Source organism: Diadema setosum, chromosome 8 (genome assembly GCF_964275005.1).
Source record: "Diadema setosum chromosome 8, eeDiaSeto1, whole genome shotgun sequence".
In the NCBI taxonomy this organism is placed as follows: Eukaryota; Metazoa; Echinodermata; class Echinoidea; order Diadematoida; family Diadematidae; genus Diadema; species Diadema setosum.
Window position 1 is genome coordinate 25,994,685 of NC_092692.1, and position 121,896 is coordinate 26,116,580.

The window sequence follows — 121,896 nt, forward strand, 5'->3', positions numbered from 1 at the left end:
AAATTGACCAAAAAATTACCACTTACGACCACGTCGAACTGATTTTCATAACTTTTTGTACGTGATTTAGACCCGGAGTGCTGTGTGACCGGGGCTTAAGACGCATTACAAAGACAAATACAATGAGCAAAGTAATTAATAAACGGAACCGAAGAAGAGAGAAATCGGGCAGAAAAGATATACAGGGTTTGATTTATTGTCTCTTACCACTTAAAGGGCACAAAGTTACTCACACAGTATAAAGAAAAAATGGAGTAAATAGAAATAAGTGGTTGATCAATCGTCTATACTAAAGTTTAAAGAGATGCGTTTTCAGAGCTGTCTTAAAAAAACAACAACCAAGGAGATACATAAATATACAGTTCGAATATGTCAAAGGATCCGACTTGTTCAAGAGAGAGAGAGAGGGGGAGGGGGCGGTCAGCGTCGACAAAAAACCCATAACGCAATATTGTTTTGGGAACATTAAAGACGCCAGAATAGTATTACACAGAACGAAGTAATCTTACTGGAGTGTGCTGTTGGAATAAAGAAGTAGGCCCTAGTATCATACTGGGGAGCAGATCTAGTTAAATAATGACAGACAAGTAGTAACAATTTAAAGTGAATGTGATACTTAACAGGTAAGCAGTAGATTGACTTGAGTATACGGGTTTTTTTTTATATTTAAGAGTAATGCTAATAATTCTAGCTGTCGAATTTTGGACCTTTTGCACTTATCACAACCGCTCATGAGGCAATACAAACCAAATGGAAGAGCACTGCAGAATTCTTGGCGAGAGGATATAAACCCATTCCATACTGAATGTTGAAATACCAACGATAGACTTGATACACAGACCACCAGGTTCCCATAATGGAATGGGTTAAAGCATGTACAATCCTTTCCGTAGCAGAGCGAGTGAGGTAATTACAAATAGAACCTACGAAGCTGATAATGTAGGACAGGTCCACAGATCATGTTAATCTTAGCAGACACCGAGATTGTCTGATGGTGGAGTCGAACATTCCCCCATACAGGTTTTCTTAGACATTGGATACAAGTTAAGACATGTTACCTGTCTCAAAAGGGATTGACATCGATTTCCTCAATTGTAACTTCAGACGACAACTCAAACTTCGTGATGTTAAACTAAGTGAAAGGAACGAGAGCTCACCCATAGCGACTGCACAGAGTCGTTGCAGGGAATCGGTAGCATCAGAGTTTGGTTTGGAGAAAAAAAACAACACAAACAGTCGTACGTCGTCTGTACAACAGTAATGATTCGAAATTATTTGGTCTTCTAATCTTTCCTTTCTCAAAATTAGTTTGATTTGCCGAGGAATGAAATACGGCAAAAACAATCCAGCAGAGAACCCTAGCTCTCGGTAATTTCATACGTAAGCGTGGAAAGTTACATTGTTCAATTTTATCGAACACATTTCCCCATCAACCGTTGCTCTCTGCTAGACTGTGTGCGTCATATTTCATTCCAGGGCAAACAACACAATTTGACAAGGGGAACTAACCTCGTTGCACATTATACCACTGAACAGCTAGGTCAATCACAAATCACATAGATTTATCCCCCGATGCGCTTGCTTTCAAAATATTGTCAGCGAACCGTTATGTGTTTTCCACACACATTTCTTGAGCCTCACTGCTGGCTCAAATTTAGATTTGATTTTGATTTGATTTGATTTTTTTTTTGTTCCTGCATTACCACTGTGCATACACATACATGTATGGACGGGATGAAGCGAGACGATATTTCCACGAAGGGGTTTCATGTTCAGTACTTTTACAATGACATAATGAAATCACTGATGTCAAGAGAGCAACATCGTTTTACAGCTTTCTTGAAGGAGTATATTATGGACTTTGTACTTCGAATATCACAAGGAAGAGAATCAAAATATCAGAGCCGTCACCGTTTTATGATTATGTAACTGAAATTTGTCAGATTGTCTGTCAGGATAAGAATGTTTTTTTTTTCTTGTTTAACTACAATAATGAGAAAAAACAAGATGGCAAATGACCATTAGGCCTACGTAAGCAAAACATAAACAGTGATTTTTGCCGGAAATTTAATGTCATTTACCTTAATTGTTTTTAATTCTGCGAATAAAGGATCTAAATGAACCCGATAAGCTGAGTTAGTGCATATACGTATATCTTCCTTTTGTAGGAGTAATATACTGTAATTGTGAATTTTTGAAGTTTCCTTAACAATGTTGCAATACGAGTAAGGAGTTATAAAGCATAAATAACATTCAAATTTATGAAGTTCGAGTATGTACGCCCATGATTTTTATCATGGCTACTACTAAAACACTGATCAATTCAGTGCTTATTTACGTCGATGTAGGGCAATTTGTCAATCAGTTGCAATCATAAATAACATGTTCTTATCGCCACAATACTTAACCTCATCTGAAGTATGCCAACATGACGAGATACATTATCAGAGATGTATTACACAATGAGCGTTCCATTTCAAACTTTCATTTATACATATCCCAAGAAATCTAAGACTTTTCATTTTCATTTTTTTTATTATGAAAGTAAATAAAATTTGTCTCTTTTGAATTGAGTGATAATCTACTGCTAGATAATTTCGGTAATTCGGTATTAAGAGTTCTTAGGAGTGACTGAAAAGCCGAATTTAGAACAGAATACACTGGTATCATCGGCAAACAGAATATATTGCAGTGACATATATGTGAGTTTGAAATACCATTTTATCTTTGAATAAACTAGAAATAGCAAAGGTCCCAAAAATGGATCCTTGTGGAACGCCACATTGTATAAAGGATACTTCAGATTTGGCAGATTCCTAGCATATATTTGTTGCTTTCTATGATAAGTAATCTTTAAGCCATTCTGATGGAATGCCACGATTAAAAGGATATATGTGGTCAAGAGTGTCGAATGCCTTGCTTAGGTCCATGAACACACCGTTGATAACATGTTTTTACTCAGCGAAGACAGTCGACACTTTATCGTACAATTGGGTTATAATAGTGCCATATCTGTGGAATGGAATTTCTTGAAACCGTATTGGTCTTGGTTCAGTATATCAGTTTGCATTAAAAAAAAAATCATACAGTCTGTTATAGACAAGCCCTTCTATGACGTTAGAAAGACTAGGAAGAATTGAGATAGGACGATAAGTTGAGACAAGAGAGGTACCATCCTTTTTTTTTTTGTATATTGGAACAATGTTTGCAATTTTACATACGTTCGGAAATATACCAGTTGAGAGCGACAAGTTACAAATATGTTTTAAAGGTGTCATTATAGTACCACCAATTTGTTTTAAAAGAGACGTGCTCATGTCATCCTGACTATTTGTGTAAATTGATTTTAATGAGTTTACATTGTCAAGGATTCCACTATAATCTGTTTGTTTGAAAATTAATGATTCATCATTTGGCATGCCTATACTGCGCGAAATCTGTTTGTGTTGGATCGATTTTTGAGGCTTGAATATGTAGGACCTACATTAACAAAGTACTCATTTAACCAGCGTGCTACATCTGTAGGATTAGAAAGCGTTTGTCCGTCATGTATGATTTGAAACGTTGACACCTTTTGCCTACCAACAATCGCATTAATGGCTTTTCGTTTAGTGGCTCATATGTTTCCAGTAGCATTTTCACATGATCCCGTATAGTACATTCTGCGGGAAAGCCTGATAATTTGATAATAATATAGTTGCAGGGCGGTGAGTTGACTCAGTCGGTAGCTCGTCTGCCTCACGATCCTAAGGGCCCGGGTTCAAACCCGAGTCTGGACTGAGCAATGTTGTGTGTAAGCATACCGTCCCCTCTAGATAGGCCATAAAATGGAGGCCCCGTGTATGAGAGAGTCACAACTCATGCACGTAAAAGATCCTGCTTCATTCATTCATCGCAAAGAGCAGGGTGTTTAATCCGGTGAAGTGGTCCCAGCTCACATCCAACTGGACCCCGATATGGAAGACCAGCTGAACGTAGCTGAATATGGGCTATCCAGCCATCTTCTCAGATGGAAATGAACCAAAAAAAAAAAAGAGCAAATTTATGTCATTCATCAATTTTTGAATACCTCTCCCTGTCCATCGTCACCTTCAATCGGATTATAATTTTCGGTAGTTATTGATCCTAACGGCATCAAAGAGCACGAGAATAAAAGAATGCTTGATGCCAATTCAGTGTTTATAGCAATTCATTGTCAATGTGTTTACGAAATGAATACCACCTGAGTAATTATGATCCTTTTCACAACAGGTTTAGCCTAAAGTAATGATCACACGTTTTCTGTTTCTCCTCTTGTCTCTGTCATTATCCTCGAAATATTTTCTATAGTAAAACTGTAATTCCAGAAATACGATAATAGAAAATACCTGTATGTTTGCAAAAGATTGGTACTAGAAAGAAGACATAGAGACGTGAGGATGTGTTTATGAGTACAGTGCACTCAAGTCACAACGAAGTCCCTTGGACTGGCACTTTTCTTCCGTTATATCGGGACCCAAGTGAGGTATGGTGTCTATGCCCTATTCTAGCATCTCAGAAGAAACAGCTGCCACGTTTGGTGAAATTTTGACCATGCATTTCAGGAGGAAGATGGAAATGTGAAAATTGGGCCCCAACTTGGTCCCTCTCCGACTCTAACGGGACACCCCAGATCCGCCATGAACAAACTTAAAATTGCAGTCAGCAAATTGGCCGGCAAATTTGATTTGATATGAATGTTGCTTCGAATATTCCCCTGACCTAATTCAGATAGTAGAGTTCAGGAATTAATATTGTCAAGGGTCTCCGACTAACCAATCTATATTCCCATCATAGCAGTTCCTAAGCGCTATCACTTCTATAAAGTCAGGCTTTTTGGGGCCCTTTAACATGTTGAGGAGTATGATACCCATTTAACAAAACAAACAAACAAACAAACAAACAAAATGAGCCTATAGGGATGTTACCTGTCAAGTTTGACAATAATGTTAATGTCATACGGTTTTCAAGAAGAACCTGAAAATATACAAAGGTTACGTATAAAAAAATCACGACGTAGTAATACGTACGCAACCTTTTTACATTTTATTTTGCTGGTTCTTCAAGACGTAAAACGACGTAAGCTAGATGGAGAGTGATTGTAATCGCTCACTTGAGTGTTCTCAGGTGGCTCAGGTGAGGAAAAACGTTCGATTGGTTGAATCAGATAAACACTGTTACTGGCAGCTAGATTTTCATCATCAATCAACTTTTCCGAATCAAGGCAAATGATGCGTTACACTGTCGTCTCAATTCTCACTGGCCGTGAGGATCAACGTTCACATTTCACATTTCAGAAATACATTAAGGTCAGGTAGTTCTACATGGTTACAGACACATAATTTCTGTTTCATCAAAACTTTCTACCAATAGCAGCCTATGCAATAAATACGTCTTGTCTTTTTCATAACGAAATGATATCTCTCTCCTCCTTATAGTATCTGCACTCTTAACCATCCGTCATCCATCCCGGACCCGTAACACTCCTCCGTTCCTCTCAGGGTATCACACTGAACCATCCCATTTTCAAGACGCTTGCCACATTTCGTGATAAATCATTTTCATTTTCTGCTCCCAAATTTAGAAATTAAGTACTGCAACCACAATCCATCAATGTCTTCCCCCAAAAATCTAAAAACTGTCTTGTTTCATTGATAATTCAAATGTAAAGCGCATTCGAACATATAATAATGATGATAAAGGACATTTATATTGCACAGCCTATTATTACTATTACTACTATTATACAAATGATGCACAGGATAGAGTGCGTTAGTGAAGGTGCGCCGCACCTTCACTAACGCCACGAAAATAATCCTGTGCATTATTTGTTTTATACAATGGGTCGAAAACTAACAGCATTTTCACGTACCTTTGTGGGTCAATACCAGTCAGCTACATGTAGCACTCGCTCAAAAGTAAGATGTCCGTCCGAAGATGTTCGTCCCAAACATTTAGCACGTCGCATTCGGAAATCCCGCACATACAAGTACTGTACGTATAAGAGCATACGTACGCCACATGTTATGCACAAGCAAGAACGGCCGGCTGGCAGCCCGAATTAGAAGTACTGTTGTTTACAGGATTGACAGCGCGTATAGTAGCGCGCGACGCACTTGTAACAATTACTGATTGAGCGTGCACTGCTAGTGTAAACATTGTGACGTCAGTGACTTTACGGCGTGCATGTTAGTAAGAAATTAATGCACGGACACGTGACTCATTTCAGCGCTTCCAATTGGCTACATTCTTGACCCATTTTATAAAATGACATACTCTAATGCGCATAACATACATAATTCAAACATAAAAAGCATTATTTCGAAAGATGACTTTTTAACCTGACCTAAAACTCATTAATTGTAGCTGCTTGCCTTACAAACAAAGGGAGATTATTCCATAATTTTGGTGCAGCATACAAAGAATGCCCTGTCATCAAGAGTAGCTTTTGATTTCCCTGATGGATATTTCGATATTGTTTGATTCCATGAACTTCGGAGATGATAAAATGTTTTGAAATGATGTTTTTAACTCTACACGTTCCTGTATGTACACTGGTGCTGTACCATGAATAGCTCTATATACAAACAACAGAGTTTTAAATATGATTCTCTGCTTTACAGGCAACCAATGTCACGCACGTCGTAATGGACTACAATGAGAAAAAACGAGGAGAATAGGCCTTTATCATGATTCGCTATCTGAATATATCATTGTATTTAATTTATTCATGTGTACTTATTATAAAATTTCATACATTCTTGATTCAAAAGTAACTCTGTTATCATCATTATCTGTAGGGAAAAGTCTGCTGCATTGGAGAAGGGATCAGAATCTCAAGAAGTCGAGAGAGGAAGACCCAAGGAAGGTGTGTGTGTGTGTGTGTGTGTATGTGTGTATATGTGTGTGTGTGTGTGGGTATGTGTGTGTAGGTGTGCGTGTGTGTGTACTTGTCGGTATATGCAAGAAAAGTATGATTATTGTTACCAATTACTGCATACGGAAAAGTTGTGAAATTCACCGCATATTATGCGATACATTTCACAACTTTTCAGTATTCAGTTACTGACAAACAAAATTAATATGAAAATTGCTTGCTGTTTTCTCCTCACCAAATTCACATAGGGTACAAGAATTAATATTGTCAAGTGCCTCTGACAATCCAATCTATATTCCGCTAGCAAGACAAATGTATTCCATCGGCGTCATGATCACAATTGCAAAGTGAGCGAAAGTTAAAGGGCGCAGAATTGAAAAGCAATTAACTGTTAGAAGGATTACATTTTTTAACTGAAAGAGTGACAAATCTTGTAAAAGAGTAGCTAAAACCGATAGCTCTGTAGTCATGGTAGTCATCTGATGTTTGATAAGAATCAAAGAGATTGTATCATGATTTCGATCTTCTCTAATGGGAACATTAAGTTACGTGAAAGGAGTGGAAATCTTTCGAACAAATTACAGTACATAAGTCACGTGATAAATGCAGCACATAAGCTTTACTTGGAACTTATTTTTTACTTATTATGATATTTAACCTGCGATTTGCTTCATGATTCTAAACTTGAAATCACAATATGTATATATACATGTATATATATATATATATATAATGATAACACATATAATTTCGGATCAAATACGCATTTGCCAATGAAATAACGAAAGAACAAGAAAAACACAAAACCAGTTGTGAATCTGTTGCCTTATCCGATGTGACATTTGACTCCATTAATAGCCATCGGAATTCGATATAGAATTTCATAAGTCGATGGCAGATTTTGTCGCTGATATCACATTCTAATAGCGTATCATTAGGATGACCTAGTTCACTCGTATCACAGTGGAATGCATTAGTTTTATGTATGCTTTCATTCATCAATACTCCCCGTTGATGTATTATTGTCAACGATATATTCCTTATCTGTACATATGAAGCCTAGTCGGGGAAAAAAGAGGATGAAAGCTATAAACTTACGAAGAAGCATGTTGCTACCGCCCACGCCGTGGTTTATCATGCTGTGTTGTCATAACCGCGTTATGAATATACATAACTTTATATGAAAGATAATTATCCCAGCTTACATGCCACAGGACATTATTCCGAGAGTGTATTTCCGTTCACCATAAACTTTCCATCTTGTTAACTAATATTAATTGGATATGAAAGCAGTATTACCAATAATGTATCATCACAATCTCTTGGAGTCTGATGGTTGTGAGAAAAGAAACTGAAAATGTCAATAGCATTGCATCCAAACAGGCTATTCCCCCCTGGAGCGCTCACTGCCAGTTCGGTAAAATTATGCGGCTCTTCCGCATATCGAGGGTGGAAACACGTTTAAGAAGGCTCTGATAAGCGGCAAATATTTTTGTAAAGTAAGATCATCTGTCGGTTGAAAAGCGTTGTCATGTTATTTCTCACACATATTCCGATGTGTTCTAGATATGACAATATTGACATGGCTAATCTGGGATTAACACGCTGAATATGGCGGCTGTCGCCGGAACATCAGTTAGTCTTGACACGAAATTGTCAGGGCTTTTGGTGTGCTCGTAGCCACTTTGTGATTCAGCTGTCGAAGTGCGCAGAATGGAATGGGTGTTTACTTTGCTTTACAACTTTGCTGTTATAATGGTAGAGTCTGTACTTCGGGTAGAATCTGAAAGAGCAGCCGAACATTCGTTTTCTCGATCGTGTCAAAGATTAATCAACTTACCAAGACATTTGGCAATGGTTTTCTAGCGATTCTTTGACATTGCCCTTCAATCGTGTACGGTAAGGAGATCCGTTGTAATGTCGAATTGTAACCATATCCAACTCGGAGTGGGTGGAAAAGTGGAAGCAGATCTTCAATAAAGATTCTCCTCCCATCGTGCTCTTTGTTGCACCTGTTCTGTTCACTTTACTTAATTTTTTCCTGAGGCTTTCTTGATCAATCGACTGTATCAATTACATGTCCCATCACTCTAATAACTGAAATAAACCGCGCTGGTAATAGGCAAACAATCAGAATACATTATGAGATATGGAAGTCCTCTCGTGGAGACGTCAACCCGCATCTAATAGGAACCCGCATGCATCCTTTAGAAACCGGTCGCAACTGCGTCTAGTTAAATTGATTTAGCCCAATAAATATACAATATACACGTTCAAGTTATTGTAGCGACTTGTGTTCAAACATTTCCCACTTTTCTTCTTCTTCTTTTTTTTTTTTTTTTTTTTGAGAGAGAGATGAAATCAGCATTCGGGTTGACATAGTTTCTTTCTCTTTTTGACTACGAGTTTATGGAAGTGATATATGTTGTCATGACCGTTTGTGATGTTTGTACAAATTATACAACCTTTTCACGCGTCGACATTGAAAAGTTCTTGATGTATGGCTAGAGGGCATATGATAACATTACATCTAGAAAACATGAGATGGGATGATGAAAGAAATGCTGCTACTAGTTTTCTGATTTTCAAAATGAACCTTTTCTATTATAGGAAAAAATCTATCTCGAAATGTCAATTCCTCTTTTTCCCTTTTCTCTGCCTTAGCCCTCGTCTTTTCGTCTTCTTGTATTGGCTTGATCTGCATTGTTTTGTTTTATTTCGTTTCTTACCCTCCCTTTGAGTTTTGTATTTCTCTGACGTCATTGTGGAAGACGGGTAGAGCTCAAATAATGATTCCCTGTCGTGGCAAATAATTCAAATGGAAAAACGCGCTAAAAATCTCTTCCCAAACACAGGCTCTCCGCCTCCTGTCGTGTCCTAAATCCCTCAGTAATGTGAGTGGTCCAGTTCAAACAGAGTAAAAGACATTAATCTTGAACTTTAATCAGTCATTCCTCCGACTGTTCGTAAACAGCCGATGACAGGTTAACCCACTTCAGCCGCTCACAGTTCACTCGTCGGATAGAAGACAAGACGGCTGATGTCGGCTTCGACTTCGTGATGGGATTAGCGGGAGAAGACATTTCATCTTGTGCTTCATAATAGACTCGGGATAACATACCAACGAAGTCGTCGAGTCTGATTGTCACAAGAGACAATAGGCTTAGCGCAGTTAACATGAGTGTACATCACTTTAAGTGATACATGTATACACTACCACCCTTGTTGTTGAGAGAGTTCACTATCAAAGTGATGTCGTGAACTTAGTCGGTCTTCATTCTTCAAAGTAAACACAGAAGAGAAAGAAAAAAAAAAATCACTTGAAATTTCGCCTCCGGCATTTCCTCTCTTTCAGAGAAAAACAAACCGAGAAAATGTAAACGAATTCAATCCAAGCAGACATGTAAATCATTTCCTTGATTCTTTGACATTTCCCATACTGGTGATCGTATTTCATGGAATAGTGCATAAAAGATACAAAAGCAAAACGACAAGGAGACTTTTGCTGCTTGCCTAGGAATGCTGACACCTGCATTTTTACACCAATATTCCTTCAATAACTTTTTAGAATGAATTAAATAAATATCTAAATATCTAAATGAATGAATAGATAAATATATAGATATCTAAATTGGAATAAATCATTTCATTTTGTACTACTTCGTTCTTTCTTTAGAGCCCTATTGCTTAAACAGATATATTGTGTACATGTAGGTGTGCAGTCTAGAAAGATTTAAGCAAAATATATGCTTCCAGTGTTTCACTAAATCATGTTCAGTCACTGCAGCGAAAAATGCTTTGATTGTCTTAATTTCATGTATGATTTGTTTTTGAAAATCAATAAAACACATAAAGAAAAAAGTGCTTAGTAAGATGAGTAACGATGCCATGAATGAATATAATTATATAATCACCACGGAACAATAAGTAGATGTAAGACTGACCGTTAACACAGATAACCAATGCTAGTTAGAGATGTAAGGACTTCCAGACACTGGTCTTCGATCTGTCTGTACCACGTTGTTGCCAAGGGGAATCCTTATCACACTGTGCATGACGGGGTGAGTGGGTGTGTGTCGTCAGCTGCTTACTGACGTCCGTGTGACCGCGGTGTCCCCAGAAGGAGGGTGCATGACCCACAACAAAATAATATTATACCGTATACAAGACACTCTGCGGAGCGCTCAGTTTGACAACTCTTCAAGTATGTCGTAACTCTCGCAGCATCATGTGTATATAGGATGCAACGGATTAAAATCATCTCATCTTATTTTTCAGAATGGTGAAATTAGTACGTGTTTCGTCAATGACGAAATTTTATTTTCTTACACGATGTCTCCCTGTTGCCGCATTTATTTTCTCATTCTCTGGTGTCAAAATGATAAGCTTATAAAAAAAGATAAACACACCTAGATCAATAGGTTTGTCAAGAACAAGTAGACCTCCTCATCCTATACGAGGAATTCACATTCGCAAAAGCCTAGCGCCTACGACGTAATCTCATTTATTTCTTTTAATGCATATAATTTCTACCACATTCGATAAGACGTCGAGAACGAGGTCTACGAAAAAACAAAATCAAACCCAAAACATGCCCATCGTGAATAATTATGCTTCCTTAAGTTTTCACCACATCTAATTGGTCCCATGGAATTCTTTTATATGATGACGTCGGAGCAAAAAGCGTTCTTTTGACAGTTGATGGTTGGCTCCTGTAGGCGAGATACATGATGATATAGTCAATGCATCATTCTACTTCGGAGGGAACTGCGGTTTGACAGGCGATTAATCTGTCAACTGTCGTACGAATCCAGTCATTCCGTGGTGAGTATGATCTAATTTTTGGGCATCCCATAAACTTAATCTCTAAAACAATATTTCTTCTTCTTCTTCTTGTTCTTCTTCTTCTTCTTCTTCTTATTATTATTATTATTATTCATTTATTTATTTATTTATTCAACCAGGTAAGGATTATAAGATAATATTTGGAGGATTTTGGAATGAATTTTTCTCCATGAGTTCTTCTCAATGGATCGTCGAAAATATTTTAACAGAATTGGGTTTGCTTAGCTAGTTATATATTTATATAGGATAGATCATTTATTCTTTTTGTGGAATTACAAGAACCAACGTCATCGGAAGTAGCAACACATGCAGCTTGTCATATCGTTCAATAACATCATGACAGATTTGTGCAAATACCTATCCTTTATTCTTCATCTCTGCTAGCCCTGCTGGAAAGAACACACTGTCTCACAGTGTGAGAAACACAGTGTGAAAAACACAGTGTGTAAACACAGTGTGAACACAATGTGAAATCTCTCACACTGTGAAATTCGAGCTTTTTAACAGTGCGAACACAATGTGAGTCATCAATTCACAGTGTGAAACAAAGAATTACAATGTGAACACTGGGAAAACCACACCACAGTGTGAATTCATCTCCACACTGTTAAATCCGAGCGTTTTCATATAGTCGATTATGTGAACACATTGTGGGACACTGTTCTTTCCAGTAATAAGGAGAATTGTGTCCGAGCGTTTCAATATACGTCAGTATTTGATTCATAATAATAGAAATGTGTTATTTCGCTGTGTGTGTTTAAATGGTGGGATGTGTATGTGTGAAGAGTTTGTGATTATGTCACCATCCGTGTGAGAGCCCTGAGAAGTACAGCCTCTACTAGTACTCATTTGAAGGGATGGTATAGTTCTGGTTGAGATGGAAATTCAGGTTTTAACTTCATGCGAAACAATTAGAAACCATTTATTTGAAATATAAAAAAAAACCCAAACATTTGATTCCAAGAGGAGGTTTGTTTGATGAAAATCGATTTTGAAATGGACGAGATATCCAAAAACAAATTAAATGAAATATCAAAAAGCATTTGATTCTAAGAGGAAGTTTATTTGATGAAAATCGATTTGAAATGGCCGAGATATCAAAAAAAAAATGATCCTAGTAAAAGGCGGATCCCACCTCTTATTAGGACCACTTTGTTTTACGTTGTTTTTATTATCTCAGCCATTTCGATACCAATTTTCATCAAAGAAACTTTGAATTCCTCTTAGATTATTGTATGCTCTTTTATATTTCATATAAGTGGTTTCCATATATCTTGCAAAAAGTTAAAACATGAATCCCCATCTTAACCAAAAACTATATCAGCCCTTTAAAATCATCTGTGGTTGAAACTAGCGGAGTGAAATTGATCATCGATGAATGCAATCGTAACCCACTCGGGAATCACAAATCGTGGCGGAAACTCGGCAGTCTAGTGGATACGACGCCTGTCTAGTGATCAGGTGACTGTTGGTTCGAGTTCAAACAGAGTATGTATGCCATTGTTTTTTTCTTTAATGATGGTTACTACTAAACAAGTAAGTAATCGACGCTTATTGACGTCGCTGAAGGACAATATTATATGTGTCAATCATGTGAAATAAAACAACTCGACGCAAGAATCCCTTAATTTTAAGAAATTGAAAGTTGTTACGGTATATTCGTAGAAAAATTGGTAGGCGATTAATCATCTCATTTCGAGTACCTTGATTTTGACATTGGTGAATATGAATTATCATCTGATATTTAGGATACGTATAGAGCTGACTACAAAGCTGGATTGGTCAAAATTGGCATATCATATGTCTCAAGCAATGCCCATAATTTAACTTCTTCTTTCGGTGGGAGAGGCAGGGATTTTAATAGCAAGTGTCAAATTCCGAAAAACTGGATGGCATTTTTCATTTTATGCTCAAACTAGAGAACTAATATATAGTTAAGGTTGTTTGAATGTGTTAAATTTGAGATTCAAGAAAAAAGCTAGTTTAGGTGATTTTCTGTGAACATTCTTATGTGAATCATGATCTTATTCACTCGTGGTAACGTCTTAGTGTAAGCAGTGGTTTACCGTAAACCCCGCCATTTCATTACCCCCGGCATTGACAGGTACTCAGTTATACACGTTGATCACTGCAGACATTTGTCGCAAGAAACAAGAAGCAAAGTCAGCTCTGACAGTAATTTGCTCAAATGTAAAGGCACTGGCAGAAAACAATAATAACAATAGACTTTGTGTGCCCACGACCAGTGCTCTCATTAGTTGGAGTTGGGCAATTGTCACTTCAGATTTGATGACAGTCCATCTAGGACGTGCGCGCTTTCGCGGCGCCTTCCACACGGTTTAAATGTTCTCTTTTTCGAGTAAGATAATAGTGTCTCGCTCCCGTCGCAGCCATAATTTCCACAGCTGTGATTCGCTCTCCCGAGCAGCCGCTAACGAAAACACTTGCACTAAGAGCGGGGGAAAATGTGAGCTGTATTTTCGACACTGAGTGGCCCCCAGTTCAAGGTATGTGAGCAGTGATGACGTGATGGCTTTTCTCCAATCGATGCGAGTGTGAGGCTTGCCAATCCCTGAAAAAGAGGAAATAATGTACGAAGGTAATAGGTGCCTTGGGTGTTTCGTTGCTAATATGACGGTCTGATGTGAAGATGGTTCAGCGGTGATTGACAGCGTGCGTATCAGCGAGATATCTTGAAGAAGTGGCAAACTTTCGTTAAAAAAAAAACCACCTGTTTTTGACAATGGGGAATAACTGCTGCCAAACAAAACGATCTCATCTCATCTCATCAGACAGATGGATGATTTCTCCCGCGTATGATATATCTCTTCATCTGAAGTTCGTGCCTTCAATTTTCTTCTTCTTCTTCTTCTGATTAAGTCTGCCTCCTTCAATAGGCTGAACATTCTTGCAGACTGTGCTATTTACAGAATAATACAGTTTATTTACAGATATTTACAAGCACATAACAAATTTAAAGAAAATGACTAGCCACTGTGATCAACCGTTAGTCGGTTACGGAATGATCCCACAGATGGCGCTGAAACAATTTCCAACGACAAGGAATTCCATCTCCTTATACAGTTCTTGGAAAGAACGAATGACGATGCGATTCAGTTCTCAAGTATGGTACCTGATAGGAATGTGGTTGCGTGGATCTCGTCAACTGAGTAACCTGTTTGATACTATAGTCCTGTGCTGAAAGATAGAGATTATTGTGTATTTTGTACATCATGATTAGCCTGTCATTTTCTCTACGCTGTTCCAGAGTGGTCCAATCAAGTTCTTGCAGCATTTTGGTGACACTTGAGGACGTTGAGGTGTTATGGTAACGATTCAAAGTGAATCTCGCAGCTCTTCTCTGGACCATTTCCACTTTGTGGATGAGGTTCTTGGAAGATGGGTCCCATACTGTGGAAGCATACTCTACACTTGGCCGAACCAACGTTCTGTAAGCTGGGGCTTTAACATCAGAAGATTTTATGCAAAGATTGCGTCTTAGAAATGCAAGGACGTTATTGGCTTTACTGACAGTATTATTGATGTGTTGGGTCCACTTCAAATCAGAAGTGATGGTTACACCCAAGTACTTCGCGGATTCAACAGATTGAAGAGGGACGTTATTTAGATAATTATAATCTTTGCGACCATCAAACTTTCCTTTCTATAACTCACAGATATGAATCATTCGTCTGCGATACCTCGATCTGATTTTTGCTGTTGTTGTTGTTGTCGATGGTGGTGGTGTGTCTTCAATAGTTTCGTGATAGTTTCGTGCACCTTGGCGTCTCAGATGAGACGAGTCGTACAGGTCACTCATTTTGCGATCATACGACTATAATCAGTGACGTCGACCAAACGCATCACCGCCGGAGATCGTAGAAAGAGTGATACTCATCGGCAGTCTTTCGCTTCCGGATGCATCCCTATCCCCATCTCCATCTCACCCCTCCCTCTATATCTATCTCTTTCTCTCTGTCCTTAAAATTGACATACACGCACATACACTCACACTGCCACCTCTTCTCCTGCCCTCCCCCTCTCTCACTATCTCCATCCCCCCCCCCTTCCCTGTCTCTCGCGATCCCTCCTCTCTCTGCGTCTTACACCACTAAGAAGCAGAAAGATGGAAAGGAACATGTGGGGGCGCTTCACAATAATTCCCAATAAGATTATCGATCGTTACGTCAGCATGATTAAATCGGATCACAGCTCTTCGTATAAGCCCCACAGTTTTGACAGCTGAATATTTTCATAAGGTCCCCGTGTCTTTTGTTGATAGAAAGCATCCTACGTTTTTAACACGAATACAAAACACATCCGATATTTCATGTTCATAAGAGATAATGAACTGCAATGAAAATTTCACCAACAGAAACAACAAAGGAGATAATTGATCATCATTATACTTGCGTCACTAGTATACAATTAAAATTATTTCCATAACGATTATGACTGGTTAATATAGCGATATGTTGAAGATTCCTTACCGTTCTTTAGGGTCATTATGATGTATTGTGATTCTTTTCATAATCTTCTTAATCTCCTCTACGAGATAAACAAATCTGATATGATCTCTACTCATTTTCACAATTTATAGCAAGGATTGCTTGCTTATACAATTTGCCACAAGAGTGTTCACTGATAACTAGATTGATTGGTATATGTATTGACTGTACGTCAAATGTCTGAAAAGAAAGAAAGAAACAAAAAGGATTATAGATGACTTAGAATAAGACAGTGGATATGGAAATCTTTACTTGCGGTAAAGTACACGCGCCGGTAAAATCAGACACATTGCCTTTCAAAAAGGTTGACATGAAAATATTTGACAGCTCTAAAGTAGATAAATCTGTCGTACCCCGACTGCTGACAAGATTTTCAACGACAATGGCAATATTTCAGTTATCTATGGTGCATGATACAATGATTTATACAAGTGTAAAAAAAATAATGCATAGAAAAAAGTAACTAGTTCTTCCCTACTATGTATATCACAATTATTTTAGAGAAAAATATGGTTATAAGACACTCAAGAATACGCTGCTTGCCGTCACCCCGAAACAAACTTTGAATAATCAAAGGCATAGAAACTAAAAGAATAATTTGAATTAGATGACATTTCCTGTGCAATAGAAATGGTGCAGTGTATTGGTGCATTTGTATATGTGGGCAACAGCTTTGAATGGCGCCCTATGGAAAAAAAAAGTCGGATACACTACTACTGCTTGTCTGACGAAGACTTCATTATATTGCACATAATGACCTTGTGTGTGTGTGTGTGTGTGTGTGTGTGTGTGTGTGTGTGTGTGTGCGTGTGTTTCTTTGGGTCAGGTTGGTGATAAATTTCATAATACAAAAGTATAAAAATTACGTATGTGTGTTGCTGTTTGTATGTGTACAATGAAGACTCTAAACATGATACTCAAGTATAACAAGAAAACTATCTGTTTCGTAGTCCTCGTAGCAAGAACAATGAACAGGTATACAGGTTACATCTGCCTACTTAGGAAATGAAACGTCACTGGGAAAATTTATTTGACAGAAACACACACCAGGCACACTTTGACGTGCTCTTTCATGCCGTGTTAGATGACTTACAATCATTCTAACCTAGCTTCCACTTTACAGATTCAATTTTGTTCTCAATACGTCCTCCCCTAAATCTTCTGCTTCCGATGCTCGGGGATTTCCTCTCCAGACAAATCTAACAATTAGGTCGACGAACCAAGGCATACATCAACTGGTTGAGGAAATTGTCCTGCTTCAGAGCCAAACCAAATTACGGTTATGTTTGAATTATGGTCAACGTTTGACGAGCCGTTCAAGAAAACAAGAAAACACGATACGAGGGATTATATTAGCTGTGGTCTTAGCTCTCTATATAACTTCTGGCGCCTTACACGAATTATCATCAGGGGCTGATCCAGGAATTCCGTAAAGAATTCTTCTTATTTCTATTGTTTCAATAAAAAATAAAGGGGGGCTGGCGCGAACCCGGTGCGCCCCCGCCTGGATCCGCCACTGATCATCGGGTTTTCCTGCACTGATTAATCGGCGAACAATTACCAGTACAGATGAAAATTCCAATCTGCAGACGAACACGTTACACGAATGCACCTTTTCATTTCTACTCTCAAATAATCTGTCTCATTGGAATTGCAACAATGGCGTATTATTATGCATTCCAATATCGAAAAAAAAAAATATGGAAGTGATTACCCAACTGTTGCCGGAAATCTTTTTTGGCTTATGAAACAACTTAAACTAGTGAAACAATGCAGTTCCAATGAATTGTTGGTTACTGTCAACGCATAGGCATTTATTTTGTTTTAGTGAGAAAGATACTGAAATCTACATGTTTGTTTGTCTGTTTTTGTACAGATACATACATGCTGTGTTCGCAGCGGCACAAAATGTCATGTGAAGGTATGAGCTTTACAGAGTATGATTTAAAGAGTATAACTTGTACTTGTACAATTGTACCTAACTAAACGTCGCTGTTCGCAAAAACAATTTAGTTGCTTTCTCTTAAAAAGTACGCGATAAAATATCATGACAGACAAAGATGTAGGTAGCGAACAATTCAGAAAGTCATCTTGCATTTTTTACTTTTATATCAGATTCTGGAAATTTATACCCTACAGGAAATGCTTCTATGTGTAGATTTCTCACATTTCATATGTGTTTATTCCTTCCTTTTGTTGTATTCGACAATTTTGACATTCCATTCTAGATATGTTTATAACTTACTCGTTAAATGTTGAACTCTTTTCCTTCCTATCTATACGCTTTATGCCTTATGTTTTGTAGGTACTGAGATAAAAGGAAAGCATATTAATGAATAACCAGTATGTATCTATGGAAAATACTCCTTTTTCAGTACAAGAATGAGAAGAGCATGTGTATTCATATGTCTTGTCAAAATAGATATATCGCAAAGGTAGAAATTAATAGTTAGCTCTTGTTGACTGTGTAAACGTTATCGAAGTAAAAAAAAAAAAATATTTAAGAGGCGATTCTTGTACTTACACACCATGAGATCTCCAGGTTCAGTTCGACTCCGTTTCACAGGAAAACATGATACCACATTTACCGCTGTGATTCAAAGATGTCCTCCTCTTCGGGCTCGAGAGAAAAACACCAAAGTGTCACGAATTACTCCTAATCATGACGCCAGGCGACGCTTGCGAATGATCCTGGTATTTGAGGACAATTTCGAATGCACCTGTCTGGAGGTGAAGTGGCTCCGCTCGAGCCGGCGTCTTCAACTGTGACAACCTCAGCAGGTTTTCCGCCCACTGCTCAAACAACTCATCTGCGACCATCCGGAGGGACGAGGAGAGCTCAATGGGGGACGCTCAGTGCAAATAAGACGGCTGGCTACGAGCTTCACTGGAGATGAGAGGCGGGAGTGCTTCTGGAGTCGCACATCTCAACGCACTATTCTGGATACAGGACGCAATGAAGCGTGCGCGTCGGATGTGTAAAATGCAGTGACCAATCGTAAACACGTTTATTTCTAGTCAGCTATACGTCACTCGTTCTTCTTATACTCCTCCTTTCATGCTCTGGGTTTGCAACTCATGTGCACTGAGGTTCATAGGAAAAAAAGTCGTTTCTGTGACGCATGTCTATTTCTCTTATTCTAAACCTTTTAAATGGTTGGTGTATACCCATTTAATTCCGCCCCTAGTATTTGAACAGAAGATGAAAGTAATGACGTTCAGAAGGAAAGGGCGCTCTGATTTTTTTTCTTCTTTTTTTTTTGGTAAGAAGCTGCTAGATAGGCGCCTGTATTTTGAGTGATTGCTACCTTGGGATTATCACCTGCCCTGAGACACGTAGTGGCGAGAAGCTACAGAATACGCATTATATTATCAAACTGACATTTTAAACAAGATCCCCTCAAAATCACTACAAGGCAAAACTACCAACGACATGGTATCCCATGAAAAGCATGATCAAAGTTATTATGATTGATGTTGCCATGCATATTGCGAAGATTTCGAGAAAGCGTTTATTTCCATGACACCATGGAGTACTCTCATATAGAGATAAACCAATTAATCAAGAAAGCCCGCCACAACATGACGTCTCTCGTTTGACAGTCATGCGTAGAGAAGAAAAGGGACATTTTTCAAAAGATATTAGATCTTCTGTGAATGCCGAATTTTCGTGGAACACATCAGAGAAATGTGTGAAATAAAAATCAGATAATCTGTTCAAATGTTTCAGTTTTGAAAAAGTGTCAGTTAATCCAGTGGGAAGCTACTTCTACAACTATCTGTGTATCACAATGGAACGATATGAAAAATCCCTCCCTCCAAAAAAGAATAGTCACATAATCTTACTTCTTCTTTTTTTTTAATAGAAAACTGAACGATTGCTTTAGTTGGCTTCATCTGAAGCGCTGTTCACAAGTCGAGAAAATAAGCATTATCAAATAGAAAAAAAAAGGAAATGAAAATGAAATAAGAAAAATACGTGAATGTATTATTAGATGGAACTGCCATGCGAAGTTAAAAGACTTTGCTGACACTGAATCTAGTACCAGGGAATAACGTGCGTGTTCCCGTTCAGATTCACTCACCTTACAGTGTCTTGAATAAACCAACACGTATTGTATTTCCATGAAACATGCATGTTCCTACAAATCGTGTATTTCTCTCTGCCTTAATGAAGAACGTATGAATTTATTAACGGTCTCATGGAAGAGGATATCTATGATAGGACCAATCAGTAATAAAGGACAGTAACAGGGAATACGATATGAAAAGGGGCTTGTTTGTTTGTTTGTTTGTTTTTTCGAGGCTGCCATTTTTATTACCATCACGCGATTTCCTTGTAGTACACTCTCTCTTTTTTCTTTTTTGTGTTGTATCAAACCATTTCCACGAACAGGAATATTTCTGCGATCACAATTATTTCAAGAACATAGATTGTATTGTATGGCAATGAAGTTAACTTATGGACTAAAAAAGACGACAGAAGGAAAAAAATGGATATTATTTGCATCGTGGTGATGATGACAGTAGGAGACTGGTTACAGCTCGTTATTCCGAAGGTTCGTTATTCCGAAGGTTCTTTAGTCCGAAGGTTCTTTAGTCCGAAGGTTCTTTAGTCCGAAGATTCGTTATTCCGAATTTCATTTTCGGATAGCGAATCTCCGGAATAACAAAACTTCGGAATAACACCACAAAAATGTTCGGATAAACGAACCCTTTTTCATTTTCGGATTAACGAACCTCTGGGTATAGGGAATTTGTATGTTTCGGATTCACGAACCTTCGGAATAACGAACAGCACCCAGGAGGCCAGGAGGAGACTATGGGACATAAAGATTGCTGGATAATGACTATGACAGAATCCTGACGATGGGTTGACATGAAAAAAGGTCATGATGAGGAGCGGGAAATGTGTATATGGAACAATGACTCTGTCAGATGGATTAGTATATCATGTATATTATGATAATTGTTATGTCAGAGTTTTAAGAGTATACTGACATGGAAAAAAAAGCGCCATTACATTTCATACGTATAGGCTGTAGGTATACAATACACACGTACTCACGAGTATACACACAAATTGTATGTATGTATGTATGTATATAGAATATATATATATATATATATATATATATATATATATATATATATATATATATATATACATATATATAGAAAGAAATTAGACTGAGGCGCACGTTGCTCTCGATCTTGAGTCTCCCTTTTAGTCAGTCAAGCTTTCGGCCAGTCATCAGGCCTTCCTCAGGATCTACCAACAGAATAGTTATTATCTGAATAACCTGATGTATCATATACTGTAATATGTATTGCAATTTCATATAATAGTATTACCAATTTTCGGAATTCTTTCCTTTATATACACAAATCAGTCATTCAATTCAATACAAATATCCAATCTAGCCTCATCTCATCATCAAATTAACATCATATATCCAGAAAATATATATGAATAGATATGAATAGATCCTTATATCATTCTTATATATGTTATATATATTCTTAATTAAAGAATTAAAAGAAAAGGAAAATAATGTAAATTTCACAATTGTATTTTAATTATTCTTCATGTGACGCAACTTATGGTTTTTTTACTGCGTTTAAAAAGGTTCCTAACCATTATTAACAGTATGCGAAATGCTATAAAAAAAAAACTTTGATTTCTTATTTCTAATTTGCAGGTTATACTAGGTCACAACATGTCTTCTAAATGTACATGACAGTAAACTGCATAAATAAGATTTCAGGGCTGATTGGAATAATCATTCAATTGAGTAATATCACGTTGCATTCAGTGTTTCTTTTACACAACCATATTCGTATAGACATCATCCCTAGCTGTTTGGATATAGCTAGATAATGTTTAGTAAGAGTACATTGAAAGGTGACACCGGGTAAAAATGGGGATACTAATTGCCTCATTGTGTTATCTTTTGCTTTAGATTCTTGATAAATGATGAATATTGAATGATTTAAGGATGTATTATTTCTCTTGCATACATCATTCATGAACAAATACAAGTAAATGCATTAATGCACAAGTTTATTGTTGTTGAAAATAGAAGCACTCTGACTGGTGGCGTTTTTCATCTTGGCGATAACAGATGCACTATATCTCTAATCCTTCTTTCTTTGTTTTGAATTTTCAGGAGAGCTTCATATCAGATGACAATTAAACAAAGAGGAGAGAAAAAGAAAGGTGGGGGCTTAAGTAGCTTCTTACAGCTATAGGTACTGAGCTAGCCAGACGTCTGTTCTTAAAGTGTGTGTAGTGTGTGTATGCGTGTGAGCAATGTGTGTTATCAAATGCAGAGAAAAACAAAATCACAAATTGTTCCCTCGTTTCACACACAGATGTGTGTGCTTACAGTTTTAGAAGTTTGGTGATCTTTCTGCGATTTTCTAGTATGGAGCAAAGTGATAATGCCACTTTAAGGACGAGCAAAAAAAAAAAGATATCCCGCTTTCATCGAATGAGAAATAGGAGTCATTCTTTGATCTGTTACTAGAGCACGATTGATTTGAATCGATTCATTTTAAGTGACAGAGAAGCAATAAATGCCTTGTATGCAAGCAATCAAAAGATCGACGGATTTAAGTCCGATCCGCTGGCAATGGATGGAGGAAACAATTTAGGATAACGTGGCTTGCCTGGAGGGCCTCAGTCGCTGCCGCCACGGGACTCGGAACAGAGTCCTTAAAATGTGATAGTCGGCGATCTTATCCATTGAGCTGCAAGAGCTCGAAGGTGCTACTAAAGAAGGCTCTTTTAATAGGCCTTTTACTGATTCCATGGATAAGCGATATTACGTTTTTAGACATTTTGATTCGATTCTTCTTCTTTTTTTTTTTCTGGAGTGTGCATTAAGGGGCCCTTAGATGCTTTCAGATATCAAATCGTCAAGCTCTCCATGATTTTAAACACAATACAATCAAACTCATAACAAGTGGAAGAATGAGAAGCGAATGACTACTGGCGGAGCTCTTGAAGATATTTGGCACAGTGATGTATCGCAATCCTCTGACCGAGTCGCCAGGGGTGGGGTGGGGGGATGAAGCGGATACAGCTGAAAATATTCTTCAGTTTGTAGCCACCTGATTGGAGGTTCTCCCTGCATAGAAGACTCCCAGCAGCTTCAGATGTCTAGTACTGCCCAGAGATCCGCTGGGAGGACGAGTATAGACGCATCGATAAAAATAGAAGAAGAAGAAGAAGAAGAAGAAGAAGAAGAAGAAGAAGAAGAAGAAGAAAGAGAGAGAGAAAAAAAAAAACCCTTGAGCCTCATCAGTGGCGTGACTGGCCGTGCTGGAGCGATAGATCTTTCCTATAATCAGGTGCACGCATGAATTTCCCGAATTTCCTCTCAGCAGTGATCGAAACGTAACCGGTTGGTTGACGTGAAAATGCCGATCTCATCGGCAGCGCATGCCTGATATTGGAAAGCAATCATGAAGATGACGAATTCGTGGATGCGAAGTTTCTCTTCTACACAAGAAAGCAAAGTCTTCTTCATTTGTCCCATATCATGTGGCCCTGGACGTAGTAATTAACGATTTCTTTTGATACACATTCTACGACAATAATCATTCTTATACACCTATTCCTGACTTCACCCTCAAATTTTAGCCAATTTCTGTTGCCAGAATTCTACATCAAGTACATCCATAAAGCATCTCTTCTATATAAACACTACAATTGCATACCCTGCATTTGATGCCATTATTTACAGCTATATAGATAAAAAAAAGTGTCAAGTTAGTTAATGTTAGTAACAATACTAATAAGTGACTTCGGCAAGCCCTTTGTAATAATTTTTGTCTGTGTGCATGGGGTGTGGTGTAAGAGTGAAAATGTAATTTACGCCAAGTGGGGGTGGTGATTCTTAAACACGTCATAGCAAGACGCCATTCATCTCCATTATCATTCAAGACCAGCGTGTCCATTACCTTGTCAGCTGTTTTGCAAAACAAAGGCATAATCCCTATAAAGAGTACATAGGCTATGCAGCATGCGAATACGTGCTGTGAAACAAGAAGAAGAAATCCTCAGCAGTTTCACTATACCACAATAAACAGTCCACATAATTAAGGATACATATCACGATGACATGAATATCAATCTACTATTCTAGATGACTACAACAACAACAACAACAACAACAACAACCGATATTGGCGGTATATTATTCAAAGGAAAAAAAAGATCACTTTCCCCATGATTCTACTCATGATTTTGATGATTAGCAGTGTGTCTTTTTTATTGGGTAGAGTGCATGAACTGTTGATTTTTGCTCTAAATTTGAGACACATGCAAAAGAAGTATGTAAAATAATGCTGTGAAAACGCGATATTTATTTCAGTTGAGTAACGAAATAATATGCGAAATATAACCACAAGAAAATACGCCGGAAGTATTGCTATCTCAGAGCATAGCCGATCGTGGTAATTATATACGTGATATTCTTATAATCGATTGCATCGATTACAGTATATCCGGCCATAGGGGTATTCATAGCGCTAGAGTAAATTGCACATACTGTCCGGACAAACTTTTCGACCTTGAATTAACATTGTGACTTATAGAGTAATTTACCTACTTTCCCTATATATATATATATATATATATATATATATATATATATATATATATGTATATATATATATATATATATATATATATATATATATATGTATATATATATATATATATATATATATATATATATATATATATATATACAAGCGTTTGTTTGTATGTATGTTTATTTGTTTGTTATTTTTGTTTTTTTGTTTTTTGTTTTTTCCGTTGGACAAGACGGCTGAATATAGCTCATTATCATTCACCTGCGCGCTATTTGGTCTTTCATGGGGTCCAGTAATGCAATTGGGGCAGACCACTTCAGCGGGATATGCACCCTGCTCTTTGAGATGAATGAATGAAGCGGGATGCATGGGGTGTGACTCTCTCACACACGGGATCTCCATTTTCATTTTTATGTCCTTTATCCTATATAGGGACACTGTTTATACCTCTGTCAAAGACACTTTAACATGGTTATTGATTTTTAGAAGAGTAGCATTGATTCAGCAGTCAAATAAACGAAAATGAGTGTACTTCGCCTCGTTGGCTTCTCCTCAGTAACCGGAGAAAGAGATGAAAGTCTGAAATGTTAACAACGCGTTTTTGTGGGTCGAAACCGCAGCACGAGCAGCTTGATGTTCGTGCGCTGTACCAAGTCACCAAAGCATAATGTGGACTATGAGTACCGGTGAAAAGCAGCCTAAATGATTATATAGTCAGCTAGGGTATACGTTGCAGTGAATTTTAGATATCAGTTTATCGATTTAAATATTCATATTCATAATATTCTCTTCATCCCTTCATATTGTAATCTCGTCATTAATATACATACAGATGTATATACAATTATTATTATGGAAATTACAAGCATACAAAGTTTCGTTGAATGATATGAATGATCAAATCAATAATATCGTGCATGGCCCTCGTAATGTTCATAACTCAAATAAGATTGAATTCTAACAAGTCTAAACCCCAGATATATATTATTTTGTCATATAAATCAGACACTTTCTTGGATACAATGTGGAAATGTAGGTTGGCGAGTAAATTTCAAACAACAGATTTTGCGGCATCAAACCGAATGCATACATGGTCTTGTACTCTCGACGAATCCACTGCTTCTTAGTCACAGCTTGCTTTTATGAAAACGCTTCTGATTATAGTTTTATCTAAAGTTTTGCTATAATTATACTTACTCTTGAAGTGATTCACTGATAGATGGAAAATGTGAAAGGTATTTAATGCTCGAAATGATACTATGTTTGTCAGTGACAGGTGAACGGCGCAACATTTGGATTGATATTCATTTTCAATTCCCTTGAGGGGTCACCCCTGACAGTTTTCCTTTTTTCCGATGTGACAATTGTAATTGACACTCCTTTCATAGGAGCCAAACCAGCCATTACTTCTCTCGTCTTTCTTCTGAAAGTTAAAAAAAAGACCAAAAAGTGTGGTATTTTCAAATCCAACGATCGATGTCTTGAGAAGCAAATGGACGATCGATTGAAACTTACACAAGGCATAGGAACGACAGAGGAAGAAAAGAAAAAAAAAACATAGAAAGGAAAGTAGCTGAACAGAGAGGAACAATTTAACCCGTTACTGAAACAGAAAGAGGCACTACGTCCTGCAGAATACAGAATGCGGTCATGTCATGTTGGCGGGCGAACTCACGGCCAATGTGGGGCTGATAAACAACTACCTGAGGGGAGGGGTGGGGGATAGGAAGGGCAAGATCACATTTGTTGTTGTTGTTGTTGGTGGTGGTGGTGTTTTGTTGTTGTTGTTGTTGTGTTTTGTTTGTTTGTTTGTTTTTTTGGGGGGGAGTGGGGTCTTTACGCCATATGGAATTATTCTCATTATTTTTCTTCTCAAAATATATATATATTTTTTCATAATGAATCATCCGTCGGTTCACATATACTATTATTGTGCATAACTATGCAACACCTTACTTTATTTTGTTGTATTGCCTATATCACAGGCATGTATATTAGGTTTTTATTGATTGAAAATAAAAGCATTTGGAACGCAGTCACAGGTATAAAAAACAACAACAACAAAGCCTGCTGTCTAAACAGCTTTGAATAGTAAGGACGGAGCCCTAAGTGTTGGCTCAAACTCTCAGTAGTCTGTCGCCTCTTCAATAGACAAGAGGTAATCGAGCGCTGAGAAAATAACGTGCACCGCATACCCGAATACACGCACACAGATATTGAAATAACATTACACATACACAGGCTAATACACATAAGCCCATTGGCAAACCCTATATACAAGGAAACATTTGCAGATGCACATACCTTATTGTTATCAACGCTCGAATGGTGCAAGAGCATTACAATTCAACCTTGTCATTTATTGGAGATTGTTCAATCTAAAATTCAAATGAAGTACAATAGAAAGCAAAATACGTATTGGCAGTCAAGAGCGTGCTGGCATAAGATATGTAAGATGAAGAGCCATTTAGAGTAATGTCTACGTACATGCCCTGTGAAGTCCTCGTGCGCTACCAAATTCATTGACTTTCAATAAAGGAGAGCGCAATGGGAAATTGATAATCTGCTAAGCATTGTCATAACTGCGGAGCAAGATTTTCTTGAATCGTTGTATAATTCTATATGAACAATCCTTTGAATAAGGTGCTAAAGCAAAGATATTTACTCGATTTGTTTTCCGTCATACCAATATACAGGATACAATCCTCGGCATTCAACTAGCCATGGATATTTTGATGAATGAAATAAAAACCAATAATGATGTGATACGGGTAAAATACTCAAAGTGCTCATGGTTAGATGGATGATTGACAGATTCTATAGTTCAAGAGCTAACGGTCACCGGAAACTATTCACCAACCATACGGTACTTCGAATTCACTCATCTATACTGTAGGGACAGAAACATTGAAATGAAACGATTCATTCTCTCGGATTGGGATACAATATTCCACACTCTTTGAAAATCAAACCAAATCTGTCCGCAAAAACACAAGACGTAAACGCCACTCTGTCCCGTGTCATTGACCGCTCCCAATCAAACGAAATTTAAGTCCATGTAAAGAGGAAATCTTGTCCAAGCTTTTTCTCCTCGTCCTTCTCAGTCTTGTTTCTTTCCGTCAGACTTGGGTAAATGTAATTTGAGTGATCATTGTTTAAAGGGAATGCATAGTATTGGTGGAGATGAGAATTGGGCTTTTAACATTTTGTGAGATACCAAGAAAGCACAAAGCATACCACTTTAAGAAGAATTCAAAGTTTATTAGATGAAAATCGGTTTTGGAATCGCTGAGACATCCAAAAACAAAGTAAAGCAAAGCGATCCTAATAAAAGGTGGGTCCCGCTTTTTGTTTTTTTTGGATATCTCATAAAACTGATTTTCATCAAATAAATGTTAAATTGCACTTGGAATTACATGCTCTTTCATATTTCATGAGAGGTTTCTCATTATCTCACAAAAATATTCAGAAACCTGCAGTTAGGTCTCAACCAAAACTATAAGCTCCCATTAACAATGATTAACCTTTGTTAATAGCATATAATATAATTATGATATGAGTAATTCATAACATATTCTTGTGTTTACACGAAACATGTAGAATGGGAGAAAAGAATAAATTCATTTACATGCAAATAAGCACACATACACAAGTACACACACACACACACACACACACACACACACACATATATATATATATATATATATATATATATATATATATATATAAACATGAGATTTCACGTAATTGGCTCCACGAAGAAAATTAATGAAGAAACAAATTGGTAATGCATTTTTGGCCAATAAAGAATGAGTTTATTCGACTTAAATTTTCGGCGTCCAACGCCTTCTTTGTCAAGACTCCTAAAGAAGGCGTAGGACGCCGAAAATTTGAGTCGAATAAACTCATTCTTTTTTGGCCAGAAATTCATTACCACTTTGTTTCTTAATCTATACATATGTATGTATATATAATGTGTATACATACCTATATATTATGCAATTGAACCTACAATAACGTATCAAGAGCAGTAGTAACGAAATGAAAAAGTATTTTAGAAGCACAATCCGAAAACTGTAGTAGAGCTTACGTCTTCACGATTTTGAATTGCCTATATATCATATTAATGAAATATTGATAAAACTTGGAGAATCTATAAATTGGCTTCTGATAATGACTGACCGACATACTTCAATAGAAGGGGAATGATATATGTTTATACAGACTTGAGGCGCCATAACATTCATTTGCTTCTGACAGTTCTCGCTTAGTTTGAGTGAGTTGTTCGTTTGTGCATTTGCTGAATAATAGATTTAACAAAAATAGATCTATAATGAGGAAAAGATAAATCTACATGACACATGTTCAAGAAAGCAGAACATGATACATGTCCAGCTTTACTTGGAGGCACTCTGGCTGTAGGCAGGCAGTTACCAGTGTCATAAAAAAAAATTTCTCCCCTGAGAGTTATCAACTACGAGAAAGTCTAGCCGCCATGAATAAGCAGAAGTGGTGAGAAAGAAAGATACGCATTTTTCATCATTCCACCGATGAGGAGGAGACCGTCGGAGGCTCAACTGATCCCCGAAATACCCAAATTTCGGCGTTCCGATGAGTTCCGATGAATTCTTAGCCAACAAGCGGAATTTCGGGCCCGTGTTCCTGGATAATCCAACAAAGATCTGACGTTGATCTGGGTAATCGTATCAAAGGCTGGTATAGCCCCCGATATCTGTCATATGTTCGTCTGATTGTGATTGGAGGGTGATCTGTCACTGACCCAAAACTTCCGACAATCGCAGGACACCAGTCCGACTAGTTGGTCAGTAATACGATGGTAATCAGACTTAGACCAGGTACTTCGGAGCCAAAATCGGAAATTGTGTATGGAAGCGGGTCAAACAAACCCTCCAAAACAGTACACCTCCTGACGACAGTTTAAGTGATATGTATCTCTGAAGTCTTTAGATAAGAAGGAAGCTAAACAATTCAAAACATCGATGTTTGTAACATAAACTTATTTTACTACTTTTTATTTTAGTTTTGTAAACTCAATTGGACTTCCTAATTATACTGAGGGAACCCTGGGTCTCAACAGTAGCACTAGGGTGGTGGGGACCAGAGTATCCTCCGTTGTTGAATCCTCTGAAGCCGTAGGCGAAGAAGTGCATAAGCACGACTATAGTCCACTGGCATTTTAGGTAGGGGCACAGAAGAGTCTGCTGAATAAATCCAAATGCACCCACGGATTAAGAAGGTGCAGCAATATTATTACACCTGCAGAACCATAGTGAAGTACATGTAATTTTGAGGAAAATCGGTAAATCCCTTGAAAAGTTATGAATCCTACAGTTTCGGTGCTGCTTTCGCTGGATGAGAAGTCTACAATATTTTGTGACGTCGCCTATAGAAAACGACGTAAGGAAAATATAAGAAAAAAATAACATCACGTTTCTGTCGTTTAAGAACATCACTTACCTCACTCACAAAACGCGGGGGGGGGGGAGAGGGGGATTCATTCTTATCATTTGTCAGTTACAAGTCGAGGGAATGTGAACTTTTCACAAGAAAAAAGTTCAATTTTGTGGAATGTTTATATAGCTTTCTATACGTGACGTCACAAAATGCTGGAGTCCTCTTTATCTAGCATCAGCTGCACTGAAACTTTAAAAATTCATAACTTGTGAACGGATCGTTCGATTTTTCCTCAAACATTCACTGATGTGTTTGGCTAATATTGCTATTATACATTCACTTAATCCATATTTTTTATCTAATTAACGTATAATTCCACATTAAAACGCCATTCTTCACAATCTTCACAATGAGGATGTAGCTAGTGGTTATTGTCCGATAAAAGTCTGCCAAGACGCACGTGTTGGCTGACTTTGGGATCACTGGAGGGATCACCCTCCTTTTATGGACCGTTTGCCATCGGATATCACTAGGTTTACTGACGATGAGTGTCAGGTGACAGTTGAGTTAAGGAGATATTAGGTCCTTCGATCTCACAATGGATAGTAATCGGACGGTGTAGAATATCTTTTTACCATCCGGTGAGTGTTGGATTTGTGCTGGGCTTCTCGCGAACAAGTCGGGCAGATCGCACGTTGGAATCAGATGAGCGTCTGATTATCCCAGTTAATCATCGGACACTCCACAGATTGTCGCCGGACGTCGTGCAGACACGCCCGATAGCTGCACAATACATATCTGACACACAATAGACTGACTCGATGCTCATCCGACATGAATTCGACTTGCGCTCAGCAACTAAGCTCCGAGTTCAGTTCCTTCATCGGACGATTTTGCTTCATCGGATCACGCCCGATATGTCTGACACCAACCTGAGAGTCACCCAACACAAGCCGGATTCATCAGACTGTTATCCGATACACTTCGGTAAGTGGCCGAAAGCAACAAACCTTGCTACCGATGAGTGACCGATGAGAAAAGCCCAAACAAAGTTCTGGTATGCCTGCAAAAGTTGTCAAATTTTGCTCCAAAATGTGAACGTATGCCTAGGAAATATGCGGAATAACGCTGTAATTACAAGATATTCGATGGGTAAGGACGAAAATGGGATATGTTAACCAAAAACATTCAGTCTCGGAACTTACCCGAACGGGGTCAGGCTAGACTCGGACTCGGGGATAACTCGGCCTCGCTTTGCTTGACGGCGGGATGAGTTGTACTGCTACTGGTTTTCCCTCTGGATTGTACAGTACTATGCATACGGGAGCGGCCTGTATAAACTACATTGTAGCGTTCTGGCTACTCGCAGTAATGGTCCGAGTTGTTACAACACGCGCATCAAAAACCTCTTTGGCGCGCATGCAAAATTAGTGTGCGCCTCTCAAGCACCTCTAAAAACAATCAAAGACAATTGATAAACAACAACAAAAACTTCAAAGACCGCGCGTCTCAGCAACTGAGGTGATGTATGTGCGTATTATAAAGCGTCTTTGCTAGTAGGCTTGAGGACCGCGCGCTGTCCATTTGTTTTGTACAGGATTAGCACGCACTTTCCTGTCTGCTCAGTAAGGCCTCGTTTGGCCGGTGCCCGTAGTATTACTAGTATAGAGTACTGATGAACATGGCGATCACGAACTGTGTGTAAATTGTCTGAAATAGGGTCGAGTTTTCCCCGAGACCGAGTTAGTCTGGAGCCTTCTGGAATAAAAGTCGGTTTACCGACTTTTATTATTTTTCTCAAAATACTCCAAAACGACTCATCATTCCGGCAAACCGCGTCAGCCAGGTAAGTTTCTTTGTAGACTCTTTCGATATATTGCAAGCAAATATGAAATGGTGCCAGACGGGTTCTCAAGCCCTTACCAGAACTTAGTTTTCACTTTAAAAAACAAACAAACACAAATCACTGTGGAATGGGGGTAGTGTAGAGGAACCTCATCGGTTACTCGTCGTTTTGCTCCCGGTCATCCATTGATGTGTAGGCCTATAATCGGATTGCCGTCTGCTGAATCCGACATGTTGGTGAACTATCAGGTCAGTGTCAGACACGTCGAGCGTCATCCGCTGCGGAAATTACATCGTCCGATGAGGATCATGCGCGACATGTCTGACACTGACCTGATAACGTGATAGTTGTCCAGTATGGTAGGGGTCCAACCCACCGACCGGGTCCATAACGACCGGCCGCGCATTATAATGGCATTGCGCGTACAGAAAGAAAATGTACGCATGGGACTACGCGCAACGGTGTTCGATTCTTCACTGGGCTACGCTACCGAGTAAAATGTGGCGAAAACAACTAAGTATTCCCTCTAAATTACCGAAATTTAGCAAAATCGAATAAGGTTTATCGTGTAACTACATATAACTAGGCCTACCTTTGCTGACTCGTTGTTAGATGTAGAGGCGTATCCTTCCGTAATAAATTTGACGATTTTGACCGCAAAATTGTCACCGCCGCTTGTACGATCGTGCACAGTACGTTACACATACACATGACATAAACATTTTGTCGCCCGCTTGCGCTACGACCGTTCGAGTTGATGCAGAAACGAGAAATGAATACCGTGAAAAAACAAACCGACTCATCTAATTTATTTCAATTACGATGAAAAGTTTCCTAATGAAAATCAAGTCAAATTCATCAAACAGTCCTTCAAAAGTAATATCGAAGGATTCAAAATATATTCAAATATTATTGGGAAAAAAATTACGACTAGAAAAAAACAGCAGCTTGTCGAAAAAACGCGTTTAAGTACGCTTTATACGTATTGTCAATAGAGGGCGGGGTGGTCGGTCGATATGAGCCGGGCAACTGAGTGCGGAAAAAATGACACCCCACGCGTTCGAAGCCGCCATCTAGAGCGCGTACCTCAGATCGCATTTTCAGTGCGCGCTTGTGAATCCGGAGTATTTTCTCCACACGTGAGTAAAATTTCAGGCAAATTGTGAGATTTTTCACGTTTCTATTGATAGAAAAACGTTAGGTGTCCGATATTATGGACACCCAACCATACAAGTTGGATTCGTCAGACTGCGATCCGATACACTTCGGTTGGTGGCCGGAAGTAAATAACTTTACTTCCGACGAGTGACCGATGAAAAAAAAAAATGTCTGTGGAATGGGAGTATTAAGCAGAGCGTTTAGTTCGCCATCGGACGCCATTTCAGGTCGCAAGTTGGATTAGTATCAAATCTCCGATGTGTGTCAGATTTGTGCTTTGCACCTATCGGGCGTGTCCAGCCGACGCGACGTCATTGACAGTCTGTTGAGTGGTTAACTTAGGTCCAGGTTCTAGGGGTCTTCTGGCATTGGTATCACTCTTAGTGCAAGACTTAGGAGCTGTCGGCTTAAAAAAACTCATTAGAATGCTGTGCGTTTGGGAGATGAGATGAGCCTCCGATGGTCAGTTAGAAAGGGGTGGGGGAGCTATGAGTGGAACCATCGAGTAATCAATAATAAAACAAGAATTTCATATTCAGCTGACGTAATGATTATCACTCCCATAATTTGGTGGTAATAATTCCAGTTTTACAGCGGAAATTACAGTTGCTACCATCCATTATTCATCTTCGTATCGGAACCAATGACGTTAATGTAATACGTTTTGTTCGTGCAATATTGATACCGTACGAAAACGGAAATTGAAAGAGCCGATAACATGAGTCTTAACGTGGAAATGCATTCGGAACTTGTTTGTTTGCAAGACGGTATGAAATACTTGGCGATCAGGTTAGATTATTTGAGCCGGAGACTCTTGTATAGGCTTAAAGGGGGTGTATACCCAGTGGATTGAGTAAATGTAGCAATAACACATCAGTGAAAGTTTGAGGAAACTCGGATAATCCAATCAAAGTCATAAATTTCTAAGGTTTCAGTGCCGCTACGGCTGGACGGAAAGGTTAATATAGCTTCACAAAATTAGATTTTTTTGAAGAGCATATTCTTCTGATGTGTGGCTGACATAAAAGGGTAAAATGTTACTGCTCTTTTTTAAAGAGATTAGTCAATTTCTCTTTCATTAGAAAAACTAAATTTTATGAAATTCGCTTTATATTTCCTTAATAGTGTTGTTCTGGTGTGATGTCACAAGCTATGGCCTTGTCATCCAGCTGTATGTAGAAGCACTGAAATTGTAAAGATTCATGTATTAAACGGATAATCCAATATTCCTCAAAATTTCTGTGATGTGTTCTGCTTATAATTGCTGCATTCACTCAATTTACGACTATACTTGGGGAAAGATTCCCTTTACAGTTTCTCAATTAAAAATGCCTCAAAAACATATCCATTTTAATATATTATTATCACTATCATCTCAGTTTCAACATTCTTCCCATTTAAGAATTTTCTTATTGTCAAAGTAAACTAAAACTTTGTGGTCTTATGACACAAGTAATTGTCATGATTTTTCTTGATAAAGTTCATACTCCAGCACTGATATTTCAAAGGAGAATAAACAAACCAACATGTAGACTGAGTGAATGCAGTAATATCACTATAGAACATAAGTGGAGTTTGAGGAAAATTGGACATTTGTTTTAGTAGTTACGAAGTTTCAAAGTTTTTGTACGGTCGCAGTGGCTGGATAAGAAGATCACAATTCATGATGTCACAGTTGGACAATACAAAAAAATTCCACAAAATGGTCATTTCTTTATAAAATGTACACGTTCCTTCCACTTGTTACTTTTGGAAGAGGTGTATAAGCCAAGCTACGCTCTTTCATCAGTGTTCATTACGCTAGAAAGTGATACGTTTAATTCTCTTTATATGATTATTCTTCATTTTGTGAAGATCATATGCATTGCCATTGTCCAACTGTGACGTCACGAATTCCTGTAGTTTTCTTATCCAGCAATGGCAGCATACTGGAACTTTTACAAATTCATAATTTTAAACAAGTTGTCCGATTTTTTTTTAACTTCGCTCATTTATTCTACTAATATTGTTCTGCGTCTAATTCATTTTATTCACATATGCATTAGTGTTTCATTCTCCATTAGTACATTGTTTGCCTAATTATGAATTATTACAAGTAATCTTCGAAGTAAAATGTTACAAATCGTCGGTCGCATTACGAACCGGCGAATGTTCGAATTTGCGCGGAAACACGATTACGAGATAATCGCGTTTAAAGAATCGGGACTTCTTTAAACGTATAAAAACGTGTCTTATAACCACACATTGATGATAATATTACGAGAGTGATGAAAGCGGAATTTTCTGCTTTGTTTGATACTAAATATTACTTTGTAGCCACACCTGGGGCTCTGTGGTAGTGATGCAAAGTGCGTTTGCCGGTTCGTAAAACCCCCCATTTCAGCGTTTTACGTATATCGTGTACTAAAGAGCGGGCATTACGAACCGGCAAATGTTTACATTTGCCGGTTCGTAAAACCCATGCTCAACACGTGTGGACTTCAGCGAGTGCGCATTACGAACCGGCAAATGTAACATAAAATGGCGCGTATCATAACACATTCCACACGCTTAGGTGGTACGCGCACAGTGTAATGTATACATTCGCCGCTCTAGGTAGTGGGATTGTGATTCATTCATGTTCATTCATGTTCATTCATGTTAATTGTATCATAATCATGGATATTAGGAAAGTGTAACAAACACCACAGTTATTTTCTCAAACTATACAACCTACCTGTACTTTTACACATTAATTGTTGATGCGAGTAATGTTATCAAACTGTGCAATGGGTTTTTGATTGGATGAGTACCGCTCTAAAGTGTGCCTGGTAGTCACTGCAGGGCTGCCAACTCTCACTCATTGAGAGTAAGGGTGCGTTCGAGCGCTCTCCTAAAGTGAACTGTACCGTACCGTACCGCGCCAGGGGAGCGTTCGAACGCTCCTAAAGTGTACCGTACCGTACTGTACCGAGCCAAAAGTGGATCACTTCCCGATGTGCTCCAAAAGCGTACCAAAGCGTACCAAAAGTTCGTTGTAAAGCATGCGCGTATCATGCGCATACGTCACAATGCAAAAACATCATTCTCTTTGTTCTGGACAGCTGTAAGTAGGTCAAGCGCAAGGTGAATGACCTTCTTGCTACAAACAAGCGTGACCTTTTCTAAAAATAACTCGAGAGGTACGCTTTCTCAACAGAGCATTCGAACGCTCCCAAACTGGCACAGTACTGTACGGTACGCTTTAGTTCAGTTCGCTTTGGTTCGCTTTAGAGCGCTCGAACGCACCCATAGACTCACTCATTTTGGTCCTTTCTCACTCTAAAACTTGATTTCATTTGCATGCATTTCTATTGATCTCACTCATTTTGCCTCCTAAATCATAGCATTGGCCAATGGGGGTCTCACTCTCAACTAGTTTCAAATGTTGGCAGCCCTGTCACTATCTATAAATAAAGTGTTAAATTCATTACCAGTATCAGTAGGCCTATTGAGAGAATGTAATTACAGCCATACAAACACAAACATACACAAACACACACTATACACGCACATACCAAAACCAGTAAACACACTCGAACCCACACACACAACCTACTTTCTTTACACATTAATTGTTGATGCCAGTAATGTTATCAAACTGTGCAATGGGTTTTTATTGATTACTGGATGAGTACTAAAAGTGTGCCTGGTAGTCACTGTCTGTAAAAAAGTGTAAATTCATTATCAATATTGAGAGAATATAATTACACCCATGTAAACACAAACACACACTATACACGCACATACCAGTACACACACTCGAACACACACACACATACATGTACCCTCTTACAAAGCAGTCATAATCACCTCGTTCTCCAAATTCTAGGTATCTGTGTCTCTCTAACTCCTCTTTTTTCTATTCTCTTGTTCTTTTCTTTTGTTTGTTTTCTATTCACCAGTCCCCAAGTTTGTGAAAAATTCTGCATTTTATCAATTCAAAATGCACCATACCACATGTGTGTTCATAATTACATACAGTAACTACAAAAAAAAAAGCATTCTCCTCAAACTTCCAGATATAACCTGTAAATTAGTGATTTTTTTTTTTTTTGCATTTTCGACAGCTCACAATAATAACATTGTACACTATTATTACAATACATTATATCACAATTAATACAAAATAAATGTGACATTCTCCATGATCCTTCACAATGTAATCTCACTTTGAAATCGATGAGAATTTAGGCATTTGTTGCATTTCAGAATTGTGTTCTGACCACTATAAAAGTGGTGCAATAACATACAAAATACAAAATTCTCCCAACACTTCTCGAGGTAATCTGACCTGTAAATTGGTGAGAAGTTCTGCATTTCTTCGACTTCACAAATGTATTAGAGTAGTACGCATGTTAGTCACAAATAGTGCAATAACATGATCAAGTGTACCATTCTCCTCACACTTCACAAGGTAATTTTGCCCAGGGTTAAATTAATGAAAGTGATACCCAATGTGTTTATAAACACGAGTCTACAAACTTTAACAGTCTGCAACTACTGGACTGATGGGAGGAGAGTAGTGTACGTCATTTGTCTCTTTTTGCTGTCCTTAGGATGGGGGACAACATGACAAAGTGTTAATAACATGTCTGGCTAGCCATTCTCTTTCTAGGACCAGAATTTTCAAGGCATGATAATATTGTCTGATAGACATTCTGTCATTTTCACTGAGGCAATCATAGCCGAAAGATTTATGGTTACGTGTTGAATCACATCTTTGATAGTTAAAATGTGTTCTACCATCTACAAATATTTCTGACTTTTTGTAGGCTTCCCCACTGTTCAGCTTTTCTTTGACAATTCTGTTTTAGATTCCATGAATTTTTTCATGACAACTGAAGATCTATCAGGAATAGAACTGATATCAGTACCTACAGATTCTTCCACATGAAAATCTTCTGGCTTTGCACTGACATCTATCTTCCACTCCCTCAAAAGCCTGAATGGCAGTAGTTTCCAAATTTGCAATGAAGAGACAATAAATGGAATACATACTGGAACACTACACTTTATTTCTATTGTTTCTTTTATATTTGAATAAGGTCCTCCCGAAGTGATCAAAATTGGTCAATTTATGTGAAGCTGTGTTGAAATTATTGAAAGCATGTAGAAAATATGTAACACTGAAGATAAAACAATTACCAGAAAGTATTACAAACTTGATCATGCAACAAGTCTATATTTGTACAAGGCATTATGAGCAAGAAATTCACCAATAATTCCCTTTCCTTTCCTTACAAGAAACATGTAGTTTGCCTAAATGGTCTTTATTTTAGGAAAGTTGGTCAACAGTTAGTGCACTAGATATAATAATGTAAATACAACCAGATGTATACCCACAACACTAGATAGAGGGCAGTATAAAATACATACAGCATATGAATATGCTGTACTTCCATTACACTTCACAAACATTTTTCTATTGCTTTGGACTGTGTCCGGTTACCATCAAAATTGGTTCTTCAATGTCTGACAGGGACATTGCTTTCTCGAGATTTAACAGTTTTCCATCATCCAGCAAGGTTCAGTATTCTTTGTAATCTGAAATAAGAAAATTAAAGGAGTGGGGGACTTAGTCTGCTTTCAAACTGAAATCAGGTACACCTAATGCAAGGAAAACAAATACATAATTTGATGAAACTGCCAAGTCTGGTTGAATAATTGTTACCGTACTTCATTTACTGTTTTTTTAACTATTGTTTGCAGAAGACAAACTATTTTCTTTAAATTTTACAGGTTGCCTGCCACAAACTTTTTTTTACAAGAGTAAAGGATAAAAGATAAAAAAAGATAATCAAAGTATTTATCACATGTTTAGATTATTTTACATTTGTTATTGAAAACTTAAGTTTTGGCTCATAATTGCTTTTTTAGGAATTTACACCACACAGACAGATAATGCAAGAAATACAAACAGCAGTTATACAATGCCCTGAACTTCTCAACTCCAGTTGAATTACCTTCAGTTTCAAAGGTAACATTGCTGCGTTGTTTCTTAGAATGCGGACACCACATTTGTTTGTAGAGGCTCTGCTTCTGTTGCTGCTGCTGCTTCTAGCAGTGTTGCTGATGTTCCTGGAAGTGCAGATGCTAAAGTTGCAAATAGAGGCTCTGCTGCTACAGTGGTAAGTAGAGGCTCAGTTGCTACAGTTGTAAGTAGAGGCTCTACCACTGCTGTCGTACGTAGAGGCTCAGCTGCTAGGGCTGTATGTACAGGCTCCGCTGCTGCTGCTGCTGCTGCTGCTGCTTCAAGCGGTGCTGCTGATGTTTCTGGGGATTCAGCTGTTACAAATCGACGTTGAGGCTCTGCTACTGCTGTCGCAGGTAACGATACTGCTGGGGAAGTTTTAAGCAATCATCAATGAATAAATTATGTTACAATCCTGAGGGTAGAATCAACAAGATTTATACTAGATATTTTGTACTTGCAAACATCTATCATGGACACTAGAATCTACAGTGTATTACATGCACATTAAAAGCAAATTATCAGTAATTGATTTTGTTTTGGGACTGAGAAGAGACGTTGACATAATACATTGTAAGTAATAATCAATATCAGACTTTTAAAGGAAGGAAGTGGAAAGCTAACAGTCTTCAGCATCCTACAGTCATTACAAACTGCAATATAATTACAACATTCGTTTTATTCATTACACAGAATTGAACATTTATATTGGAATGGCAATGCAATGAAAGTACATTGTACCTACATGATACTATGCATAAAAATCTCTACATATTTTAAAATGAAAAAAGACATAATATATCTTGATAAACTTATTGATGTAGAACAAATCAGTAACTATGTATTCAAATTACCTCAGGCAGAAAGAGGAATGCCCTCGTCATCTGACATCCTACGTCCATCCATGAGCATGTTGAAGACTTGAAGCACCCTCCCTTTCCACCAGCCATTTTCACTTCTCATATGTACGCAGGAACCTTGCTTCGGTATGGTCCGTTGAGCATGATAGAGGTCACTTGAGCTGACAGGATTCATAGAACCATCCCTCTTCCACTTGACAAGAACATCTATGCCTATGGTGGTCCAAAAACACACAAAAAATTGTATGGACAATTTCAGTGAGAAATTTGACAGTTGTTTCATACACTATGTGATAAAACATTACAAGTACCTGCAAGTTTGAAAAATGTGAAGAAGAGTATTTCTTAGAGCTAAAGCACAATTTCAGAAGAACAAACAAATAACAAAAGGAAATTCTTTACAGGCAATCAACTACAATATATTGTGAGACAAAATGAAAATAGCTACAGCCAGCATACCTATTCGAAATGCAAATTGTCATCAAAGTCTGCTGATCTCTGAAGGGCATAGTAATTCAGGTGCTATTGGTCGAGCTTTTACACCTTGGGGTTGGCAAAGGTAAATAATGATAACTACTACACATTCTTTGATTAGAAATGTGATGTCTTTCACATAAAAACCTAACAATCTTATACACAGAAGTGCTTGTTTCTTTTTTCTCTTTTACTACATTGAGTAGCAGTCAACATTGATATACATGTATGACATAATTACAGTAAGGCCATTAGAAACTTGCCCCAAGTATGCTCAAGCAGTGTCTAGGGAAGAGCTTGTAATATCAACATCAGCCTGTCCTCACAAGGTTAATATCTACATAAGATACTTGACAGTAGAGTTAGATAAGATCAACATTACAGTAAAGGTACATTATATTCCAGATATCAAAACAGTGATTTCTGTCAAATGACATGGTATTGTCCAATCATCTGTTCCACTGAAAGTAATAAATGACCTATTCCATTCACCTACATATTATGCAAACAAAGAAATGTTTGTGAATACCTGGTTCCCGGTACACTTTATGGTCCACAAGTACCGGTACCATAATCACTTGTTATGAATCAAACTTACCATTATATAGGCAGAAGGAAAAACATCCTCATCACCACTACTCTCTGCGGCTGTACGTAGAGGCTCTACAGTCTGAAAGGCTCAGCTGCTACGGTTGTAAGTTAGGATCATGCTGCTACAAATGTAGAGTTTTACGGTAGCATACGTAGACGCTCTGTTGCAATAGTACTGTCAGTAGGCCTACTGTAGTATGTAGAGGCTTCGCGACTACTATGGAGAAGTTCAGCTGCTACAGTTGCACTTTACAGGCTCTGCTAATGCTGCTGCTGCGCGGAGAGGTGCTGCTGATGTTCCTTGGATGCTAGCTGCTACAGTTGTAATGATAGCGGTGCTGCCTTTGTTTGTAGGGACTCGGCTCCTGCTTGTAGTGGCCTGCTGCTCCTAGAAATATCCCCAAGATATAAATAAGGAAAATCATGTCTGTGTTATCACGGCACAAATAGGATAACTTACATCGAATAAAATCCTTGGATATAGGCTTATACTTGTACATGAGTGTTAAAAAAACTGTGAGTACCGGTACCGGTAATCAACTTCGTTTAATTTTTCTGAAAGTTCATTGATATCTGTACCGGTAATCAAAATAAGTATAGGCCTACCAGTACCGTACCGGTGAATACAACCTCGATCTAGAGCCTATAAATTTACTGTTTATGATTTTATGGATCTATAGTTAGACAGTAAAGGCCAGAGTAGCTTTTCTTGCATGCTTAAGGAAGCTATGTAACTATAACACTTAACACTGTTAAACGCTAAACAGTCTCATCATGCAATCTCATTCTTACTTAGGGCCTAAATACTATTTTTTTTTTTAATGCGACAATATGAATCTTTATTGAAAACAATGATAATCATTTATTACTTAGGGCCTATTTACAGTTCTACCTGGTTATTTGCTATTGCTACATGATACTTTTTTTTTTCAGTTTATAGATTCTACTATGCTTTAGTTTTTAAAAAAATGCATCAGGGTTGTATGGGAGGATTGCTTTATCTCTGACCAAGAATAATCAAGGACCCCTGTGCAGTCTGTGGTGGCTAGGTGTAGGATCTAAAAGGAAATGAAATACACAGGCAAGCTACTTTTACATGATATTGTCGCGCAATTCTACTTCTCTGATGTAATATTTTATGATTACACATTAACCTGCCCCGATTATCATTACTTTTGTTTTTAAACAGAAGATTAAATAACAAATGAGCAACAAAATGCACCTAGTAGTTACATACCAGCACAATTCCGAGTGCATGGGACTGATGGTGATGAGGAGCCCTCGCTCGCGGCCTCGCGAGCTCCTCGATTCGCCCCACATACCTCACGTGTGTTACCGTCTGAGCAGGGATTTTACGAACCGGCGTATACAAACATTTGCCGGTTCGTAATGTCACAAATTGCAGCATTTGGACATTTTGAAAATTCGTCATTACAAAAAATAGGTGTTTTCGTGAATTTTGCGATTTGATATTTTGGGGATAGATAGAGTTTGGTATGGACATTCAAAAAATGGAAAAAAGTGAATTTTGAAAAATCGACCCAAATTCGAACATTCGCCGGTTCGTAATGCGACCGACGAAATGGTATCATTCTGACTTTTAAAACAGTCATAAGAACTGTTCCAAATCATCCCAGTAAATCACGAATAATGAACGTATATCAGTCTCTCATGGCTGACTTCATCCATATTGCACGGGATAGAAAATTTGATGTAATACGCAGTTCACTTTGGAGTTTGCCCTACACTTCTTCCACCCAAGATTCGACACAGTTTCAGATCAACAAGGTCCGTTGATAGTTGGATCAATAATGTTATTCAAGAGCGAGAAATGAGTTACCATTGATTCGTCAGTAAAAGGAGAAGCCCAAAACGGTCAACCCTGTATGAGCACTGAATTCACTGAATGCGAGGGTCCTTTTATATGCTCTTGGACTATCAGCCATAGAGACTTCACGTACAATATATTGAAAGATTGATGTGATGTAGCACAGATCTGTTGAGAGTTGTTGTTGTTGTTGTTTTTCATGACTAATATTGGAGGCGCAATCCGGTCATGTGATGATAAATACATGTAGCCTATATAGTAGCCATCCTACACAGCGAAAACAGCGCAATGTCTCTTGTTTGTTTGTTTTTTTATGGGTAGCCTACATGTTCGACATGTTTTGTTGATGGTTGCCTCCCATCAAGGGCGTGCGACATCAGACAATCTATTATAAAGATAGCAGCAACTTATTGAGGGTAATCAACGACGTTGGAGCATTGTGTTGACAATCGAGCAGCCATCCGAGAAGTCCCCTGACGCTGATCAGGAAGACAGGAAGTGATACGAAGATATGATATCAATAACATCTTTGATACCACACTTCGATGAAAATTATTTATGAGAAGGAAGCTGAAATCTCGTTAATCCTTCCAAGTGGAGTCATTTAAAGGGATTGTATAGTTTTGGTTGAGATGTGGATTCAATTTTTAACTTTTTGCAAGATAATTACAAAACCACTTATGAAAAATAATCAAGAGTATACAATTCTACGAGGAATTCAAAATTTATCTAATGAAAATCGGTTTTAAAATGGCTGAGATATCCAAAAACAAAGTAAAACAATGTGGTTCTAAGAATTGCTTTGTTTTGTATATCTCAGAAATATAAAACCAATTTTCATCAAATAAACTTTGATATCCTGTAAGAACTGTATGCTCTTTCATATTTTATAACAGATTTCTCACTATGTCATACAAAAGTTGGAAACCTGAAGCCCCTCTCAACCACATCTCGGCAATTCAAAACAAATTTTCATCAAATAAACTTTGAATTGGAAACCTGAAGCCCCATCTCCAACAAAGTTATATCATCCCTTTAATTTCAGGAAACACAAATGATTTATCTACTTTCCACGGCAAAGAAAAGGAAAATAAAGAGATGGACGGGAGCTTTGTCTTTAATCTATTGAATGGGTGCTAACTTGGTATCACCTGCCAGTCGTAGATGTAATTATGAGAAACATGAGAGGTCATAAAAGGAGCAAAACCATCTTTTGGGGTACTTTTGAGACTTTTTATTTAATTCAATATCTTACAGTTATATTTGAGTACACGTATGCATCCATATCAAAACTTTGCATAACAGTGTGTAAGGTTTATTAAAGGTAAAAGGTTTTATATTGCATCCAAATCTGAACTTTAACAGTCATACTTTAAATGTCTAAAGTTAAACCATACATTATGTATTTCTGAACCAGAACTTTGCAGACTGAAGAGAGCATCCAAATTTTCAATCTGCAGTGGCAGTTGCTGTCATTTGGCAATCACATTTAACATTCCAAGGTCACAGCAGGTGCCAGAATAATTACCAGCTATCAGTATAATTGGAAGCTCACTTCAGTCAGCCAACTTTGATGTGAAAAAAAAAAAACACCACCTGATGCTAGCCATCAGCTGTTCTTGATGTTACGAGACCTTGTACTATTTCATCATCCATCTTAAATTATGCCTTTCATGATTCTTTGTATGAAAACATGTAGGGCCTTTGCAGAAGAAATGAATTCATATTTTGAAACATTTCAATTTTGAAGATTTTACATTCTGATATACATCTAGCCATAAAAAGATGTATTAAGGGAATATGCTGCCACAGTGCCAAGGCCAGAATGTGTAGCATACTTGGATTCACAGACGAGATACTTTTAACTGCAGAGTATACAATGAAATTGACATTACCAACACTGACTTTTTAGAATGAACATTCTAGAGAAATCGTCTTTAGATTGATGTTAAAGGGAACGCAAACCCTTAGAGCAATGTGGATTGAGTGAAAGCAGCAACATTAGTAGAACACATCAGTGAAAGTTTGAAGAAAATCGGACAATCGATGCAAAAGTTATAAATTTTTAAAGTTTTGGTGTTGGAACCGCTGGATGAAGAGACTACTACAGCTTATGACGTATGAGTGGACAACAATATAAAGAAAATATTAAGAAAATTCCACAAAAATTCATTTTTCATGAAAATTACAAATTCCATCAACTTGATACTGACATATGTTAAGGGTAGCAATTATTCCCCCTGCTTTCTGAAAGCGGCTAGTCAAGTGCTCTTTCATAATGCTAGAAAAGTGAATTTTTGTTGAATTTTCTTTATAGTTTCTTTGTATTGTTGTCCACTCATACGTCATAACCTCTAGTAGTCTCCTCATCCAGCGGTTCCAACACCAAAACTTTAAAAATTCATAACTTTTGCATCGATTGTCCGATTTTCTTCAAACTTTCACTGATGTGTTCTACTAATGTTGCTGCTTTTACTCAATCCACATTACTCTTTGGGTTTGCGTTCCCTTTAATGCTTGACTGATAATATAAAGTGAAATGTCAGCACCCACTTTTCTATACCTTCTCAGGATTAGCACTCCCCCCTTCAAAAAACAACAACCAACAACAACAACCAATATACAAGATTTTGACATTTATTGAACTATCTGTCACTTCACTTTCTAAAATTCTGCACAATAGATTGTGTATTCTACCAAATAATTGTATTTCCCATTCAAACAACTATAAAAGGAGGCATGACATTGGTGAGCAGGAGCGATGGCCATTACATGTATTTATTTGATCTGTACAGCAATATAAACATTGAGTCAAATTACATCACAAGTGTGTGGAATGTCAAAATACATGTATTTCATAACTATTCCTCTTGTGAATAAGATATTGTCAGGTGAATTACACCTGAAAATATACAAAATGACTATATCTTGTTGTAAGATTAGTATCTGCATTGTGATTTAACAGGTCCAGTACTTTTCTGTCTCTGCCTTGCACATAAACCTGTAAATGATTTTCAAAAGCTCGTCATCATTCCAGTATTCACTTTTCTATATTGACTGTGAAGCAACAGAATGAGCTTCAAACTAGATTATTCAGTGAAAGCAACCTTAACTGAAAACAAAATGGCTAGTACATTGGCTCTCATGAAGGCCAGAAAAATAATAGCATCTTAATTTCTACAAAAGCCAAGGCATAGACTGCATTATACATTAGTCAGGCATCACACTGTGACCTTGTATCAAGGGGATACCGTAATAGTAGTTATTTTCATGTACAGATATTTTTGCCAATAAGGAGGACACAGACATTTTCATGAGATGTTATTTTTGCAATCTGACACCAAGGCTATCATAAGTGCACAAAGATACCATTACAGTCAACCTTGCATAAGAAATAGCTTCGACTTAAGAGAAAACTCGACTTATGAGGCATTAAAATCAATATAACATAAAGAAAAGAGGACTTGCAAAGACCTTCGTCTCAGGCAATTATTCGACTTACAGTTGTATGAGAGGTTGACTTAACCAAGGTTAGAGACTGTATATACCCAGGCTTGTGGCCATACTTTCGCATGTTGCTGAATTCACAGCTTAATATTGATTTAAAAAATTCACGAAAATCACATCCTTGTGAAAATAACACCTTTTACAGTAATACAATAGATTCTAAGGGTCATGACTGATAATCAAAACATGACTCCAACTTGTTATTTCTGGCACATTCATTGCTCTGGGAATGTGTGACTTATGCTGCTGTAGTGTATTCTGGATACGTCACAGTAAAACACAGTTTGTGTTGGGAAATATTCCAGGGAAAGAGTTCCTGCAATTAAGACTAATGTTAACTGTGGTGAAGAATGTCAGTGGGTCCATATGTTTAATGGAAAATTTCCCTCAAGGTCAATTTTGCTTTCAACGACAGAAGTCAAATTGGTGCTTAGGAGCAATGAATCAAGGTTAGACAATTACTACAAGCTTTTAAGAATGCCTGCAAGCAATTAAGTATCACATTTACATATAATTAGAACTTACAGTACAGATAAGGTTGTAGCAACATTGTTTCATGGAACCCTGGAAAGAAATGTCAACACATTGCTACACCATGAAATCTTAATAAGATGTGAAACTACCTAGCTAGCACTCCACCACCATGTAAAAAGCTCGTATGTGTCTGCTCTCCCGATTTCACTCAATTTAATTTGAAAATGAGCAATGTTGCTGGAAGGGATCATCTGGTGAGACATATATTAGATTATGATGCTTTGGGCATTTTTTAGTTGCCGTCACATTAGAGTACCTGATTTTTTACTTTACTTCTCCCAAACATACATCTTTGATGTTGCTGTCAAACTTGAAATTAAGTTTTCTCATAAGTCATGGTAAGGAGTTTTCAATTCAATATGTTATGCAGTATTCTTAGAGGGTGGCATATCAACTTACTTCTCAATATGACTGTGACATGCCCATAACTCCTTTTATTAATCTCTCTCTCTCTTCCAATCACTAAAATTAGATTACATGATTTCAACTGCACACCACATCCATGTGAGGTGTGGTGTGAGGTTCCGTCTCACATCCAACTGGACCGCATGGAAGATCAGCTTCGCGCAGCTGAATATGGGCTAGCTAGTCATCTTCTCAGATGGAAATGAACAAACAAACAAACATGTGTGTAGTACACATCCCAGTGTTTGGTGGTTTAGTACATGAAGCATAGTTCATAAATGGCATTCCACATGGTACACAGGTACAGTCAACTTTTCTTCTAAACACATCTTTGGCATGTCACCCACAGCAGTCATCAAACTGTCCATATGTTTCAAACATTTTATATATTTCTGTGTGATGATAATCTATCTCAACACAGGCACTGAAGCCATGTTTCATTACATATTCCTACTACAAACACATGCACACATCCTTACCGGCTGCATCCTGTTTCCATCTTCATCTTCACATGCAGTTCCAACTATACCTCAGTTATATTGCATCTATTAATCGCATAGCTGTTGAACATCAGTGCGGTAACTATTTACCCGTTGGGGACTAGTCCCAAGTATACTCGGGCAGGCGTCTACGAGAAATGCGAGTTGTAGCAAAATCAGTCCATCCTCAACAGGTTAACTTGAAGGAATGTGTGAGGTGAGTGTGGTTCATTACGGTGTGTAGTCTCTCTCACTTTTAAATGCTCTGAATCATTTGAGCTGCCACAGTTTTGGATGCAGGAAAGAATGAGAAAGTCCAGCTGAGAGGCATCCCGCTGCTGGGTGATGCTGGTGGGGGATATCCAGGCTCAAAACAAGGCTTAAACTTAAGGGTTCATGTTACAAGCCAGTCCCTGCGGAGGCCGAGCACCTTGGTCGCTACCCTGCAGGACAGCCGGTATACCCCAACATCATGGAGCGCTGACTCCGCTCCTGCATCAGGAGCCTGCTCCTGCTGAAGTTGTAGAGCCTCTTGGAGGAGGAGGGCCGAGCCTCTCTGGAGGTTGAGGAGCAAACATGCCTCCTTCACACTGAAATAAGACAATGAAAAGAAAGAAAGAAAAAGAATTTAGCATTGCTTCAGTAATTACTAGGTAAAGAGAAGACAGATATTTTGCAAGTAGGCAAAGAAAATCATTTAAAGTGAATTTTGCTCCTTTTTTCAGTTTATATAGCATTAAATGGAAGGTACACAAAATACAAAAAAACAACAAACCCATCATGAGCAATTCTGAGGGTAAGCAAACGTTTCACCATTCCTGTTTTAGTGCATGCTACCTGAGTGTGACTTCTCTTATATTTGATCAACAGACAGTGGTGTCAAGACTGATTGTGAGCATACGTCATTCGTTCCTTTGAAAAAAAAAATGGTGCTTAAAGATCTTCATTTATCAGTCGGTTACAAAAAAAAAAAAATTGTGATGTTAATTTTGACATCAAATACCAGGTATGTGAAACATGGACTTTACCTATAGGATTTCATGTGCTAATGTCTCTATGGGTGTGTGTGTGTGTGTGTGTGTGTGTGTGTGTGTGTGTGTGTATGTGACCATGCATCACAAAACAAAAAGTTGTACACCCTGATCTTATGCAAGGACTCAAAAACGTTGAAATGGGTTAATCTAGTTGATCTTAAATTTTTGGTGAAATATTGTGATTAGGTATGTCTTACAGTCTCCCTGTCATTTCTAAAAAAAGACCCTCTACACACTCTTCACTTTTAATTCTAATAACTTTTGAAAGGATGATGCTACTGCTTTAAAAGTTGGTGTTGAGTCATGGATGTTAATAGAACATGCTCAATTTCAGCCTATCTCATAATCCCTTCATTGCTGGTGCTATGGACTGTCACATCCCACTTTTTGTCCCATTCCTTGCAAAGAGCATGACTTGGTTAATGATTATGTGCTTGGATATACCCTATAGAGTGTCTTTTCTCAGAATACGCTTTTCCAGAGTACCCGCTTTCTTTTTGATATTTAGATAGGATAGATTAGGAGAAGCCATTTGAACTGAACTATATCACTTTAAAGCTCAGAGTCTGCTCTTTCAAAATTTCTCTTACATAAAACTTCATGTCTGGTGACTTTTTGTTAAATTTGTGATGCAGGGTCACATATGAGTCTGTGTGTGTGTGTGTGTGTGTGTGTGTGTGTGTGTGTGTAAATGTATATGAATGTAGGCCATGGGGTGTGACTTCCCCTCAGCAATTACAGGATTTTTCCTTCTGCTACAGGACTGCTTTCTGTACATTTTGACTCTTTCTTCTTGTATCTTCTGTGCTAGGGCCTGTTTATTCCTTCAAACACTGAACAGCTCTAAACTTTGATCTTTACTGTAGCAATGTGTGCTAATAAAATGAGGTCACAGCCTCGGCCATCTCTGAACTCATTATTTAACCCGTTGAGGATGGACTGATTTTGCTACAACACATATTTCCCACAGGCACTTGCCCGAGTACTCAGTATACTCTGGTGGGTTAAAGTACGTGTCAGGGAAAATTCACTCTAAATTTTAGGAGAGTTTTCATACAATGTGGCACAGTAAGCCATGGTAAGGAAGCTCATATTAAGATGGACCGTGTGGTAAAATGTATTAAACATCAGTATACAGAATTTTCTCTACGGACTGTGACAGCACTATACACCAAGCGGCTATGGTATTCTGTTCTGTAGAATATCACTGCCCCATGGTGCATCTGTTCTAATTCTGCCTGCAGGCGTCCGGCTCCTTGATGTGTTGGCCACGCATGATGAGGTCATAGCACATCACAGACTTGTGAGACTAATGCAACGGGAGTAGTTCACCATCGGTCCAACGCCTCATTTGATGGACTTAACAGTATAGGAGACCCAGATTTAGGATATAGCTCACTTTAAGGTCAACAATACAGCACTTGCAGCTCAAGTTAGTACCCTTAGAGTTAGTGCCCTTTTATCAAATTCCTTCCAATCTTCATCAGTTTTGCAAAAGAGCATATTACAGATTGTGGCACAGCTTAAGGGACATGCAAAGTGCAACAGTGGTATTTCTATAATTATCCTTTTGCTTATTTTGACTGCTACGTTTGCCTTCACCTTGCTGTGTCAAATTTTGACCAAAACCTAACTGTCATCATGACTGCATTCTATTGTAGGGGTTTTAGGGGGTTTTTTTTGTTTGTTGTTGTTGTTGTTGTTTTTTTTTTGGCCATCAAGGAATCAATTCTAAATATAAAAGCAAGCAACTCCAGGTTTGGCAACTTCAAATTCACTCTGAAGGACCAAAACATCAGGATTAAGTGCCGACACTAAGGACACTATCACTTTATTCATTTTACTTATTTATTCTTTCTCCACTCACAGGAAGGATTGCCCTTTCAGCCATAGTTAGGGCTGATTTTCAAAGGGGTCCTTGCCGTATATTAAAAACACACAAACATTTACCTGCAACACTGTTTCACTGAATACAGAATAACTTACTTTTACACTCACAAGAAAAATAAATACAATGATAATATCAATCAATACTAAAATCAAAATAAGAACCTGTACCATAATACGAGTAGGGGGCCTAGTACTATACACACACAAAAAAAAATCTCAATCATGCTCTTACAAGCAGACTGCATACTACACGATTGAGAAGCCACAGTCTTATCAAGTATCTGTGGAATATTTTCAAATGTAGGAGGGGAAGGCTGACTAGACATGCTAGACGTGGGGGTGGGAGGGGGATTTGGGTTTAAAACCCTTGAAATTTCCTGTTTGTCAGTGGGTTTGGAATTATTTATTCTTTCGATTTTATGAATATTATCATTCACCTTGTTTTTGCAGTAACAAGGCAAGGAGGCCTTTATATAATATATATAATATATATATATATATATATATATATGTATATATATATATATATATATATATACACATACATATATATAGTGGCAAAATTGTGAAGACAGCAGTCTACAAAATTAGACTGCATACACTATTTTCAAATTCATATTTTCAAATTTGCACTTCATGTCATTTGTAAGAATAAGTTCTTTATTAACTTAAACATTGCGGCCAAGGGGGATTCTTTTTTTTTATATATATAAAGTTAGAAATTACCAGAGTCATTTCATATGAAAATTTATCAAGGAGTATTGTGCACATGACTTAACATTCATATGTGACCCTGCACCACAAAACCAACAAAAAGTCGCCAGACATGGATTTTTAGTTAAGGAAAGATTCTTAAAGAGCAGACTTTAAGCTTTAAAATGACGTATAATTCAATTCAAATGGACTCTCCTAACCTATCTAAACATTGGAAAGAGAGCACACACTCTGGAAAAGTGCAAACTGAGAAAAGAGGCTCTGAAGTATAGGGTCTATTCAAGCGCTTAATCCTTACTGAGCCCTGCTACCTGTGCCATGAATGGAACAAAAAAACATGATGTAAACCACTGTAGCAACAACAATGAAGGGATTATCAGATTAAGCTAGAATTTAGCATGCTCTATTAACACATTCTGTCCATGATAAATATCACCTTTCAAAGCAGTAGCATCATCATTTCTAAAGTTGTTAGAGTTGAAAGTGAAGAGTGTGCAAAGGATTTTCAAGAAATTAAAAGGGGCCTCTGAGAAAAAAACTGATCACACTACTCTCCCCCAAAAAAGGGTTATAGAAAAACTACTGAAAACCCACCTTCCCATTCAATTTATGATCCCAAACTCAAGAATAATGTAGAAGAAGAATAGCTCTTTCAGAAAATATGGAAAACTCAAAATTGACTAGGTTGACCAGTTTCACCTTTCTTGAGTCCTCATGTAAAATCAGGGGGTGCGACTTTTTGTTTGTTTTGTGATGCACGGTCACATATACTGTATGAGTGGAAATTTTCGCAGTGTAGAAATTTTTGGCCATTTCGCGCAACCAGAAGCTAGCGCAAAAATGAAAGCACACAAACGCAATTTTGATTCCGCGGAATTAAAAAAAAACGTAAAAATCTTCTTATCCTGCCAAATAATGATAAATATCCACTTTTACAGTGAGCAAGGTGTCCATCTATATCTTCAATACTGACTTCAACATCTACCTTAGATAAATGATGTCGAGACATTGGTTGGTTTATGCTTAAATTTGAACTGGTTTCCTGCTTTTCTTTGCAACTAGGATTTATGATTACCCATTTCCATTGACAGGTTGGTCCCATTATCATGATTACAACACTTGTCATATGAGGCAGTATGTGGTACTCCGTGATACTTTAGCAACTAATTACAGTCTTGTATTTGTCATTTTGTTTATGTTTTTTTTCTTTCAGCCCTCTACCCAGGGTTATACTCACAAAATGGGTGAAATTTTTTTTTAGAACATTATGCCAGAAGATTTTGTTGTGTTTGAAATCTTAACACAGCAATAAATGAATACACTACTAAATCTGATGATCCCGTTAAGATAATCGTTGTTTATCTCTCTGATCATAGTACCAAACAGTATAATGCTTACTGCTTGCAGCTAAAGCAGGATGCACTATCAGTCCACAGACAAAAACAAGTAATCATGAGCAGACTTTGTGGATCTAAACTGTCTCTTTCTGAATTGATGTCCAAAAAGTATGATAAATGAAACAAAATATTACAATAAACACATAATAGAAAGGATGAATTGGCACTGAAATCATATCCCTGACTGCTGAAATTTGGTCACCATGAAAGCAGAGCGTGACTGCATATCAATATGAAATGACTCTAACACAACACCATAATCTGGGGTATGACAGTACCCTGGGTTACCTTGTGCCATATCAAGGTTCTTCAGTTTATGAATATGATGGAAAGCTTCCCCCACAACTTTGATGTGTCTTAGTTATTGCAAAAAAATGACAGTAAATATCAATCAAGAAAGAAGATGGCAGGGGTATTTTTCAGAGAAGGTTTTGTTTTTCACCAGTTTAAAAAACAAACCTGAAAATAATAAAATAAAAGTAGGGCAGTTAGATACATGTGCGATCTTACCCATCCTCTCCTGGTTTCTATTTCCATCCTCTGGTCACTTCCTATAAGTTGATCCTTGCTATCCCCAACACTCCGCCTCAGGTGGCCCCATCAGACCCCCCCCCCCCCCCCCCATGCAGACAAGTTAGCGTAGTTATCCACAGGGAGTTCAACCTACTCAGCCATGGCACCTCTTCAATTGCCTAACTCAGTGGATCATGAAGTGATCACTCTCAGGGCCTTGAGCTGATGATTCCTCTTGGAAAGGTCACAGCTGAACTCTAAAAAGAGGACACTTCTGCCTAAAAACCATGCAAGCAGACTGAGTGGAATGCCCCCACTTCTTCTTGTGTGGAATTAAATGCCAAGGATGAATGTTGGCCTAAATATGCTGATTTTGCTCGCCATGCATGTCTCTTGTCTGGTTCATTCATTCAATCATTCTTTTATCAGCTACACATGAAGGAACTGAAGGAACAGGAACTTGTTCAACCTGTCAATAGCAAAATGCTCACAAGAAATGACAAAGAGACAAATGTTGATAGAGGGGTATCTATTTTGAATGTGATAAACGTTTGTACTCATGCATGCATGGAACATTTTGTGCAATATCATGTTTATAAAACATCGCTTGATAATATGAACAGACATGAATGATTGTCTTGTTGATGCAATATGAAATGACATAATTTCTTATCATAAATGAATAAAACACTGGTATGTTCAATAAATAATGCTGATGCTTGCTAGACACAAAAAGACAATAACAGGTTACCCCAATGTTCATGTCCAGCAGTGGCCAGAAGAAAGATATGGCCACTGTACTATTTTGGGTCTTTGACAGTAGATATCAGGGCCCTGTTGCATAAAAGTTCAAATCAAATATAAGTCTGAAAATCAAACATAAGTCTCTGAATACTCGATACTCATTGGTTGATACCTGACTTTAATATGTTTGAGATTCTGACTTATATTTGATTACATCTTTTTATGCCACAGGGACCAGAATACTGTGCAGGTGTTGACTACACAGATTCAGTATTAGTGCATAATATAGAATGAGAAAATCATACTGTACGAAGTTATGTTTTCAAAAGCGCATAATAGTATAATTACATTAGTGTGTATGTCTGTTAAGACTGAAATGTCATTGAAGGAAAGAATGGGCATACAGTGGTATGCTAGAAATCAGGCAGATCCATAGAGAGCATCCATGCTGCTGCTAAAGAAGCCTATATCACTTTAATCCATGACAACGAAGCTGTAAACAAGCAAGATGGGAGCGAAAATATGCCCACACATTTACCGCTACTCAGTCTCATGCCTCAAGCTATATTTGAGACTGTGCAATCTACTGCAAATCTTCTCCAGGATAGAAACGAACACCCTTGACGATTTCTACAGGGGATGTGTGAATGCATCTCTTTTCTTCATCCTTCAAATTAGACACCAGGTGTTTTTCTTTTCCCTTCCCTCCTCAAACTACTCTAACCATCACCACCCCATAGTGTGTGTGTCTCTCTCTCTCTCTCTCCCTCTCTTCAATCTCTCTCTGTTCATTGAACTCACAAGAAGACACTGGACTGATTTTCCTTTATTCGTCTAAAACTCCACTGGGAAAGGAAAAATGCATGTTGACAGAACCTGTCCAATATCCCTTTCAGAGACAGATTGTACCAAGTGGTTGTCTGCTGAATGGCCTGATGATTCAACAATGCTACTCCCTTTGGCCCACAGTCTTGATAATACAAGAAATATTCTATTTCTATTTGACACTTGTGGAAAGTTAACACCTGTCATAATATGAGTACTTAAACTTTGTTGTCTGTGAGGATTAGGATTAGGGTTAGAGTTATGTTTGTGGGTAGAATTTATGTTTGGATTAGCATGGAGATAATTCAATGGGAGCAACTGTTGCAGATCCTGAGCAAATGCCATTGAACCACACACACACACACACAAGAAAATATCAACAGGTTTTAATTATGGCAGTCATTATTTGTAAAAAAACAAACAAACAAACAAAACAAAAACAAATACACAAATAGCCAACATCATTCCTAACAGTTTAACATGATGGCAAATGAGGAACAAAAGTTTGCAGTAACACCATGTGTATGCAGTCCTTGAAAAGACTGTTAATTGGCAAGAGAAGAACTGAAAGAGAGGAGAGTGGAGGAGGAAAGTGACATAACGAGAGGCAAATGGTGGCGTTCGAAGGGCAGCTGTGAACTGTGAAATGAGGTTGCACTAATGGGCATGGGAGAATAGGAGTCAGGGACTATGGTCAGAAAAAATAAGAGTGAGAATCGGGTACAGAGTTCGGAAGTTGGTTAGAGAAGAAAGATGAACCAGAAAGGAAGGAGCAGAGGGGGAAGGAAAAGGATGGAAAATAAATGGATAAGACTAAGAGAGAGAAGTGGAACATAAAAAGATGTGAACTTCTGAATAATGTTTCACAAAGTGAAGTGTGAGGATAACAGAGTAATTAAGCATTTGAGAACATTCCTTTCAGGTCCCTGTTTCTTTCCTCCTCCACTTTTCTCTCTTGCTACATTCTTCTCTTGCCAACCGGTATCGCACAGCGAGCTATGACAAGGGTGGAGTGATATCCTTTTTTTTTTCTATAGGTATAATGTCGTCTGTTGAGAATAGGCCCGATCACACACAAGGGAAAAAGTGCGATTTAAAAATCGATTTTCTTATCGCGATCAAAATTTCGAAATTTTTTCCAGTGTGGACAGAAAAATCTCACTAATTACCGCGATCCTTATCGCGATCCAACTCGCACTATTAGTGCGATTTTTCAGAATAATCGCGATTATTTTGCCAAGCGTCGCGTGTGTGAGCGCGATCGAGATTCGGAAATCGGTATTTTTTTTCCCATCGTTCGTAGCGCGTGTGAAACTCTATTGGGACTGCCGGGTCAGTCTTCGGTCATGCAAGTTTCGCGCATGCGCAATTTGGCCACTGATCGTTCTTTCCTTGCTGCGAAGTGCGATTTTTCCCTGTGTATGAACGGTCAAAAAAAAAAATCGAAATTTGGATCGCGATTGAAATTTCGATTTTCGTTGTTTGTGAACGGGCCTAATAAGAAGGGCTTGAAGTCTTCTCGAACACTATGGGTTTTGTGGTTACTTAACGCCCTTATCATTCTCAACCGACGATGTAATCTGGTCACATACTGTTAGATTTTTCTGTAATAGAGATAGGTGCCTGAACTCACCATTGCTTGCAGTAGTTCCATAAGCAGGAAAAAGTCATACAATTTGATAGGTTTTCATAGTTGTCTAGCCAAATTATGCCACTTTTTCCAGTCAATTTAGTGAAATTACATATTCATCTCACAAACGGCAGCAGAGAGCGGTCTTGAAATCTGATTTTTATGAAATTTGACTTCTTCTTTGAGCTGTTTATACCGATAATTTTCTACCACAATCAGGTACATGATTCAAATTCTGCACACAGACAGGGGCTTGTCAGATAAGATTCTGGCAAATTTTCCTGCAGCGCCTGTTGGGGGAACAGCAACTTTTTGCCAGTGTGCCGGGTCAGAGCAGCTGTCTGCACGCTTGACTGCATACACACTCTAGCAGTGTCAAGTGTGCCACACTATGCGACTCGGTGAATGAGGAAAATCGGGATTAATCAGAGGGTCTAAATGCTGTAGTTTGCACATATTATAGCAGATTTCACAAAAGTTTGCTCATGTCTACATTAGGCAAGTAACTGTACAATTTCAGAAGTAATTTGGCTTTCTGCAGAACTCCAGCTTTCTAGTAGTTTTGACTGTTATTACTTTTGTACTGGTGAGTGCCTTTTTTTTTTTTGGGGGGGGGGGTGGCCAGAGGATCCCCTCTTTCTTGCTCACTTAAAAAGTTATTATTTTTTTGCAATTCAGCAGTTCAGTGCTTCTTTCTTTACTTTGAAATTTGTTCTTATCTTGATGCACATATACCATCAGAGGATGCAGAAGAAACTTTTATTTCCAATCAAGTATTTGATATGACTTCTGTTTGCACCAATGTTTACCACTTTCAGCAATTCAGACACATATTGATATTGTAGCCAAACTTAAAAACATTTATAAATGTTCAGGTGCGATTTTCTTCACTTTGTCTCCCTCTACAAATTAAATTTGTTAAGATCGCAACTGCTGATCTGTAAATTAACAGCTTGGGTATTTGTTCCATGTTCATCTTGTCACTGCCGGCAACCAGAGACAGCCTGGTGGTAGTGTCGCTGCCCGGAAAGCAGTAGATGACAGGTTCAAGTCCCACTGGTTCCTTTTTTCCGACATGTTTGTTAATTTACAGATCAACAGTTGCGATCTTAACAAATTTAATTTGTAGAGGGAGACAAAGTGAAGAAAATCGCACCTGAACCTTCACCCCTCTGAATAATATCTTTCTTTCATTCATAAATGTTATTATAAACTCCAACCTGAGCATAAGATATTATCACAAGTGATATGACTAGAAAAGCATATAATATAGGAAAAAGGCCTTTTAATACTGATTCTATTATTTTTTTTTTCAATACAGTGAGTAGGTTGATAACATTTCCATGGTTTTCAACTTTAAGCAGTGCTCTTGAGTATCACTACAGTCATTGGCCAGGTAATCATATTCTTTAAAAAAGAAAAGAAAGAAATAATAATAAGAAATAACAATTTACAGGCAATCATCAGAGCTCCAAAACAAAAGGGGGGATAATGAAGAAAATAATATCTAGTTACAGATATTTAGACTGCGACAGTTCTACAGGCATGCCCACTGAACCTCATTTAGCACAAATACGGGCCATATAGATGCAAAGTTGCAACCCAAGATACAAAAACCCTGGCATTTTGCGTGGAACGTTGCCATCATTATCCTTGGGGGATACAGAAACGCCTTGAGTGCTACACGTTTCCAGATACGAGACGGCTGGGACAGAGCAGCTTATACTCTGATTTGTCAGTTGACATTTGGCCAGTGAACTGTTGCTATTTCTTGCTATAGCTGCTGACTCTTTTTCTTCGTTAAATGTGGAAACAGTGATAAACACCGTTTCCACATTTAGCCTTGCCTCGTCTGCATTTTCTTTGATATATCACTTCACATGTGACCAACGTTCACTGACCAGTGCTCACCACTGTTTCTCACCTGTTGCAAACACACTGCTTAGTGTCATCTTGCATTTTCTTGTTAGCAATAGCATGGACCTAATATACATGGACTGTTCACGGCAGTCTTTCTTTGATGTAATCACTGTCGCTGACACATGATTACGTGCATCTTAATGAGTATAATCAGGTGTCTGGACAATAACGATTGTGTAATCATGTATCGTCATTAAACAAAAGAATCGTTTCCCTCACTTCAGTCTTGTTTCACCGATGTGCCTTTTTCAGACATAAATGTCTTTGAATAAATATAGATGAGGAGCAGCAAAACCTGAGAACATGACAAATTTTGTGTCAAAAGATGGGTAATTGCTGACTTGCACATTTTCGCATACGCATATTCCGACCATGCACAATGGCAAGATACCTGTTCTCTACAATTACCGTCCCTTTTTGCTCTGGAATAAGCTGCGTAAAAGTGAAATATTGAGATTACACATGACAATCATTCTGCCAAAATATTAGCTTTCTTTTAAAAACTGCCTGCTTCTCCCAAGCGAAATTGTTTGAGGCATGATATCCTAACATACACCGTAACTGCATATTCGCTTTACTTGATTTTTGTGAGTTATTTTCTTCTGTGCATGTTAGTAGTTTTAGATTTCTCGGATCTCCGTCTTGTTCTTCTCCCGGCTTGCTGGTGGCGACAATGATGGGATCAAAGCAGTGAAGCATATTAAATATGTCTTTGTGGCACTTTTGAAAGTTACAGGTGCATGAAATTAATTAACAATACGATGAATGTCTTTGTATACTAGGTCCATGGCAATAGGAAGTAACAGGTTGTTAACAAGTGATCAATTCAAGAGTCAGTAACAAATCGATACATGACATTCTTGCTTGCAGAACAAAAGCAGATTTAAGCTTGGAAAGAGTCATGTATGGCAAAGCTTAAGTAAAACATGCACTTTCAAAAAACTGGAATTAAATCAAGTGACAACGATGATGAAAACAGAGTGTCAATAAATTGTTTTCTGATATCAAAGTCACAGGAATAGGAATCTTAAAGGCAGAAAATGTTGTGCCCAAATTCATTTTACTTTGTGAATTTGGAAAGCAATTCGATCCAAAATCTGGCACTTGTCCTTCAGAACACAGGTGCATGGAATAAGTAGCAGGAATGGAGGATTTGAAAAATATGTCACGGTCTCTGCAAATCTAAAAAATCCTCAAACTTTGACACTTAAACATTGTTATAGGTGGCACTGCACTATCCCTACATGGGTACACTGCATAGAGGCTGCATACTGATTGCCCAACAATGGGGATTGCACAGTCACCACACCATTCCTGTGCAGAATCTGCAGGGAAGTTGCAACTTAATGCAAGGGATTCATCACAGTTTCTGTGCTGAGGCTGAGGAGACTGTGGCTGACTACACTGCAACCGCACTGAGGTTTGCTCAATTTCATTGCAATATCCTTGCGGCATCTGTATAAAGGTTTACCACACTCTGTCCCTTAGGGGCCATGCAAGAAATGGCACGATGCTCAGAGACAATGTGAATATTTCCAACCCCCCCCCCTCCAAAAAACAAAAACAAAAAAACACCAAAAACATGCAGAGAATGGTAAAAGACATTGATTGTGCAGACAGCCCTGCCCTAAACAGCAAAGTATTTACTTGCATCCTTCTTATTGATAAAGATTTCTAAAGATCATGATTACATTTTAACAATGATGCACTTTTTGGCTGTGACTTTATCATAGCTTCACAGCATGAAAATGTTTCTACCACACCCCTCATGGATATTCTTTTCCTCCCAATAGCCCTTCCCTCCTGAACCATTCATTGGGGTTATGCCAAGAATGCACAATATTTTCTCCTTGAACATGTGCATTACCTGACTGGGCATATCAAAAGCAGGGTATCACACATAGGAAATCAATATGAAATAAACTATTACAAGACAAACTGACTACGGTGTATGTACTCTTTCAGCAGAAGTGGTGAATGCACCATGAAAACTTAATCCCACAGTTGGTTTCATGTAACGCATTCCCCTTATTTGCAATTCAACTGGTGTGTATGTGTGTGGGAGTCCCCATGAAATAGAAGCCTTATTGTGGCTGAATTCATTGTATGTGTGGTTAGAATATGAGAGCAATTAATGCACACATTCACTGTACCATGCACCATATGCACTTGATATCTTCTTTGACGGCAGTTATATGATGCCTGCAGCATCAAGAATAAGTGCAGCCAAATCCCGCAAGTACTTCAGAGTCAAAGTGGAAAAGTCCAATGGGTACATCCAATCAATTAACAGGTATTTAATTACAAAATCTTTAGGTGAATTCAAATGAAGGTCTGCCCTTTTAGAATATGGCAAGTATATAACATGAAAGAGCAAAAAAAAAAAAAAAAAATAAGTAAACAAAACTTAAACCTGGCTTGAGAAGTCTAAAATCCTCTCTATTTTGCTTCGTGTTTTAATATTCTCTCTCCTCCGATCCCTAGTCTCCTCACGGATTAACTACACGTAATGCAATCCACAGAAACAACCACAATCTCAATATACTTTGGTTTGACACCACTTGGAAATTGCAAGGCATGTAGTTTGAAACGGAAAACATTTTACTCTTTCTGCAGCATTGTAAAGCACTAAGTCCCCTCCAAAATCCAACACACATCAACTGAATGTGCTCCATTAAAAGGGTTTGAGAGATTTACTACAGGAATGAATGAGATAAATGTAAAATGCAAATTCAATCCCCATAGATATTCTGCCAACAAGCCATGTATCATGAATTTCACACGACATGCATTTACCAATTACTGTTCATGCATACAGCCTGAAAGATATACTTGTGATGCAAAATAATTGTTTTAACAACAGTCTTGCATTAGAGCTTGATTATTACTAAGACTGACAGATCATGTCGGTCTTGTCCATCTAGCACTTGACTACATTAAATATTCAAAGTCACTTTTGTCAAAATATTTGTCTGTTGTCCAGCTTTTGGGCTGTTTCCATTGTGTTTTTTTTTTTCCTTTTTTTAACCTTAATGGAGCAAATGAATTAGCACTGTAAAGTGCAGAGTCTGGAAGAATTTAAAAAAAAAATACCGAAGGCAGGATATTAATAATGAGCTATGATTTCATGATGGTAGGCATGTACTGTAAAATGAGTAATGTCCGCATGCATTTTAATTTCGTGAATTTCGCGAGAGCCAAGATTCACAAATTTAAAATGCACCTGAGAGTTCTTGTCTACACTATACTCATTGAATATAAGAGGCAACTCACGAAAATTTCATTCCGCGAAAGTATTGTGTTTTACAGTACCAGGCATTTCAGAGGATTATTTATTTATTCATTTTTTTATTTTTTTTTTTGAAGCACTGGTTCACTATTGGAAGATTCCTGCAATTGCTCAGAGACCCAAGATTTAAGAAGCATTTGCCAACTTGAAGTGGCCAATAGCTATCAGTACAGTAAAGCTTCTTTAAATGAATTGACTCAATGCAGATAGCATTCCTAAAGCTGAAATGCTGGAATGGAAATGCTCAATGAAGACAGCTTCAAAGCATTTAATACATTGTGATGATTCACATAGAAACACCAGAGTTTGAAAAAAGTATAATGACAGAATATGCTTTCAAATTTAATGTCTCACAATATCTTATGATTAGTCAAAGTTTTAGTTTGAGTTTGTATTACTACTGTAGAAAAAAGAAAAGAAAGGAAATTTCACAATTTTAAAAATTATCTCAACCCCACCCTAATCATCATCCAAAATCATGAAATTGAAGTAACCACCTCTGTTGCACTTCAAGAATGGAGCTTTGCAAATGGAGCCCTTTGCCTTTGAAAGAAAAAGAGTACAGCAGCTGTATTGTGAAAATAAAGAAAGAACAAACCACTATTGAATAAGCACTGGAGTGATTTGTCACAAAGTTTCAGTAAATCCCCTGTATCTCCTTTCGATCTAATTTCATCTTACTTTAATCTAGGATCTTGAACCATACTCTTTTATGAGGTCAGACATTTATCACCTAAGGCCAAACATCACCAACTGCTGGAAAGATTTAAACCAAACCACTCCGTTACATGCTGCTAAATTGTCAACCATGGTCCTAGAGGCTTGCCTAGATGCAGCTTACTGCTAAACTGGTACATCTGTCGGTAATGCTCAGGTGGATTTTCGTGTCTGGGAAAGGGTAAGTGCCAACATATTGGGGAAATCTTCTCCTTAAGAAGATAACTTCTGGCAGGTCCACACATGTGAATATTTCTACCAAGAACTACAAGAATGAGGCAATGACCTCTACCATGAACTGAAATGTGCTGACAGGGAAATATGAAGTCTCGTTCTTAACCAGTCAGCATATTTTTTTTTCTTTCTAAAAAATGAAAACCAATGCCACATTGACATGGATCAAAAACAAAACATAACATAACTCCCCCCCCCCCCAAAAAAAAAAAAAAAAAAAAAATCCAAACACAGAATAAACTAATAAAAACCAAAACTGAGGTATGAAAGTCTCATGAAAGATTGCACAAAATGTTCCAATGTCATATACAGTGTAAGTTTCATGTGTTTTGTAAGATGGTAATATTGGCCACAGTCATGTATACAAATTAACTTCTCAATGAGATATTATGGCCTTGTAAGTCTCCAACTGCTAATGAAGTTTTTGATCCCCATGAAACTCATCAACACACAGAGAGACATATACATGATAAGGATGAAAATCTGTTTTTGCAATGCTGCCCAGTCTCTGGGAAAGCTCACTGAAAAAAAAAAAAAGCAAAAATAACTCAAATTTAAAGTGAAATTTCCCAGAACATTAACCTGTTAAGGACAAGTACTGAGTATACTCGGGCGGGGGTCTATGGGAATTGCGTGTTGTAGCAAAATCAGCCCATCCTAAGTGGGTTAAGCATACGTTTAGATATAGTGAAATAAGTAAAATACTCACTGAAAGTTTGAGGAATATCAGACAATTTGTTCAAGAGTTATGAAGCTCTGAAGTTTGGTCGATTCCATACTCTGCACTGTCAGGAAAACTCTACAATTTATGATGCCAGAGTGGTATAGCAACATCAAGAAAATATAGATCTTTGAAAAATAACACCTGACGTGTCCTTCATTCTACTAGTTTTTCCAACATCTTGACTTAATCAAACTTTGCAAAAATGCTGGCAAAAATTAGTGTTATGTGCTTCACGAAAATGAAACTCTGTGAATGACTGGATTCGTCATACTTATTGTAAACATATCTCTGCAGACAGTAGAATGTGATTACTGGTAAACCACTTTTGAAGTGGTTTACCAGCTGGTGTTATTTGTTCATAGATATCTTGATGATGAACATTTTCATGACCTCCGAATGCTCGATTGTTTCCTCATCCATTTCATCACAATAATTCATTTCAGCAAGGAAAGAACAGACAAACTAATGTTTGCCTGAACCATGTGAGCACTCCATCTGTAGTCCCACCTATAAAAGTGTGTGTGCACACTCACTGGCAGCCAATGAATACATTGGGCATTGCAAAAATGTCACAGGAATAGGAAAACGAAATTGAAAAGATCAGCCCACACTGTGGATAGATATTTCATTAATGTGCAATTCCATTCCCTAACCATTTTGGCTCTAACAACTAGAGTAAATCAAATTACGACCATAATGGCAGTTTCCATATACATCCCAGCATGAAATGAGAAAGGTCATGATATTTCAATATCTAACCTGTTTTCACAAAACACTGACGTTCATTGAAACCACATATGGTGACCGGATGAGGATATGACATCACTGTCAAATATGTTTTTCCCTGACATATTAAAACCTCTTTAACTGAATTAGATTTTTTAAAAAATACATGTGTCCACTGAATTACGTTATTGCTATTTTTTCATGACTAATGTTAATGAGTTTTGCGGGAGTAGGAATTACCTGGCTACTACATTCATGTACTATCCAACAGGAGACTTGCGATGTATTGCAATCACCACATGTGATTCTCACATGCTAATGTGATACACTGCTCTTTCATTTAAATGATGAAACTGTCCATCCCTCCCCCTCAAAAAAAAAAAAAAAAAAAAAAAAAAAAAGAGAAAATATACAGTTGTAAAAGAAAAATCCAACTTTTTTAAACCATTGAGGACGAGTTGCGAGTATACTCAGGCAGGTGTCTTTGCAAAATGAGTGTTGTAGCAAAATCAGCACATCCTCAAAGAGTTAACGTCCAATATCATTTAAAATAGTGATGGTTCTGTTATTCCTTCTACTGTGTGTTTGATTCTGCTCAATCTATCACAATTCATAACAACTTGAACATGGAATGGAAAACCCCTTCAGTGCTTTCAATATGTGGTCAAATTACCATGATGGCAACTATTAAGGTATAGTACATGACTACTTTAGAACATTCAATGAATGAATTTGCTTGATAACCAGAGAGAGAGAAAAAAAAAATCAAACCTGGGGGGCATTTCATGAAGCGATTTGGTCGGACATTTTTCTGACAAACTGTTACAAGCTACTGAAATCCTTGCATCTGATTGGCTGAGAGCAAATTTGTCCGACAACTTTGTCGGATGAAATGCTTCATGAAATGCCCCCCTGGACACAAAACAAGACAGTTCTGCTACTAGTCTAGAGTACATTGAAAATAGTTCTTATGCTGTGCATTTGCTTGTAGATAGAGCACCACTCATTTGCCTTATTATATTCTTTGTAACTTTGTAAGTAACTGTCTGTTTTGTGACAAGATGGTAAATTGGCAATTTGGGTGTCAACTATTTCATGGTGATGTTAAACACACCTCCACCCACAGCTCCCTTTGCAAGCAAGAGCTACAACCTGCATGAAGGCTAAAAGCAGATTTCATTATCAAGAAGAAAGGAGTGTAGAATCCACACACATAGGAATTCCTGAGAACACCATTACAATTATAGAATCCATAATTATCCATCGCCTGCCTGTCAGACTGAGTCTCTAAATGTCACTCCCACAGTGTGGCATCGTTTGTCGGTAAGATGAGTCAAAGGAATCTATTCTATTTTTTTTTTTTTCACTTCACGTTTTATTCAACGAGACAAGATGAGTCCCGAAAATACCAGCTTCTGCAGAGATTTTGCGGCGGTGCAAACTGAAATCAATCTCAACGTGTTGCATCAACAAGCAATAAAGTGATGAGACAAGGTCAAGGGAGCTTCACTTATCCAAAGCTATCACTCTCCTGCAACATAATGAGGTGGTAAACAAAACTATGCCAGGAACAAAAAGAAAGAAAGAAAAAAGAAAACGGACACCAGCTCCAACAAGGAGACAAGAGAAAGGCAAATTCTCCAGGGAGGGTAGTCTCAGTATTTGAGGATCCTTGGCAAAAGATATAATGACTGCTGTATTGGAGGGGAGAGAATTAAAGAACTACTGTATACGCTATATATTTCGCGTGGGTTTTATTTTCGCGAATTTTGCGAGTCAGGAGCTATTCGCGAAATTAACAACACGCGAAAATATTACCTTCCAAAATGAATCCCTTGCCTTGATGATACGAACATTTCAGTACTAGTATACCATGTCACGGCTTACCGAACAGACCATGACTGGCTAAGCTTGTTTACGTTCATAGCACATCCACATCTAAGTACTAGTATACACAGCCCAGTCGCTGTAAGTAGCATTCGCACAGCACAGCGGCGTCTGGGGTGGTCGGGCTAGTCCACGTCTACTTACGAATACTGTAGAGCCAATACATTATCGCAAACCCCTCGTACCACTCGTCAGAAATCTAGCGCGATGGACTTAACCACTTCAAAAATGTTGAATTCTAACTTTAAGTTACTAGTTTGCAGAGTTTGGTAAGTTTTTTTCATGCAGTGTATAACTAGTATCATTCTTATTTGCTAGTACACGTAAGTTGAAAATTTACACTTTCTTTGCCACTTCATATTTTCTCTGGTCCCCCAATTCGCGAAAATTTATGTACGTGAAAATTATAGCGTACACAGTACTCCATTCCTTTAACCCGTTGAAGACAAGATGATTTGGCTGTGGCACACATTAATAGACACCTGCCCTCATATACTTGGGGCTAGTCTTCAGCAGGTTGATAAGTAAAGGAAAATGGCAAATACAGAATTGTGATATTTAGAAAATTATATGGTTTTGGACATGCTTTTGACATTAAAATGATGACACTGAATACTGAAAATAAATACACAATTATGCATATTTGACTCTCTGGTCTACTATTGGTTTCTAGACAATAATATCATTCCTTTTGTTAATAATTTGCAAGACCTTTAATTTGCATTGATAATTCACTCCTCAATGTCATAATTTCTGATTTGCTTGAGATGGAGTTCAGTTTAATGCATTATTTTCTCTCCTTGCATTCATATCAATAAGGGAAATTTAGTACTATTTGTGTGTAAGTAAATGGGAGTCTTGCAGAGCTGAGACATCATTGTTTCTACTTTGCCTTTGTTGCTGTAACCCATATCACTACTATTGCTACTTCAAAACTGGAAATTCCTTGACTCTTTCTCATCTTTAGCCTGATTTCATTGAAACCACAATGCTCTGTTTTCTTGAGTTTGTTCCAATCATCAGTTTTGTTTATCCTGTCCGAGTACATTTTGTTCTTTGAGGCCTCAATGAGGCATGCTGCAGCAGGCTCTCACACCCAATCAACCACAGACATCCGGGGTAACACTAGGTTGGCATGCATGCACATGGTCGCCAACAGCCACTTCCCACCTCACAATGTTATCAGCTGTGAGCGCTCCGCATGCAGGAAGAATTGATTGATTGAACACCGGTGCAAGCGGGTGTGTCAGCCGCAGAGAGATCACATAATATCCTTGCACCTCCTCACAACCTGCACTTGCCCCACATGGTAAAGAGACCTTCACTAAGAAATGGGAGAATGACTGGTCATCACCATGCAACCTATTGCCTAAAGCTCATGCTTATCTTGTTAGAATATGAGAGTGATGATGAAAATGTGTGATCATTTCTGGGAAATGGGAATTCCTTTTTCCAGCTCTCTGCCCTTCATCCTCCCCCCCCCCCCCTCCTAATAAGAACAGTAACTACAGAGAAGAGTGTTTTATCTTCTTCTTCTTCTCTTCTTCTTTTTACACAATACACATCAATGGTAAACTGTGAATGCAGGAATTGAGCCTACAAACTTCTGGGTTACATACTCCAGCCACATCAATCATTGAGCTAGCCTGCCATCCAAACTTTTCAAATGCATCTTAACATAATTAGAGTGGCCTGTGCTTGCTAGTATTAATGCTGAAGGTTTGAAAGTTTCCATGATTTAAGCATATCATCCACAAATTAGTTTCTTTTGTTCAGAACTAGCAGGAACAACCATTTGAGGTATGCAAATCTGGGTCATATTTTTCCAAACACAATCAGTTCAGTTAATCCAGCAATTATACAAAATTTATAAATGGACACCACCCACTGATTCCATTCTTTCAATAACACTCCATGGAGAAAAAAAAAAGCCATTTGATTTACTTCTTACCCAATTTAGTACAACCTGCCCAAGTCTGAACAGTTGGCTTAAATGATCTTATCATATTAATAATGATTTGGCCATCACGCAAAGCACATACTATGCAGTGTGTCTTTATTGTTAAAGAATCTCCGAACATGCTATTCATGGCTACAATCACATTTACATCAGAAGATAGCATCTGCATTTGGTCATTCTAATTCTTCTACTTCAGTTATTTAGGCAAATTGTCAACAAGAACCTTGCTCGACCGTAACAACTGATAGACAGGACGTAGCCATGACATTTTCAGATCTAGAAAAACATGCATCTCTCAAGAGGAAAAATACACCCACATAATGATACAAATCAATTGCTCTTTCTCTTCCCAGAAAATCTTGTTTCTTAGCAGTATTTGTCACAAAATGTATTCTACATGATAAGGCAAGACTGAAAGAAACTGGAACGAGACATGTCTTAAACTACTTTCCTTATTTTTTTTTTTTTTTTTTTTCGGAGGGGGTGGGTGGGAGGGAACTGGGAGGGAAGGGGATACAGTATGAACATTTCATGTTGTACATAAAGTATTCTCTCTCTCTCTTCTATTTTGTCACAGTGAAAATTACGAAAACAGTCAATATGATAAACCATATTGTTGCAATTTTCTATTAACAAGTGAGAACTTGCTTATAGGGAAGAAACTCAACACCTGACAGTGTGCATTCCTGAAATTAAAAGCTTCTATTAATCCAATATGTTCATATATTCAATTCACCAGGTATGTCTTTTGGGCCTACAGTTTTCATCAATTACAAGTGTGGATAGACTAAACATTTAGTAAATTGAAATGTCTTTCCAGGCAAAACTATTTGCTTTCCGAGTGTCATATTAAACCTCTTGTCTTTTCAAGGTAGGGCATGGGTATTGTTTCTTTAATAGAATATACATGTTATAGCACACAAAGATTCTGGTTTGTCTTGTTGCATATAGAATTGGATTCTTGTTTTAACTCTGAGATCTTAATTTTTTTTTTCAAACTGACAATCAATGCAATTTGGTTTAACACTCATCTGCAAATGATGACTTATTACCAAGGAAGGATTTTATGTTTTCATTGGCATTGGTTTGTTTGTTTGTCTGTCTGTCTGTCTGTGTGCAAAATAACTCCAAAAGTTGTGGATGGATTTGGATGAGGCAGGAAAAGTTGATAATGACACAGGGACGGATGTGATTAAATGTTGGTAGTGATCCGGGAATTTTTATGAATTTTTGAAGGATTTTAATTTTTTTTTTTCAGAAAGGGTCAATGAATTGCGCACATTTGAGGTTTCCACAAGCACTCTAAAGCGCATGCTCTACTCAGGCATTGTGCGGATAGAAGTTGATGACATAAACAAAAGGCTTCTATATTGGGAAATTGGATTACTTTTAGCATGTGTGTATGGGTGGAAATTAGCTGCTTGGCGGAGGTCTGCTCTTTCAGAGTGCTTTTCTAGTTCTGAATGGGAATGGCGATAATACATATCATCCTTCGTCTATATTTTTCTGAAGTCAAGAGCTCTTCAAACTGAGAAAGACATCAGCTGGAGATGAGGTGAATTTATTTCAAGACTCAAGACTTTACAGCTTGCATATGTATGATGCCAAATAAATACACTATGTATTTGTGTTTCCAAACCAAAGTATTGATACATGTCTTAATGGAAAAAAAAAATCAAATCAAGGAATCAAATTTGATTTTTGAATTGTCTGTCTTTTAAAGCCACCATTTAACATTGGGAGCAGTGATTAAAAAGATGTTTGAATAATCACATTTGATGCATATATATGTATTATACTTCAATTGTATCACAAAACACCTTACCATACAAAAAAATTGAAATAAAGTTGCAAAATTATACGAAAATTTCCCAATAAACTGTCACAGTGATGGTTTATTATAGAAATGGTTTTTAACAAAACTAGTGATTGCATTTTGTATCTTTAACAATACTTAACACTGGTCCTACACTGATTTACATTTTAATTTTGGTTATTCTAATCCCAAAATCACATTATAGAACTTTTTTTTATCTGCACATGTTAGCAATGCTAGCATGGGGTTACCTACCCCATGGAGCTGTTCCATGACTAAGCTATGGATTCAGCTATAAAATGAAATTAACTGCCAAGATCAGCAGGCACAGACATACATTACAACACCTATTTAGAATGTAGCTTTCCGATTAGTCGATTGCCCATCACGTTACATTTAGTGAAACGTTCCATCGCACGCTCTGGCTGTCAGCCATGCAATTTTGTTTGAGCAAAAATGGATAGCGCATGGCTGACGTCACCCATTTCCATTGACTCCCGTGTTAAACTTGAGATTGACTCTAAGTATTTGTTCCATTGCATGGCTCTAATGTCACAATAAGCAAACATTTGCCCCGCGCACTCAACAACTACAAGCGCGCTTACAAGCGCATACTTTTGTCACTCATTTTGGTAAACAACTTCGTTTCGCGTACGTACATACACGGTGACTGCGACTGTACGGCTACTCATTCGTCTTTCACGGAAAATGGTTGCCATTTCTGTGCTAAATTCAAGAATCTGTCCAGACCAAATCTGCTGATGTTCGAGGTGTTGTATAAAACAAATAGTGTATGGTCTTCACTCCGTAAAAGATGAGGCGCACTATTCAACTTGGAAATCTTGTACCATCCCGCTCGTGACCATTCACTATTTGTATACTATATTTTGATTATGAGCAAACATGCATGTGTCACGTTAATGGAGGCAGGGGTTAATGACAACAGCACATGGAGGGAGGGCTCAAATAAAAAGGTTAGGTCATACATCATTTAAAGAAAAAAAAACATATTTGAAAAAAAAAAATTAAAAAAGTGAAAGGTCATATGAAAAAAAAAAACAACCTGTGAAAATGTCATTGAATCGAACCAAAGGAGAGAAAAAAAAAAAAGATAATGAGAGAAAATTAGTTTCCAAAGTTTTCGCAAAACAGTAATGTCGATCACAATTACATTTGTCAGTTATGGAAGGTGATGATGTCAATATCCCACAACTCTGTCTTTGGTTTGTACATGATGGTAAATTACAAAACTTCTGAATCCATGATTTACAGCTGACAGTAACTACCCCTGATTCAAGTATCTACATGTAAATGACAATTTACGGGCGACTTTAACTACCCCTGATTAAAGTATCTACATGTAAATGACAATTTACGGGCAACAGTAACTACCCCTGATTGAAGTATTTGTATGGAAATGACTAATAACATTAGTTTGATGTATGGGATACAAGTTAATTCATAACGTTGAAAACATGTAAATTGAGTTAAGATTTGTGTGGGAGACAATAGCTTGTACTTATGATCATGGCCATCATCACTTTAATATCTAATGAAAACAGGAACATTTGGAACCTTCAACCTAACCTTTACTATCTTATTTCTCGGATCATCACTTTAATATCTAATGAAAACAGGAACATTTGGAACCTTGAACCTAACCTTCACTATTCTATTTCTCTGATTATGTACTCTTCATCACAGAGAACTTGAAAGAGGAGTGGAGTTTATCTCCAATGTCGTAGATTGAAACAGAGAAATGGGTGTTGCCCTGGATATGATCTGCTCCATCCTCCCTATAAAGCACCATCCACAGCCGATCATGGCCTACATCTCTCTCCATAACCTTGACAGCTTGGACAAACACAAGGGCCCCCAGGAATTGGGCAGCCTTCTCCAAACACCATCATGCTGGGAGGGTGTCTTGCAGCATCATCTGGTGCTATGATCTACGCCAAGGAACTGGGGAGATCCGTTCAAGGATTACCTTTAACAAACACCATCTGTACACATGCCTGTCAGGGAGGCGTGAAGTGATATTGCTACATTCTCTCTCTCTCTGATGGGACAATGGTTTACTGGGTATTTCATTCCTATCATACATGAAATATTTTCCTTTAGTTATGATAACAACAACAATATGTTATCCACCAATTAGAAGGGAATATCAAGTGGGTAGGATGCTAGGGATTACAACAGACAGGGTAACATTCAAGCACTGAAAGGACATACAAAACCCTTCTTACATCCATAGGATAAGTCAATTGTGGGTTGTTGGATTTTTTTTTATGTATACCAACATTTTTTGACACTTGTAAACAACTCTTCAAATCAACCACACAACAGCATGTATTTCAAGATGGAGGATCCTATCCTTGCAAATTTTTTCCACAATTATTCTTTTCCTGCAAATGAAACTCATGTGCAATATCAAAGCCATCCTTTCAGTAAATTTTTTTTTTACAATTTGCTTGAGATTGACCCAAATAGCACAACTAAATGGGTCCCAATCATGTCTGGTGTGAAGTTTAGTCAGAACTGCAGCTGGAGTGAGATGTCATGAGCAAATTCTACACCTGCACACACTGTGACTACAAATTATATGACATTAATTATATGGGAGGAGCCATTTTGTGACCAATCACCATTTCATGCTCAGTAATGTGCAAATCATATTTAACTTGCAAACATTTAGCTTTGACAATGCCTCATTAACCTTCAAGGAGGTTGCAATGAAATGCTTAGGGCAGTGTCAAACTGACTAAAAGATTAAGTCATGAAAGTATACAAAATGTTTCTCATGACCAAGAAGATGTAGTTTTTTCTCAACACTGGAATATAATTTGGGTATTACAGAAGAGAGATTGAGAGAAGAGAGAATTTGACATGCAGAATTACAGAGAAAAAAAAATACAAACATTTAACTTTTCCATTTTAGACGGAATTCAACTGAAGTCAATAAAAGTGATATATTGTACATAATTGCACTACCATGTACCAAGGAAATTACAGTAGAAGGTTTTTTTTTCATGCACAGAAATGGAAGGCATACACGAATGAACACAGTTCACATCTAAGCAAGACAGTGACAGAAACACCATCACCATGCCCCCCCCCCCCAAAAAAAAAAATACATAAATGAAATTGATGATGATTAGCCTTTGGTTTTGACTGAATGCAACGTTAATGGCATCTGCATCTGCGTCACTTGGCAATGGTTGCTGAAACAAACAAAGTAAACAACTAAGGCATAGCCTCTCAAATGATGAGGGTGGGGTCACTACACTGGTTGAGCAATCAAGCATAAGGCAGCAGCCCAAAACACCGTGGCTGCATCACGGCACATTGCAGTTGAATTCCAAGCAAATGAAAGTTGATTTCAATTACCATACCCTTATCAGTGGATCGGTTTGATGTCTGATTCAAACCGCTTTTCTTTTTTCTTTTTTGCCCTTTCGCAATCCCGGAAAGCTTCAACTGTGGATGGGTCCGTGCACAGTGGGCAATTTTCGATGCATGGTGTGAATGCACGATGACTGCGACGACTCTGCAGTATGCAAGCAATGCTAAGTGTTTGCCACATGTCTGTGAGAATTAGCATACTTTTATATAGTTGCAAGTATGTACACCATCATCAGCCTCTACACAGTATTCTTATTGGATAATTTAACTGAGTTGCCTACATCAAATATCAAAAGTGTCACAGCACCCAAGGCAAAGCCATCATTTGGGCCCGTTGCATAAAACTTAAAAAAAAAAAAATTAAAACGTAAATATTAATGGTAATCATCAGCAATTAATTGGCCTCAACTGGCAATGGAATAGTGCTGTAATGGTACATGTACATATATGTAGATAGCAATGATTTCAGAGTTTATGGACTATTTTAAAATTACCATGGTGGTTTTATGCAACAGGGCCCTTGAGTTTGCCTGAGTTGGTAGTATCCCTAATTTATATTAACCCACACCATTTTTTTTTTTTTTTTTGGGGGGGGGGGGTGAAAGTTTGTTTCTTGCCCTTTATGTGACAGGCTTAAATTGGCAACAACAAAAAAAAAAAGAGCTGAACTGTGATTAATTGTGTAAACAAAGTAGCTCAAAAAACTGCTTTGGTCAACTTGGACGCTCATATTTTGTGTCCCATTCTCCAAACAGTGCAGTATGACTGCCCTGTAAACGGGTCTAGGGCAATTACCCCCTGGGCAATTACCCCAGACCCTTCCCCTGACCTAACCCTAATCCTAATCCTGAACCCAATCCTAACCCTAACCCAAACTCATAACCCTAAACCTAACCCTAACCTTAATCTGTACTTGAACCTTATCACTATTAAACCAGTATTTAGCTGGGGGTATTTGTCCTCCAGGGGTTAATTGCCCTGATACACTATAAACATACAGTTTATGAAACAACAGTCAACTTCAACATAGTATGCATTCTTGAACGATGCGAGGGCTGCAGTATGAATGGGGCATAACTGTAAATGGTCACCCCTTTGGAGTCATGCTATCCAATTATCATTGGGATCTGTTCCTGCAGCTTCATTCCTGTTCAAAGCAGGAGATTTATGGGAATATCCAGTGAACCTAACAAATAAAGGCTCCTTATGGACGAGACATTAATAATAGAGTTGTGCCATCGCAGGAGATATTGTAGCCATGCACATACGTACTGCATTCAAAGTCAATGCACAACTGCACAACTGCCATTCCACATCAAATCTTGGAGTTAACCTGAACAGAGCATCACAGCAATCACTTCACACTTGAGGTTTGGGGCGGACTGGAAGAGCCATGATCTAGCCCCTGTCACCATTCTTAAAGGCCCAGTACAGCTGCAGGAAATTTTGTTCGAAATACTGCACTGCAAAACTACTTTTTAAATGCATAAGGCATATGACAATGAATTGTACATGTATACTTAGACCTATTCAGTCACAAACACTATTTTAATTCTGTGTGGTTTTCAATTCTCTGGTTTTGCATTGAATGTATCAACAAGCACTTCCAATAATATTGCCAAATTTTGCACCAGGCTTGCTGTCAGGTTGATATGCTGGAAAATGCCAGTTAAAAAGATTAATATAATTATGAATTATAGTCATTACAGCACAGAGTCTTATCTCAATGAATTTAAAATCCAACATACCTGTTGGTGCAAATTACCTTTTTCTGCTCAAGCATAAAATGGAACTCCTTTCTGGCTTTAATATTTGGTTTATGGTAATTATTTGACAACCACTGACATGCTTTAGCTTTGATACCATTTCCCCTGCAAGGAGTAACCATTCTCTCTCTCACACACACACATTCTGTATGCTGACAGTTACCTGCTCATATATTCCTGAGCAACTTAATGTACCATAGTCATGTAATCATGTCTTGCATTTCCTAGCCACATTTAAGATGATTCAGAATATTCATCCCTTTAGAATAAAATGACATCAGCTACAATGTAGCTTTTGCAAATCATGCTACATCACTTCTACTGTCCCTAATCATTTCCTACAAAGCAACACTCCTCACGAAACTGAGGAGAAAAATTATCCAAAGGTAACAGTTGTTGGAATACAGGCAGTCAGTGGCATATTGGGATGTACAGGTGTATTGATGGAGAATATCAACTTCCAATCACATATTTTCAAACGGACTAAATTCAAAACGTCAATCATTTCTCATTAACTGTTATCCCAGGTAACAATTCAACCATAAATGTTCATGACTCCTTATTGTGACCTCTAGTGAAAAGAGTATCCTCCTAAAATTCCTTGATTATTAGAAGTTATAGGCGATTTCATTATGACAAGTGTATACGATGCATTTCATTCAAATTTGTATGGCAAGTGCGAAAAGTGCAGTTATGAGAACTGCAGAGACAATTTTAGCATCCCATGATGTGAATTTAAATTATTATTATTTTTATTTTTTTTATACAAAAATGCAGTCTAAAGCAGGTTTTTGTGAATTTGTATGATTTGGAAGAAAGCTGGTGGTCATTATGAGGGTAGAGATAAACTGAAAATGCCTGATCGACCCCTTTAGGAAAAATTAGTGAACTTCAGGCCAGTTTCTTATGACATTCTGCAACTAACTAAACGTAGACGATGGAACTGTACATGAAAGTGTGCTAGCTTGATGTAATGAAAACACTATGCATTGTGCATATACAATCATATCCCAAACATGATGCATGCTTGTAACATTCAGAAAAGTTTCAAAATTCAATGTTCACAATGGTGCTAAAAGAGAAAGCTACGTGAATAGCAGCGTCCAATTTCATTGTTTGATCCGTTCCGCCCACTTATAGAATGGCATACCAATCCTCATTCAGAACATGGACACACTCACATCACGTGGCGCCAGCAATTACCGCTGACAAGAAAAGAAAGGAAATGCTTAATTGTCCAATGGGAAATGGAATCACAGCCCAAGAGTAGTCACATTACTAATGTAGTTGCCTGAGCTGCTGATGCTGGTTTTGGATTCAGACATGTGCAAAATAGAAAAACTCTCTCGGGGACTTCAAATGGGAGGTGTCCAGGAAAATGTGAGAGCAACTACGTCAAAAGAAGAAAAAAAAATAGAAGAGATAGCAGTGTTCATGAACATTTTTTATGCATTCCAGGCTGTACTCTAAAAATGAGGAAAACATGGAATGAAAATGGCTGGAACACTAGGCTGAGTGTTAGGATGAAATTGTGCAGGATGACTGCCTACGTGTAGTCACACATGAATGCTGAAAAGAAATTAAAGTAACAAAAAATTTATTGATTTTTTTTTATCAACCACAGGTTCCTGAATTTAAAAAGCAATTTTGTACACTTCCAACTGATCCTGTTTGCTAAATATTATGTATACAAAAAAAAAAACACCTCCAAAATAAAAACAAAGGGGGAAACAGATTTTGTATCTCCCTTTCATTTTTATTTTTTTTTTTTTGGGGGGGAGGGGTACTCATGTATCAGTTCTGATCAGTTCTACGACATTTATTTGGCACAAACATTAAAGGGACTGTACAGTACTGGCTGAGGTAGGGATTCATGTTTTCAACATTCCTAAGTAAGATAATGAAAAGCCTCTTATGAAATATGAAAGAGCATGTAATTTCAAGAAGGATTCAACGTTTATTTGATGAAAATTGGTTTTCAAACGGCTGAGATATCCCAAAAAGTGCTAATAATAAAAGGCGACATGCCACAACTTTATTAGGATCTCTTTGTTTCACTTTGTTTTTGGATATCTCAGCCATTTCAAAACCGATTTTCATCGAATAAACTTTTGATACCCCTTAGAACAGCATGCTCCTTGACATCTCATAGAGTGGTTTCTGAATATCTCGCAAAACGTTAAAAGCTAAATCCTCACCTCGACCAGAAGTGTACACACCCTTTAAACATATGTACAAATAACAATGTGATCATTTTGAGCAGACTCTATTATCACATTTTATGAGAACCCCTGTTTTCCCCCACACTTGTTTTGACCATGCCAATGAGTTTTGGTAAAGAATAGTTGGTCTGATGGCAAATTGGGCACAAATATGCTTTTGGTTTCTTCTGTTCTACTGGCTGTATTCGTTCAACTATGGAAACTTTGCAGAGCCTCCCCCCCCCCCCAAAAAAAAAAACAAAACAAAACAAAAAACAGAAGCTTTCAGATTATCAAAATAATAACAATTGAAGTTTTGGATGTATCGGAAAGGTAACATGACATCTTCATCTTCGCTGAGTTTCAATAACACATTTATTACTTCAGGGCATATCTTATTATTATTCCTACATCAAGGAGAGAGATCTTACATAATCTTGAAACAGGGATGAAAACCACATGCATCAAAAGCTGAGTAATTACTGAAACTTTAAATGCCTTGAAGGGGAATGTTCTCCCTAATTGAACAAGGGAAAAATATCACTGCAGAATCCTTTTAAAATGTCTAGAGATCTTCACAGTAAGTAATCCATTATTCCTGGTTGTAGTGTTTATCCATAATATCAGACAGGTGCACGTCACGAGACCGACATCCACGAGTCATACAGCCCACAAGTCATACAGCTCACAAGTCATACAACTCATGAGTTATACAGCTAACGAGTCATACAGCCCATTAGTTAGACACTAAGCTAATAAGGCCCACGACACTGACACATTAAACCCCATGCTGTATCTGTCGAACTTGTGGGCTGTTTTTATCTAGTGTCGAACTCATGGGCTTTATTTGCCTAGCGTCGAACTCATGGGCTGTATGACCCATGAGCTGTATGACTCATAGTCCTGTTTTCAATGTCGAACTCGTGGGCTGTATGACTCGTGGGTGTCGGTCTAATGGGATGACCCCATATCAGACAATGAGGGAAAGTGTTCAAGTTTATTTCGGGACCTGAATATGGACCTCATCCACACATAGATTCAGAGTTAGATTGACAAGATATGCCAATATCCTTTGGCCAATATGGGTAGTTCCAATGGATTCTTCGGTTGAACTTCTGTTTTCTGTTGAACACAAGTCTCTAATGCAAAGGCTTAAAACATTTTAAATCACTGATTCAATGCCACAAAGTAAAGTTTCTATGGTCAAGAATGTTGCGGTATTTTGATGAATGAAATGTCAAAATCTGCGATAAAATCACTCTGCCATCCTGCAACCTCACTGTTTTTACTCCATGTAGTATGGGGCATTGGATATCATGCCTAATGTTGTTTTACCTACCTGACCTCACAATATCACGTAAGTTATGAACGAAAACATAAAACATTACAATCAAAATTAATCAATTACCATTAATTTCAGTTTGGAAATGTTCCTAGGTTTAATAAATGGCAGGGGGAAAAAACAAAACAAAGGCAATGCAGATGTACTTGGTTCCAAAGACAGCTCTTAATACAGTGCTCTTGTTCCCATGTTTGTCAAAGGGTGATCATACAAATTCACAACCACATTTCACAGTACCTACCTGACCTCACAATATCACGTAAGTTATGAACAAAAACATAAAACATTACAATCAAAATTAATCAATTACCATTAATTTCAGTTGGGAAATGTTCCTAGATTTAATAAATGGCAGGGGGAAAAAACAAAACAAAGGCAATGCAGATGTACTTGGTTCCAAAGACAGCTCTTAATACAGTGCTCTTGTTCCCGTGTTTGTCAAAGGGTGATCATACAAATTCACAACCACATTTCACAGTACTTTTACATGGTGAGTATGATAATAAGTTTTATGCAATACTACCTAACCACTTACCGTTTGGATAGCAGAATGACCCTGATAGCAGACAGATGTAAATATCATGCCTTATTTACGCCCTATGTGATCAACGCCGTCTCCAAATCAAGGCAACAGTGAGACCATGACATGATGTCGTTATTATGTTAAATCAAACGACATACAACTATCAATTCACAACTAGTCAACGATGTCTTACAATGTATTACACATGTCTGCTATCAGCATGCAAGTTTGCAGCAGCTATTCCTTCTTTCCAGCCCAGCAAAATCCTTGTTCTGAGTGACCACTCATATTCATATGAAATGTTTAATCTTCTCTATATTTTTTTTTCTTCTGGGCACACATCATATAGAGTGGACAAACTCCAAAGGTAAGACAGCTACAAGTTATTGTACAGTGCCCAGTTACTCTAGGCTGGTATTATTAACCCGTTCCTCCCACAATTCTCTAAGAATCTTCAATGCCCACAAACAAGATTTTTTTTTTTGCCCGTCACCAAAAAAACAGACAGGTTAATAATCCGCCTGTGCAAGGCAGTCAAGCAGTATATGGATCCCCTTTCCACAATTAACTGCATGTGCCCACAAACACTGCAAGATATTGATCGAACTGGACATAAGAAATGAATAAAGCCTGCACTGGGCACCTTTGTTACACACTACAAGAGCACCCGAATGGGGTCAACGAAAGTGAAATATAGTGAGATCAGTCTTGATTGCTATTGTATGTACATCTTTATAGCAAAACACCAAACTACACTGGAAAAGGTGAATCAGACAAAAATACACACAGCTTTGATACAGAAAAAGGAGAGCTATATTGAGAGATGAACCTGTAATCTTTTGATCAAAGTCATTTCTCTGGTCAGCATAGCACAAACATAAAATTTAGGCCACAGATGCAGACACTCGTGTCTACACTTTGGGAACCTGGGCCCTGTTTCATAAAGCTGTTTGTAAAGTTATGAACAACTTACGAGCGACTGGTGATCGGTTCTGATGTGCTATCTTATCAGAATTTCCATAATTCAGCACAAGAACTGATCACCAGTCACACATAAGTCATTCATAACTTTACGAACAGCTTTATGAAACACCCCCCTGGTATACCAGGTTCCCATATGGAATGGGTTAATTGCTGCAAAATTACATTGTGACACCTGTCAAATCTTATTTATAGTGGTGTTTTATCAGAATTTAAAAAAAAAAACTAGAAATGTCGCTTTGGCGACTGGTATGCCTCCGCCATAATGCATGATTTTCCCAATAGGTCTAGATAGTACATGTGGACAATGTGTGATTACATTTTCACAAAATTGGCAAAATATTGAAATGACAAGTTTGTCACAAATGTGTTGAATGTTCACCTTCCTTGACCTAGGTTTAATTGGATGAATAGGAGAGCATGTATCTAGGGATTTAAGGACTTTAACTCGACTTTGACCCATTCATACATTTAGGCATTGAGTAATTTTCAAGGTACAGGTGTGGAGAAAAAGTGCAATTTCTGAATTGAATAGTAAATTGTTACCATTTTCATCTGGCCCTTGACCCTAAAATTAATAAGATAATCACTTTCAGGTAGAACATGCATAATATGTACTATGTTTCAAGATAACTTGAGCCACTTCCGAGATATGGAGGAAAAAGTTAGTTCAGCACTTTTACTTGATCTTTGACCTTTTGACCTTTGAGGCAAAAAAAGAAGAAAAAAAAAAACTTTCCAGAGAATTTCTATTAGGTTACACATGTATGCATACACCAAGTGTAAAAAAAAAAAAATAACCCTGCTGGCATTGCATGATAGGAGGGAAATAGTAAACTTGTTGCACTTGACCTTTGACCCCTGACCTTTGACCCCATGAACCCTACATTCTCTAGATAATCACTTCCAGTCAGTATATATTGTATATACTATATTCCATGAAGATACCTTGAACAATTTTCCAAGGTATGGAGAAAAAAAAGAAGTTTTAATATTTTTACTTGACCTTTTGACCTTTGACCTCATGACCCAAACTTTCACCAGAGAATCTTAATTGGGTAATACATGTATACACTAAGTTTCAAGAAAATATCTTCAGGCATTCAATGGATATGGTGGAAATAGTGAAATTTTATGTATTTGACCCTGACCTTTTGACCTTTGACCTTTGACCTCATGACCCAAACTTTCACCAGAGAATCTTAATTGGGTAAAACATGTATACACTAAGTTTCAAGAAAATATCTTCAGGCATTCAATAGATATGGTGGAAATAGTGAAATTTTATGTATTTGACCATGACCTTTTGACCTTTGACCTTGAGCATGTGCACCCAAAAGTTGATAGGCACAACTTCACCCCCTAATACACATACATGCCAAGTTTCATTAGGATACCTCAACAGGTTTTGATAGTTACCTTGTCCACAAAATTCATTACGGACGGACGGACGGACGGACGGACGGAAGGACGGACGGACGGACAACCCGAAAACATAATGCCTCCGGCACCACTTCGTGGCGGAGGCATAAAAAATTGACAATGCCCATGACTTAGTTTTTCCATAAAGCTCTTTGCCTTGATTCATTTTATCAATGCCATCTCCATGATTAACTTGGGCACTGTATTCTTGAGTTAATGGTAATTACCTCCGCCAAGAAAGGAGAAGGTTAAGTGATCAGTGACGTCAGTTTGTCTATTTGCAAAATAACTCAAAAAGTTGTGACCTGATTTGAACGAAACTTGCAGGAAAAGTTGATAATGACACAAAGAGGAGTTGATTCAGTTTTTGTAGTGATCTGGGAATTTTTATGGATATTTGAGGGATTTTTACAATCTTTTTGCAGAATATGGTCAATGAAGTTAGGAGTTCAAGCTACATGGATTTGAGGTTTGAGATGACATAAACAAAAGGCTTTTACTAGTATATTGGGAAATTCAGCAATTTTCAGCATGCATGTATGTATACATAATAATGGGTGGAAATGAGCTGCTTATTGGCGGAGGTCTGTGCTCCATGAGTGATTTTCTAGTTATGAACAGCAGTGAGTTGATCATGTCATATTGGCTACCATCATGACAATATGGGGGCCTTCCTACTCATGTAGCTGGACTTCTCTCAGTCTTAGGTTTTGTGTATGTTTTAGTGTGATGCAATGTTGCCACTTGTCAGGTTTATAATGTAAATATTTTTCTTTGATTCTGCTGGCAGCATATACTCTCATATATCTAAAGACACTAAATTCTTCATTTTTATTTTTCTATTTGCAAACCCGCATCACAAAACCAACAAAAAGGTGCCAGACATAGATTTCCAGTAAAAGGCAGATCTGAAAAGGCAGACTTTATGCTTGAAAATGATGTGTAACTCATTTCAAACGGATTCTCCCAAGTTATCTAAATATTGAAAAGGAAAGCCACACTCTGGAAAAGTGTGTACCACGAAAAGAGTACCGGGTATATTCAAGCATTCAATCTTTAATACCAAGCCCTGCTAGCTGCGCAAAGAATGTGACAAAAAAAAACCCCCCCAAAAAAACAGGATGTACAACACCACTGCAAAACAATAATGAAGGAATAATTAGATATGAAGCTGAAATTGAGCATACTCTAGAAACACATTCTATCCATGACTAATATCAACTTTAAAAGCTTTACCATCATCTTTTCAAAAGGTATTGGAGTTGAAAGTGAAGAGTGAGTAAAAGATTTTTTTTTTAAAGACATGAAAAGAGGCCCTATAATATAAAATATGACATACTTAATGACTCTATTCTACAGAAAATGTGTGCTAGAAAAACAGCGAAAAGCACAATTTCTGTTTGTTTTATAATCACAAACATCAAGACTATATAGAAGGACTGCTCTTTCAGATTATGTAAAGATTGAAGAGGCTGACCTGTTTCACCTATGTTGAGTCCTCATGTAAAATTAGGGTGTGTGACCTTTTGTTGGTTTTGTGATGCACGGTCACATTTAAAGTTACAGGAATTTGTTTTGTTGTTATAATTATAAAGCAGTATGAATAATGTACTACAAATGTAGTCATGTGACCAAAGCAGCTACACATATCATGAAGTTTCCTTGGATATCATGTAAGATGATATACGCGTATTGAAATTAACTTTAATGTCACAAGCAAAGACGCTAAAAGACAGGAAAGTGCGCGCTAATCCTGTACAAAACAAATGGACAGCAAGCGGTCCTCAAACATATTGCGCACATCACCTGAGACGCGCTGTCTCTGAAGTTGTTGTTGCTGTTTATCAAGTGTCGTTGTTTTTGTTTTTAGATCATGTTGTTGCCAAATTTTTACCTCCACGAAATAATCCTTATTACTTTAAAATCTCGTTCTTCAAAATAATCCCCTTAATCTAGAAAAAGACTATAATCTTTAAATCTTTTTAAGATAATAAAAATACCACTACCTTTGGAAATGAATGATATTTCTAGGTGTACTGAGTTTGTACTTAGCTCTCTTTTGTATCGTCATGTAGGGTAGCCATTTTGTGTCCATTTTTTATCGTGCGCCTTCGTATCTTGTTATCTCTACTATCTTTGGTCACAAGACTGGCAGATTTCATTTGGGTATTCCTTGTGTCGGCTGTTGTGTTGCTGCCTTTATTCAAAATTAATTTGCTCTCCCAGGGAGATTCACTGCGATAAGAAATCTGTATCATAGCTGCATAGCTGTATAGCCAATGAAGCAAACTGTATCACCATGAATGAGCAAAAGTATGTGCATACTTTGGGATTTTTCTCTGTGCAAAGTTTTTATGTGCCTTCTTAGCACTACTTCTGAGTAAGTAACCAAGGATTTTTTTTTTATCAAGTGGTATCTGTTTGCAAAGTTTCGTAACCTCAATAAACTGAATTCTCAGTAAATAAACTTTAATGTCCTACAAAGCAGCATTAATTAAAATTGACCTATTCTGCCTGTGCTTGAACTACATATTCTTGTATCAGGGCCTATAATGTATCAAAAGGACAAAGTACTCACAACCTACAAAGAAGTAAAACTGCTGCAATACAGGCAAATTAGTTGCGAGAAATTTTAGCTGTTGCCATGGTAGATACAATTATCACGGTCTACTCTTACAGTACCGGACTCCTTACAGGGTGGGGCCATGGGTAATTCAAGATTGCACGTAATTGTTGGGTGCCCTTGCCACATGCATTATGTCACACAGCGGACGGAAAAGCAGCCAGGTCTACTGTGAATGCTGATGAGTGATGGCCGACACAAAATCCAATTCCAAGCTCCAATGCACTTTGAAAATGCATTTCAGTATGATGATGTATACACTCTTCCATGAACAATGCAAGCTGAAATGGTGGATGGAGCCTAATTTGCTCCTCCTCCACAACCTCCCTCCACCCCCCCCCCCCCCAATGACATCACCTTGCAATATTACTGTCTGAAATAGGGTACTGTTGCCTGCACATCCTAATTGTCAATACCTGTACAGGTAGCCGATTACTGATTAATGTCTGAATAATTCAAACACACAATACAATCAATGCAGTTTTAAACTTCTAATTTTTAGCTGCAGTTACTAGCACAGCAGCCAATTTCCATTTGTTTGCACCAATCACATTGCTGTATAGGAAACCTACATGTAAGACCAGCATTGTTACAATATCACTTGATACAGTTTTGTTACCTACAACAAAATGCCACCCCTACACAAAAAAAAAAGAAAAAAAATGGTTCAATGCAGACACTACAATGAAAGCTGTGAGGACATAGGGGATTTATTGATATTCCTAGATTTTGATGAAGTTCGTAATCTTGCAATCAATCAAGTAGACTACAGCTTGAACAATTTACATAGCAGGAACAACAACTGCTTTTAAACTGACTAGATCACCTCACTCTCAAGGTAAAAGCCCCTTATGACGTATATCACCAGGGTTACAAATCTGTTACTAGATAATGTGTCACAGGTGTTCATATGACCTCACTGGTGATTATGTGACCTAATCTTATTGCTCATCTTGCTTAATTCATGGAGGATAGCCATTCCATGTGAATAAACTAAAAAAAAAAGCTTTATCTTTATATTCACATTCACAAATCTATAACATCATGTACTCAGTATTCCATAAGTGATAAATAGAATTATGAATTTGATCAACCCCAAGGTCTATTTTTCTCTCTCGCTCTTGATTTATGAAATAATGTGACAAGTGCTTGATAGGTATTTCCAAGTTTTAATTCTTTGATTCAATGATGTAATTCATGTGTAATTCAATCAATCATCTACATGATGTACAGTTGTATATCACATGTAAGAGAATGTCACAGAAATTGATATCGAAGTTCCTGTTCTACTTGTTAAGACAGGAGACCCGGGGTTCTCACGCTCACCTTAGTATCGCAAGTTCACCTGCCACGCATTCTGGGGTGACGGGGGGGGGGGGGGGGGGGGGATCAGTGGGGAGACAGCTTTAAGGGCCTCGGGAGGGGGGGGGCATGGTGTCCATTTATTCTATATTACTAGTTAAAAAAAAACAACAACAACAACAACAACTGCAAAGTACACTGTATTTGGAAAATTTGACAATGCAGGTTTTTTTTTTTTTTTTTTTTTTTTTTTTTTTAACTGGCCTCTAATTCAGTCCCCACCCTACCCCTGGATTGATGATAAATAACCCTTAAAAGTACATTTTACTAATGTATTTACTCAGAATATTTTTGGTTCAAACAAGATTTTTTGTTTGTGTGTGTGTGTGTATGTGTGTGTGTATAGATTCCAAACTAATGCATTTGCAACAAGAAAAAAAAAATAAACATGTAAAAATTGGTTCCAGTTTGGGAGCATGGTGCCAATGTGAACAAACTGAGGTTCTATCTCTATAGGGATGCTACCTGCCAAGTGTTATGAAAATCCATCAAGGGGTTTCCAAGAGGAAGATGAAAATTTAGAATGTTTACACACAACAGATGCCGGATGATGAGTGATTGAATTTAGCTCACTTGAGCCTTTGGCTTGGGTGAACTAAAAATGCAAACATATGATATGTTGAGATCTGAGATAAAGTTAAGTTAGTTGTCCATGAGTTTAAAGGTATCAATTACATCATATGTGATCAACTAAATGTATCTCCTCTTCCCTTTTTGTTGATGTAAGCAGCATTTTTGTAGAACACATCAGTAAAGTTTGAGAAAATGAGACAATCCATTCACAAGACGTAAATTTTTAAAGTTTCAGTGCCGATGTCGCTGGATGAAACAAGTTTGTGACCTCACTGCAACATTACCATCAACCTATCTGTCAGTAACAAGTTATAAATGTCCTTTTTACACAAAATGAAATTTTGTGAAAATTCTCTTTGTATTTTGCTTGATATCATTGTTGTGAACTCTTGCAGTTGTCTCATCCAGCGATGATGGTGCAACCATGACTCAAAACATTCATGACTTTCTAATGGATTTTCCTCACACTTTACTGCTGCATTCTAATTGCTGCATTCAGTCAATCTGCATGTACGTTGGGGGACACCTCCCCTTTACAATGTAAGTAGGCTCTTTCATGAACACGATTTGTGGATCCCTGAAACAAGGGGCTCCATTTCATGTCTAATCTGAGTGGTGCCACGTTTTGCCTCTAATTGAAGGGACAGCATGACAACTCACAACACTGCTTGGCCGAGCTTGAACCCAAACTACATTTTGCGAGATAGACACACATCTGACTGTGCCAATTTGCCAGTCACGATTGTGGCAAAACAATCACTAAAGAGAGAGAGGGAGAAAGAGAAGGAGAGGGCTTGTGGAGCAGGGAGAAACTAGACACCTTATCTTCATTATACATCAAAAACAACTAATTATTGTAATTTCTTTGCATTTTCATTATACCCATTCAGATTGATTTCGATCAGAATGGTAGTGATGTTATTTCATTTTTATGCAATGCTTCAGACTCAGTGTGAGGGAAAACAGTCATTATGAGACAACAGTTTCTTAACCCGTTGAGGACGAGTCCCAAGTATACTCGGGCAAGCGTCTATGGGTAATGCGTGTTGTACTTGTAGCAAAATCAAAAAGACCTCAACGGGTTAAAATCATACTTAGTTGTCAGCACTTTTAGTCGCAACAATGAAATCTGGAATACGTATCAGAGTTGTTTTTCCTCACTTTTTTCGGAAAAGGAAGCAAAAGGGAGCTGTGCTTTACTGTGCTTCCCAAAATCGGGAGGCATAAGCATTAATAAAGGTTAAAACTTGTTCCCACTCATGTTCACACTTTGTGTCACATTCCTCTAACCGGCACTTATAACTGGCACCCTCAGTATTAAATAATATTTTAGAGATCATTAAACGGATAGTGAGTATTGGTGGAGATGAGAATTGGGCTTTTAACTTTTTGCGAGATACCAAGAAAGCACTTATGATATAGTACAGAGCATACCATTTTAAGAGGAATTCAAAGTTTATTTGATGAAAATCAGGTCTGGAATAACTGAAACATCCAAAAACAAAGTAAAACAAAGCAATCGTAATGAAGTGTGGGTCCCACACTTTCAGAATCGCTCTTTTTTGGGTATCTCAGCTATTTCACAACCAATCTTCATCAAATAAACGTTGAATTCCTCATAGAATTACATGCTCTTTCATATTTCATATAGAGGTTTCTCATTATCTCACCAAAAAAAGTTAGAAACCTGAAATTAGGTCTCAACCAAAACTATATGATCCCTTTAATGTTCAAATGAAATGTACAATCTTTAAAATATTAAAAATGAATAAAAAAACAACCTGGAGAGACAATATTCACCATCTAGACTATGTATTATTGGCAGCTAAACAAAATGCACGATACTGACACCAGAAATACGACCCTAGAAAGAAAGACCAGTTTGTTTAATATCAATCATCACACAGCCATGAAAAGCAGGCAATAACCTGTCTGACTGCGAGGACATGAGGGTGAATTACAGGGTAGTATATGTCACTATTGTATAGCTAACGTTAAACAGCAGCAACAAGACAGTGACAGTGGCTCACAGAACAATTATAAAGAAACGAAGTAAAAAACTACTGGAACAGCAATTTATTGTTTACAATAGTTGCATTATAATTCTCCTGCCAAGTACATATAACTAAGTCTGTCACATCTAAGGCCATGACAGAAATAATTATGTTAGTGACTGCAATAACATCTGGTTGTATACTTAATTCATTTAGTCAATTACTTAATTTAAAATGTCAAGGGTTAGTCTATGTATTTTACTTAAGACTTATTGGCATAGCAATAACCTGTACTTAAAATGCATTCCAACTACAGTCAAACTCGGATACCTCGAAGTAGTCGGGACTGAAGAAAATGGTTCGAGGTACGCGAATTTCGAGGTACGCGTACGTCGAATTTTCTTCGACTTATCCAATGTTTATCGATGTTAACACGGTATCTGTTATGGTGCCTACCGACTGTTTGCATGCTTGTCAATTGGAATTGAGTCGACTTGAAAATGTATAAATGGAATGGAAATCGATGTTCTTCTAATCAACACCATTTTCTGCTGGACAATTGACTCACCAATCACCATAAAAACAACAAGAAAATACAATGTACCGGTACGTAATCGAGGGCGAGATATGCGTGCTGAATGTACATGTACAGTATTTGTATCTGCGTGTGGATGTGGTGTGTCTACAGAATACCGTGGAGGAACCTGTCGAAAACTAGATTTACCAAGCAGACAGATACACAAGAATCACAAGAATCACATTCTTAGCTTTGTAAACTTTTGATATTACGCACAAAGTTAACACATGCTTGATGGCTTACAAGTGTAACATGAAGCTCACCAAAAAAGTGACAATCGTTGACATTTACATCCAGTGAAAACGTGCACGTGGAGTTACAGGGAGCGACGGCAATGTCGCACTGCTACGCAGCGCTAGCGGTCTATTGCGTGTCTACTATGCTAGCTAGCTACAAATATGTATGCAGTATTGACGAGATGAACACGTTGTTATATGGATGAGAAACTGGCGCAATAAACAAGTGTAGAGAACGGTAACGCACCTTGCACGTGGCGAACATCATTCAGTGTATGTGTATATGTGTATACGTGATTGGGAGAATAACGGTCGCGTAGAGGGTGACTCAAGGCAGACAGTACAACGCAAATTCAAACAAAACCAGATGTACTAATACAACATGTACAGTCGCAATCAGCAATAAGCGCAACACACGAAGGTTGGGCTACTTGGTTGCCAAAAACCAATAGTGATTAATATCGCAAGATCAGATTCGGTCTACGACTTCTGAGTACATTGCCACTGTAATCATAAACTTTAACAAAGAGTGATTGCTCGCATAAAAAAAAAGAGAAGCAATCTCATACGATAGTGCTTGAAAGGGGGAAGAAAAATACATTACCGAAAACTCAAATAAGATACAAGACATAACAGGGTAAAGTAATTGTTTACAGAACTTAAATAGTGTAGACGTCTGACCTCATAAAGTCTGTTAATAGTTTAGTGGTCGTCATTAATTACAATTAGTGCTCTGCCTATTCATAGACCGAGCAGGTGAACCGATGACAAAATTAAGCGAAAATTGGCTTTCGCGAGTTCATAGGGTGAGGTTGAAATATTTTGTATCATACAGTAAATGTACAGTATTTTCAGAAACAATTATTGATCACTCCAAAGGCCAGAACTGACATCAATGAAACCCAAGATCGAGTTTTACGTTCAAACAACTTTGGGTTTATGTGTACTTACATTTTTAATACAGTGTAGTTCTGTTGTTTCATGAGGTCACCACTTAAAATCATCATATTACATGCAAAGCCAAGCCTTACTTTAAGTATATGAGGCAGCAAATGGTACAATGAAAGCAAACGTTAAAATCCAACATTACAGATTTATATTTTCCCGTCGTATATAATGGATATGTCAGTACACTGAAAAGCGTAAAGTAATGGAGGGGAAGTCGTAAAAAGTTGTTTGATTTTAAGAACGGAGAAATTTTTTGCATAATCAGTACCTAGATATTAAACTTCAATAATACAGTATAGGTACGACACCTAGAAGTTCGTTGGAAACATGTTTTGTGGCTTTAAATTAGACATGTACGAATCATATTTGTCTCATCACTCATAATCCCGTAACAGCGAAAGAGTCGGTGATTACATTACATTACATTACAGATTTATATTTTCCCGTTGTATCGAATGGATAAGTCAGTACACAGAAAAGCGTAAAGTAATGGAGGGGAAGTCATTAAAAAAAAGTTGCTCGATTTTAAGAACGGGGAAGGTTTTGCATGATCAGTGCCTAGATAACTTTAGTAATAGGTAGAAACATTAACAGAAGTTTGTTAGAAATATGTTTTGTGGCTTTACAACATGTACGAATCATATTTGTCTCATCACTCCTTAACAGCGAAATAGTCAGTGATGTTGGCTTGCTTTTTCTGACGTTTATAATTACTCATGAGATACAACTCATAGTTCTCCACGAGCAATTGCAGCTCAGCCGGTGTTTGCTCAAAGATGTCAAACTGCCTGATCACATTCAGAGCTTGACACACTTCACTGATCGAAGGTGGTTTGCGCACACAATCCTCCCCCTGTTGGCTACTGGTTTCACCATTACCGTTCTCGTCATCGCTCTCGCCGTCTTCTTTGACTCCTGTGATTTCAACAATCTGGTCATCCGTTAATAGCTCGACGCCCGTGTCTGTTGCATCCACGTCTATGTATTTCTCCATGGCCGGTAGCGGGAAGAGGTCGCCCAATCTCTCCCAGATGCCGCGAAATTCTTGTGCGTCTTCAACACCTCCCTCTTCAGCGTGATCTCCATCTTCCTCTACTTGCTCACACGGAAGAACGAATCCAACATGCCTGTATACATTGGCTATTGTCTGTTGGGACACCTTGTTCCATGCCGTCTTCAAAGCGATGATAGCGTCAAGAAGGTCCCATTTGAAGGGAATTCTCTCATCTGCCGCTGCAAGTCGTCGGAATGCAAGGATGTGCCGATAGTGTTGTTTCAAATTTCTGATGACACCACCATCCATTGGCTGGGTCAAGCTGGTAGTATTTGGCGGTAGAAACACAAGTTCAATGTTGTCCAGCTTAATGTGAGGATGGGCCGGGCAGTTATCGATAACCATTGCAATTTTTCTCCCTTCCATCTTGCCGTCAAGTTTCCTCAGCCATGCCTCAAACAATGCCCCCGTCATCCAGGCCTTTTTGTTGGATTCGTAGGCAACTGGCAGTTTCTTCACCTTCTTAAATGCGCGTGGTCGCTTGCTCTTCCCGATGACAAAGAGGGGGAGTTTGTCGCTGCCATCCATGTTAGCGCACACTAGAACAGTGACACGTGTTTTCTGCTGTTTACCTCCATGGTAGGTAGTGCCCTGAAAACCGAGGGACTTCTCTGGTAACATTTGCCAAAATAAACCAGTTTCATCGGCATTGTAGATATCCTTCGGGTCATAACGCCTCAGAATATCTATCAGCCTTCCATCTTTCCAGACTTGGACAAGCTCTTCATCCACCCCAGCAGCTTCTCCAGCCTTTATGATGTGGCCTATTCCGTGTCGTTTTTTGAAACGATCTATCCAGCCCTGTGAGGGAGCTGTCTCATGACCAAATTCTTTGGCAAAGTATTTGGCTTTTTCAAGCAGCATCTCCCCATCAACCGGAGATCGGGTAGAGATTCACTTTGCCAAAACCACGTGATCAAAGCCGCGTCCACATAGTCGAATGTCATCTGCCTCATTCTCTTGACGCCCTTCCGAGCATCACTAGGATTTTCAACTGCTTGCACAATTTTGTGGCGGTTTTTTATCATGTCCGACAGTGTGTTGGTCTTCACATTAAACTTTGCCGCAACATCTTTTTTCTTCCATGTTGGATTTTCATCCATGAATGTGAGGATTGAGTATTTTTCCTCATACGATTTTGCATTCAATTTTCGCTTCGTTGCCATGCTCGAAAGTGATAAACGTGCTGCTCTCTTCGACCAACAAAAGGAAAATGGCAGAGAAGTCTATTGCCAAGAGAATTTGTACCCAGTTTCTTTCACATTTTGGAAATTGAAGTTACGCAATTCATATTCTCGCTATTCGCTCCGGCAGTCTGTCTAACTTCATGAAAGGAAAAAGTTAGAGAAGCACTTCGCAGGAAATTGATGTTTGGACAGTGGACCGTGATTAATGCCAAAGATTTAACTGTCAACACCTAAGCAGGTGCGCCACGGCGGTTAAGAAATCTACGCGCGCGGTATGACCATCACGACCGCAAAATCAGAACACAGTGATTAAAGAAAAGGAGATGCTGGGGCAGATCGTAGTGCTACCGTAAGCACTCCATTGGCATGGGTGCTATGTGCATACCGTGTATGTGTGTAGGTAGGTGTGGGGGACTTGTTTTTATTTTTTTTTTTTGCCAGCCATGTATTGTTTTGAGGGCATGATCTGTCTCGGAATATTTACAATCGAGTGTAAAAAGATTTGTGACATGTCTCCGCTGTCCACTCGTGCTTAATCGGGGGGAAAATGTTGCGTGCGTGATGTTCGAATTTCACTTCGAGCAACATGCTGGGAAAAACAATAAGCTGATAAAGATCGGGACATGAGATTTCCCTTCGAGGTAATCGAATTTCGAGTTAGTTTTTTTCGAGCTACGCAAATTTTAACACACAGAAACTCCACAGGAGCAATCGGGACTTCCATTTTGCCTCCGATGTAAGCGATATTCGGCTTATCCGACGTCGAGGTATCCGAGTTTGACTGTACACAAGCAATGTAAAGGGAAGTACCAGTAGGGAATCATCATTCATGCATTGTAAAAGTGGATAAATGTGTCATGAGTAATTTTTCAGGCTCGGCTGGGTAAGAAAATTTCACGCTTCTGATTCCGCAGAATCAAGACATTTATTGCTGGAATGTACAATGAGCAAAAACACTCACATGCTTTTATTTCTGGGGGTTTTTTTGGAAAAATGTTCTTTTTTCACAATCAAAAAAAAATTTGTACCTATAAAGTGAGTACTTTCGCCTCCAACTGGTGGCTTCTTCAGACTGCGTCGTAGACGGAGGTATGGATGGCAAAATACTCACTGAGGTACAAAATAATTTTCATGATTGTGAAAAAGGAACATATTTCTATGAAATCAGCAATCAGATTGACCTCATTCAAGCTTGTATTTTTGTTTAGTTTCTGGCTGGGCGAAATGAGCATAAGTTTCCACACTGCGAAAATGTTCACTTCTGCAGTAATCACAATACAGGACCACTGTCCCATTTTGCTTTGACCATGTCAGTAGATTAAAATGACCTCAATAATAAGACAACTATCATCATGATACAACTATGCCTCCTTCTGGTAAGATAACAACAGTAAGCCCTGCTGTATCGGTACTTTTTACAGCTACCACGCCTTCACCCACCCCCTATGGTGGTCCTGAAGGGACATCGTAAATTGTGAATATCAGTGCCGATATTTGCGACTAAATCTGCGATATTACATATTTAGTTGCAGATATCGATGCCAATTTTCAGAGTTAGTCACGAAAATCGGTGCCAATATTCACAACGTTCGTGAAATTCATGACTCGTCGTGAATATCAGCACCGATATATGAGACTAGTCGCAAATTTTATCGTGATTCTGCCAATATTCACGACTCGTGAATATCGGCGCCGATATTTGTGACAACATGTGCAGTATCGCAGAGTTAGTCGCCAATATCGGCGCTGATATCCATGATTTACGATGTCCCTTCAGGGCCACCATAACCCCCCCCCCCCCCCTTCGCCTTACCTCCCCTTCCTCCCTTCACCCAACCCCCACCCCATAAAAAGATGATTTACGATGTCCCTTCATGACCACCATAACCCCCCCCCCTTCACCTTACCTCCCCTTCCTCCCTTCACCCAACCCCCACCCCATAAAAAGAGCAAGGGAAAGGCAGAGTAGTTACTCTTGCTGTTAACCCCCTCCCCCCCCCCCCCCCATTGGAAAAAAAAAATCTATCAGTTGGTCAAAAATAGAATGAAATAAAATACAATCAGATGGAAAGAAGGAGAGAGGTAATAAAGTAGAGTAGTCTAAAGCGTTCATCAGTCTGTCAGTTTATTTGAACTCTCACCCAGAGGGTTTGGTTCATATCACCATCTTTTGACAGACACCAGATTGCTGTGAATGTGAGCCCTTGTGCAACTTACACATGCCTGAAGAATGACCAGTAATATTAAAGTGTATCTGTACTCATAGAGGATAAGACAGTAACTGTCAAATTTCCAGCGTACAGCACATAACAAATGTATCCCCATCCTTCTAAATTTGTACATAGTGTATCTGTGTCTCAAACACAGATTTTACGTTGCAATTTGTTTCTTGTGACACGGTAGCATCTAGCTCAAGCCTGTGAATTGTACATCTTGGGCAATTCATTGGCCTCGGTAGGTTGGCACTGTTAACAAATCACTCAAAACTCTTGGCAAGGAGAACAGTCCACCAAGGCAGGGAGACAGATGTAATGCTATCCTTGCTTTTTACATGGGTCATTATAAATAAAGAAACAAACACACAGACACACACACACACAGACTAATGCACATATACATATGTAAAATCAGACTTAAACTAAACAACACTTACATGTATGAATTAAAAAAAAAATGCTGGTAATCTGTGCAGCTAACAAAATAGCAACAATAGACTGCTGACTTTTCTCTTAAATCAAAATATGACTGATACTTATTTCATCACATCACTTGTTGTTCTCAGTTGTGAAGTTAATGCACAAAATAAACAGCATATATAGTACTTTATACACCGAATATTTTGCGAGGTTTTTATTTTCGCGAATTTCGCCAGTCAGTTGCTATTTGCGAAAATATGGACTCTGATCAAGATGTGAATGTGACGTATGCGTGTACACTTCTCCCTTCAGTATAGGACTCCATGACTGCGAATTTAACCACTCGCGAAATTGTCGGGAATTCCCGATTCGCGAAAATTTAGACTCACGAAATATATGGTGTATACAGTATTAGGGACCACTTCTGGAAGTCAGGTTGTAAGTTTGGGCAAATACAGACTGCTGAAGTGCAGGCAGGTAACCAAATGTGGAAAGAATTGATACATTTTTGTAAAATGTTTTGGAGAAAATCTATAGCTACTAGAGCAAGACAAATTATAAAAGAACTAAGAAAAAAGGACAAAGCATGATACATCCCTGGTTCTGCTAGAAAAAAAAAAAAGACTTAACAGTATGTGCAATGCAAACACCAAACTTTGACCAGAATAACATTTTGTAAACTGGAACTTGCAAGACAATTTTGCAAGTGGTTGGATTCTGATTAAGGACCACAGAAACCAAATGAGAATTAGAATATTGCTTTGAAAAAAAAAAAACAAAAAAAAAAAAAACATATATATATATATATATATACATATGATGAAATAACTAATAATCTCCTTGGAGACAACTGTTAATCAGTCGCAACTATTTGTTGGATAGGTGTACTTACTCCTTGAAGAAGTTCTCTGGTCGCTGTGTGAATTCACCAAAGAGTGGGAACAGACCCTTGGTCATGTCAAAATGAATCTGTGCTGCTCCGCCTTCATTGAACTGACTCGTCAAAATTACCTGCCAGTCAACAACACAGAGCAATAAGTGACTAACTCAAAAATTTCTTGTCCTGTGAATTAGAACACAAGGGACAATGGGCTCCTACATTGAGTGAACAAGTGGTATATGCGACCATGCATCACAAAACCAACAAAAAGTCGCACATACTGATTTTGTGTGAGGACTGAAAATAGGTGAAATGGTCAACCTCGCCAATCTTGAGTTTTTCATATTTTCTGAAAGAGCAAGTCTTCTTCTACATTCTGCTAAAGTTTGGGATCATGAAATGAACAGGAAATTGTGTCTTTTGCAAGTTTTCTCAAACACTTTTTTTTTTGGTAAAATAATGTAATTACGTGTGTTTTATACTTCTTAAAAATCTTGTACACACTCTTCACTTTCAACTCTAATAACTTTAGAAAGGATAATGGTACTGCTTTGAAAGTTGTCATTAATCATGGACAGAATATGTTAATAAAGCATGCTCAATTTCAGTTTAATCTAATAATCTCTTCAGTGGTGTTGCTCCCTTGGTTTACATCCCGTTTTTTGTCCCATTCATCGCAGAACTAGCATGGCTTGGTGAAGACTAAGCACTTGAAAAGACCCTGTACTTCAGCGCCTCTTTTCTCGGTTCACACTTTTCTGGAGTGTGTGCTTTCTTTCAAATATTCAGATAGGTTAGGAGACTCCATTTGAATTGAGTTATACATCATTACAAAGCTTACAGTCTGCTTTTCCAATGTCTGCTCTTCACTATAAATCCATGTCTGGCGACTTTTTGTTGGTTTCGTGAACAAGTGATACATACATCCATCACTAGGCTTTATAAAGGTAAAGTATAGTTCTCAGAAGGACTCAAACTAAATCTTCCACCATTGGGAATTTCTTTTTTATACAATACTATAAATAGAAAGGTTCTAGAAACTTGTCCCATTACCTTCAGTTACACTGGCAAAAGAAAGTTTAAGATTGCGATCTTTAAGATCTCGATCATTTGCCAGTGTGACTGCAAACTTCTCGCTAAACGTCTCCCGAAACTTCCCACGCTAAATGGGGATATTTCCCCCACCCCTGCCAAACTTCTTGATCTCTTGCCAGTGTGAAGGCTAGCAACTGAAACTTTGCAAAGTTTGTCACATGATCAGTCCACCATCTGTTTGCGGACAGTGTCTCTAAAGCGCGCGGTCATTGTGATGAACAGGAGTGTATTGTTCAGTCACAATCATTCTTTCTTTTTTCTTGCACATGCACACTAGTCACCCAGACTTCTCGATCCAAAAGTTGAGAAGTTAGACTGCCAGTCTGAATGGACGACAAAAGGTTGCGAAGACTTTGTAATCTTGAACTTAAAGATCTTTTGCCACTGTAACTGTGGCTATTGATGCAGTTTGCCATATAAGTTGCTTTGAATTTTTTGAGATTAGAAGTGAAATAATCTAGATTACCAGATAATTGTAGAGTACCAGACCTTCCCCGTTCAGTATTGTGTAAATAGAACACTACATGATGATCAATCGTGCCCTAGCAGCTGTAGTATATTCTTACAAGCTGCATGCAATTCACACCCACACAAAGATTGATGGATACAACTATGGCCAAACTGTGATTGATCATGAAATGTTACATGACAACCATGATTGGATATGTTCTCAGATTGCACATATTTTTTGCATGCCTTTTTGGCTTACATTTTGCATTTTCGTCATTACCGAGCTGAAATCAAGTTATATCACAGTGTTATGTCATACTAGTCAATATACATTCTTGTGTTGTATCCATTTTAGGGCAAAATTGGCAGTTTCTTCCGCCATATGGAAACCATGTTTTACCATCTAAAGGAAATCATCAGATTCTAGAAGGCAATGGCATAAGCCTTTATGTGCTTTGAGTGCTGATTGGCACAGAAAACCCCATAGAACTGTGCACACTATCCAAAGTCCATGACCGACAAAGGCTTAAACTTTTAAAGTCTGTGAAGATTCAATACGTCAGAAGGAATAGGTCGTTTTTGTCACAATACAGACACGGTCATTGCATGAAAATTCCATCAGATTTTATGGTACAGTTTCATTTCCCTGTGGCCAAATATTGTAGAAATTTAATGCCAACTGTACACACATGAACTTGGAGACAAACTGTCACTTACATACTTTAGACAAGATCATTTTTTTTTTTTAAAGAAAAAAAGAAGAGAAAATCTGAGATTACCATACAAACAATGGTTGGAAAAAGTGACGCTGAAATGAACAAACATAGTGTTCATCAGTGTCAATAACATGGATTATTTCACTGCATGTGCTTTCATTTGGCACAGTATTTTATTACTGCTGATTAGAGCCTTGGTGAACATAAACATTATTTTTAGCAAAAACACAGATATTTATAAACTCCTAATGTGACATAACAAGGGCAACTGATTTGAAAATTACGCCCTGTTTTTGTCATTTACCCACAATTAGTGGTAATGATTTTGTTTTGACAGTTACTTCAGGCACTAAGTTTAGAATGGTGGAAGCTATACATGTCCTTCTGAGGCAAAAACAGTATCAAGATGAGGTACTGTGATTATTCGAAAGTTGTCATTAAAATCATTACAAACAAAATGTATTATATATAAAATGAGGGAAGAAACAAATCAAAGTACTCACATAACAAGCTTGTTTCCACAAGATCAATGTTGATTTTGTGTCTTTGACACCTTAAAGGGGATGGCTAGTAACCGATCAGTGGGAATCAGTGGGAATGCTGAGGGATGATTGTTCCAATCCTTGTGGGATTCATTTAAGAGTACATTATATATCTATTGTTGTGTGAAAATTATTTGCTTCAGAACGGTCTCATATTCAAGTAATGTGCAGATTAATGCCCCGTCACTGACCAGGGACGCTTACCTGGAAACATTAATCTGCACATTACTTGAATATGAGACCATTCTGAAGCAAATAGTTTTCACACAACAGTAGATATATAATGTACTCTTAAATGAATCCCACAAGGATTGGAACAATCATCCCTCAGCAATCCCACTGATTCCCACTGATCAGTTACTAGCCATCCCCTTTAATAAAGAAGACATGACTTCATATAGTATTCAGTGCATTACCTTGACAAACACATTTTTAACACAAAATGGATTTCTAAAGCACATTCTTATGGCACACTGAGTACAAGCACTTGCAATATCCACAAATAAAATCTGATGCAAACACAGTGTTTATATCAATTCTTTGCAATAAAAACAATGACATTCACCTCCTGAAAGATGAATTTGTTTAGCTTGCCAGCGATGCCTTGCCACAACTTGTCGAAGAGATAGAAAGTGAGCTGGTCTCGTATTAGGTGTAGTCTCTCCTTCAGACTCTGCAGCATGTCACAAGCTGTCACAGACAATGCAGGCAAGATGTAGTCTTTTGCAGACGGCATGGAAAACCACCTGTTGAAAGAAATTTACAATTCAGTCAAGAATGAGACATATCTATACCACACCTACAAAGACTCTAGCTATCCAATTGGTCGATTGCTAATCATGTGACATGCATTTATAATTTGTAGAGAAAATGCCAAGCTTTGCATCGATGTAAATTCTATGACAAATCTATTATTGCTTTTCTTTCAAATGCGCAGTAGCTACATTACTGTAAATATATGACTTTTGCACACAAAGCAGTGACAGAAACTTAGAATTTACATGCAGATCCAGTATGAAACACTGCTTGTTACTCAATCATCACATAAAATGCAAGCTGTAGACGAGAGGAACGGAATCGCGAGAAACGCTTTCATTGTATTGTGGCATTCGGCCATTTATCAGTCGGTTTGGGCGGGTTTGTGCGTTTGAGCAGAATATGCGAAGTTGGCATGCCGTCGACTGAGTCGGAGGCGCGAACGTGGCACATTAAGAGTTAAAACAAAGTATAAATCTTACACTCACAAAGTCCCCCCACTGACACAGAACAACACTTCATTACATTCTACAAGTTTTAAGTTCTGCACTGAAGTCTAAATTGCCATATTTTAGGCTTCTCTTTGAATGCGTGCTTTAATATTACAGTGAATCTTTAATGTGAATGCAAACTTTACAACAAAGTAATTCTATTCTGGAAAAAAAAAAAATCTGTGATTCAATGTTCTGCAGTTCCATATTTCAACTTTCTCCTTTTGTTACATCCATATTCAACTTGTCTCTATCTTTGTTTGTCTGTCTGTCGGTCTGTCTCTCTCTTTCACTATGTGACAAATGTAACAGTAACAATAGAGGGCCTCATTCCCACAGGATCATTAGGCAGCATTCATATTTTGTACCAGTTCTTTTGTTCCTTGCAGGAAAATTTTTCTTTTTCACTCCATGTGTGTGCTTACAAATGTATTTGAAGTCATCTACCCTTTCAGAATAAATGAATACACTCTATCAAATTTCTAGCTTGCAATGAGGAATAGTGAGAATCCTAACCACATTCACTTCTGGAATCTTCACCACTCAAACAAAAACAAAAAACAATGGGGGAGGAGGGCTTATTTGATGGGTCATTAATGATTTATGAAATTAATGTGAAACTCAATTCGTTGGCTGAGAATGAGAAGGGCATTAAGTTGCCACTAAACCCATAGGTCCGAATTCATGAAGGTGGTACAATCTTGTCCATGGTTTAAACCATGGTCAAAGACCATGAGGCGCCAAGTATCACATGGAATATTTTGTTACAAAATCAGTAATTTTGTCGACAAAATGACCATTTCGTTAAGGATATTACCATTTTGTCAACGAAATGTTGTCATTTTGTTACGAAATAATCATTTCGTCAATGAAATGACTTAAACCTGAAGCACCATATCACCCAAAACTATACCATTCCTTTAAGTCCCCTCTGAATGGCTAGACAACAAGAAGAAAGTGCCTTGCCTAGGGCCAGATCCACTGCAGATATGGAACTCACACCAGAGACCTCAAAGGCTTGACATTCAATGGTCTTATCCACTGAGCCACAACAGCTCCTCACGAGTGGTTTTATTATTTTTAAATTTTTAAATACCTCCAGTGGTATTTATTTTTAAATGCCACAAGTGGTGTTTATTTTTTCAGCTGAGGACATGGTTCTATTATCCCAAATCAGGCCAGTGCACGTACATATGTGACCCTGCATCACAAAACAAACAAAAAGTCGCCAGACATGGATTTTTAGTTAAGAGCATATTGTGAAAGACCAGATTTCAAGCTTTAAAATGATGTATAACTCAAATCAAATGGACTCTCCTGACCTATCTAAATATTGGAAAGAAAGCACACACTCCAGAAAAGTGTGAACTGAGAAAAGAGGCTCTGAAACACAGGGTCTAATCAAGGATTTTACTGAAATTGTCAGAGACTGACAACTTGTAAGGGCTGACAACTTCATGAAATGGTGCCCTGAATATTCCATATCTGGCCAAATACATTGTAAGAGTTAAAGTAGGGAGTTTCTCAGGCAGGACGCTTCTGCTCATCATGGCTCTATGTCTCTGATCCTGCTTACTTCTCTTTCTGGTAGTATCTAGCCTTCTCCTTGATCTCTGTGACAACGGCCTTCTCGATGGTGGCAGCCATGTCTTCCCGAAGGAGCTCGAAGAGGGAGAGGATCTCGTCAAACACTGTCCCTGACAGTGCCTCAGTGGGACTCTCATCCAGGAGCTAAGTACAGATTACATCAATTATTGTACGATGATAATACGAATGGTGATAACGATAATTACATTAAAAAATCAAAATCAATGTATGCAATAACCATAAAAAATATCAATATCAATCAATGTAATGACCATGGGGATGATGATAATAATCAGAACAATGATAGTAATAATGTTGAAAAACATTATCATGCAAAGATAACAATATGTAAGAACAATAACAGTAAAATAAAATCATTATTTTGCAATCATTTTTTTACAATCACTGAAATTACTAAAATCTTCAAAAACAAAACCACTGATAACAAATGCTCATTCTCGTACATTTCCACCACACTGTATCGATTGAATGCTTTACAGCATATTACCTAGGTCACAGGAAGTGAACTCGTTCAATAAATATCATGTGCATCGTCTATTCCTAATGTGGAAGCAAGTGACATTGTCTGAAATAACATCTGCAGCTGTGCAGATGTAGGGCTCCCCTTACCGTGGGCAGACTTGGGGATTTCCCCTCGGCTAGCTGGGAGTTGAGTCTCTCCATGCGAGCCTGCTCTTTGGAGAAGTATTGCAGCTGAAGAAAGAACTAATGGAGAAGGAGGATGAAAGGATGTGGAATGGGTTACAAGGTGACTGTCTGACATTTCAAAAAAGAATTGTGACTTCTTGTTCATGTCATCGAATGGAAACACCATCTCCAACAAAGAAACAAATCATGCTACCTACAAGACAGCACTATTTCCATTACTCTCCATGCGCTTTGTTATCACACAGTATGTACAACAGTTTGCCAAATATAAATTGTTCAAAAAGAAGAAGAAGATGATTACAGACTATTGCATAAAATGCAGTGCAAAATCACAAAGGAAAGACTGAATTCAAATGAAGGGAATCTTGGTAACTGACTCTATCAAGTATGACATGCAAACATACATCGTTCTCCTACAAACCACACAGGCTATATACAGTGTACTCCTGTTAAAATGAACATGGTTATAACAAAATTCCAGTTATAATGAAATAATTGTTCAGGCTGAAAGATTATCCACTCTATGTTTTTCATTGTTTATTTCTTAAGTTTCAATTCAACTTCAATATGACGAAAGACAACTGCCAGTCCTGAGGACTTTGTTATAATGGGAGACAACTGTACCAGAAAAGCAGATTTTGTCACTACTTCTTTTGTTTGCATTTCAAAGCGTAGCGATGTTTTGAAACACAAACTCTATATTGCCCTTTGTTTAGAATACTTAAACCAAATGAAAAAGCATCCTCTTAAGGCCATAGGGGTACATAATTATGTACCTTAGGGGTATATAATGCACCTGCCTGTGTGTAGATGCTTTTCAAATGAGGAAATTTGACATTTTTTACACATTATCTTGATTGTTGTGTAAGTACCTATACCCTACATAGAGCCTATCTAATTCTTTACTTACTAAACTGAATTTGAATATCACTTTCAATGGTTTTCAATTTCAATTAGGCCAAAAAAAAAAAATTGTTGCATTGGGGTAACCCGCCCGACCCTAAAAATTCCGCCGACCCCATGTTTTTTTATTATTTTTTTTTTTGCTATCGATATCAAATATCTTGTTGATTGCGATCGCGATCGCACAAACCCGGAAGTGGAAACGGCTGTGGGGATATCGGATGTACGAGGGAGAGATCTAGCGCCTCGCATAAGCCTTCCTTGATCAGTACGTCATCTGTTTCCAACACGGACATGTACTCTAACAAGATTTATTCAGTGTATACGTAGCATTCAGACTGCGATGTATTGTGCACAGTTTTGCCATAGGTTTCTTGTGTGGAGAACTTACACGAATCTGTATATGTGGGACTGTAATAGAGATCGCCGTGTGCGATGAAAAGATCGTACATATGGGTCAATTTGCATCTATCTTATCTAAGTCAAAATAGTAAAATATGAAGTGAAAACATTCAGGATAGGGATTTCAACATCTTTAAATTCTGTGAAGGGGTATAATTCCAGTAATATCGGCCTCATAAATGATTTGTAGAATAGATGAACACAGCACATTCGGTGCAGCAGTTGTAACTGTTTACTGAGCTGAGCACGAGTTTTACACGTAAAATGCAGGTAGCAAAAAAAAAAAAAAAAAAAAAAAAAAAAAAAATCCGCCCGACCGACCCTATTTGAAAATCTCATGTTACGCCAATGCAACAATTTTTTTTTTTTGGCCTTAGTCAGTCTATCAGAATAAAGAAGAATGATTTTTTCATAAATAAATGATGCAATATGCCCTCTTACCTTGAGCGAACTATCATATCCCTAGTTGAAGCATCTTACAAGAATGTTTGTATGTGTGTGGGGGGGGGGGGGGGAGGGGGAGGGGGGGTGGGGAGAGGAGAAGGGGGGCAAAGGTTATGATAACCTCACCACTTGCTCAGAACACTCAAAGAGCACTGTGATGATGCAATGCACTCCATTGAGCATTGAGCATATCCCAGTTGAAGCATCTTAAAAGAATGTGTTTATGTGTAAGGGGGGAGGGGAAGGGGGAAGGGGGAAGGGGCAAAGATCATGATAACCTCACCACTTGTTCAGACCACTCCGAGAGCACTGTGATGATGTAGTGCACTCCGTTGAGCATGGCCGTGTAGTGGTCTCCCAGGGGGTTGGAGGCTTCCTGCCTCATGACCTGGAGTAGCCTCACTCGGAAGTCATCCAGGAGCTCAAGCTGCAGGTCCAGGAAGCGGAGGTGGTGGGTGGGGGAGTCGAGAGACCGGTAGCGCTCTAGGGTGTGGTTAAAGAGATGGACAACAGAGACATGATACGACTTAAAATCCTACTGCTAAAGGAGAATGAAACCCCAAAATATACAATTAAGGGAATGTTGCAATATACAAGTGAAGCATAGTTTGTTGAAAATCATACAATCAGTTTGAAAGTTATGAATTTTTAAAGTTTTGGTGTCGCCATTGCTGGACAAGACTGTAACAGCTTGTGACATCACTGCGGGATAACAATATACACAACTGTAAAGAAAATATAGACAGAGTTCGACATATTTTCGTTTTCCTAGCATAATGAAAGAGCACTTGACTTATCTTCTTTCAGAAAGTAGGGGGGAACAATATTACCCTGTTATGTCATTAACAAGTCCAGCGAACACGTACTTTGCATTAAAAAAATACATATTTTGTGGATTTCTCTCTACATTTTCTTTAAATTGTTGTCCTGCAGTGACATCATGCCCTGTAGTAGTCTTCTCATCCAGTAATGGCAGCACCAAAACTTTGGTGCATCAACAAACAAACGAACAAATAAACAAAATTCATAACTTTTCAATGTATTGTCCGATTTCTTCAAACTTTGCTGATGTGTTCTACTAGCATTGCTGCATTCACTCAATCCACATGTATATCAGGGTTTTATTTCCCTTTCAAATTTAGTGTTTGAAGATGTGACACAACAATTCTAATTTTGACATATATGTACACGTATAAAGCACTTCACACTACATTTATAACAGCTGAGCGGTGGTTTGGTCCTCATTAAAAAAAAGTCAGTCGTGGAACATCACAATGCAATTACAAGTTTACAAAGTGTAAAGAATAATTCATAACAACTTTCACCAACTGTAAGATTAGGATTACCACAATGTCATTCTGCCTATCAGACTACAAATGTAGTATGCTTACACCAAAGAGCACAAGGGCAGGCTAGATTATGAGTATGCATCTAATTGTGTTATTGGTTACCGCAGGACATTGGTTGGAGTAACTCATCATAATTGATTGTTTTTGCATGCTAAAACGACTGCCCAAACAAATGACCTGATGTGGATGCAATAGACAAGGCAAATGCAAGGTGTCATAACTATTTTGTGGATGACATAATAAAGTTTGCAGCTTAAAGGCCATATTCATCCCCAGCTCATCTACTAAATGCTCTGACAGTAGGTGAGCTACACCACCAAAAAAAAAAAAAAAACATACACACACACATAAAAACAAAACAAAACTAGAAATGCTACTATGGTGACTGGTATGCCTCCGCCATAATGCATGATTCTTCTAATAGGTCTATAGTACATGTGGACAATGCATGATGACAGTTTCACATAATTGGCAAAATATTAAAATGACATGTTTTGTCACAAATGTGTTGAATGTTCACCTTCCTTGACCTACAATGTAGGTTTAATTGGATGAATGGGACAGCATGTACTTGAGAATTTGAGGACTTTCACTTGATTTTGACCCTTATATAAGTTTATGCATTGAGTTATATTCCAGGTATGGAGAAAAAGTGCAATTTCTGTATTGAATAGTAGATTGTTACCATTTTCACATGGCCTTTGACCCTTGACATTTGACCCTAAGACCCTAAAATTCATATGTAAGAGAGTCACTGTCAGGCAGAACATGCAGAAATATGACTAAGTTTCAAGACAACTTGAGCCACTTCCAAGATATGGAGGAAGAAGTAAAGTTCAGCACTTTCACTTGATCTTTGACCCTTTGACCTTGGACCTTTTTTGGCAAAAAAGACTTCCCGGAGAATTTCTATTAGATAATACATGTATACACCAACTTAAAAAAAAAAAAAAAAAAAAAAAAAAAAAAAAAAAAAATCCCCTAGATAATCACTGCCAGTCAGTACATGCATATACACTATGTTCCATGAAGATACATGTACCTTGAACCATTTCCAAGATATGGAGAAAAAAGTGTAAAAAACAAAATCAGTTGACCTTTGACCTCATGACTTGAAACTCTTACCAGAGAATTGTCATTGGGTAGTAAATGTATACACTTAAGTTTCAAGAAAATATCTTCAGGCATTGCACAAATGTGGGGGAAATAATGAACTTTTGAGCATTTGACCTTGACCTTCTGACCTTTGACCTTGAGCATGTACAACCAAAAGTTGATAGGCATAACTTCACTCCCTCATACACATACATGTAAAGTTTCATTAGGATACCTCACAAGGTTTTTTTAGTTACACTGTCCACAAAATTGATTACGGACGGACGGACGAAAGGACAGACAACCTGAAAACATAATGCCTCCAGCACCACTACGTGGTGGAGGCATAAAAACATGAGAATCAAGCGACATTATTAACCCACACATCTGGATTAGGGCAATAGGTTGGCATCTATGCAACACTGTATGATCAGTGAGGATGCTAAACCTACTTACACAGCTCATCCTGCTCTACCAGCTACTAGTGCTTCATAACCCTATACACTATTACAAACCATGGCAGGTAAAGAAAGCTACTTGACTAACCTGTAATGACTAACAAGAGAGTCATGAATCCCTCTACACACTCGGGAACTTTTGACTCATCAGCATCCATCATGTCCTTGTACTGGGACACCCAGGCTGATGATGAAGATAGCAATGTCTCCACTTTCCGTACTGCAACTATGCATGTGGAAGAGACATACAAGAGAATGTGAAATGAAAAGCAAACATGGAAGCTCTGTGACATGGCATAACCACAAAACAATTCAAAACTTTGTGACATTCTACCATAGAGAATGGTACAGGCTAGAAGATGGTACTAGTGACAAATGGTTTAGTACCAACAAATGTTTTTAATGTTTGCTTATTTTTCATCAAGAAAAGATGGCTGGATAGCCTGTATTCAGCTGCAATAGCTGGTCTTCCCTGGGGTCCAGTTGGATATGAGTGGGACCACTTCACCGAGTTAAACACCCTGCTCTTTGCATTGAATAAATGAAGAAAGATCTTTTACGTGCAGGAGTTGTGACTTTCCCATACAGGGGACCTCCATTTTATGTCCTATCCAAGGGATAATGTATTTTGCCTTTTTATACTAGACGGGATGGTAAGATTACGCAGTACATAATTGCTCAGATAGACTTGGGAATCAAAACCAGGTCATATTGGGAGGCAGACAAGCTACTTACTGAGCCAAATCACCACCCTATGCAGTGATTTTATCAAGAATCATTCAGATATCTGAAAAGACATTTCTTTAATCCGTTGAGGACGGGCTGATTTTGCAACAACACACATTTCCCATAGACACATGGCCGAGTACACTCGAGACTCGTCCTCAGCGGGTTTATACCTACAAACGCAGTGATGCCCTTAGAATCATTTGTTATAATATCTCTTTGCCCAAGTGTCTTACTCTGTTTCTCAATGCCGATCCACCGATCGAAGCAGGCTGCTTGTGTGAGGACATGCAGACAGCCCGGCTGTGAGGATGGGTAGTGCGCACTCCGCAGCTCTTTGTCAAACAGGAGCAATTCATCAATGGTGTGGCAGAGGAGCTGCTCATCAAACAGGAGTTCTGGGATGTCATGCTTCAACTTGGCAGCCACCAGGTGCAATAATCCTCTGATAAATTCCGTCTACCATTACACAAATACACACACACACACACACACACACACACACACACACACACACACACACACACACACAAATGAATGAATAAATACAAAAAGAAACAAAGTGGTTATAAACATTTGACAGGTAAATGCTGTGCAATCCTAGTACCTTGATATTTGCAAATGACAAACTGAATAAAAATTGCACACATTTGTCTACTGCTTCAATTCTAGTTCTTTCTAGTGACATCATTTGTTTTCTGAATTTTGATTTGATACGATTCACATACATGCTTTTCATGAAGACCCTTACCAACTGCAATAGAATACAAACATATAAAAATTATCCTACTTTAGATGTTATTTTCTATATTTTACTCTTGACAATATGGGCAATGATGTATCACTGCTTTCTGCATTTGGAAGAGACATAATCTTGAAGTAGAGTACCTACCAGTGGTGGTACATATTCTGTAAATATGACTGGAATCCTCTGTGTAATTGACTCGTTTTCATTGGCTGTCCCCTCATGACATTGTGCTGTAAAACATTTATCTGCTGTTTTGAAACTCAGTACCCCCACAACCTAACTTTTTTCACAGCCTATTCACTATCACCAAGACAACATCTACCATATTTATCTACACTCTGCGGTGCTACACATATGGCATTACATCATTCAAGAGTAGTGCAGTGTAACTTTGGATTGGGGTCTGGTGTGTTTTTAATATCATAATCATATCATCTGTGATGGTCTAGGGGAAGATTAGGTGGCATGGGAGATGCAGATTTATGGACTTGTTGTATCATCTATAACTCCCCTTACCCTTGCGTCAATTACTGCAGTACCATCTTCATCCAGGATGGGTTGAATCGTCCGCTCAAGGAATTCTGTGTGGTCTCGTATCCAGTTGAGGATTTGTGTGAAGTACCATTCAGGCTGTAGGCAATGGAGAGAAATTACATATTACACTCATCTTTTGCCATTGAAACAAAAGTCGTCCTACCACTGGTTTCACCACAAGTGTTTAGAATCTCTATATCACTCATTCCTAAATCATTTTATCTTGTTTCTCCACCTTGCTGGTAGCCTTGCATCATGTACTGTATCTCAATGGATCTACAAATTGTTTGGCCCTTGTTTAGCCCTTGTTCTGGACCTTGTTCTGGCCTTCTTGTCAACATCTCCACATGCTTGGGACTATTCGCTTGGTGGTAATTTGTCCAGCGTCTGATCCCCCTCAACTCTAGGCAATAGGCCAGTTTGAACAAACTATTCTAGTAAAATCAATGCGACAGGTATACAAGAGTCATTGTGCTAGAGTAGAGATTGGTCACATTTTGGTCCAAATACTCTAAACAGCTAATTTGTGGACATCTGTGGCAAGCTCATGTGCCAATCAATAACCAGAGCACATAGAGAGTGAACTTTGGTAAAACTGCTAAATGCAACAAGTTTTCACATTTCATTCAATGTCAAATCATGTCTACATGTAAGTTGTTTGTTACTTGTTTTCTACATGGAACTGCTTCTCACTATATTACTGTAGCTTGATAATCCCTTACAATCCTTCTACGAATCTTACATCTTCAAACTCATCTCCACTTGCTGTGCCACAAACTCATAATTCTTGAGTGATTGAATATTTTCATATGCTGGGCCCCAATTCATTACGTTGTTCGGAAAGTTACGCATGACCTTACGAATGACTGGAATATAAAGTGCCAATATGTGTGCCCATTTTTTCCCTTACATTTTAACAAAGTACAACTGTATGTCAATATTTCATCTACATTGGGGCAAAATACACTTTCAATTAAAAACGTGTGTTAAAATGTAAGAATAAGCATTATCATCTGCAAATTTCAACTTTAGCTATTGAAATTTACGATGAAAAGGAAACCCACTTGGCTTGCCATATTTGAGTCGTTTGCAAAGTTGTGCGTAATTTAATGAACAACTTTATGAAACAGGGTCCTGGTCTATTTCTGTAGAATAAACTCCTATGAGACATTTGTCATATGCCCTCTCTTTTGATACTAAATGTCATTCAAAACCTGGATGTTTAGACAAGCATTTCTGTGAATGTTTCCTCCATCCTACGTACTTCTCAGATCTCTCTTCAAATTTGCAATCTGTTTTTCTCTGCACCATGAGCTATCTATTCACGATGGATACCGGCGCATCACAAGTGTTCATATCATTATCATGTCCATGGTTGGGTCAGGCGGGTCTTTTCCTGTTCCCCAAACACTGTATGATTTCTCACTTGGCTACTATTTTCAGTCACTCCCGTGGCTTTCGAGGCATCATCACACTGACCTTGTCCAAACTGTTGGTGAGTTTCTTGCCGTAGAAGTGATACTTAAATCTCTTCTTCAGTGGTTGTAGGAGTAGCTGGAGTGGGAGGAGGAGAGGTGTGGAGCCAGGGATGACGAGGTAATCTTGAGATGACTTGTCTTCCGCTGCAAGTGCATCTCTGCAATGAACATGTCAAGGATATTTATGCAATCTTGTATGTTTATGAATAAAGGCCAGAATATTGCTATTAATCTACGATCTTCTAGCCAGAATTTATTAGTTATACCAGCAACTAAAACATGTTCATATGGGGATCGGGCTTTTCAGTCAGCAGCACCTGTACTCTGGAACAAATTACCAAGTCAACTTAGGGCCATCACATGTACTCACACTTTCCTCAAGTCCTTAAAAACATATTTGTTTTGTTATTAAATGATTATGATAAGTTGTATTTTGGATGTTTAAAAGTTGTAGTTTATGGTACGTGTACTCTACCCATTTGTGTAAAGCGCATAGAGATTCCAGGAATATTATTCGCTATATAAGCAGCTATTATTATTATTATTATTATTATTAACTGTCTCTGACCTCTTCTGTGCTCTTGTCATCAGCTGTAACTTGTCTAGCATTTCATCAGATTTCATCAGCATCGAACTATCCCTACCCCCAACCTGATTACTGTAAAAGTGGACATTTTCACAGTGTTGAAATTTTCGCGAATGTCACACAACCAAAAAGTAGCGTGGAAATAAAAGCACGCGAATGTTTTTGCCTGCCATATATTCCAGTAGTTGAGGTGTTGATTCCACGGAATTAAAAACACGCGAAATTCTTCTTACCCTGCTGAGTGGGAAAAATTAGTCGCGCAAAAATATCCACTTTAACAGTAGTGTATACGGCGAATATTTTGTGAGGTTTTAATTTTTGCAAATTTTGCGGGTCAGGTGCTATTCGCGAAATTAAAAGACACACAAAAATAACAACTCTGATCCCGATATGAATGTGACATACACGTTTACATTTCTCCGTCCAGTAAAGTACTCCATGATCGCGAATATAACCACTCAAGAAATCGTCGGGAAGTCCAGATTCGTGAAAATTTAGACTCGCTAAATATATGGCGTATACAGTATTATTTGAGTTAGCCCATGCATCAATGGCATGCCCAACACTTATTTTAATACACAAAGGTCGCTGGGATGCCACCAGGATTACTAATTCTTACTGTGTGACGGTCAATTTTAAAATGTATGTACAGACTAGTATGCACTATTTGTTTTATACTATTGTACATTCATTCGCACATACATTTAGGAATAATCTTTGTAGGGCATATACTTCTTTATTTTTTGCTTGTATACTTTGTACTTGGTATCGTCCTTTGTTTGATGGACATAAAGACATAAAACTGAATTGAACTAAATTGGAAAGTGAAAGAGGCATGCCAGCTGATGAGTTGATTGGCAAATGATAAACATGAAGGATTAAGGAATTCCTCCATCATTCATAACCCTCTAGTTTGGATTTTTGCTAAAACTGAATCGATTTTGCCGTAAACAAAAAGAACTGATAATACTTGAAGTATTTTGAACTTTAAATTAATATCAAATGATTCAAGAGAGTTGACCTTGCTACAATGTACATCCTCATACATCTGTTAAAATATTGGTACAAAGACACACAAGAATAACACTTGCCATGTTTCAGGTACCTGAAAGTTCATTGCTGGGATTTTGTTGAGCAAGATTTACATATTAAAAAAAAAAACTCAAATAATGGTGGATTTTCCGCAGCCACTTATTTGGAGGGGCATAGAATTGACATCAACTTTTTTATAAATGGAACAAGGAATTGTTAAAAATGGCTGCTGTTTAATGGGTGCCTACTGCCACTTTTGTCTGTACTGCACATATGACCAACTGTTGACAAAGCTATAACGACATTATAATCAAAAGTTGTGTCACCACAATTTTGTCACACAATTCATGCATAAAACAATGTTAATAGATATGTGCAGCATCCAACTTCTATTTCCCTGCTCATAGGAGTGACCAATTGCATCATTGCTTTAAAAAAAAAAAACAACAACAACAACAACAAAAGGATACGGCAGCTGAAGTTTGAGAAGTTGGCGAAGAAGTGTGTTCAGCTTTGTCTTGAGCTCTGCGGTGGTGGTCGACGATGGCGGCATTGGGACAGCAGCGGTCACGAAGGGCCATCCCAGCAACTTTAACACCTCTTCAAACTCTCTAGTGCATGGAAACAGACAAAAATTGATTGTCACAGCTCACATACTGACACCGACACATTTTTGCTGCAGTAGTATCAGGCATATTTGTTTGTCTTCTCTACATTGAACAGATGTTTGGTTCCAAGACTTTTCTCTAAATATCATGCTTAGTACTTTGGGTCAACTTTGTCTTCAGCCATGTTTTCTTCTTTTTTTCCTCCAAAAGCCAAAAGTCAAGTTTCGAGAGCCCTGACAATTTCCGAGACTTCAAACAAATACAACTGACACAGGCATATGTCAATATTAACACCAAGATGTCAAACTGAATCCTGTTGAGAAATTACATCAGGTTTTTTTTTTTTTTTTTTTTTTTTTTTTTTTTTTTTTTTTTATTCTATTCTTCTTCTTTTAGCATTAGAGCAATTTGGGGCCACCTTAGAATACCCATAATAATTTACCTTTGATGCCTCAAAGATATATCTAGAACCATGGACAAGGAATAAAGGTGATAAAGGCACTCTTGATAATTCATAAATTGGATGTTGAAGCACAAAGTGAACTGTGTCTGTGTGGCTACTTGGCTGTATAAAAAAGTATATCATTCATGATATTCTACGCCCATCATGAAAGTGCTGTGGTATTCTGCTCTGAACCTTTACAGTGTACATCAAAAGCTCAAATCCCAACTGGTGCATACTTTGTGGAAAAATAACTGCTCTGTCCACAATGTTCCTCTTGATCCAGGGCAGCATTTTTTGAGAGTTGTCAGTCTCAGACAATTTCAGCAAAATCCTTGGTTTTGATTGGCTGAGAAGCTCTGGTCACTGACTGTCACTATGGTGATTGTCAGAGACAGACAACTTTCGTGAAACGGTGACCAGGTGTATAAAGTGGGTACTTGTATCTAGCACTATGAAGATGATAATAATGGGTGTGCTCTAATGGAGATCAGAACTACTTTAGTAACACCAAAGAGCTAGGGAAAACAGGACAAGAGGAATAATTTATCATTACTATCATGCATACAAGAGTGCAAAAGTTAAAACTTGGAAGGATTTACTGTATAGCTACCCTACCCATGTTGTCTGAAGAAAACCAGCCCATGTTTTACACAGGAGCTAAAAGTGTATAAATGACTGAAAATTAACTTTGTGACATGGAAGAGCATTGTTCTAATGTTTGCTGAAAATTGGATTTGTTACACACATTTTATTACACGCAAATCCTTGCTATTGTACTGAATAATGTACAATGGATGTGGATGAATGGTATGCAGCATGCATGCTGTGTTTAACATTTGCAATTGCACAGCTTGGATGATTTCAAAACAGCTGCAATGAGCAGACACAGACACAAGAAGGGCTTTTATGGAGTTCATCTGGGAACAAACTTAACCCATTCCATACGGAAACCTGGTGGCCTGTGTATTAAGTCTATGGGCATTTCAGAATTCAGTATGGAACAGGTTAATTTGTGATATAAAATTGTTTTCTGCAAATTATTGAGGAAATTAATACACAATGAGTATCATATTTGGGATTTTCTTTAGGTGCTCTTTCATGCCATAAAGTTAATTTTCAGGGTATTGCTGCACTTCCAATCACACTCACCCTGCCAGTTTCTCCTTGAGTATCTTGTACCAGAAGAGCACGGTCCTGTCCACAAAGTCCACCAGGTTGTGGCACACTGAGCCTTGTAGGGACTGGCTGACCTGGGCCAGCTTGGCAAAGTGCTCCACGGCACTGGGCATGGCACTGGCTGACAGGGACTGCTGCACTGCGGAACTGTGGAACAAGGCAAATGGGGCTGAGTTGACCAGTAGAGAGCCTTGAATTTCAGTGCTGTTTAGGTGATTGAAGTTGATGAGTGGAGTGGTAGATGGATGGATGGATGGATGGATGGATGGATGGACGGATGGATGGATAGATGAATGAATGTATGGAAGGAAGGGGAGTTGGGTGGTATGGCAATGAGAAGAAAGATTGACGCCTTGTAGAAACAGCACAAAAAATAAATCCAGTTACGTCAATGACATGTGCGCAAGATTGGGTTAAGGTGGAAATGAAATGACAGATGACATGAATATTTTGAAATTGGTTGCAAGTAAAGGTTGCAAATTTTCTCCATTCATGACATCAACACAATACATACAACGTATATGGATAAAAAGACAATACCACATGGTTTATGATATTGAAATAGAACAAACATACACAGAGAGTAGTGTATATCCCCTCCATATAATGGGCAGCAACAAAATTCAGTACATACAATTATATCATAAAGGGATAACATTGCAACACATTAAAGATACCTTTTGTAAAATCAAATTCATGATGTTGACAATCATTTTGGTGGTGATTTAACAACAGCAACATTGAGGGCAAGATGCAAAAATTATTGAGCAAGGAGGGAAAAAAGTAGTCTCAAGGCCATGTAGATATTTCAAACATGCAGGACAAGAATGCTTGACATTCCATTCGATGGAGAAGAATAACAGCAACACAAACAGAGCGTTGGCAAGAGTGAGGATGAAACGAGGCGAAGAAACAATGCCAGTGGTGATCAATGCATTCCATGGAAGGAAGGGAAGGAGGGAGAGGAAAAAAAGAGAAGAGAAAACTGTGTTACAAACTTTGTACTTACATACAGTGCATTCTGTACAGATCTACACGAGACAATGTACAAATGCATCACAGGACAGTATGGTCATTCTTGTGATAAGATCAACTACTTCTATCACATAGACATAGTACAGGTCTCAGAAAGTTGACAAGCACACATATCTGGCCCTGTTACACAAATCTATGTCTGGACTTAAATGGTCAAACACAGGTCCTATTAGTTATGAAATTACATAATGAAATTCCATATAATTCTTAAATTCAGCTGTGTAGATTTTGTTTTGTGGTAAATGTACCTCTCTGTTATGCAACAGGGCCCTAATCTAACCCACTGAACAGTTCACAAGGCATGCATTGGTGTGCAATGACGTTCATTAAGGTACTATTTGAAGTGGTCCACTTTCAGATGGGGCTTATGGAAAATTCAACACAGGATCGTAATCAGTACTTATTGTAGACATTTGTAGAACATGTCACAGTCTAGATATATGTGCAAATTTTGTGTTCTGCTGAACTGGCACCAAATGAGAACACAGATATTAACCCGTTGAGGACGGTTTGATTTTGCTACAACACGCATTTCCCATAGACGCTTGCCCGAGTATACTCGGGACTCGTCCTCAACGGGTTAAGTTTGGGAGATACTGCATTATGGACAGAAATATTATCCCCCCTAAAACAGATAGGCCAAGTTGAAGTTCACTAAGACTGAAGTTCACGGCACAAAAATCTAGTACATAAAAGTTTCCATGTTTACAGTAAACTAAAAAGTGTTGGGCAGCCTACATAGTGCAAAAGGATTACTAGAATGTGATATGTTCATTGACACCTTTGATGGCGAGTCTTTGTCCTAGGAATTGAGTGTACAGTGTAAATGTTGTGTGCATCATAAGAAATGCATGTAGACTAAAAGAATACTATATGGATGACATCAGTCTCCATTCATACATAAGCTCTAAAATTTCTAGGGACCAACAAGCTCTGGGACAATAATTTCCATTCGCAAACATAATTGGATTTGACGTAATTGAAACCCCAACCAAGAATAGAAGTGGACAAACTTATTTATTTCCCACAGTTATGAACTTTTAGATTCAGTACAGCCATTGCTGGATAAAAAGACTACAACATTTGTGATGTCACACATGAACTATGATATAAAGAGAATTTGACATATTTTCATTTTTCTACCATAATGAATGAGCACTTGGCTTACCTCTCTCAGAAGGCAGGAAGAATAGTATTACCCTCAACATATGTCAGCAACAAATGAAAGGGATATACTTGTCATGAAATATGAAACTTTGTGGAATTTTCTTTATAGTTTCTTTATATAGTTGTCCTGCTGTGATGGCTTCGCACAGTGATAGTGACATCCCATGAAATACCTGCCAGGATTATCACTCAGTTGGAACTGCTAGAAGGGTAAAGGTACAAGTTGTACTGACTGTATGTGCAGATATATATGGTCAAACATGCCCTGGCAACTAACTGCCTGTAATAAAAAGACATGGAGGAGAAAGGGGAGGGGATGGATGGAGGAGGTGGTTACTAAGTATACTTGAACATGTGCACAAAGACTGCCTGCTCACAATGTCTGTGTCTTCTGCATTCCTATAGTACAGTCAGTTTACTTGTAGAGGTCTGAATGTATAAACACTTCCAGAAGAAAAAGTCATAATTTTGTGCAGCTGTGCTAACCTCAACTCTTCCACCATTGCCATCCATTTCATGTACTCAAGGCATCGCTCCAGAGCCTGCACCTGCCTGGTCAGACCAGCGAAGTGGGTTACCATGGGCTCAGCTTGGGTCAGATGACTGGTGACCGACCGCCTGGTTTGCTTGTAGTCCGCCGACAGCTTGTCCAGCTGCTCTGTTGCTGTGGTGGCTTCAAGGAGAGCGGTCTGTATTCTAGACGGAGCCTCAGTGTTGGCTGTGGACAGCTGTGAAGGAAACAACATCATTCATTGCAGACAGGACTTCACATCTGTCCTATACAATTTCTCCCTTGCTAAACATTTCTCCATGTTCCTTGTGCACACACATACACACACTTATATTGTATTTGTAATTGCAAAACAACACAACAAGCTACAAATAATGTCAACCCTCCTTTAAGTGGGGGAAAAAAATCTCAGATTTTTCTCACAGCATCCCATGACTGATTTTCATCTCTCGGACTATGTTATCATCATACCAATTTACAGGGTGCTCTCTGATAAGCATGTTCAGCTATTTTTTTTTTTTTTTTTTGGGGGGGGGGGGGCGGAGGGGGGTTCAGTTTTCACAGACAGAAGGCAAAGTCACAGCTGCCCTCAATTTTGTTGATCATACACTACAAATAAAATACTCCTGTTCATTGAAAGTGTTCCTAAATCTGTAAGGTATTGTAGCGGTTTCCAATATCTCGGTATTTTTACTGTCTGGCTGCTGTCAATTATGCTGTCTGACAACCCAGCATTCTGTCAACATCCACGCGAGCTTTCTTTGTGCGCCGACACATGACAGGTGCGCACTACATTCTTCGCTTTTGTCATCGTGCCGAGGTACGCGTATTTCACATTCCAACAGTAGTCGGATTTTCATAAACACACCTCTTGTTTTGGTGTCACGGAAACAAGCTACCAATTAGTGACGAGCTGCACATCTTCATCAGCCAATTACCACTCTCAAAGCTCCTGTCCGTGACATGTTTTCTCCGACTTCGCTGTTTCATTTTCCACGCTTCCTCACTTCACGATTAGCTTTCATCCCGAGAGCGCGTCCTAATCGTTGGAGTCACTCACGTCCGCATACTACGTCCGTATACTTCACACGTCTTCTCGCGCTGACGATACCTCGCGCCGTGGACTGGCACTTCATACGGATTATACAATACGGATTATTACACTTTCCCGGATTTCGTACTTCGCGGCATTCGCTACTTTTCGTCGCGACTCGCCCTTTCTTCAGGCTACACTCCAACCTGGGGATCTTAACATCGCTACATTCAACGCGACCGGCGCCTCGTTACATCGCTGCATTCAACGCGATCTGAACGCGATCGGCGCCTCGTTACATCGTTGCATTCAACGCGATCTGCGTCCCATCACATCACTAGCTGCTTCTGTCCTGCTAGCGCGTGGTCTGTGCTGTGCAGACTCTACCACAACCAGCTAGGGACCGTGCAGTTCTTCTATCCAGCGCTCCAGCTGTGGATCGACTCTACCCTCGCTTGTGCTAGCCGCGGCACTCGGAGGATACTCCACGCTGCTGCTGGAAATTTTGTACACACTTCTGTGGGACACTGTCGTCTTCGGACACCCTTAGTGCATTCGGAGTTAGTCCATATTATTTCGGGAAGTGCAATACAACCTACAAGGACACTTTACACCTTTTCTGGTGCCCTAGTGCATTCCTCTACTGATACGGTCGCCTACCATTCCTGCTGGTGGTGCCTTCAGCTCCAAGTCCCGTTAGCCACTCGGTGAGTAATAATTTAGTTAGGTATTTCATCATAGGCCCGCACCTTAATACCTACATTGGTGACCCCGACGTGATTCGAACAGGCAGCCACGCAGCCCGACGTGATTGTATAGGGCCAACTTCACGTCCCATTCTACGTCCTCACCCTTCACTTCGACGAATACAATGGCTACCACCAGCCCCCCGGCGGACGTCATAGCGAACCTCACGGCGCAGGTCCTGCTGCTAACAGAGCAGCTGTTCATACTGGTAGCACGCATGGACGAACGACGGTCTCAGCGAACATCACGCCGTTCGCAACGGAAATACCGTCCTCGTCCTTGTCAGCGGTCCAGAGGCGGCAACCGCGGCCATGGAGGCGGGCCGCGCAGCGCGCCGCGGAAGCGAACCCCTTCCCAAATCCGACACGCTGGCAGTGAGTGCTACTTCCATTGGAAGTTTGGTGACGCCGCCCGGCAGTGCTGCTCACCCTGCTCGCGGCGAAAGAGACCAGTCACTTCCAACGCACCAGGGAAACAGCCCAGCCAGACTTCAGCGGCAACGAGCCCCTCTGGCAGCGACACAACTGGTCGCCGATCTCCCATTTCGGATCGACAACACCGGGCTGTCGACTACGGCACACTTTCCTCGACCGTCACCGGAGCTGAAGTCAGCGCCCTCCCTCCTTCACCCCCCAACAAGACGAAGCCTCCGCCTGCACTGCACTTACAGGCGGTGAAGCCCCCCGTCACCACCCTCGGAGAGCGTTCGTTCACGCCCGACTTTGGCCCGCGTCGCAATCTTCGACGCAAACGCAAACGGAACACCACATCCCACGCTCCCGCTCGTCCACATAACTCCACGCGTGATCCCAAGCATCTCACTCTGGAGATCAACGCCAGGAGCGAGACAGCCACGAGCATCCCGCTCACCACATCGCGGCAACAACCTACGCCTGTCCCCGCCAGGAGCACGGCGAGCACACCGAGCGTCCCTCTTACCACACCACGGCAGCAGCCTACACAACCGCAGCAGACGACACTGCAGCAGCCTACACAACCGCAGCAGACGACACTGCGGCAGTCAACACCACTCCAGCAGCCAACACGAACGACACGCACTGGCGGTAAGCACGTACACTGGCCAGCCCATTACGTTCAATACATGTATTTTGATACCTGATATTTTCAGCCTCTACTTGGTTTGCCTTTTCGTATCGATCGCTTATCTTTAGTCTGCACTTCATTGACTCCTACACTAGCGATCTGGAAGGGGGCTAAATGTAGCGGTTTCCAATATCTCGGTATTTTTACTGTCTGGCTGCTGTCAATTATGCTGTCTGACAACCCAGCATTCTGTCAACATCCACGCGAGCTTTCTTTGTGCGCCGACACATGACAGGTGCGCACTACATTCTTCGCTTTTGTCATCGTGCCGAGGTACGCGTATTTCACATTCCAACAGTAGTCGGATTTTCATAAACACACCTCTTGTTTTGGTGTCACGGAAACAAGCTACCAATTAGTGACGAGCTGCACATCTTCATCAGCCAATTACCACTCTCAAAGCTCCTGTCCGTGACATGTTTTCTCCGACTTCGCTGTTTCATTTTCCACGCTTCCTCACTTCACGATTAGCTTTCATCCCGAGAGCGCGTCCTAATCGTTGGAGTCACTCACGTCCGCATACTACGTCCGTATACTTCACACGTCTTCTCGCGCTGACGATACCTCGCGCCGTGGACTGGCACTTCATACGGATTATACAATACGGATTATTACACTTTCCCGGATTTCGTACTTCGCGGCATTCGCTACTTTTCGTCGCGACTCGCCCTTTCTTCAGGCTACACTCCAACCTGGGGATCTTAACATCGCTACATTCAACGCGACCGGCGCCTCGTTACATCGCTGCATTCAACGCGATCTGAACGCGATCGGCGCCTCGTTACATCGTTGCATTCAACGCGATCTGCGTCCCATCACATCACTAGCTGCTTCTGTCCTGCTAGCGCGTGGTCTGTGCTGTGCAGACTCTACCACAACCAGCTAGGGACCGTGCAGTTCTTCTATCCAGCGCTCCAGCTGTGGATCGACTCTACCCTCGCTTGTGCTAGCCGCGGCACTCGGAGGATACTCCACGCTGCTGCTGGAAATTTTGTACACACTTCTGTGGGACACTGTCGTCTTCGGACACCCTTAGTGCATTCGGAGTTAGTCCATATTATTTCGGGAAGTGCAATACAACCTACAAGGACACTTTACACCTTTTCTGGTGCCCTAGTGCATTCCTCTACTGATACGGTCGCCTACCATTCCTGCTGGTGGTGCCTTCAGCTCCAAGTCCCGTTAGCCACTCGGTGAGTAATAATTTAGTTAGGTATTTCATCATAGGCCCGCACCTTAATACCTACAGTATTTTATTTGAATAAGTTAATAATTGCCCCAATACATATAAAACGTATTAATATCATTCTAATATTTCACCAAAATTTAATAATGTACTGTTCACTAAGCTCTCTCATTGAAAACTACAAAAACTACAATTTTTATAGATAAACTGAATCTCATTTAGTGTTTGTGTCAACTGTGTCAATAGCAATCACATGGATGAAATTCTGAATCTCTGGCTCAAAAGTAGAATCAAGCCTTATCCCTCCACCCCCTCCCATTTGCTTGACTTCTGTATCTGTATGATTTAGTCAGCAAGACACATCCATGCTAACTAGTCGAGGAGCACTAGGCCTAGGCTATGTGTGGACAGAGCGCAACTAAAGAAATACTATCCCAATAAATGCATTTTTAAGTGGTCAGTTAAGCCTTGTCCATGTTCATGTGTGAAATGTGTCACACCTCTTTCTGGGGTTGTCTTTCCTGTGTAACTTTTACAAAGTCTATGGAGCTGAGGGTTGTTACCACACACTCTGCATGCACTGACAAAAAATAAGCAGGGGTGAATGCGAGGGAGGGAGCGCGACCGGTGCGGTGGGCAGTGCGAAATAGAATGGTAAGCTTACATGAATTAATAGGCATGGGACTACATTATGTACGAATTTGCTATCAAGTAACGAACATACCTCCTGTTCAATTCGTTTCTTCTCTTCCAGGGCATTTTGCAACAGATCTTCCACTAGAGACAGTTTCTTGACGTCATTTCCCAGCTGCACATCTAACATTCGACATATTTCGTCGGTGAATTGAGGAGATACGCTCGAAACTCCGTCACCCATATTTTACTTTGCAGAAAATCTACGTAGCGTATTCTATGGTATCTGCAAAACGCGCTCAACCCCAGATTCATCTAAAACGAGGTTTACCGTTCAGGATGTACATTGTATTCCAATACCGGTACGCGTTTTGTTGGCTCGTTTGTTTTGCATCTTTTTACATGTCTGATTTTTTTTTTTATTGCTATATCTAGATTTCACTTGATATGATTTTTACTGTATGGAATGAAATTTTCGCTACCAGAGTTTTCCTTGCATAGGCCTATGGAAAAGAATCG

General features: G+C 38.5%; 3 protein-coding genes and 1 pseudogene across 3 annotated transcripts in view; all 4 read right to left on the reverse strand.

Annotated features, from left to right (window-relative positions):
- LOC140232168 (galanin receptor type 1-like) overlaps positions 1-1,199 on the reverse strand; it is a 9,469-nt gene extending 8,270 nt beyond the window's left edge. Inside the window, exon 1 of the mRNA XM_072312309.1 lies at positions 1,158-1,199. Within this exon, the coding sequence (XP_072168410.1) occupies positions 1,158-1,199 (42 nt within the window). The remainder of the gene's footprint in view (positions 1-1,157) is intronic.
- Positions 1,200-14,727: 13,528 nt separating this feature from the next.
- On the reverse strand, positions 14,728-19,068 carry LOC140232169 (uncharacterized; annotated as a pseudogene).
- A 26,467-nt stretch (positions 19,069-45,535) lies between these two features.
- On the reverse strand, positions 45,536-121,621 carry LOC140231393 (RAD50-interacting protein 1-like). Its single transcript, XM_072311519.1, has 14 exons — positions 121,469-121,621; positions 116,650-116,891; positions 113,935-114,165; positions 112,203-112,343; positions 110,116-110,272; positions 108,619-108,732; positions 107,591-107,813; positions 106,717-106,854; positions 104,010-104,209; positions 101,939-102,034; positions 101,298-101,452; positions 99,040-99,220; positions 95,684-95,802; positions 45,536-48,534 (listed from the first exon to the last, which is right to left on the reverse strand). The coding sequence occupies exons 1-14, from the start codon at positions 121,619-121,621 to the stop codon at positions 48,339-48,341; spliced, it is 2,346 nt and encodes a 781-aa protein (XP_072167620.1). The 3' UTR covers positions 45,536-48,338.
- Positions 90,481-91,832, reverse strand: LOC140231671 (tigger transposable element-derived protein 4-like). Its single transcript, XM_072311826.1, has one exon. The coding sequence runs from the start codon at positions 91,830-91,832 to the stop codon at positions 90,567-90,569; it is 1,266 nt and encodes a 421-aa protein (XP_072167927.1). The 3' UTR covers positions 90,481-90,566.
- Positions 121,622-121,896: the final 275 nt, after the last annotated feature.

What these genes read in the sequence shown, in the direction of transcription:
- LOC140231393 (XM_072311519.1), bottom strand. Translation starts at nt 121,621, where the DNA reads ATGGGTGACGGAGTTTCGAGCGTATCTCCTCAATTCACCGACGAAATA. An exon ending in AATCCCCAAGTCTGCCCACG is followed by an intron (nt 101,453 to 101,938) that starts GTAAGGGGAGCC and finishes ATCTGTACTTAG; the next exon opens with CTCCTGGATGAGAGTCCCAC. An exon ending in ACAAATTCATCTTTCAGGAG is followed by an intron (nt 95,803 to 99,039) that starts GTGAATGTCATT and finishes GTTGACTGGCAG; the next exon opens with GTAATTTTGACGAGTCAGTT.
- LOC140231671 (XM_072311826.1), bottom strand. Translation starts at nt 91,832, where the DNA reads ATGCTGCTTGAAAAAGCCAAATACTTTGCCAAAGAATTTGGTCATGAG.